This window comes from Dryobates pubescens, chromosome 24 (genome assembly GCF_014839835.1).
Source record: "Dryobates pubescens isolate bDryPub1 chromosome 24, bDryPub1.pri, whole genome shotgun sequence".
Taxonomy (NCBI): domain Eukaryota; kingdom Metazoa; phylum Chordata; class Aves; order Piciformes; family Picidae; genus Dryobates; species Dryobates pubescens.
Genome location: NC_071635.1, coordinates 1,534,546 through 1,662,077, shown reverse-complemented (window position 1 = coordinate 1,662,077; position 127,532 = coordinate 1,534,546). Strand labels below are relative to the sequence as shown.

Here is a 127,532-nt window from a genome sequence, read left to right as displayed (position 1 = left end):
CAAGGGGATCTGGGGAAGCAGGGATAGTGGTAGGGAGCAAAAGGATCTGGGGACTCCTTGAACCTCCTGAGTTTCTCTATATCTGCTTCCCACTCCATGTGTGGACACTTCTGCTGGAACAGTGAGAAACAAGGCTGATGTTTTCTATATGCCTCAGTTGGTACCTTGAGACTGCATGGCTCTGGTTTGGGGTGTTGAAACTCTTCTGGAAGTGGCCACTCAGATTGGCTGGGGAAGTCACAGCCTTGACATTTCATTTGCAATCTGTGCTCTGCAAGGGGCATGTCTCATTGCATTCTGCTGGCTGACTTCTGCGAGCCCTGGCCTGGGGGTGGGGACAAGCTGGAAGGGCTTCTCAGGCCACAGGTAGTCCAAGGTAGCAGTTTCCAACCCCAGGGGCTCAAGCTTTCTTGCCTTACCATCTCTAAAGACTTCATCAGAGATTGCACCCAAGCAGAAGCTCTCCAAGTTAACAGCTTCCAGTAAACAAAGATGTAACTCAGCATGGCTGTAGCAGAAAGGCAGCCACTGGCAGTGCCACCACCTCTGACAGCTCTTTTTCTAATCACCATTGCTTTATCAGAAATGTTAAGTTGTGGGGTTTTATTTTTTTTTATTGGCATTTAAGAATAAATTCTCACAACATCACATCTATAAAAGGTTCATCACAACCCAAACACCACTCTAACCTTTTAAGCTCCTCCAGTAAAAGCTGTCGTCTTTATTTATACAAGTTTGGGGAAGATACAAATGTAATCATAACCCCCAAGGCAAAATTTTATGGCAGTTTTCAGAACTCCTCTCTATAAAAACTACTCAAACCTACAAACATAAAAGCTTCCAATAAAATTTGCTTTAGATCCTAGTCATAAAACATGACTATCTTTCCCTGGCCCTGCAGCTACAGGTGTCCAATTGCTGGAGCCGCTTGATGCAAGCCTGGGCTGGCAGCCTTGGCCTCCTCCCTCAGCTGGTGGCTGCCTCGGGCTGGGCTATGGTGAGTCTTGTCCCACCTTCCTCACCCAGTATTGGGTCTGATCATGAAAAATAGCTTTGGGTATGAAGAGAATAATGCTATAAAACTTGTCTGTGGATGAAGCAGAATGTTTCAGACACACAGCAATCCAGAACCTGCAATGCTGTCTCTTCGCTTTGCTGTCTCAGACACGGGTGCTGTACTCTCGCTGGAAGGACTGCTGGCACCTTGGCTTTCGCTTGGGTGGAACAGGAGTGTGTGAGATGCTGCTGTAGCTAAAGATTCCTTACTGCCTAAGCTGCTTAGCTGCACGTTAAGTGTTAGCAACAGGTAGAAAATCCTTTCTTTGTGTGTCAGCTGGGAAGATGCAGGCACAGGCAGGAGTGAGGCTGGGCTGCAGGCAGGCCGTGTGCTGGAGATGAAGTGCAGAATAAATCTCTGCAGATTGGGGCTTTAGTGGAGCCCTGGCAACTGCAGGCTCACGCTTTATCAGCCTAGATTAATGTGCTCTTACCATCCAGGGGGGTTTAACCCTGAGAGCTCAGCCTGGCTGGTAGCTGAGGTAAGACCTGAGCACTTCTGTTCTGACTGCAATTAGCAGAAGAGTGTAGATAGGAGCAGAGCCTACAGCTCCAGACGTGACCGCAGAGACAGTTTGCTGTGTTCTGTGAGATCAGAGACAATCACAGGCTTCTTCCTTGGAGGCACTCAAAGCACTCCTGACAGTTCATGGTAAGAGAGAACAACTTAGTTTACATCTGTGCTTTTATGGCAGTGTTTTTTCTAACAGAGTAGTGCTAGGACCTTGTTTCCTAAAGCTGATTCCTCCAGTGACCACTGGAGGCTGGAGTTCACCCGGAACACCTTCAGCTGGTGGCCTGCATCTCACTGTTGCAGGACTTGGCCTGGGCACTTAGCGTGGCAAGCCCACAGCCCCTGTGCAGAGTGCCTGTCTGAGGGCCTTTTCTTCCTCCCTTCAAACACCCCTCAGCTAGAGCACCACTGCAGGAGCTGAGCAGACTGTCTCAGTGTGCTGCTGGATCTGTCCCGGGTAAGGGCAGGGAGCAGCAGGGAAATGGGGAAGACCAGGACTTGCAAGCTAAGAGGTGTAACAAGCTGTGATTCGTGATGGCCTGCTCTGTTTATCTTGAAATGGACTTTAATTACAATTCTGCTTTCCCATTTGTGCTTTCTGTGAGAAATGAGCTCTCAGAGTGTCAACAAGCCAGCTGTTAGCACTTCCTTCTGTCTTCTGCTCCAGTGGAGAGGGCTACATGCTTGGGATCTGCTGGGTGTGTTAATGATGAGTTAACTCTGCTTTATGGCATTTCTGGACAAGGGAACTTCTCCCAAATGCTCATCACTGGTTATCATTTGCTTGTAGGGCTGCTGTGCCCTTCCTGTATTTAAGAGTGAACTCGGGGGGTGTGTGGAAACTGTTCAGTGAAACCTGCTTCTTCAGAACTGTTTCAAGGAGCAAATGCCCAAATGCTGTTGAAAGGAAGCTGCTCTCAAGAGCCTGATGTGTTGGTCCTCTCCAAGGCCACACTGATGTGTTTGTCAGACTAGAAACATCAAGAGGATGTTGCTGGAGTGGCTGCACAATCACTCAGGTCCCTGATTTCAAAAGGGTGCCTGTTTTGGCCAGGTTGGTGACAACAGGACAACTTGATGGGCACAGCTGTGCACAGACAACAGCTCCATCTTGCTTTCCCTCTTCCTGACAGCACTGAGTTAATCTGTGATAATGAGAATGTTCCTTTGAGTGGCAATCCTCCCCACACTCCCTCCTATGGCATCTTTGAATCATTGTTACTAATGATGGAGGCTTTGGGTCACTGCTTTCAGAAAGAAGCAAACCAGAAAGCTCCTTTCTTCTAGCACTCTTCAAGCCTCTGCTGTACACAGGCTCCAAAGGCAATGTGAAAGAGAGGAATTGGTGTCTGGCAGGTGAGGCTTGAGGCTTGTGGTGCTGTGACTGTGTTTTGCTGAGAAATGGAGCAGTTCCTGCTCTGTGCTGTTGTGCCCATTCCCTTTCACCAGCTCTACATGCACTTAATTGTCTTTGGGCTTTGGCACCCGAGCAGAGAGTGGCTCTCAGCCTCTGATCTAAATCAAATAGTCATGATTGGAGGTGGTGCTGTTTGCATTATTCATTGCTCTTGGCAAAACAAATGTTGATCTCATAACGTGACTATTAATGTTTTGACAGGGTAATGAGGCCACCTGGATTTAGAGCAGCCATGGGCTTCCTGCTGAGGTGATCTCTTCGCTTCCAGACCCTGGTGGGGAGAACCCAGCCATGGTAAGTACATTCACCACAGCCAGGCTGCAAGGTGGAGGTGTGATACAATTGTTGGCATGCTCTGCTCTCCTCAGATGCTTCTCACTACAGAGATGTGAGTTCTGAATCCCAGATGCTCCTTGGTAGAAACAGGGATGAATTGTTTCAGTCTTCTCTTGTGAAAACGTGTCCTAGCAAACTGTGAGGAGGTCACTCCCTCAAGCATTCATCCTCACCAGACTAAAGGGAGGAGGGAAGAAGCTTTTCACTGTCTCTGCTGTACTCGTACTGAGTGGAGGCTTCCATGTGAGACTTCTCTGGAGCTATTGATTGCCCAAACTCTCCATATCTCTGGCTTACACGCTGCTGTCAGGCACCTATTGTGGAGGCTTGACAGCATCATCAATACTGGCATTAGAGCTACTTTGCCAGCTCATGAGGACAGGACGAGTGTGATTGATATGGAGGCAAGTGAAAAATTGTGCAAGGTCACTGCCATTTTTTTCCCTGGGCTTTCACAAAAGCCTCCTTTGCTTCCCTGCCTACTCAAGAGAGGGGAATGAATTCATCAGGGCTGCTGCTAAGTCAGTTGGCAGGATGAGTGCACAGCACACAACGCAGGCCCTGGCCCTGGCAAGACAGAGTGCAGGTCACCAGGTGGCTGCAGATCAGTACCTGCAGTGTGCTTGCTTCAGGAGGAGTTGGCATGGCTCTGACAGGCACTCAGCACCCTGAAAGCTTTGCTAGAGCCTGAGAGATCAGCGGTGCTGCTGCAGCGGTGCTGCCCCTGCCGCTCTCGGCACCCTGGGCTGGATGGGTGCCTGCAGACGGTCCAGCCCCCATCAGCAGCCCTGCCTGGTTGTGTTGCAGCAGGAACAGGGCTAGCAACCATATTGCGACTCCCAGAGTCTCCATGGCTTCCTCATTGCTCCAGCAGGGAAATAATCTGCACCAGACTTGTTTGCTGGCACCGGCTGCGTCCCTCTGTGCCAGCTCCAATGTGTAGGCTGGCACATTGCAGAGATGAGGGGCGGGGGAAGGACTGGAAGCAGAGCCCTGGCTCCAGCGCCTCCCGTTCTGACCTGCCCTGGCCCAGGCTTCGCTGGCACCTCTCTCTGCAGTGAGACCGAGCTGCTGCTGGCACCGGGGGCAGCACGGGTCCCCAGGGGAGGACAGGGACCTTCAGGCCGTCCCTCTTCTTGTGAGGGAGGCCAGGGAGCTCTGGAGCAGGCAGCTCTTTGGACAGGAGTGCAACATGCTTTACGTTCAGGGCAGCCACTGAACTGCTGTCGAAATTCCTCCTCCAGAGCAGCTCCATCTGGGAAGAGCCAGCTTTGCTGCAGGGCAGATCTCAGCTGCTTCCTTCCCAAGCCCTGGCATCCATGTGGTGAGTGGAGGTGCAGCAGGAACACAGGTAAAAGCCTTGGAACTTGGTGTGTAAGTCAGTTTCTGCCTGCCTTTTGCTTTAAAACAAAGGCTGGCTTCCTGCTGCTCCAGATGTCAGAGCAGAGTTGCCCTGAGCTGCTGTTTCAGGAGCTCTGCAGAGGGGCAGCTGGAAGGTGAGGTCTGTGTGCTGGGGAGACTGCACGAGCTGTGCTGCAGCAGGACCTTCAGCCTGCTGAAAGTCACCTTTTCCAAGATACTTCCACCAGGGTGTTGTATGCTCTCATTCTTTCAAAATCTGCTCCAGTTCACACGTGGCACAGGGCAGTCAGGAGCTGACAGGATAGCATTAACCTGTGACATCCCCACTGGGGTTAATGTCACCACCAGGACCAAGCTGCCTGCCCAGCAGAGAGGGTGGGATTGTGCCTCCTCTTTCTTATTAACAACAGGACCTGCTACCTGGAGATGGAAGAACAAAAGCCTGGGCAGACAGTTAATTATAGCTTAAGCTTCACAAGCAGAGTTAATGAATTTTAACGTGCCTCAATTAATAACTAATTGGGTTCTGTGCCTCAGCTGTGAGTGGAAGTGTAGGGGTGTCCAGGAGGGAAAAATGGGTCTAAAGATGATCTGCTTTAATTGAAATACTGCAGGAGCCTTCTAGGGGGGAGGTGGGACCACAGCATCACTCTGTGTCTGTAATGCAAAGGGAAGAGCACAGGGAGGTGGTTTCCCAGGGGAAACAGATGGTGTTCCAGCAGCAGCAAGGAGCAGTGTTCTTTGGTCACCCTTGGCACGTAGGTGGGAGAGTCCTCCATGCAGCTGTGGCCTGCTTCTGAAGGGCCACCACTGAGCACTCCCTCGTCTCAGCAGTGGCAACCTGACTGCAAGGATGAGCCCTGGAGCACTTGTGTGAGCCCACCCTGATGGTTGGTGGGGAATGCCAGGGCTGGGATGTCAGAGCTGTGCTGCTGTGGGGATGCAAAGCCATGTTTGCACACACCTGGCAGGAGCCCAGGGTGGGGGTGCTGATGGTGGCTGATTTTGAGCTCTCCTGAGCCAGCTCTGCACTGAGCTCCAGAGGGTTTAAGCAGGTGCCAGGAAACTTTCTGATGAATCTGGCCCAATGGGAGTGTTACTTAAGAACTAATGGGAGGTGATGGCCCAGCAGTATGCTGGAGAATGTGTTAAAGCTTTAACTTTTCATTTAGGGTTTTTGACAAGACACTGCAGATTATAAATAATGGATGAATTCCCAAAGTGTGTCTGCACTTCCTGGCTAGCTTCCCACATGGGTGAACTGTGAGTTTTCTCCTTAATTATCTGTAGGAGAACCTCTGCATATTGCTCTTTAAGCATATAATTATCCTTGATCATTTGGGATGAATTATATGTCCTTGCTACTGTGTGGGTTTGGGCCTAATGTAGGACAGGGAGTCAAGCAGATAAAAAAAGATGTGAAGGACACAGAATGGTGAAGCATGAGGAGGAGGAGGCTCTGCTGCCTTGGCTTGAGGATGGAGGCTTGTTCAGAAGGATTTAAAAGCCACCATGGAGCAGATTCTGCTGTCAGTCATGTCAGCTGCTCCAAAGAACCAGGGTCTTGTAAATTCTTGTTACCTGGCTGAGCCCCAAATGTATTGTAGCTGCTTTTTAAAATGAAGCAGCAGTGGGTCTAGTGAGGAGAGCCTCTCTCCTATCTGCTGTTGGGTGGCAGCTCCACAGGGGAGACCCTGTGTCCTCTGTGGTGTTGAGTTTGTGACACCTGTGGGGCTGGGATTTATTCTCCACAATCTCCTGTGTGTCTGAGTGCTCACCCTGCCAGTCACTGGGTAGTTTCTGTGCCTTCTGCTCTTTGGCTGCCTGGTCATGCATGTTGAGGAAAGGTTGGTGGAGGTCCTGCTGAAGTCCATCCTGGACGTGTGCTGCAGTGATGGTGCACATCTCGTACAGAGCGCTGGGAAAGCAGAAGTACACAAGGAGTAAAAATGTGATCCATAGAAATAAAGGGCCTGGCTTGATACCTCTTCGGCCCTGAACACTGATGTCACGTGCTCCAGTGGCTTAGGAGAAGACCTCTGTATGCAGCTTTGACCTTACTCCTCCTTAGGCCTTGCTGTGGATTGGAGCAGGATGGAGCCCTGAGAGCAAGCAAGGAGCTGCGTGACCGTCGGCTGGGCTGTGGGCTCACACCACAGTCTCCCACCTCTGGCTCCAGGTGCCAGAGGGGTTAGCAATGACAGGTAGCATAAATTTTGTTCTGCCCAGGGCTGGCTGCTGCCTGGCTGTGCCACTGGGCTAATGAGATATTTGATGGCTTTTGCTATGGAAAGAGGATTAGTTTTAAGCCCACAGCTAAGAGAATGTCCGTCGTTTTGCTATGATTAGCATGTAACTAAGGCTCTGGTGGGATGAAAACAGTGACCAGAGGTAAAGCTGGCAAAGGTTACATTGTGTTTGTAGTGGCTAAAGAGAGCAGTAAATGCTAGAGAGTACAGGCCCGGGGATGGGCTGCATCTCAAACAGTAGAAAGCTGTCATCCTGTGAACGTGATGCTCTGAAGGTGAGGGGAGAAGAGCAAATGTGTGTGCTTCCCCTCCCCAGCTCCGCTTCCCAAGGGTGTTTATCAGCCACTTCAGCCACAAGGTGGGAAAAGACACAGAAGCCAAAGTGCAGCTTGGGTTTGTTTTGTTTAACTTTATTTGTGTTGTGTTTGAAGAGCCTCAGCCAGAACATGGCAGCACTAAGGAAAAGAAAGGAACTCGTTAATTCCTTCAAAGCAGCATCCTCACGCGCCGACCCCCCTCCCACAACTACCTGCACCGGGCTTCTCATCATGCCCTACAACTGCTGCTCAATAAATAATAAAAGATTAAAACCTTAAACCTGGAAAACTTAGGAAAAAAATATTAGAAAATTTTATTTCAGATTATAAAACCCCTGGAATGATTTACTTGGAGGGACAATTTCATTGCCGCCATGTGCAGGGACTAATGATCGCCCGGGGCCGCCGATTGGTGAGGAGGTTGCTTGGGAAACATAGCCATAGGTAGGTGATAAAGTCAGCCTTTCTCCAGCGCTGCCTGACTGTCACCAGCACAGCTCTCACCGTTTGTTACGAGGAAATGATGCTCCATGCACATATTTATATCTGGCTGGCAATAACGGCGGCAGTAACGCTCCCCGAGCGGCCCATGTTGTTTTAAGGAGCCCGGCTTGCTTCCTGCTGCCAGCAACCCCCAGCCTGCCTGTGATGGGCTTGAAGCAGAGATTGTGGTGCTGGAGGCAGCTTCCCCCTCTTGGCACTGGCGAAGAAAAATGTTCTTTGTCATCAGGTGTGTTGCTTGAACTGGAAAGAGGCGACAAGCGCGCCTCGTCCCCTCTTGGGCCGTCCATTAGCGACCCGGTTAACTGGCAGGAGGGTGCTCAGGAGCCTTCTGTTCCCCTTCAGAGAGTAGAGCGTCTCCTGCAGCTCCTGGGAGGACACTGCTGAAGTACCTGAGCAGATGTGCTGCCCAAGGAGGTGGTGGAGTCACCACCCCTGGAGGTGTTCGAGAGCGGATTGGATGTGGCACTTGGTGCCACGGTTTAGTCATGAGGTCTGTGGTGACAGGTTGGACTCGATGATCCTCAAGGTCTCTTCCAACCTTGGTGATTCTGTGATTCTGAGCTGTAATGTGGGAGTGTGGTTTGTGGTGGCTGTGGGGAAGAGCATGCTGGATTTGGGTCCCTTTCAGCTGAGACCCATGTTAGGCACGTGTGGATTTGCTTTCTTTTGTTAGAAGCCCCACGGATGAGCACCTTTGTGTTCAGCCTGCTGTCAGGCAGAGCTCTCACAGGGAGCAGCAGTTGGTGGTGCCAAACCCCAAAAGAAATGCGGTTAGAAGGGAAAGGCAGCGTGTGGTACAGGGGGTGAATGCCCATGCTTTGGGGGGCATGTCTGGAGCAGCTGCCCTGTGGCTTGAGTGAGCCACACGTGGGTGAGCTGCGTGGCCTCCCTGGCCTCAGAAGCATTTGCTGGGCAGTGCCTCAAAGGGTGCTGAAGGTGTGGTTGGTGTTGCTGAGGAGGAATGAGGGGGTGGTGCTGCACAGAGCTGTGACTCCCCTTGTCTCCTGGCTCACACTAGCGCTGTGTCTGGTCTGTTTCACTGGTCTGTGTCCATCACTGCAGGGTTGCTCTTGGTGTTGGTAGCTTGGGGAAGTTTTCTGTGTCTTCCCAAAACTCTTCCTTGTCGGTGCCTCACTTCACTTGTTCACTCTAGCAGGTGTTGATTCTTCTTACTCTTTGCTCAGGGTTCAGTAGTCTCCATTTATCTGCCTCGATTCCAGCATTTGCCCTGTTGGAGCCTGGCTCCCTCAGTGGTCTAAGTTTAGCTTTTACTGTGTGACTTTTTTATAACCCAGCCCTTTCCTCTAGAGCCTTTGTGGTTCTTCACTGCTAGCTTCTGGCCAGTGTGCCAGGCAAGTCCAGATGAAGTGTCTGTTTTCTTAGTCTGTGCCTCTGCCCAGGCTGGTGCAGCACTGCTGCTCCTGCAGTGTCCCACACGCTGTGCCGTGGTGGCACACAGGCAAAGGACAGGTCTTGCACAGCTCACAATGCCCTGGAGAGCGAGTGAAGAGGAGGGCACTCAGCACACCCCTCCTTTCGTGCAGTTGCTAACTCCTAGCAGAAGAGATGAGGGTCAAAGGGCTGAGGAGAGGCTGCAAACTCACTGCTGCTTTAGCAAGCAGGAAGTGGCAGGGGGCTCGCAGGGCCGGGGCAGGCCAGCTCCTCACGCTCCCCTCACCACCTGAAAGGCTTCCAGGGTGGCCAGTTTTTGGCACCTGCCTTTGTGAGTGCACAGAAGGGGCAGGGAGCGGCGCCTGCCAAGTGCCTGGCCCTGCAGGAGCTGACAGCCTGAGCCCACAGATCACCGGCCATGCGTGCGCCGCGCCCGGGCCCTCCTTGCAGGCCACCTCCCGCAGCCAGGCCTCTTGGCCGCCTCCATCCTCCTGCTGTCAGCGGCTCCCACCGACGCGCTCCGCTGCCTCCTCGCAGGGACTTGCTGACAATGTCACAGCCACGTGTGTTTGTCGTTCCGGGCTGGTAGCGGGACAGTTGGCGACACGGGGGGACCAGGCTGCCTCAGCGTGCTCTCCAGAAGCCATAAGGAGCAAGCAGGGATGTGGCCGTCACGGCGTCCTGCCTCGCTCTCCTGCACGGCCACCTCCTGAGCCCGAGAGCCGAAGCGTGTGCTGGGCTGTGAAGCACCTCCTGGGGAGCTGCTGATCGTCTGCGGGGCTCCTGCCTCTGCTCCTCACACCTCAGGTATGGCTGCCTGTGCGTCTGTGGGTGTGCTGCTCAGCAGGTCAGTCCAGACAGGACTTGTGCTCAGGGCTGGGGCCACCCTCTGGAGCTGTAGTCTGCACACACACAGAAACAGGCTGTGTGGGGACAGCAGGAGCTGGGCTGGGAGTCGTGCCCTCAGCTTGCCAGTGGGGTGAAGGGGGTGGGGAGAGAGGACTGTGCAGCTCCTGCCTGGGTTATCCCCGGGGAGTTAATGGAGCCATCCCCCCAGCTCTTCTCTTGGTCATGAGCTGCAGAAGCAGCATGAGCATCAGTGGTGGAAATGTGATTTAGCCAGAGCAATGCTGGTGAAAATGTGGCTCAATGTTTCCCACTGCACCGGTAGGGAAACTCCTGTGGACACTTGTGTAAACCTGTCCTGTGCTGATGTGACTTACCCTGATCCTTTGATGGGTGAAACTGCATTTGACAAGAGCTGGAGTGCAACTGATTTCCACTCATCCCCAATCTGACTACTCAGTTTTGAATGTGATTCTAGGATGTGGGATCTCAAACAGAGCTGGGGAGATGGGTAAGAGGAGAGGACCTGTGGTGCCTGAGTCCAGAGGTGACAGTCCACAGGAATGATCTTGCAGGGTTCCTGGCACCCAAACCAGCTCAAAGCACAGTGAGTAGAAATGTTCTGCCTGGAGCATTTGAGCTTCTTCTCTCTTGTTCCTCCAGCACTGAGCAGAGGTTTGCAGTGTGCTCCAAGGTGGTGATTGAACCTCTCTGTGCTTCAGGACCTAATCATGTAAGCAGCAATTTGAAATGGTGGATTTTAAGGGGAATGCCAACCCTGCAGCAGTTGCCACAGTTATCAGGGAATCTTTCAAAGCCCACAGCAGAGCTGTGTTGATTTTATTTATTTTGATACCCAAAGCTACTTAGGGAAAGAAATTGGTTAGATAAAATCTTCATAAAAAGCTTGCAAGTTCCTCACCTGAAAGAGACATCCCTGGGTGTAACTTGAATTCTATTTGCTGCTTTACTGCCCTCTCTCATTCCTGCTCTGTGCACGACAAAACCTGCCTGCAGGGTGGCACCAGTCCCTTCAGAGGAACAGTGAGGAGCAGTGTGCTGTAGTTCCCAAGGAGGGGAGGCCAGTGGAAGGTGCTAGGGTTGTCTGGCACAAGTGTCAGCTGCTGTTAGTGACTCAGTCCATGCTGCATAGCCCCAGCCGTGCAGCCTCTGTGCCCTGCAGGTGATGCAGACATTGCCCTCCTGCAGGGTGGCTGCAGGGACTCTTGAGCAGCAGGGAGGGCAGACCATGCCTGTGCCAAGCCACTGAGCTGATGCAGCACGGGGTGGCTCAGGGATGAGCAGAAGGTGAGCTGCAGCAGATAAAAAGAACAGCCACAGGGCAGCCCTTGTCCTGTCAGCAGTCGTGGGGGAGGTGGTTTGCACATGGCTAGAGGTGAGGTGAGCTGAACATCCATAGTGAATGCAGCCAGGAGCACAGCACTGGGGCAGCATGTTACATGATGGGCTCCTGTGGAATCAGGTGTTCTGGAAGGCCAAAATCCACACTGACCTTTTCTACTCTTGATAGTTCCCTTCCTGCAAGTACTGTTGGCTTCCTGTTCAAAGCATCTTCATAGTAGTGCTCAAAGTGCATCTCCCATCACCATTTCTCAGCAGCTTGGCACCAGTCTTACTGGAAGAGCAACAACTTTCATGTGATCTGAGGTAGATTCAGTTTTTGCAGAAGGCTGTAGGGGGAAATCCAATTTCCTCCTACCTTGATATGCACAGCTTTAAGGGCTGTGTTAAATGTTCCCTTTCAATAGTCAAAACCCCTGAGGTTTTGAACCACCAGTCTTCTGCAGTCATGCCAAAACCCATATACTGCCAGATCTGTCTCTCCCAAGCTTTTCTGACCACAGATTCAAAAAGCAGATGTTTAGGTCCAGTGTCAAGTTGTTTGAATGCTAAAAGCTGCAAAATATGGGTCTAGAGGCGAGTTTCTGAGTGTAAATTGGAGCTGACCCTGGATGAAGTAACTGCTGTGTAAACCCATGGACAGAATGTCTGTGCAGGGGGTGCCTGGCCTTCTGCTAGATCAAAAGTCTGGCTTCAGGCTTGTTGCTATAGCCACAGGTCAATATGCACCCAGAGCCAAACTACACATCCACCCAAACTGGAGAGATGTCAGGAAAGTTCCCTGATGGGCCTGAGTAAGCAATAAAGAAGTGGCCTGGGCTGGCTAAGCAACCAAGCTGAGCTGGGAGCACTGGAGGGGTGAAGTTACACTGAATTACAGAGCTCTAGGTGCTATTGGGCCCAAGCAGCTGAAAGCTGGAACTTAGACTTGCATGAGAGCAGTCCTGCAACCTAACTGCTTCTGTGAGCAGCCTGAACTGGAGCCTGTGAGGGATTGTGCTCCTCTCCAGTGCAAACCGAGGCTGCCATAGCCTTTGGTGGTGGACACTGTGTCAGCCTCTGTGTGAAGCTCTCAGGGATAAAAGGGATGTGTTGTGTGTGCCTGGAGAGACAGAATCCTTTCTGATGGTTCAGGTCACTGCTCATCTGTTTCTCTTTTGGGCACAAACCTGGAAAGGTGGCTCTTCAGGCTCTGAGTCACTGCTGCCAGTAACATTGCACGTGTTTGGGTCAGATCTGGGCCTAGGAGCCCCTAAAAAGGACAGTCTCCATCTTCTCCTTCTGTCCTGATTGCAGCTGGTGGTGAGTTCTGCAGAGGTCACTGTGTGTAGCAGTGACTCACTGGAGCTGCAGCCTGGGGAGCATTAGCAGGCTGAGCAGCTTCCAGCAGGGGCCTTTCCAAAACATGAATGTTCGCGAAAGGGAAAAAAGACTCTGAGTGTTGTTAAGGGTTCCCTTTGGTAACAGACATCTGGCCTGGAGGATTGTGTTACCTGCCCAGTGGCCAGATCCTCCTTCTGCTGGTGTTCAGTACAGCTGCTGGCTCCATCTTTCTCTGTGCTGGATTTCCTTCCTGTGCCGTCACTCTCGTCCCCTTTCTGGTGTGCCCTCAGCTTCTCAGAAGGAAAAATGTTTGTACCCTTTGCAGGGACTCCTTAAATGTCCTCCACCCAGCTGCTCCTCTCTCTTTTGGCTGTGCTTTGGGGATGTTATGAGAAGAGCTGGGAAGTATGACCTTGTTGAAGCTACCAGCAGATAAGCTGTGCTCAGAGAAGTCCTTCAGCACAGAGGTAGAAACCAGCTGCTTTCCCTGCCTGGAGATGAGGGGGAAACAACAAAGTCCCAGCTTTCAGCAAGGACCTAAGCCAGGGACACAGTTCCTTAGCACCACCAATGGTGCCTGCTCCTCAAACAGCCCAGTTTCAGAACAAACCACTTCTTTGAAGGCAGGATATGACAATGTGCTGGGATGTTTTCTGCTAACCACATTTATGACATCACCTTTGTGGTCTCACCATTGATGAGTTTGACATGCAGGACTGCAACAGCCTGGCTTTCCTGGTAGCCAGGATGTTCAGCAGTCCAAGATGTCCTAAAATAGATCTAATTTCCACAGGCTAACTCCTGATGCCCATCTTAGCTTGGTTGCTGACCTGCTAGCCCTGTCCTCCTTCCCGTTTCTCCATAGACCATACCCTCATCCAATGCATGTTGCGTCTCACAGCGTGCCGTGAGCTATGGGAGGATGGTGAGACCCTGCCCGTGGCACAAGGGGCAGCAGCAGCCTGGTCTTTAGTGGAATAAATGGTCTCTAGTCCATGGGGGTCAGTGGGAGGCTCTTTGCAGGTGGCACAGAGGTGGCTGCACACCAAGGTGAGAGTGACTCCTTCGCCATGGTCCTTGTGCTCTGCATCGTGTTAGCTGCAGCCATCACCTAACACAACCTGCCTGTGAGAGCCTGGCCTGGCTGCAGCCCCTCCAAGCTCAGTGTGCCCCTGGAAGAGGAAGGAAGGAGGCAGCCTGGCTACACTTGGGTCTCATGGTTGGTGATTAAGGCAGCACAAAGCTGTTTCAAGTCCATAAAATCAACACTCTTCACAGTTAGGAGGAGGTTTTCATGCATGGCAGCAGCAGAGCAGAGCTGAGCACCGATGGTGTGTGTTAGCTGTGGCAAACGAAGCACAGCACGGCTAAATCCATTGCATCCCCTCTCAGCTGCATCCCCAGACACTGCCATCAGGAAGGCCACTTCCTCCTGCTGCCAGTAGAGCCAGCCAGTGCTGAACGTGCTCTGCAGGGACGGCTGACCCCGTGGGTGCTGGAGGAAAGCAGTGAGCATTTGCTAGTGCTCAGTGTACCCTGAGCACTCCACGGGCAGTCACTGGGGTTCCACCCCGCTGGGCTCTGCCAGAGGGAGGGTGGAACATCACCCAGCAGCAAGGTCATGGTGGGCTCTGGGTGGGGAAAATGAGGCACAACATGATAAAGGCCAGAGCCCCAGGAGCATGGCAGTATCCACCCCTTCCCAGTGCAAGAATGCCCTGCTGGCTTTGTGCTTCAGGCCGCAGTGGCAGCCACCACAGTGGCTGCAGCTCTCAGGTTTGCCTGGTGAGGTCCCTCAGACCTCCTTCACTCAGAGCCTCTCAGCCCGTGCTGGTGTCCAGCTGGGCCTTTGTGTAGGTTGCTTGGGGTTTGTGTGGGAGGTGGTTGGTGTTTAAGTGGATTTTCCAGCTGACATTGCAGCACAAAGCCTGGCGTCTTCCGAGCTTTTTCCCTGCTGAAGTATCCTGCAAATTGAAGAGCACTAACTAGGAGGTTGTCTGGTCTGGCACCGGCTCCCGTAGATAAAGCGAGGCGTTTGCTGCTGCTAACACTTGCACAAATTCAGAATTAATCACAGCATAATAGAATCTGGTAGCTTTGGTTGTTAATTCTCTATTGAGTCTGCAGCCCCATGTTTGTTCTCATTTGTTCTGATAAGGTCCATTGTCTCTAATATTGCTTCGTAAAGGGTAAGAAATAAATCAGCGGTATTTAGCTCTTCTAACCATCTGCTCTGGCTTCCATCCCAAAACCAATTTTTAAGTTGGGCACCGTTTGTGTATTTTTGCCTCATAACAGAGAATGTCTCTGGGGAGAGGAGGGAAGGAGAAGTGGCTGCTGGCCTCCCCCCAGGGATGGATCATTTTGTGGACGCTGCACCCCACACTCTGTGGCTCGGTGCTGGGGGCGTAGGTGCGGATGTGGGGCTGAGCTCTTGCAGAGCTCCAAAAGGAACTGGTGTCTGTCTGTAGGAACGGGACCGGAGCAGCAGCGCGTTGCTGGGAGGTGAGAAGCCGGTGTGGAGGTGCAGTTCCTTCGCTCTGGTGGCACTGGGTGGTCAGCGGCGCTGGTCCTCGGCGCACGCTGCCGCCCCGCTCGGGCCGCCGCGGAGCCGTCCCGTGGAGTTCAGGCGATGGCCTGTGAGAGGTGGTGTTCAGGGAGCGAGATTCAGCGGGGGTGGGGGCTGCTGCCTCGCCACAGATGGGAAATAGATCTTGTAAGCTATAAATTTTTAAAAGTGATTTGACGTCTCGGGTGCTGTGCGGGGCCGCGCAGCAGCCAGCGCCGGATGGCTCCGCGGCTCTCGTGCAGGCACAGTCATCAAACATTTAAAGGCCGCCCAGGATGTTTTGGGGGAGCTATTACAATAATAATCAGTAAAGGAAAATGGGTTTAATAGGAGTTGTAAGCAGCTATCATCAGCCAGCCCCTGTCCCTCCCTGCAAGCCACATCCGCATTGCACATCTGGGCGCACGAGGCAGGCGCTGGCAGCCTTCCCTCCTGGCTGCTCTGTCCCAGCAGAGCAGTGTGCCAGCTGTGGGGTCACGCCGGGCCGGGGCAATGGCACAGCTCTGAGCAGGACAGATCTGTGAAACAAGCCAAGAAGCTACTCAATACCCTTCTGATGAGACACTCGTGTCCTCCCCTCCCTGCAGCCCACGCTGGAGGCCTGGGGCTCCTTTTCACCGAGTCCCGTAGGCTTTGCCAGATAGACACCAAAGGGTTTCAGCGTCAGAGAAGGCTTGGGGCTGGTGTTGATTTGCAGCAGATGGGACACAGTGCAGCAGGGTCCAAGCGTCCTGGCCAGAGGGAGGAGTCGTGTGTCTGAAGCAAGTGAGGTTCCACTGGCAAAGGGAGATGACCACATCTGGCAGGTGATGTAGAGGGGTCAGTCTGCTGGCTCCTCCCTCCACATCAGGGTCTGAGGCTAAGGACAAGGAGGGGTAGGACTGGCTCGTCTGTGAAAGAGAGGGGCAGCCAAGTGGAGCCTGCCACTGCCTCAGCCTTCCCAGGTGCTTGGGGCACGAGCTTCTGGAGCTGTCAGACTCTGTCACACCTGCCTCTGAAGCAGTTCTTTAGCTGTTTGGTGCATTCCAACTGTCCAGCTGAGATGTGAGGTTCAAATTGTGATCTCTTTCAAGTAAAAGCAATAATGGCCAGACTTCAGCCTAATGAATTGTGCCCAACGGTGCAGCCTTTGGGTGTGACTCTTCCTCGTGAGGGTACAAAGCCACTGTGTTGAGGGAAGCACTGCTGGCTCTGACAGCTGGGAAGTTCAGCCATGCTGTGCTGGTCACAAGCATCCTGTGGGATGAGAAGTTGCAATCCCAAAGCTGCAGGCATGTTCTGAAAAGAAGATTCCCATGGTTTAGGTTTGATGTTCAGGGCACAGCAGCTGTGATTTGGAGTGCTTCTCATCCACGGAGAGCAGTGTGGGGCCCTTCTGCTCCCCAGCTCCTCTGTAATGCTTTGTGATTCCCTGGTGGGAGGCAGCACCTTCCCTCGAGGTGATGGAGCTGTGTGGCCCCTGGGAAGGAAGTGATGTAAGATCATGTGGAGGGGAAAGGTTCCACGGCTCTAGCTAAGAAGCTGGTTGCTGAATTCTGAGTCCAACTGGTGTTACACAGGCTGCTCTTGAATCAGCAGCTCATTTGGTTCGTGTTGAGTATCCGCCTCCTGAGGAAGGAGCCAACGCACTGGACCCAGAGCCAAGCTCTGGCTGACTGCAAGCACCTCTGGCTCGAGTAACTCCCACCCTGGAGGGGCCCCTGTTCCAGGCAGTACTGCAGCTGGATCTACTGCAGCTGCATCTTCTTGTGTGAGCAGCAGACCCCAGTCACTGGTCACCAGTAAGCTCTGTGTGAGGAAGCTTTGCTAGAGATGTTGCTGGATGTCTCCCTGCCCCACTGCCCCCACTCCTGGGCTTCTCCCCCATGGGTGCAGAGCCATGCAGCTGGGACTCACGTCTGCGCTGGGGAAGGCAAGCAGGATGTGGAGAGGGGAAGCAGCTCCTTCTTTGCTTTACATTGAGGGCTCTTCAGCCAGGTGTGGCAACAGCAGAAAGCTGGGCTGTTCCACCCCTTCCTGCCCGTCCTCACCGTGGGCAGGCCGGGTGCCCAGTGCCAGTGCCGGGCGCGTGCCCGGCGGGAGCGGGGGCCCGAGCTCTGCGGCGTCGCGCGCGGGCGGGCTGCTGGCTCCTGACCTAAATTGAGGCAGAGCAAAGAGAGCAAGCAGCTGCCCCACCACTGTTGCTCTGTTTTCAGCGTGGATCGAGCCTCCCTAATCCCCTCGGATTTTGTATCTACCAAAACAGCTTGGTCCCATCAGTAAATTGCAGTGGCATATGGTCCAGGTTTATGAGTAATCTGGCACACGCTTAAGGCAAGGAGGACGTCATCCTTCAGCAAATGCAGCAAATATTGTGGGGCTTTTTTTTATGACTGTATTTAATATAGTTGATGAGAAAGCTGTGAGAAATGTTTACCTTTTAAGCTAGTCCTGTTTAAACTTCAGCTGCTGGTTGAAGCAGCTATGTAATGGGAAATAAACACAAATAAAGTGGGGGGAGGGCAGCAGGGGCATTGTCCTTCAAGCACTTTGTTAGTTGGTGCTGACCCTGAGGGCCCGTTTGGGTCTGTAGGAGAAGGTGGTCACCTGGTGCCACCAGTCAACCCAAGCACATCTGGTCAAGGGAAGTGCCCAGCATCCCACTGCCCCCTTGAGAAAGTCCTCATCAGCTCCATACAGGTGACGAAGTTCTCTGAGATGTGGCATATGCCAGAGGGCACAGCCTCATCCCTAGAAGAGAGAGGAGTAAGATGCCTGACTTTGGGCAGCTCAGTGGGCCTGGCCTTGGGAGGTGATGGCAGTGGATGTCCAGGCCCAGTTTCTGGCTGTTTTGCAAGCATATTGAAAGGCACTACCTGGGGTGGATTTAGTCACCGTTGCCTTTGTCAGAGCAGCTCACCTCAAAGGGGCTGGGCAAGTCAGGCTCTTCACTACAGTCCTGTCTTGGCAGGAGGATGAACACTGGGAGTGGTTTCAGCTGCTGCCAGGCAGCATGACAGCAGCTCTGGAAAGCACCGGCAGGGCTGGAAGCATCCCTGGGCTCAGCCCATGCTCCTTAGGAGACATCTGCCCCTCTCCTGGCCCTGCATCAAAACTGGGGCATCCCAGGGGGAGCAAGCAGGACATGAGAGGGAAATGGCTTTTGTTAGGCAAGACACCACAACAGTGTCATGAGAGCTTTCCCATGGTGCTGAGCTTCTCTCTCCAGGTCGTGCCAGTGACACAGCTTTTCCCTTCAGCTGGGATGCAGAGCTGATGGCTTTGCTTCTCTGCTTCCCTTTCAACTGCCATGGGCTCTGGGTCCCCATTCTGCAGAGAGCTTGAGCTGCCTCTCACTCTTCCCAAGGTCCATCTTTTCTCAGTATGTCTGAGGAACCTCACACTTGCCAGCCCTTCCCTCATTCTGTGCTAGCAGCCTCCCTGTGCTCTGTAATGCTTTGGCAGCAGAAAGTGTTTGCTTGCACGGACGTGGCTGCAGCTGCAGCACCACAGCAGTAAAGTCATCTCCAAGGTGAGGGCTCACAGCTGGCTCTGAGGTACCACTCTTGTGTTCAGGGCCTGTTGGGCACAGCTTGGACCTCACCTCTGCAGAGAGAAAGGCTGCAGGGTGCCTCTGGCCACTGCAGCCCCTGGCACTGAGCAGGGCCCAGGGCTGCCGCTGGGACAAGCCCTTTCCCAGGGGGGTGAGATAGAAGTTTGGTCTGAACTGTCCTGCTGTAGTGGTGGTTTTGGGGGTCTTGATGACCAGTCTGTGTAACCTGGAAGATGAGATGTGATGGAACAGTCCCCCAGCTCATTCTCCTCCTGCCAGAGCATTTGCCATCAGCCCTGTCTCCTTCTTTGACTCAGTAGACAGCAATGTATGATGTTAGATGGTGTTCAGAGGAGCTGGTTCAGACACCTCCTGCTGTGCTTGGGCTTTCTGGGTAAGGTGTGACAGGAATCTCTGTATCAAGCATGAGCAGTGACCAGCTGTAGACACCTGTAAAAGGGATGGCAGGGCCACCTCTGCAGAAGGTGGCACAGGGAAGATGCTGATAAGATCTGTGCTGCTGTTTCATTTGTGAAGAGGAGGGACTAATTCCCAAGGTTTATTGGCAACAGGGGACAGTGGGGTGCATGCCATTTTGTGCCACACTGCTAGTGTGGCATTTTCCAGCTGACCAAGAAACCTCCTTCCAGGTCAGCTCCTCTATGGCAAGAAGAGCCAGGCCTCTAGAGGACAGGTGCAATGCCCTTGTGGTCCTTTCTGGTTGTTCTTCTGAAGGAAGTTGTTGGAGCTCCAAGCAAGGAGCTTAAGTTCTCTGTAGTCCCTAAAAAGCCAAGGGCATCTGCTCACAGTTCTTATTTTAAGCGTGTTGACAGGATCTTCACATGCTCCTTTCCCCTGCTCCCTTCCTTGCTCCCTTTCCCTGCTCCCTTCCCCTGCTCCCTTCCTTGCTCCCTTCCCCTGCTCCCTTCCTTGCTCCCTTCCCCTGCTCCCTTCCCCTGCTCCCTTCCCCTGTTCCCTTCCCCTGCTCCCTTCCCCTGCTCCCTTCCTTGCTCCCTTCCCCTGCTCCCTTTCCCTGCTCCCTTCCCCTGCTCCCTTCCCCTGCTCCCTTCCTTGCTCCCTTCCCCTGCTCCCTTCCTTGCTCCCTTTCCCTGCTCCCTTCCCCTGCTCCCTTCCTTGCTCCCTTCCCCTGCTCCCTTCCCCTGCTCCCTTCCCTGCTCCCTTTCCCTGCTCCCTTCCCCTGCTCCCTTCCCCTGTTCCCTTCCTTGCTCCCTTCCCCTGCTCCCTTCCCTTGCTCCCTTCCTTGCTCCCTTCCCCTGCTCCCTTCCCCTGCTCCCTTCCCCTGCTCCCTTCCTTGCTCCCTTCCTTGCTCCCTTCCTTGCTCCCTTCCCCTGCTCCCTTCCTTGCTCCCTTCCCCTGCTCCCTTCCTTGCTCCCTTCCTTGCTCCCTTCCCCTGCTCCCTTCCCCTGCTCCCTTCCTTGCTCCCTTCCCCTGCTCCCTTCCCCTGCTCCCTTCCCCTGCTCCCTTCCTTGCTCCCTTCCCCTGCTCCCTTCCCCTGCTCCCTTCCCCTGCTCCCTTCCTTGCTCCCTTCCTTGCTCCCTTCCCCTGCTCCCTTCCCCTGCTCCCTTCCCCTGCCCCCTTCCCCTGCTCCCTTCCCCTGCCCTGGTGTTCGCTGGGACCGATCAGGGACACGGCCCCGCCTCGCCTGCCGGGTTGCTTTGGGCACACCCGAGGCCGTTCCTGCGCTGCTCTGCCCCCGATGTGTTTGTTGCGGTGATTCTCCAGAAGGTTAACAAGAGAAGTCAGAGGTGGTGGTGTCACAGCCAGCTCCACTGTCAGCTGTGTGTTGCACAACTACAGCGACCACAGCCAAGCCTGCTCTCAGTTTCTCCTCCTGGGTGATGCTTCCTCCTGAGGGTTTCGTCGGAGGCCGCCAGGTTCCGTCCACGCTCGGCGTGCCCGGAGCGCTGTGGCGTTCCTGCCTCACCTGCTAGCTGCAGCGACGGTGGGCACCAGCCGCTCCTGTCCATGCCAACCGCTCCTCTGCTTGCAAGGTCAGCCCTGTGAGTCATTTAGGGAGCCCCTCACAGCCCTCGGGGCTGCAGCACCTCAGCACCACCCTCGTGCGCTGAGCAAGTGCTGTACCTCGCGGCGTGCGGCTGTGCAGCACGGTGTCGTGGCAGCCACCTGTGGTGGCTTCATGACCTTGTCGGTCTGCTGGGCCCAGGGTTAACATGGGGAAGGGGCAAGTGGCAGTTCCCCAGGAGTGTGGGAGCTGCTGGGTAGTTCTGGCCTTAAAGATGCTTGTTTCTAGGTGTCATTGCATGAAAAAAACCCTCCCTATTGTCATCCTGTGCCTATTGCCCTTGATGGTCTGCTTTTATCTCACAACTTGATGACTCAGAATCTCCACTGGTGGCTGTGCTTGTGCCAAGCGTGCTGCTGCTGCTGCAGGGCCTGCACGCTGGATCTGTGGAAGCTGAAGGAGTTAAATGGCTTTCAATTGGCCTCCTCATGCTAATAAAGTACCTTGGAGCTGGTCCAGCAGGCAGACACCTGGGTATCATTCCAGCATCTGACACCCCTAGAGAGCCAGAGCCGTGATGAGCTTTATACACTCATGGAAATCTTGGAAAAGAAAGGAGGCTTTCCATAGAAAATGGATTTTCAGGGCCAGCTGAAGGACATGACGTTCAAGATCATTGCTTTAAAATAATTTCAGCTGCAGTTAATGTGAAGCAAAGAAGAAAAGAAAACCCAAGACAGTGAAAGGATAATTAATTCTGAGTTTGAACTGCAATTTGAAAGGGCTGTATTGTGAAGTGACCCTTTACCAACTTCTATCTGAACTGGCTCTTCCCATAAATCCTTCTGCAGATGAAATGTGCTGTTGTTTTACTTTTAATCCATATGTTTGTGCTCCCCTGGTGTTAGGAGTGACCTTGAATTCAACCCCTTCCTAGAAGAGTGACAGCCAGGGGGTCCTGCAGGACGCCCCAAGAGCACTGGCACAGGCTTTGCTGCAGCAGAGTTCTCTCCAGGCCAGCCCAAGCTCTGCTGTAGACCCATCAGGCTGTTTCTGTGCAGGTGGGAGTTCAGCCTCATGGAGGTGCATTTGTTCCCAGTCCCACCAGGAGGTGTTGATGTAGTTGGTTTTAATGAGCTCTGGTGGCAGTGGCAGGGGCAGTGCGTGGTGGGTCTGCTCCAGCTTGTGCAGCTCTGGGAGCTTCTCCCCTGAGCTGGGCTGTGGCCACCCTTGGTGCTGTCCTGGCCATCAGAATTCAGTGTGCCTGTGCTTGGTCTGACGTCCTCCTGGGGCCAAGGTCTTCAAAGCCTGACCCTGGTTCTGGCTGCTTTTGCTGCGTCTGCTTGTGGCTGCCACACTGGCTTCAAAAGCCAGGTCAGAACTTCCCAGCAGGTCTGAGGCTGGGGAAGGTTTCTTTTTCTCTCCATAACTTAGCTCAGCAGGCAGTGCCAGGTTGTCCACGTGGGAAGTGTCCTGTGCGGTCCCTGTCCCCACAGCGGCACCCGTCAGGTCAGAAGTACTGGAGAGGTGAGGAGCTGCCTGGCTGCTGGGGTGTGGAGCTGGCTCTTTGTTGTCAGATGCATTTTCTTTGTCTGTTACACAGGACTTGGATAACAGCAAATTAGTGCTGCAGCAGGCAGTGGGGACTGGGCTGTAGGGCAGACAGCTCTGCTCCACTCTACAAACACTTCCCTCTTCCTTGGGTAGAGGCTTGGCTCCAGCACGTGCTCCAAGCAGCTCCACAGAAGGCAGCAGATGCAGCCATGGGGAAGCAGCCGAGAGCAGTCCTGCAGACTCCAGCTCGGGGAAAGAAGCTCATTTCCAAAACAGGGCAGGAGAAGCAAATGAAAGGAATGAAGTGAGAGTTAAATGCTGTGGCTTGGGCACAGCCACGCAGAGGAGCTGCTTGCTGCTGCAGAGCCATCCTGGTAACACGGCAAGAGCAAGGCAGGTTTACTGCCAAAGCAGAAAGCTCATGGAGCAGAGGCAGCTCCTCATCGCCAAAGTCCCTCATTAGATTAAACAAACGAGTGCAGCAGAAAACTTACAAGTGCATCACAGGACCCAGTTGCACTGTTAAACAGATGGCACCTACACGAGACCCAGAAATACATAACCATTTTAATTGAGCCAATGCAACCAGATCTGGGAAGCAGAACAGTGCCTGCCAGGGCTGCTAGGGCTCTTGCTGGGGATTTTGACATTCAGGAGCGTTGCAACGGCACGAGAGCTCTCTGGGAGGTGCTCAGCAGCACATGGAGCAATTCTTTCACTTGCTTACTGTCATCTCTGAAGTTCTACCAGTACCTTTCTACCTGCTTTCCTTTCTCCTCAGTGCTGTTTGTCTGCCTCCTCTGACACCTAGGCTGTGCTAGCCACTGCTGTCCTTTGCAGCTCGGCTCCTTGGGCTGAGTCCTCTCCTCTTTGCTGAGGACAATGGGAAACCTCCCTGCCCCCAGGAGCAGGGAACCTTTCTGTCTTGCAAGGCTGCAGCGTGGCTTGGGCAGCAGGGCACCTCCTTATTTCTCTGCTGGTAGTGTCAGGCTGACAGTGCTGCCATGGAAGGACCCTTTAACCTTTCTGTCACCCACTGCAGAGCAATCCTGTGTTTGAGCAAGGAGACCTCTGTGCTGTGCTGGCTGTGGGCTGCTCTGCAGGAGAGGGGCTGTGGAGCCTGTTGCTGGCCTGTCTCAGTCTGGGTAAGCAGAGCTCTGGGCATGGGGAGGCACAAAGCTGAGCTCCTGGAAGCTGTGTACAGGGTTCTGCATGTGAACAGAGAAGGGGCTGTCGCAGGAGGCATCCTGACATGTGCTTACACAGGAGACAGCTGCTCTACAGCTAGGTCAAGTCACTGTTGTGTCACCTTCCTTCTCCCAACTCCTGTGTCATCCCAGATGCTCTGGGCCACAGGGTGCTTCCCAAGCCACAGTGGCCATAGGATGCAGAGGAAGTGAGTGTTGCCTCTGCAGGTTGGTGGGTCTGGATCAGCTATGGAGAGGGAGGCAACCGCTTACACAGAGCGTCCCAGGCCCTTTGCAGCTCCTGAAGGGTCCAGCAGCAGGCGAGGGGCAGGAGCAGCAGTGCTCCCAGTCGGGCCCTGCCTCCCGGTCTGGCAGATTGCAATTCCCAACGTCCTGCTCGGAGGCTCTGCTGCGAGGGAGAAGTTCCAGTGAGCTAAGAGGACAGATGGTGACAGCACCTTCACTGCTTCCCAGTGAGCTAGGGAAAGGAAACTGCTCTGCAGCAGAGCAGTGTTGCCTGAGTCACGAGGCAGCAGAGCACAAAGTGTGGATTTGTCCCCCCTGCAAATACTCCTGGATGGCTCTCCTCATCACCCCACAGCCTAATGGTGGCAAGGAAGAGACAGTTCTGCCACAGCAGGAAAGAGGCATTTTGGCTAACAGGGCAGAAGTCCCCAGCCCCTTTCCAAGTGCAGGAGGAAGAGCAAAAGGTAAAACCTTCCCCTGCTTGTGGCTATCACTCTTCTTTTTCTTTTTTCTTTTATCCTTGAGGACATCAAAGTGATTTGAATTGCAAGGACATGGTAAAAGTGAAAACAATGGGCAATGCAGGCTGGTGTCAGCATGCATCTCCAGGAGGCTGAGCCACTGTGCTCAGAGTCCATCAGATCATCGGGAGGGGCTGTGCACATGACTTGCAGGAGGCACTGCATCCTGCTGTCTTCGGCTCCTAGAGCCAAGCCCAGCACACGCAGGGGCTCAGTGCAGTGGCACCAGGTACACAGCAGTGTGGGCTGTGGAGTTGTGGTGTCGCCTTAAGGACAATTAGAAGAGGAGAGATGTGGCACAGGGATTTCCTGCAGGAAAGATACCAGCAGGACTTGGTACCAGTCAGCACCCGTGGCTTGGGATCAGCCTGCATCGTGGCACTCAGGAACGTTCCCTCAGCTTTCACCTCAGATCAGCCTGACCTGGCTCCTGGCTTACCCCTGGTGAAAGCTGGAGGTCTTGTTACATTAAAGAGGGCACAGTGGGCATCCTTTGCAGAGCCACTGCTGTGGCTCTGCTGATAGCAGAGGAAGACTCCATGTCAGGGCAGAACCTGGCCTTTGCAGGTGACCGAGATCCACGCTCAGGAGGAATGTGGCTCCTCCTGGCACCCCTGGGCGTTCGGTGTGACGGTCCAGGAGCTTTTGGGTTCGGCTCTTTTCCTGTCTCAATCCTCATGCTTACAGCATGTCCTGAGCATGTTCTTTGGGGTTTTTTTTCTGGGGGGGTGGGGGGTGTGATCAGTCTCTAGAGCCCAAAGCTGTATTCCAGGTGTTGAGGGCAGGACCCAGATGGAATGCAGTGCACAGGGACATGCTGGGTGCCTGTAGGGATGCAGGGAGCAGCCATCTCCATCTCTGCTTACCGCTGACCCTGTGCCTTACTGGGCATGGAAACCTGCCTGAGGAGACTCCTCCTCCAGTCACTCTTTGTGAGATCAGAGGTTTCCTGCACTAGTTTCACATGTGAAGGGTCACACCACCTGATGCCTGTAGTACTGCCATCTGTACTTTGAGGAACTTTTAGGTGTGGCACAAAGATCCTTGTGTTGAAGAACCATTTCAGACTCGGGGGGTTGCAGACTTCTCTGGAGAATGTTTCCTGGACCACTCCCATGCTCATTTAATTTTTCAAGAGACTCTTACTTTTCTTACCTACGCTGAAGCAGATCCCAACAATAGTCTCAGGACTTGGTCTTTCTGTAAGGAGATACCCAAGGTTTGAAACTGCGAGGGGTGCACTCTGCTCAGCCAGCCATTCGTGGCTTTCTCAAGCACCGTGTGCTCTTCTGCAGGCTTTACTTCGTGCTGTTTTGAATTAGTGGGTTTTAAAGCATTATTACCCTGCACCTCTAACCCCCTGGATGGTTTGTGACAGGTATTCCAGTGTAATAATGAAGCTCCTAGGGTGTTCTCTTCAGCTAAGTGGACAGTGTAAGGCACTGCAGCAATGAGAAGGGAATATGAGTGCAGGCACCTGAAATGTTTTCACTTGGTATCAGCCGCTCTGAAAACGTGCACATTCCAGTGTTCTGTGGACACAGGCAGCTAGGGAGGACAAGAGAGGGTCAGTGGATTGCTATTTCTGTGGCTCTATTGGTTACAAATGTTCTTTGAGAGACAGCAGTTACATGAGGGGAAAATTCCTCATCTGCATGTTTTGCTGTTATGCAAGATGCTGCTGCAAATGCAACTCGAGCTCAGAAGTGTTGTGTTTACATTAAAAATGGAGGAAAAATAAGTAAAGGGAGCAGAGCTAATTTTAACTTGCTGTCTGATGAGATCAGTGTTTCTGCCTGCACTGCCTCGCTACCTTGAGCAGTGGTACAGCACCTCACCTGTGTCCTAGCACACCTTTACCTGGTCCTGGTTCTCCATCTTGAGTTAAGCTGAAGAGCCCCTAGAGGTTTCATGGGTTTGCAATGAGCCAAGGCCTTGCTGCTGGCTGTGCTCTGTGGATGGAACCAGCCTCTGTACACAGCTGGGCTGAACCATCCCCACCCACTGCTGGTGGCGTTGGTGCTGCGCCGTCCCTCGGAGCAGGAGCAGCTCCCCGGTGTGCTCAGGTGGCCGACGGCCCACACGGCACGAGTGGCACTGGGACGGCCACAGCCCCCGCGTGAGGCTGCAGAGGCCCTTCCTGGCACACCGCGTGAGGCCACGGGCAGCTGGGCTGCCTCTGGGAGCTGGTACCCAGGGTGGCCACGTAGCTGGCACAATGAAAGCGTAAGCTGCGAGGAGGAGGGGGGAGGAGAAGGAGGAAATAATCACTGAAACTCAGATAATAATTTTATTTATAGTCTACTGTGCACACATGGCTGAGGGTGCTGAGGCTACCAGTGGCATAAATAAACTCAAGCGAAAGATGTAAGCGAGTGGATATATGTAAAGGCTTCTTTGGGCAGTGCCACACGTTTGGACATCGACCAAGAGCATTATTTACGTCCCTTGCGATTTCAGTGAAGAGCACAAAGGAGATAATTAGACCAGGATGCTCCGCGTTGCTCTTTCCATCTTGCGCACATTGGTGCCCACCCAATGTGAAATGTTCGCCTTTTCCCCTCCGACGTGATGGTTGCTGAACTTATTTTTAGTGTCATTTGATAAGCCTCCCTGCTCGCAGAGAGACATCCCACTGACCCAGCCACTGGTCATTGTCTATACCGGTTCCCATCAAAGCGGGCGCGCTTTGTCAGGTTTCGCCTCGAATATCCATTCTGCGCCTGAAGTACAGTATCCAAAGTGACTGGATCATTTGAGCCTTTTTCTTCAGCTGCTCCCTCCTTCCTCCCCCACAGTGTTTCCGCTCACGCTAACATAATTTGGCACCGTCGACGTGACACGACACTGGTTCTTCTAAAAAATGATAATGCGAAGCCCGACGATGCTGGGCCCTGGCCGGGCTCCCGCGCGCTCCGGCTCTAATTTGATGGCGGCTCTTCCTCCGCCGCTGGATCGCGCCCGGCGCGCGCTGCCCCTCCGAGCGAGCGCCGTACGTACAGTAATAGGTCATTCAATGTCAAAAGGCATAAAAAAGATGAGCAAAATCTTCACAGGCTGCTGCTTGCTGTTGCCTTTAATTATATTAATTAAACTTTGAAATTCTCATGCAAAGAGAGTTGCTGGCTTGTGACGCCGGAGAGCCCTTGGAGATTCGGGGAAGGGGGGGAACACAACCCTGAGATACCAGCTTAGTGGTGACTGCTTTTTCAATCTGAGAGCAGATAAAGGCACAGAGGAGCTGAGGAGTGCTAGGTATGTTTATAGATGGTGATGTTTTATGCGCTACTGAACTCCGAATGCAGGAAAGGGGAAAAAATCCACCAGCCACAGTGTCAAGGTCTTGAAGCATCAGGCCCTCCAACTCCACTCAGGATCTCTGCTTGCAGGCTGTCTTCCCATGCAATAATGCTCTGTTAATTCTCTTCTGGTCCCGGGTGCATAATGAAAGAAAGGTGTCTTCAGAAACTAAAGGGCAGAGTCTCGCTCGCTACCAATACCTTGAGGCACCCTGTCTACATTTTGTCATGCGTGTGCACTTCTCAGTGTTGGAGTGACAAGAGCTCCAGTCAGAAGGTTCCCGTAAGGCACAGTGCAGGGGCTGGGGATGTGACATGGCTGTAAGGCACTGGGCTGGCGCTCGCGGAGCCTGCTGGGGGTTGTTCTCCGTGCCTCTGGCGATGGCTGCCTGGGTAAGCAGCACGTGCCCAGAAACCGCGGCCTCCGCCGGCAGCGCACCGCGTCCTGAGAGTGCAGAGTTCTTAGGAAAGCATAAAGCAACCAAACCAGGGAGCGCTCGGCTGTGGTGTCCGCTCTGCCTCGTGCGCTCCCCGGGAGCGCCGGCTGGGTCGGTGCCGCTCCTCTTGGCACTGCCGGGGTCGCAGAGTGTCGGCGCTGGCTGGGATGTGGTGCCCGGCACAGCCACGCTGGCTCCTGGGAGCGGGAACGCAAAAACCTTCTGGGGTCGGGCTGGAGCGTGGTCCAGGGAATGCGCGGGCGTGCTGGGTCGCTCTGCTCGGTTGAGAAGTGGCAATGTGGCTGGCTGTCCTCCTGGGATCCTCTTCTCCTCCTCTACTGAGACTGAACTCGGGTGAAGTTGATACATCGGCCCTGAGGGGGGAAAGAGAGAAGCTCTTATTGGTGGAGTCATGCATGCAGCCAGGACTGCAAGTGCTGAATGTTCCAGGCTAGAAGGCAGCTGTGATTGAAACTCAGAGCTTTGTGCAAACAACAAACCCACTGGAAAAGCTTCTAAGCATTAATGGAAATTACCCAGAATGAGGCACCCCACTTGCCTTACAAACTGATGGTGTCAGGAAAGTGGTGATAGGCTAGAATAGAATAAACCAGGTTGGAAGAGACCTTCAAGATCATCGAGTCCAACCTATCATCCAACACCACCTAATCAACTAAACCATGCAACCAAGCACCCTATCAAGTCTCCTCTGAACACCTCCAGTAACAGAAAAAGAGAGTGATGATGCAGAAGACACTGGAATGCTCTGGGGTCTGCTCTGAGGAAGATGTACAAATTCTCAGCAGCTGCAGTGAGCAAACCCAAACCCAGCCACAAGAGGTAAGGGAAGAGCAGGGCGTAGACAGACACTGCCCACAGCTCTCCCTTGAGCCAGATCCTGGCACTCACAGCACAGATGAATGTGGCTGCGAGTTAGCAGAGCTGCTGCTGCTTGGAAGCTGTGTCTGTTAGCAGTGACCCCAGCTCTCCTCACCTGCATTCAAATGGCAAAGTGGCTGCTTCTGCTGCCACACCCAGGGAAATGCCATTCTCCCATAAACAGGCCCAGACTAACTCTGACTTCTTTTGGTGTAGCTGTGGGAACCAAATGCCCCAGCAAAAGTCCTGAGCACTTTTTACTGGCTCTGCAGGAAGACAGCCCCTCTGGGCACAGCTGTGATGCCTTTCCTCCTGTGATGGAAGAAGCCAGCTCACACCGAGCCTTTGTTCAGGGCTTCTGCACCTGCAGAAAGGGATGTCCAAGGTCTGGAGGTGAGATGTGGTGTGATCACTGCCAGCATGTGTCTTCTGGTGTGATGCTCCTCATTCATTAAGGTCTCTCTGTGCCAGTAGGCCCTGTCACACCAACCCCTGCTCCAGGCAGTCTGTATGGAGCCAGGGAAGGTGGGAGACTGCACAGGTTTCAGCTGGCACCTGCCCAGGACTGGCCCAGAAGGGCCGGGGTGCTGATCAAGGGGGGTCTTCCTTAATGCTCTTCTGACGGCCCTGCCTCTCTCAGCTGTATGCTCAACAGAGAAGCAGGGAGTGGGTGGTGCAGTAGCTGCTAACTTAGCTGCTGCCATGTGTTACAGCAGCAGGAGAGATGCAGAGATCGGGCAGGAGTGGAGAGATGCCTCCAGAGGCACAGTCTGACAGGCCTGGACATCTCTGTGCACCTCTCCACGTGCTTGTGGCATAAAGAAAAGCAGAGGGAATTCTGTGGCACTGGGCCCTCTCCTGCGTGCCCTGGCATCTCAGCAGGAAAAGGAACATTCATGTGTTCCAAAGCAAGTTTGGCAGTTGTGAAGCCTTAAAAGCAAACACAGAGGTGATAGCCTGGGAGTGCTTGGCTTTCACCAGAGTTCACACAGAGGCATCTCCTTGGTTTGCTCTAAACACATCTTCTCTGCCAGCCTCTAGGCAGTGTTAGAAGGGTTTGGGAAGATGTTCTGTGATTCTTTGTCTCCTTTATACCTGAGGAGTCACTGCCACTCTGAACCCAGCTGTAGGCATGCAGTTAGTGTATTTGATGTGTGCTCAGTGAATTTCTGCTTCCCAGTGAAAACAAAGACAGGTTTTGTGTAGACCGTGGTGCTGGCAGGGGCCAGAGCTGGAAAATCCACTGAAAGTGCTAATTAATGAGAAGGTCAGCAGCACTGTGGTGTCATTAACACAACAGCAAACACTGCAAGCCTGCACAGCCGAGAAGAGCTTCTTCCTTCAGGTAATGGGATGTGACAGGGTGCCTGGTTTCGCACTACCTCTACATGAAATGGAGTAAGAAGCTTTCAAGCCCACAGAAAGGCTCTGAGCTCTAAGCCTAACTTGCACAATTGCCATAGGTCTCTTTCACATTGTTATAGCAAAAATAGATGCAGGTCTATCAGCAGGCCTATCTCTTGGTCTGATTGCCACTACTTGTTTCCTGGACTTGTGTCTTCCCTGGGAGTGCTGCCTCAGAGGGGTTTTCATCCCAGAAGGAGTGGTTCCAGACATGGCAGAGACAGAGGAGAGCCTTAAGTGAGCAGTTGCCATTCTGGTTCCCCACTCATCTCCATGGTCTCTGTCCCAACCTCCTTATTTGAGGACAGACTCATGGAGGAGGGAAGAGCAAAGTCAGCCAGACCCCTGATGATGTCACTCCCCAAGCAGAGCAAACCAAGAAACTCCAGCTACCAAACCAGCCAGCATCAGCCAGTGACAGACATCAGCAAAGGCGCCGTCACTGCAGTGAGAAGTCAAACCACTTGCATTCTAGACAGGCAAACTGCAGCAGGCAGAACACAAAAGGCTAATTTTCAGTTACTCCAGATCAAACCAACATGACCTGTGGGTTTTCATCCACCAGAAGCCTGGGCTGTGTGCTGAATCCAGCACCAGTGTCCTTGTGTGAGCTGGGATTGAGCAGAAGATGCTTGCTCCTGTGGCTCACTCCCTGCATGACCTCGGGACCTCCATCTGCTGGGATCCACTGGATCCCTAACTCCAACTTTTACAAACAAAGAGGAATTCTTACTTTTCCCCCCCTGATTACTCTGAACCTTACCTAGGCACTACTTAGCCATCAGGCTATTTTTGGCCTTCCCCATCACAATGTGCTTGTTCTCCATCAGTAATGACACCAGGGAATTGCCATCCCAGCAGCCCTGCCACGACCCCCCAGTGTGGAGGGCTGATGCTGCACTCCTGGCCCTGTTTCTCAATTAGCCAATCAATACAACCAATTTGGAATCAGATGTATCATGCCTTGTAAATCACTGCATCATAAACCTTAACAATACCAACACCCACTCAGCACAAAATTGAGCTAAATTACTGTTTAGGACTAGAGTAATTAACCAATGAGTTATGCAGCCATTCTGTGGGCTTCGTGTGGCATAGGGAGTTGCTGCCATGCACCAGGCTCAGTGGGAACAAAGCCACCCTTCACTCCAAGCTGCACCACAGGTACTGCAGGAGGAGAAGAGGGCAGGTGTTGAACAACTGCTAACCCACTTTGTCCTGGCAGCTCTCAGCACCATTCAGAGATGCAAACTGACCTTGCTCCCTCTCCCCCCCTTGCTCTTTGTCCCTGTCCCTCAGCTCTCTCTTGCTCCCAAGGCCCTGAGCAGCTCAGGATGTTGTAAGCACTGGCACTGGCTGGGCACTGCTGCTAACTGCAACCTAGACTTGATGGGGTGCTTGGTGCCGTGGGTTAGTTGTTTGGGTGGTGTTGGATTGGTTGATGGGTTGGACGCGGTGATCTTGAAGGTCTCTTCCAACCTGGTTTATTCTGTGTATTCTAGCAACCTGTGTGCTCTGCTCTTGGTGCTCAGACCCCAGCTCTGTGGGTGGGCATTGTCAGTTTCCTGTCCTTGCCTATGTCACCTTACTGCTCACAGCCCACCCAGCACAAGCCTCAGTGGCACCTGCTCCCAGCTGCCACCCCAGCACAGCACTGTTAGCAGCCACACACACTGCAGGTGATGTCCCAGTCAGCATTTCTGAACCAGGCTGTGGTGGTGGATCTTGAGCACCTGGGGAAAGATGCCTTGCAGTGCTGCATGTGGCTGGAAGCTGCAGGGAATAAATGAGCAATGAGAGGAATGATCTTGAACAGTGTTACTGCTCCAGAACCCACTGCTGCTGCTGCAGACATTAGGATCACTCCCGGAGCTGCTTCCTCCCCAGAATTACTGTCAGAGATGGAGTAAGCTCCAAATCCCAAGAACAGCAGCGGATGGGCTCAAAATCCTCCTAATGCAACAAGAACATAATAAAAGGAACAAGCTACAGCTGAATGGCACTAGGTATTTTTAGCATAAGAAGGATTATTGGTTTTTCACTCTAGCAGTTTTTGCCACTACTTTGAGGTAAGTGGAAAGGCAGAGAATAGTTTACTGTCTCACACCTATGCTCTGCAGCACGAGTGCATGACCCCATGATGTGTCCAAACAGCCCTCCAGTCCCTTAAGTCAGCTTTCAAAAGTCACATACCCTGAACTTCAGGAACACAATGCAAAGTGGTTTCACCTGCCTGAGAAGAGCCTGCTTCAAGCAGAGTATGGCAGCACAAGCACAGGTACCTTTCATCAGTAGCCACCTTTCATCCCTTGGGCATGCTTTAGTTGTGGGCAAGGGAAGATGGCATGGAGTGCAGAAATGGAGGACAGGACCAAACTAATGCTGTATTTTAGAGCACAGGCCAACAAACCAAAGCTGCCAGCAATAGGTTCAAAATGGGTATCTGAAAGATGCTGTCTATGGGTATAAAATGTGCAATGGATGACCAAGAGTCTGTTGCTGCTGTGTCAGACGTATTTCTTGCAGGAAGACAGGCAGCTCGGCTGCAGCCATCCTTACCTCACTATAAATAGTAGGCAGCGAGTGCTAATTTGTGGGTATCCGGAGCCTGTGCAGGGCTTGTGTCTGGAGTCAGCAGCTTGCTGCCAGGTGCTGTCATGGAGGTGTGTTTTGGTACCTCTGGTTTGGCAACTGTTGGGGCTGCAGAGCCAGGGGGTGTGTGCAGAAGGCTGCTGCTGCCCTCCAGGAGGGCTGGGTGTCTCCGGGTGTGAGGGGCTGTGCTCAGTGTGCTGCGGCACGGAGGCCAGGGGCATTAGCTCTGCTATTTTTAGCACGCTGGCAGCTCTGAGGGAATGCTGTTAGGAGCAGCTTTTCCCCCTGCTAATAGTGCTTATTTGGAACTGGACATATGGACATTTCCACGCAGTCACTACACCGAACAGATCTTCCACATACGTGTCTGCCAGCGGCGTAGCCTTGCGAAGCCCAGGACTGAAGGGGGTTTGTGTGCTGCGTGGCACTGAAAGGGGTGCTGCTGCCAGGACTCGAGGTGCTTGAGGGCAAAGATACGGGCCTAGAGTTCCAGCAGTCTGTGAGAGTACCAATAACTCCTGTACAAGCAACACTGTACAAGCTCCACCCTCACTGCACTGCTGCTGAGCAGGTCAGACAGCACGAGGAATACACAGCTCTGCTCCTGCTCCTGCAGGCACCTGAGGGCAGTGGGGCTGCTCAGGAGCAGGGCAGCCATCAGTGCCAGTGGGCACAGGAGTGCCAAGTGCTGTTGTCACCATCTGGGCTCCCCCTGTGTCCAGTGCCAGTCCCTCTGACATCGTGTGCAGGGCAGCCCTTGCCCTGACCATTGTCAGGGAAGGACAGTGCAGGGAGGGGATGGCAGAGGTGTGCAGGGAAGGCAAGGGCAGCAAGAACTCACCTGGCTTGAGTGCGTGCCATCCTGCCCGGGCAGGTTTGGTAATGAGAAAGGGAAGGTTTTTATCTGCCTTAGCCAAGTTTTCTGTGACTGCTTTATTCAGCAGATCTCCAAATAAACTGCTGCCTTGAACAAGAGTGGTTGTGACAAGCTGCCTCTCCTGCGAGTTGGCCTTGCAGGGCTGGGAGGAGAGAGTGCGCCGAGCTCTGAGCCGGCTGCCTGGGCCTTGGGGGGGAATAAAACTGTGAGCATTTGTAGCATCTGCTTCAAAAGGAGGCTGTGGCAAATATTTTATTCAGCAGAGCTGGAGGTCTCCTGTCTCTAGAGGGCAGGAGTTTGTTGTTTTCCTCGTAGCAGGCAAGCATTGCTTATGCAAAGGGAAAGGCCACGGCAATGGCCTGGAGAGTGCCTGTGTCCCTAGCACCGACGCTGGAGCGCAGCCACAGTGCGCTCTGCATCTGACCCCTTGGCAGGAGCCCTCCCACTGCGGCGCTTCTGCCTCCCAGGAAACACAGCCTGGCCTGGCAAGGCCTGACCCTTGCTTCCTGAAGGACATGTTCTTGTTTTCCCTTCCCTGCCCATGGAGGGCTCTTCTCCTTCAGACCCAGTTACGCCTCAGAGGCCAGCTCAGGCTGCCAGGGGCAAAGTGATCTCTGTGCTGGCAGCAGCCCAGCGCACACCTAGCCCGGTGCTGCTGCAGCTAACCAGGACGCTTCTGCTGGCCCACAGTGACCCTGGGGAGAGCTCCTCCAGGGAGACTCCAGGGGGCTGGGATTGCAGCACTCATTCCAGGTGGGGCTTTGAGAGCTCTTCCCTAATTCCTGCAGCTGGGGTCCCCATCTATGTTATGGGAGGGGTGCAGCCAAGCCAGCCGCAGGCCTGACCTTGAGCGCCGAATGGTTTCCTCATGTTAGCCTCCTGAATGACCTCCCCAGTCCTCTACAGCTTTTTTAGGAAGAGAGAGAACATGCTCCTAGATGCATCACATTTCAAGCCTTGTAAAATCAGAAGCAGAGTCCAATTCTAAATACACTACACCCAGCAAACATCAAAACCTGGCCCCAGGGCCTTTTTCATCTAAAAAGGCAAAAAGTGTCAGAAATTTACAGTTCCTAAAGATGGCTTCTCCCCAGCAAAAGCCAAACATCTTCATTATTCTTCCTTCCTCTGCTCTGTACAACTACCCAAAGTGAGAAGGTGGCAATTTATCTTCTCTGAACTGAGAAGTAACAACAGATAAAGCAGAACTGTCAGCAGAACCATTCTCTTTACACTCCTTGTCTCCTCATCATGACCTCCCTCCTCAAACCTTCCTTTAGGAATACTTCCTGGGTGCCCTGTCCTGACTGGCCTCTCACGTGGCCTTGTCTGAGGACAGGCTGTTGTCTTCACACGGCCCTTGTACGGAAGGTGCTGATGCTCTACAGCTGTAAAGTCTGCAGCTCATCCAAGGGCCATGCTCAGCCCCTATCAGCCAGATCCTGGCCCCTGTCCTTCTACAGTGGGCCCTGACAGCTGCTCATAAAAAGAGAGGTCACCCCAATTCTGTAGCATTTAGGATGCTACAGAAATGATTTTTAAATCATGATCATGTAATTATTCTGAGGAAAACATTCCTCTTAAGAAATTCTGTGGCTAACATCAGTCTGAGGCTGTAGGTAGGGCCTGAGAGGATTCTCTCACCAGGATGCCTGGAGGGTGCAGCTCCACTGCAGCAGTGACCACTTGGATTGAGGTGGCTCTGCAGAGGGCAGGACAGCCCCAGCAGGAGCCTGGCTCTGCATGCCGTGCCTGCAGTAGCAGCCCTCTAGATGCCACTGTGATCCAGCTGTCACTTCACCAAGCAAAGCCTTTACAGCAGCATCTGATAGCTGGATGCTCCACACTGATACTGAATTCAGCACTAATGGCACTGACCACTGGGCCTGCTGCCCACTCCTCAGCCCGCGGCACCTTCCCTGCCTGCAATGGGTACAGGGCAGAGTCAGCTCCTTCCTGCAGACAAAACCCTGCAGCACATCATTAGGCCTCTGCTTTCCTTCAGATGGATTCATAATCATCCACTTCACAGGCATTTGGCCATCCCTCCACACACAAAGCCCTTCTCTGCTCAGAGCAGTGGTACTAGCGGCGGCTCCAGCATCCTCTACCTCAGACCAGTGCCTGCAAGCCAAAGCCTCCTACAACACCACGACTACAGAACACCTTCTCCTGTGGCCTGCCCTGGGTTATGTGGGCTGCATTCTGCCCATTCCCACCTCTGCCAGCTTGCCTGCTCCCTGTCTGCAGACACCCACCCCAGGTGGTGCTCATTCACCACTGCTGTTGCTGCCATCAGCTGCTGGAAGCCCAACCACTGACCTGCTGCACCCAGGCTGTGGTAGCTCATCCCTTATGGGAGGTGCTGGCTTCTGATCTTCACTTGTCCTGATGAAAATCAGAAACAGTTCCTTGCAAGGCAGCAGTGTTAAAGCTCATGGAAATGGATCAGAAGCTGGTCTTCAGATTCTGTTATGACAGTGTGGCACCTATCACAAGGTCCTTCCAGGTCTACCAGGCAGCTGGCCCTTCACAAGTGGTGCTGGCAGGCCCCAGGCTATGTGATGTGTGTGCACTGCAGAGACACTGCTGGAGCAGTTGCACTCTTTCCTTGTGGTCTGGGCTGTATTCCCTGAAATGTTTTTCCTCACTGGAAATCACTGCTACAGATGTGCTTAGTGAAGATGCTGCTGTTCTCCAGAAGCTGAGCGTAGTGGGGACATGGGTAAGCTGCACTTCCTCTCTTCCCTGTGCAGTTTTCCTACTTCACATAACCAGCTACATAGAATAGAATAGAACACATAGAATAAACCAGGTTGGAAGAGACCTTCAAGATCATCGTGTCCAACCCATCAACCAATCCAACACCACCTGAATCATAGACTCATAGAATCAACAAGGTTGGAAAAGACCTCAAAGATCATCAAGTCCAACCTGTCACCACAGACCTCATGACTACTAGACCACGGAACCTGAACAACTAACCCATGGCACCAAGCACCCCATCAAGTCTCCTCCTGAACACCTCCAATGACGGCGACTCCACCACCTCCCAGGGCAGCACATTCCAATGGGCAATCACTCTCTCTGCATAGAAATTCTTCCTAACATCCAACCTGACCCTCCCCTGGTGCAGCCTGAGGTTTAGGTCAGATGTTAGTTGGATGCTAGCTAGTACTAGAAAAGGATTTGGTAAAGGTCTCTTCCTGCTCTGAATCCTCAGGGAGGAAGGGTGGGGTGTTTATGGTCTCCAGAGCTGGGATTTGCTCCTGTCACTGCCCAGACACTAAAGCACTTGAGTGTAAGCACCTCTGCCCAGCCCAGCTCTCCTCTGAGGAGCTCTCCTGAGGAGCCCGGGGAATGGGTGTGCAGTGCTGAATTTTGCTCTGGTTTACAGTTTCCACCTTTCCTTTTCTTCCTCTTTTCACTTTGAGCAGTCTGATTTGTGCAGTGAGTTTGGGTTTGGTGAGGCTTTATTACACCCATCTGCCCAGAGATGCTGCTATTAAGTGCATTTTATAAATTAATAACTAAAAATGCTCATTTGTTGTGGGATGTCTATTGTTGGTTTGGGAACAGTAAGCTCTTGCAGATCTCAGCTTTCACCTTGCCAATCACTGTATTCCTGCAAGTGCACTGCAGTTACTTGGAACCTTTTCTGGGTTGGTGTTGGCATCCTTTTGCTAGATTACATTTATGCATTAGTACCATCTGTGCCTGCTGTACCTTCTGTGAGTTAGCCCTGGCCAAATGACTGGCATTTATCTGGAAGTGCACTGAAAAAAAAAGAAAGGGAAAGAAAAGGGGGGGGAAGGAGGAAGAGAGTAAGGATGGTACCTAGAGCTTTATGCTGGCTGCTGGCACTAATGGGTCTCAGGGAAGAAGACACACTGGTGAGCACAAACACCTGCACTGATGTCTCATTTTGACTGCTGATGAAATCTGCTGTGTCCTTTGGAGCCTTCCTCTCTAAATGGGAGCTGCTCCATCCTGACGAGGTAATCAAATAAATTCTCCCTGCCCTTCTGTTCCCCAGGAAGACAAACTGGGCAGCCTTCAGAGCAGAACCCACTGCAGCCTGAGGGATGGGCCTGCTGCTGGTCTTTTTACCTCGGGTCTGGTTTCAGCCGGGCCCCGGTGATGCCTTTAAGCTGCAATTCACAGCGCTGATTGCTACAGGAATGCAGATGTCACCATGCTGGCTCTAACAGACTGTTTTCTAGTGAGAGTCCTCTGCTGGTCAAAAAACCTGAGGAGTGGAATAGCCTCCTATGGTTTCTTTCCTATAAATAAAGGGACTGGGGGGTGGAGGAGCATTTCCTTCTGTTACTGGTTTGTAATGTCTTTGTCATAATAAACAAGCTCCTTGTTGAGAGCCAGGGAGTGCTGAGCAACAGCAGCATCCTCACCTTCTCTGAGAAATGAGAGGGTTTTAGACAGGCCAGAGCTTTACTGCTACCCACCTTGCAGCAGCAGGCACTCACCAATCATAGAACTGTTTGGGCTGGAAAAGCATCGATCCCAACCAACAACCCAACCCCACCGTGGCCACTAAACCATGGCCCCAGGTGCCATGGCCACAGGTTTCTCAAGCACCTCTAGGCATGGGGACTCCACCACCTCCCTGGACAGCCTCTTCCAATCCCTGACCACTCCTGCAGCAAAGACATTTTTCCTCATCTCCAACCTAACTCTCCCCTGGCACAATTTCAGGCCATGCCCAAGCAGCCCTTCCCTGGCAGGAGCAGCTTGGGGCACACAGCCACAGGAGGGGTAATGGCAGCAGTGGCTGCTGCTGGTCTCTGGTCAGAAGTGCTCCTGCAGGAGCACTGCACTGAGCTCTGTTCCCCAGAATTGTTGCTGGCTTTCTCCTCTCCTTTGTGCTGTCTTGAACACCCCTCAGGACAGACAAGAAGTGGAGCCAGTGCTACAGGTATTTCTAGACAATCAGTCCTGCTTTGTGTAGTTCTCAATGACCACTTTCACACTCTGCAATCTTTTCTACTAAGAATATGATATTTGGAATTCAAGATTTGCTTTTTCTTTCTTTCCATATGTTCTGTGTTAAACATATGCTACACTTTATATTTAAAAGCTAGCAGCAGACTGAAAGCCAGCCCACACCACAAAATGTTTGCTTCGCTGCTGAAGGCTGCTGGGCTGTGGGCATGTGTTTATTTTTTTCTTCAATGCAGTGCAGGAGGAAACACCCTGGAGGACCACTTCAGAGTGTGGAGCTAACCTCAACAAGAGCTGTGGAGAGAGTGAAGACCTAGTTCCTCGTCTGCAGCTTAGAGCCATCCACAGCCGTGTGGAGGTGGTGACCGAGGTGGTGACCAGCTCTGTGCGGAAGGAAGGGAGCCCCTCCCTCCCCTGGCCTTAGGAGCACACTGCTGTCCCTCCTGCCCCTCAGGGAGCTCTCTGCTCTGAGCCTGCTGCTTGAGCCCTGCCTCAAGGAATGGCAACAGAACCACCACGTTCTAAAGGTTTCAGAGGCATTACAACCACACTCCACAGTCTACTGCAAGATTGCTGCCTCCAAGGTACTGCATTTCCTGAATTAGCAAAGAGGAAATCAGCAGGCAGCAGCAGCAGCTCCTTGCTGAGGGCCGGCTGCAGTGTGTTTAAACCGTGGCAAGCCTCAAAGATGCTGTGCTAGGTCTAACTGGTGACTTTAGGGGAGGAAATGGGGTTTGTCATTTGTTACATAAACCCAAAGTGATGTGGCTGTTGCCATGGTGACTCCTTGTTTATTGCACAGCAGAGTAAACTGTGAGCATTTGCTGCCTGAGAGCGCTTCACAGGACGGACTTCCCCCCCACCCCCAGCCCTTGTTGTTTCAGGTCTTTTTCAGGAACGTTTAATTTGCTGTTTGGGAGGGGAGGAGGCAATGCTCAGTCATCCTCTAGCTAGGGATGAATATTTTAAACTTTATGAAATCACTGGTAATTTAGAACTTGTCTCTGAAATTACCTGGTAAATGACCACAGCAACATTTAGAAGTAAAAAGCAATGAGGTGTGCACAATTACCTCCTAAAGCTGCAGACAGGCACATACTTAAGCATGAGTTTAATTGTAACAGGGGCAGATTGGAGCCTTCTTGAAACCCTGTCACTGATGAGGGTGACAGCTATTTCTGGTTGAAACCATAATAAAGCAAAAGCCTACACTCTTAATGTAGAAACTTAGCAGTTCTTTGGCAAAAATAAACCATAGGTGTGCTGGCTGTAATTAGCTGCAGAGCTCAAATGGCATTTTCCAGCAAGTGCAGGCAGCTGAGTGCAGGCAGCTTTGTGACCCATCCTGAAATGGCTGCAGTTAGTAAAGGGCTGATTTAAGGGAAATGATTTTTAACACTTTAAAGTGATGCAGGCCTGCTGATCAGGGGTCTTGTACCAGTTGGAGTGGAATTTCATCAAGGCCTTACTGCTGTAAACAGCCCTAATAAGCCCCACTCTGCTTGCCTAAAACCCCCTCCTGCCAATGACTCCTTTGCAAACCCACAGAATCACAGAGGTTGGAAGGGAACTCCAGAGATCATCCAGTCCTAGCCCCCTGCCAAGACAGAGCACCCAGGGTAGTCCACACAGGAATGCATCCAGGCAGGTTTTGAAAGTCTCCAGAGGAGGAGACTCCACAACCTCCCTGGGCTGCACAACCTCCACAACCCCCTCTGACCCCTGAAGGTTCCAGAGTTTGTGAGTTGCAGCAGTCAAGCACAGACCTGCTGTGTCACCTAAGGCCAGGGTGAGAAGACACTGCCACAATTGCTCCTTGCTCCGTGAGGGCTCTGCAGCTTCAGCTACAGCTGATGCCAGGGTGAAAGCTTACTGGCTCTGGGGGACAAATTAAGAGCCCAGGTTTTTTGCTCCCATTATCTTTAAAGATGAACAAAATCCTTCAGCTAAACAGAACATGAGCTGCCAGCAGGGGCTGGGCTTTCCTTTGACTCAGCCAAATAAAGTCAACAGGGCAGAGCTGACACAGAGAGATACACAAAGTATTGTCAGTGTCCTCTAGTGAAATGCAAAGACACACATTTTGTTGGGGAACACATCTGTAAAATCTATCCAAAGAATAAAGCCCAAACCACCAACAAACCAAACAACAACCAACCAACCAACCAGCCAAGCAGACAAAAAACCCCACCCCAAAACACCCAAGCCAAAAGCTGAGATGAGAAGCTGGAATGTGGTCAGTCTCTGCTCTCAATGTGGAGTCTCTAATAGAAAGAGTCCTCCTGCAGTGCTTGCAACCCAACTACCACAGCATTACAAATTCATGCCAAAAGGCCCCTTCAGTAAAACATGTCAACAGGAAAACGGTAAGGAAGAGATTGAGAGAACACCTTGAAGTCTCTGAGTCCCACTGAAAGGCTTCAGAGCCTGTAAAGCCCTTTGAAAGCCTCAGTCCCTTGGCACGGGAATGGTCAGATCTGGTATAGGGGCATCCTCCCTTCCGCCTGAGCTTCTCCACGGCTGCCTGTGGGGCAGAGCATGCTCGCAGAGCTTGGTGCACACAACCTGACCTAGAATGGGGCTGGAACTGGACCAGAACTACTCCCAGCCCTCTCACCTCCCTTCTTTTCCATGTGCAGGTGCAGCAGAGGCCTGGGCTCAGCACATATGTGCCATATGTGCTGCAGGACCCGTGCACGGAGGATGAGTTACGGACAGTGTCAGCCTTAATTGGAGCAAGCTGTCGGAGCAGGGACGGGCTGGCACGTGGGGAGTGCCACTTGGACACCGAGGAGCTCCTTCTCCCCCAAAGGACAGCACAGACTCAGCTCAAACCAGGAGCTTCATGTGGAAAGAGCTGGCCTTGGTTATGACTACAAGAGCCAGGCCTTTCTAAAACCCTTCTCAGTAAAGATCTGATTCAGTGCCTCCTGTTTCCATAGGGCAAGGTACGGTGCACACACTTAGGTTTGAGAGTTTCTTCATAAGACTCATCAATAAGTGCTTAATAAATAATGTGGTTTATAAACAGTAAGCTGCAGGAGCTGGCTTTTGTAACAGGTAGGATGGATGAAGTTGCCTTACAGAGGAAACACTGGAATTTTAACTTGGATGCAAACCCTACCCCCACACAGCACAGCCAGCTGAGCAGCTTTGGCTGAATCTAGACCTTCCAAAGCTGACAGCTGGGACAGGTTCCAGCCTGCAGAGGAGAGCAGGAGCTCAGCCTCCCTGCCCCCACTTCCTGCACCAAGCCACAGCCATGCCAAGAATCAAACAAATGGGCCACGGGCAAAGCAGACCAAACACAAAGCCCTTCCCTGCTAATGTTAGGGATTTGCACTGATGGCAGCATTTGGTAGTGCAGGAGAGCTCAGGACACAGCTCCCCTGTCTGGCGTCACCAGCTGCATGTTTGCTTTGGGCAAAGCCAGGGCAGGAAGCAGCAGTGATGCTGATTACCTCTTTGAGGAGGCATCTCACTAAAGCTTCACTACTGCAAGTACCCATCAGAAAAAAGAGAGAAGTTGCTGCTCTAACAGACAAGTGATTTGGCTACACCTAATTAAAAAGAGAAAAGAAGTGGTCTGAGCTTAATTAAGACTATGGAAATAAATCACTGCAGACTTGATAGGGACAATCAGAAAATGGGGTACCTGCTCTTCCTAACAGAGACAGCAGGTAACAGCTGATGAGGAATCCTGCACAGGAGAAAAGGGTACAAGAGCTTCTGCCCCACTTTGAACCCCCTCAGGCGCAGTGTGGTCTTGGTGGGATGCCACCAGCTCTGGGAACTGCAATTGCAGCTGGGGTCCTGTGTCACATCCTGGGGCACACAAGGTGGGATCTGCAGAAGACTGTTCTGCCTTCCTCATTCACTCCCTCCTCTGGCATCTCTCTACCTAAACAGAGACAAAATCCCCCTCCACACTGGGTCCCTGGCCACTGGCAGGATTGCAGTGTTGTGGGGCAGGCCTGTACTCAGTGCAGAGCTGGGAAGGCAAACAGGCTGGTAGCAGTTCTCAGGGCTGCTGGCAGACACAGCACCTTGGCACAACACAGCTGCAGTTTAATTTCAGGAGGCCATTAAGCTCTTAGACACATTAAGCACATCCACTGCTGCTGGCAGCGACTTCCTTGTCTTTGCCTGTGCCCCTTGAGCATGCCCTGCTGCTGCCCAGGCTCTGCCCTCCAAACACACTATGGGGGATGTGCACACAGGGGTGTATGGAAAGTCAGCCTCAGAAGTACCCAGCCTGTTCCTTCCTGAACTGTCAGGTCACTCACAGAGTGACACCTCTGCAGTCCTGCTCATCTTGCTGTCCTTTACCAGGAAAATTCACTGCTGCTGCCTCTCTGGGGCGTTCTGCATGGCTGGCTCAAGCGTGGGGCTAAAAGCCCCTGCTTGGCCCTGTCCAGCTCTGTCCTTAGCAAGCTCCTGGGCTGGTTCCTGCACTCAGCTGCCAGCAGACCTGCTGTCCTCAGAACCATACCTTGAGTGCCCCCCATCCCACAGGCTGAAGGGGCTGTCACTACTCCACAGGCACCCCTGCCGAGCCTGGCACTGATCACGAGGGGCTCTGTGGGGCTGCCACGTTTCTATGGGTGAACAGGCCCATGGCAAATGCAGGTCCATTTTCATGACCTGAGCAGCAGGCACCTCACTCAGTTGCCCTTGGCTTGGCTTTTTAAACCCAAGTTGAAAACTTAGCAGAAGTAGAGAGAAGTGAAGCCAAAACCTGCACCACTTCCATTTAGTGTCAATGGCAAAGGCCAGAGCTGTTCCTCCTCGCTTCCCAGCCTCCCCTCCCAGTTCACACACTGGTACTCCGAGCACCCCAGCTCCCACAGCTGATCCTTGCCAGTGAGAAGTGACTGCACACAAAGCAGTGGTGGAGCAGCTAGGCCCTGAGTGGCCAGTGACAGTGTTCTCAGAGGAGATACTTTCCTGCAGAAATGCTGTCCCTGGACAGTGTCACTTCAAAGGGCATTTTTTCCCTTGGGATGCACCTTGCTGCATCTCCAGCCATGCTCTCAGCTGCACCACAGCCCACAGCTGGGCAGGCTTCTCCCCCTCTTTTTCCTGAAGCTGCAGCAGAAAGAAAAACATCAGCTAAAGAAAAGCCAGGGCTGGCTCAGTGCCAGAGATGCTGGGAACTACCAGTTCCTCCTCTCTTCCCATACCCTCTGATGACTCCACATGCATCCCTCAAAACCAGGCAGTTCCACACAAAACCAGCTGGGCACAGCCTGGTTCCCTAGGGAGTGATGATCCCTGAGGAGCACAGCAGCATGGCTACCAAGTGTGTCCAGGGGGAGCTTGTCCTGCCCAGGGGATACCCTGATGGCATCCTGCTGTGCCTGGCCACCTCTTGCAGGACATTCACAGGCACTGTGAGGTCAGTGGAGCCTCCCCCATGCTGTGACAGGCACCAGGCTCAGCTGTGCTGCCGCCTGGCCCCTCCACCCCACAGGCAAGCCAGGACACAGCACAGCCGTGCCCAGCACCGATGGGCAGGGCAGGGCGGAGCAGGACGGCGAGCTCGGCTGCCGAGACACCTCCACACCCCCTGGCAGGGGCATCTTCCACAGGTGGCAGCCCAGAGCCTGGCTGAGGACGGGACAGGAGCAGCCCAGGGCTGCAGAGGCAGCGTGGCCGTCGCAGCTAAGTGTGCAATTGCATTTTCAACGTAATTAGCTGCCTAATTGTGCGCCTAGGCCGGGCTGATGGATTTGCACGTGCACCTAATGATGATTTATCTGAAAGCTCTCTGGCCAGAACGCTTCGTTCTGCCACCCAGCAGAGGCACTCCTCACAGGGAGCGCTGGGGCCGAGTGGTCACTTTCCCCATGCCTGTGCTCCCCACTGAACTCCTTTCAGCTTGGGCTTTTGAACCGATTCAAGCTGGCTGAGGGCAGTGTTACTGGACAACAGGCACAGTGAGCACAAAACAGCTGGGGAAAAAGAGAAATTCCAGGGGAAAGGCCAGGGCGAGGTTACTAAAGGAAATTTCCATGCAGGGCTTCCAAACAATGCTGATGCTGGACTCTCCAGTGGTGTGGATGTCACGCAGTAAGAACTTGGACCAGCAATCACCAAGGTCAAAAGGGAGCTGCTTTCAATAAACATCAGGGGAGCGGCAAGGGCAGCAGCTTGTCTTGAGGCAGGGAATGCCACAAGTGCAGCAGGCAAGAGTGCCACAGCAGCACACTTGGTGTGACCTACCTGAGCAGTGCGGCACTGCAGCTCCCCTGGCAGCTGTGGAAGGGGTTTGGCTGAAGCCTCACTGACAAAGGCAGGACAGAAAGGCCACAGATTGTCCCCTTAAACCACGTTTCCTTTTACTTAGGTAAGCATCCTCTCCTAGGATTACTCAGCTGCATTTTAACACAAACAGCCTCACCTCAGACCCTGTGAATGCTCCGGACCAGCCAGGCCACACGGCAGCCGAGCTGCACTGCAGGGCTGTGGCAGTGCCCGGTACCTTCCCACACTGAAACGCCTCTGAACCTGCAGCCTCCAAGCGCGCTGTACGGTGCAGGGTGTCAGAAGCACTTACTGCACAAGCAGAGATCTGTGTTTCTTTTGCCACAGACAATAAATCTTTAGTGTCTTCTCTCGATACGCATCACTCCACTTGCTCTCAGGAGGCACTCTACGTCTCTCTTTCCCTCTGCCTCCTCTAACAAGGTCACTTTCCAGCGATGAAACAACTTTTCCAGAAGGTATAGTGTTCAATAATTAATACCTACTGGTAACAGCTTCCCAAAGCAGTGCTTCAAAACCCTAATGCAGGCTCCTCACAAACTTGCAGCACAAAGAACCCTTAAAATAGACTTGAATACCACGTCTGAAAACATCAGTTCAAAACCAAAATGCCTGTGACTGAAGTGATCTCTGATCCAAACAGATCTCTAGCCACTCCTGCCACCAAGCATCAGCACAGCACTGCCAGTCACAGAGCTAAGTCAGCAGCAGGGCACGAGCCAGAAAGTTGAGTTTTGACATGGAACTGCCTTATAAATCAGGTGTAATAAACAATTACTTCAGCTGAAGGCCAGTTAATAAATTTTCCTTTTCCTCAGACAAGCCCTTGGAGGACATTAAGATGTCTGGTTCAGAGATCTGCAGGGGGAGGCAAGTGCCTCAGGTCAGGGTGGGCTGTCAGGTTAATCCCCAGTGTGTGTTGCTCCACGCAGTCTTTGGTTGAGCAGGCTGGAGCTGAACTGCAGCAGCATGCCAAGAAGTGAAGGAGTTTCTTAACATGCTTCTGACCCAGACCACTCAAACCTTCCAGAGTTAGAACATAGAATCCCAGTTGCCATTTAAGCCACAGCTGTAATATTTATCTAGCACACAGAAAACAGCTTTCATTCAGGAAAAATGTTATACTTGGCAGGGACTGGCAAGATGAAAGGGAGTAAAGCTCCAGTCCAAGCTCAATGGCTTTGTGCTGTGTATTGATTTGGCTGTGACTAGGAGCAGTGCTAAACAGATGCAATTGGCCTAAATACCCACACAGAGCCCAAAGCTTCATGGGGAAAGCTGGACAAGAAGGCAAAATCTGGGGGCAAAAGGGGAGGCTAAACTGCAGTTCAGCTTGGTAGGCCTGAGAAGGCTGAGATGCCTGCACACCAGAAAAGCAAATGCCCATCAACTGCCCGAGACTCACCCTGCCTGCTGGTGGGCAGAAGCCTTTGTCCACAGATGTTAGTGATGAAATCAGTGCCCTGTGGCTAGCTGTGGCACATACTCCAGGTTTAAGACAGCCATGCAGAGCTCTCCTGTGGTGAGGCCATGCTAGGTGCGGAAATGGAAAACACTGGAGGAGAGAAGGAAGCAGCCCTGGCATGAGGATGTGACCTAAGAGCTCTCTTCAGGCCAAGCAGTTCTTCTCTAGTGGGAGCAGACAGGATTTCTACATGATTTAGAGTGGGAGTGCTTTGGTTTGCTGGGTAAGTCCTACCACACAACCAAGTAAGACCCTGTGGTACTCAGGATATGAACATTTTCAGTCCTAAATAATCAACTTTCTCATGGATTCATACTCTGCTCCCTAAAGATACCCATCCATCATTTTACAAGCATTCCAAATTTTAGCAGGTTTATGTTGTACTGTAATGCTCAATAAAATATCACCCATCCACTTGGGCACAGAGAGATAAAAAATGTGCTGCTGCAGCCTCTGCTCTTCACACCTGCCTTCACCCTCTCTGTCAGACTGTGAGGGATTTGTATTTCAGACCAGTAAAGAATTTCTGTGGTTTCCAGTGGGAAAAAGTGATAAAGAATTCCAAGAAGATCTTATCCTTTTTAATTTGCTGAAACTGGGTCTGGATGGCTAGACTAAGTGACAAAGGGAGAGCAGCACCGGAGGAGAAAACCACAGCCAGGAAGCCCTCTCAAAGATAAAGTCCTTGGTTGTCTCTGAGCAATGGTGAGCCCTGGAGTGCAGCTGAAATGCTGTCCTCAGAGGGTCACCGTCGACATTCCAGGGCTAAAGGTCAGTCAAATTGGTCCTTATCATCTGGTTAGCTGTCCCACAGAGCCTGCTGAAGGAAGACTCTGGGCTTAGCCCATTGACACTTCCAGTGATTGATTTTCATTTAGCATTTGTCCACCACAGTTATCAGAAGGTGCAAAATGAACTTCAGAGTGACTTGGAAGGCAGAGAGCCACCTGCACCCACACGCACCGTGCCATGCAGCAGCTTTAGTCACTCCATTCTGAGGCACTGAATGAATCTTTTTAAGACGCTCTGACACAAGCCATCAAAAAGCAGCGCACACACTATTAAAATTAAATGCTGAGGCCGAGGGTGTGCCATTATGTCACACTGTTGAGGGACAAAACTCAAATGTATTGAGACATCCTAATTTATGGAAGGACCCTTAAAGTGTAATGGGCTTTGGCAACGTGTGGCACAGACACTTCTGCTGCTAGGCAGCAGCCTCCCCTTCAGCCAGGGCGGGCAGAGCGCCTGCGTTACTTGCAGGCGCTCTGCAAAGACACTGCAGCTGACCTGGTCTGAAAGCCTGCCTGAGGAAGCCCCCTCCCTCCAACGTGCTGGTAACCACTCCTGCAGGTTAAATTCTTTATGCATCTACTGAGTTCATAATGGACTCTGACATGCAGAAATTTATTTCAGAGCAAAACTAATTCTGCAGAATGGGAATGCAGTAAAAAGCTCAGAAGCAGGAACTATAATTTCCACAAACCTTCCCTCTTGATTACAGTCCTGGAGGCCAAGGAAGGCAAAGGCAAACTCACTTGCTTCTGCCACCACCTTTCCTGTCCCAGAGCCTCTCTGGTTCCTGGTTGGTTTTGGCAGCAGGACAAGACCTAGCAGACTTAGCAACAGAGATCTTCCACTGTCACTCAGAGAGGACTTAGAACAAAGGCCTCCTCTGCCCTGGCTCCACTTCCATGCACGGGGAACAACCATGTAAAGAATCCTCTGTATGAAAGGGAATGCTGCAGAAATTTACAGCACAGTTTGACGCTGCACAAAATTCAAGTGCCAGGACTCAGTCACAGGTTTCTGGTTTATATGCTCAAATCTCCTGCAGGCAGTACCTGAATAAACCTTGCAGCAGCATTGCTGGGGTTTATCCTGTAGCTATGTGGCAGCAGCTATGGAGAGCTGCTCCTCTCTTCACTCTGGGAGCCTGGCAGTAACTTGTTTGAAGTAAGAAAAGATGAAAGTGAAGGCCCAAAAGTTAACTCAGCAGAAGTGAGAGAGAAAAGTGGAGATGACTCTGAATGGCCAGGGGCACACAGAGACATCTGCAGATGGGACACTTCCCTTGGGCAGATAACCCAGCCAAAGGGCACCTCTCATGGCAATGGATCAGCACACCTGTCAGCACCACGAGAGGCACGCGTGGTTCTGCTACAGCCTGACCCTTGGCACAGAGGTTGCCATCGGCCGTGGCCGCAGCGCTGCCTCGGCACACATCGGCCGGGCTCCCGCAGCGCTCTGCAGGCAGGCGCCGGAGCTCTCCCTACAGAGCACGGGGCTGTGCAGTGTGTGAATGTAAATATCAGAGAGGCCATATGTCCCCAGCGTCCCAAAAGAGCATCAGATGCTGATATGTAGACAGTGCGTTAAGGACCTTCCTAATTAATAACCCAGATTAAAACCTCTTGGCAATCAATTAAGATTAATGACAGAAGTCATTCTCTATCCCCCCACGCCCGCGTCTCCGGCTGTGAAAACCCTGGGTTGTGAAACTTTAATCCTGTTATCTGCTGCCTTCTTCATCTGCAAAGCTGCAGATTAACGCAGCAGACATCATGGGGTGTGCAGGCAGCCGCCCAGGCAGCTGCCCTACTTTCTGCAGTTAATGGAAGAGGCACTAATCTGGTTAGCAGCACAGGACTAGTTCATCAATCTGCACACCCAAGACAGCTAAAGCTGTCACATCTCTTCTGGAGAGTGGCAACCCAGTGAACCTGGTAGTGTTCTTGGGGCTGCTTCTAGAGAACGGCCGGTGGCCATTAGCTGAACTAAGGAGGTGCTCAGGCTAACAGACACTGTGAGGGCTAGGCCCACGCTGGGAGCTCGGTGAGGCACCTCCTCCAAGCCAGGCAGTGGTTATGTGTCACTGGGCTGACTGCAATCCACACCATAAAAAAAAGAGAGATCCTGAGAAATCAAGGAAAGAACTTTGTGCTTCCCCTTTTGAATCATGCCCAAAGAGATGAACAGTTATGAACAGCAACTGCACTGCCAACAAAATGGTTTCTGTTTAGTACAGTTTGGCTGGGGGAAACTGTCAAGCTCCTCAGGGTGGTGGAGATGGTATTGGACAGCTGTAGCAAATCCATACCACACCTAGCAAAGACCGACTTGTCCTTCCACAGCAGCACCATCCCATGCTGCCAGCACAGCACTGGGTATGTGGCATGCTGGGTATGGCCACTGATTGCATTTTGGGAGGCCTGAACTGCTCCTCTTTCATCCAGCTGTTGGTAAACTAATAAAGGGAGTAGGAATGGTGGCCATTCAGCTTTTTCAAACACTGCTGCAGCATGCCATGGCTTCACCAGCCCTGCAGCCTGCTGCTGCCTCACAGGTGAAGCAGCAGTTGCTCTGCAGCCTGGTACTGCCCCCAGAGCCTGGCACAGGGTCCCTTGGAGCTGCTCTGGCCAGCTTTCTCTGTGGTCACACCAGGCAAAAGTTACCAGCTCAAGAATGCCAAGTAGATGTGTGTCCTTCTGCTATCTGATGCATACAAGTGATCACACACACTAATTAATTCTGCAGGCATGTTCTAAAAAGAGCAGCAGCACTCATCTGCACAAAGGGAGGCAGTGCCAAAGTGCCTGCCTACGCAGGTGGGAACTCTCCTTGTTTCTCCTAGCACTGGAACAAGGGCGCCTCTGAATCACGGCGATGGCTGCTGCCTCCCCTGACTGACAGCCAGCACTCGGCTGCTGGCAGAACCTCTCCGGCTGGGGTGGGCAGCCTGCAGCCCCGCTCCAACAGCTCAAAGCTGAGGCACCCACGTGCAGTGAGGCTCCTCTTGGAGGAAGTGCCACGACCTAGAATTTGTAATGGCAGAATCTTCTCTTGGGTCTGCAGCACAAGGAAAGTCTACTAATTGCATAATCCATAATCAAGCTTCTCCCCTGGCTATCACTCACAATCACTTCCTTTGTATACCACAGATGCTCACCAAGTAACACAACACAGATGTTTGTGTTGAGTCTGCACAGAGGAATCTTTAAAGCAGGTAAATGCTAACAGGCTTTAAATTAAAGCCAGTTAAAAGCATCTTCTTTTTATTTGGCTGGTTTGTAACTTCAGAAAAGCCAAAAGCATTTGACAGTTCTGCTACAGAAGTTCTTCTAGAATTAGCTGGAATGTTTTCTTCCTTTTACCAATGCCATACATTCTCACCCTGACAGAGCAAGCTCCCAGGCCCAGGCTGCCTGTGGGCTTCAAAGCCATGCATGTGCCTAACTGTGCCCTGGGTGAGAGTCTCAGCCACTGCCAAATCACACAAAGAACTGCAAACCCCCTGATGATTACCTTCAGCTGCTAAGCAAGCACCAGGACTTAGAGACCGGAACAGGACCGAACGCTGGCATTGTGCCCGTGCCAAGCTCTGCTCTGCTGCAGCATGGAGCAGCCTGGAAGGAGCGTTCAGTGCAGGGACGGTGGCAGGCACACCTCTGCTGCCCAGCCTCACCCTGTGGGCTGCAGGGTGCCAGAACTTCCAGTCAAAGGACAGGTGCCTGCTTTAGCAAAAGAGCCCAAGACTACTGCAGCTGATAACAAAAAGGAGAACGAGCACGATCAGGAGGCCGAGGGCAGGCAATGCATCATTTATAAATTACCTTGTTAGTGCTGAAAACAAACGCGGCTTTGAAAACAAAACCTCCTGCTGTGGACTCGAGGATGTTTGATGGGAGCCCTTCAAAAGGGTTCCAGGCTGAATGGAGACTGTTTATGTGGGGACTCCGATCTGTACCTGCTGTCCCCTGTCACTCCCTGGAAACTTGGCGGCAGATGTTGCAGCGTTAAGTTGTCTCTGAAGTGGCTCTCTGGCCTCATCTCCCCACCACAACAGAGTCAAACTGTATTAGATCTCTTTATTTGTGCCCGAGGCATGTTTGGGAGCGCAGCTGTGTCCACCCCCACTCTACCTTTAGTGTTTCAGCCCCCAGGCGGCAAATGTGAGACCGAAACTGTTCTGCCACTCTCGGCCCCAGCTGCTGACAGTCCTGCGGCCTCGCTGCGGGCCGGGGACGGTGCTGCGTGCCCGGCAGATGTCGGCGACAACCTGCTCGCTCACACCTGGACAGCCCTCCCTAACCCCCTGCACTGCTCACTGAAAAATTCATGACTCCCAGGACTTCCACCCACAATCAAAGCTGCTCAGCCCCGCCGCCTGCAGCCCCCGAACTGGGCCACCCTCAGCACTACCTGGCAACGTGGCAGAGGTGGGCGAGGAGAGAGAGAAGGAAGAAAAAGCTCTCTCTGCTTTGATACTTCATGCCCAAATTTCAATTATTTGATCAAGGGCTTGAATTCAGCAGTGAATTCTTCTACAAACAGCAACTACCAAGTTCTTAAACAACCAAAGACAGACGGCAAAACCAACCAGCCACAGCTGCTGTCTCCCTAACCGCACTGCCCAGGAGCGGGCAGTCCTGCTGGACCTGCGGCCGCTCCTCCTTTCACTGCCCGACACCCCCCAGGGGATCTCCACTAGCAAGCTATGAACAAGTACAATTCCCACTCCCCCCCAAGATATAGAACACTGTGCCAGACAGAAATTGCAGCGCTATGGTGTCACAGGTCACACCCTAACAACTGCTGCTTTAGATTTTACTCCTCAGTACAAATTCTGCTCTTCTCTTCAGTGGGGATGCTGAAGATGAGTGAGCTCCTTCTCTGTTTCATAAACCAAGGTGGGGGCAGGGTCTTCCTGTCAGGCCCCAGAAAGGTAGGTGCCTGACTACAATGGCTCACCAAAGCCTGCCCTGGCAGGCAGTTTTAACAAGAACTTACCTCCTTTGTGGTCAGAAGTCCTCAAGAGAGGGTCTGGCTGACAGGGTTTCAGCCTGTTCAGACACTGCCACGCTATTTACCCTCACTTACCTGCTGCAGTGCAGTGTCCCCTGTCCTTGTGTGTACAGCTGTTGGTACAGGTAAACCTTACCATGTGACAGACACATGGCCAAGCAGCAGAGCTCCAGCATGGGACTGTGCTCCCCGCTGCCAGCACTGCCCTTTGTCATTCTGCTTCTTCCAGCACTTGTCTTTGTCTTTATTAAAGCTCTCCTTTTCCATCTTTAGAGCAGCACCAAACTTCATCCCAGGAGATCACCTCAACACCCACCACCTCAACTCCCTCTGTACCCCTCCAGCTCTTCAGTGGCATCTTTTGGGTGCTGCAGAACCACCTGCCACTTTGTGGGAAGGGACAATCTGATGTGTTGCACCCCCCAGGGGACAGTTTGCAGAGACAAAGGTGCTGCTGTCTCATCTAGAGGCAACTGTTTGCCCCTGAGTCTGTTCTGATATGCTACAAACAGGGAGCTGAATGGTCCCTTGATGATAAATCATTTTCCTGAGATCAATGCTAAAGTTTCAAGTAATGCTGTCTTAAGGAGCAGCAGCCAGAAATGCAGCCACTGCAGAAGGCCCAGGTAACACCTCTGCTTCCCAGCCAGAGCAGGCTTCCAGAGGGAGGCTACTTTGTCACGGCCCATGAGTGCACTAGAAGCAAGGACTGTGAGAAATAAGTTTCCTCACCCTTTGTTTTCTGTGCAAGTTGTTTGGGCAAGGAAGGGCAAAGCTGTGTGAAGCAACTTGCACGGAAGTTATTGGTCACTGCAAATTTGATGTGGTTTCAGTATGGATTGCCAGATTCCACTCTCACAAACAGCTGGACATGACAGATCTGGGGGTGTGTTTGAGACCTGAGACTGAAGGAAGCATGTGCTCTGGTTTTGTTTTCCAGCTGAGCACACACAACAAGCAGAACCCTCTGCTTGCAGAAGATCTGTGGGTTTGTAACATTTCTGGGCTGCTGTGATGCATCTTTCAGTGCCCTTTGTCCCTCAACCCATTCCTTTTGCTGTTCTACCATTCTTTAGTGCTTTCTTTAGCTATGGTCAGTGAATGACCAGTGCTCAGCAGCTGCTAGAGCCTGGCTGCAGCGTGCCCCCCTCTGCCCCCCGTGCCACACACAGACCTCATCTCCTTGCTGCGGCCGCATCAGCGAGACTCTGTCGTACTGCCTGCGCAGCAGCGCCCACAGCGCGTCCAGCCGGCCCTGCGGGGAGCAACACACAGCTCAGGGCAGGCACAGAGCCAGCAGGGCACACAGCAAGACTCACTGGCAGAGGTCAGCACCACCCCCTCGGAGAGGGCAGGCAAAGTGCACAGGTGGGCTGTGGCCCACCCCCCCAGAGCGTGTGTGGTGCTGCTCTGCCCCACCTGTGAGTGATGGAGAGGGAGGAGAGGGAGGGAAAACTAACTGATTACCTTAATCGGCGTGTACCACTTCTCCTGAATGACTGGTGAGGTAGGCTTTGGTTTGGGTGGTTTAGGATGAAAAGGTTCTTCTGATTCTTCTGGGAGTTTCACCACAGCATTTTTTGCCTTTTCTAATCTAGCTCCCTCCTCGGTGGATCCCTTATCCCCCCAGCGCACCTAGGTAAAGGCAGAGTACAGACATAAATGCAGGGCAGGCAAAGGACAAGGAAGCTGCTGCAAGCAGAGGGAGCTGGAAAAGTTGAAATTGGGAAGAAGCTCTGAGTAGGCAAGAGAGAAGGTCCCCTCTTCATTTTCAATGACAAGCAGTGTTAGCTACATTTGTAATTGTGAGTCAAGAGAAGTACTGACAAAACACTCTAGCATGCAGGACTCAGGCTCTATAGGAGGCAGGAAATCTCCTCTGTTAATGATGTGAAAATATCATTTCCAGAAGCTCTGACTTATCCTAAAATACCAGACCTCAGTCTGGCACCAGTGAAAGCCTGGCTTTCTGTCACCCCAGGCTTCCTAACAAGGCATGCTTGCTGAGAACTTCAGTTGAGATGAAAGAAGGCAAGACTTGAGCAAGGGGTAGCAGAAGCTCCCTGAAACCAGCCAGGTTCTAAGCAGCTCTGCGGGAAGTGAAATAGTGGAGAGAATGCTGATGAAGCACTGACCTGCTAGCAGCCTGTGTTTTCTCACTGCCATATATAAAACAGACAGAAAAGGGTTCAAAGAGAAAGGATTATTGCTGCTGGTGAACAGGCACCTATTTCCACTCCCCAAAAAGGTTGCACTTTTTATTCTGTAAGGAGGCAATGCAGGGGAAAACCCTTCCCTCTGAGAGAGAGGATTTGTTCTGCCACAGCCATCTCATTTCATCTGGAAACACCACGCAGCAGTCTGAGCAAGGGTGCTTGCTAAGCTGTATGGTGCAGAGAAACAAACCTGAACAAGACTCTTACTTCTTCACCCAAACAGAGCACCTGAGACTGGCTGGAGTTTGAAAGTTCTCAGGAAAAGTGGCCTGGACTATTTTCAGCACGACACTTTCTAAATCATGCCCTCTGCTACAGTCTGGCCTGCAAGGAGGACCTGGCAGACCCAAACCCAGGAAATGAAACTCTGACTTTACTTCTTGGGTAAATGTGACACACTGATGGGTCACAAAACTGTGACTGGGAAACAGATCTTACTGCAGGACCCCACCAGCGCTCCTGGGTTTTGCAGGGACCTCCTGACTGTAGAGGCCAGGCATGAAAAGAGAACAATCCAAGTAAGAAAAATGAGGAAAGCCTGAGCTTCCCTGCTGAGGGACAGAATGAAGAGCAGTGCAGCACACTGCTGGGTAGGTGATGTCAGGTCTGCCTTGCCACCTGCCAGTTCAGAAAACCAGTGGGATGGACCAGCTCCACTGCAAAGGGGCATAAACCCCTTCTGCTTGCCAGGAAGTTATGTCCCTGGTCTCCCCTCTGCTACCCAGAGGGAAGGAGAAGAAAGCTCTGGGTCTTGCTAGGGGCACAGGAAGGGAGCAGGAAGCAGCCTTAACCTCAGCACCACTCAGAGAGCCTGCTGATAGGGAGGAGAATGATGTAGGCAAGCCAGAGTCTAGGCACCTTCAGAAGATGAAATACCTTGGAGGAAATCTTGTGAGCTTCTCTTCTCACTAACACCATTGCAACCTCAATGGAGGGAACAAGAGCAGCAGGGTAGGACAGAGCCTAATTTGGCCTGCAGCGCTGTAACTCCCCACGGCAAAACACAGCCTGGCATGTCTTAGGAGGGCTTGTATCAAACCTTTCTGCTGTGGTGAACTTCACTGTTTGGCTTGCTCAGTGGTTTCCTTTTGTCACTGGGGAATCCTCTCTGTGCAGTATCAGAATGGGCTTTCACCTCGAAGGAGGCCCTGCTGAGTCATTAAAATGCATCTGTATCTTTCACGGTGATCAATGGGACTTTTATGGGGGTTTTTATGAGGTCGTTAAAATGTATTTTAAACACTCTTAAAACCATTTAGATGGTGGATTCCTCACTGATAAAATGACCTTCTCCTTCAGGTGAAAGCAACTTCACCCTGAAGAAACCAGAATTTGTGGAGCCTGATAACACAGCTTTGACATTAGAACTCCCTGCCTGTAATGAGGGAGGTCTAGAAATCGTATCACAAACCTTTAAAGCAATGCAAAAGGCAGACCTAGGGAGAGCCAGCCACACTGGCTAAATTGTTCTGGGCTGTCAAAGAGGGCTGAAGCTCGTGGGGAAAGCAGGAGTGACAGTGTAACTGCAGGGCAGGAGCAGTAACCTCACATGCAGTGCTTCATCTTCTCTCCTCTATGCAAGGAAGCTGCCAGAAGAATCAAGCTGGCAGAAGAATGGCAGAAGAAAATAGCACAGAGAAGAACAGACACTTGCACTACCACATGAACTGAACACAGAGAACACATCTCATGACTAGTCCAGCAGACCTTTCCTTGGCCACAGCACAGAAACAACATTTGACCATCAGGTAAGGGACACCCTCCCTTTGATGTGCTCACCTTCATCATCTTGTTAGCCTGGGGTTGTTTTCTCTCCCATTACCTCACTTGCTCTACCCTGGTTCCCCAAGCCAGCAAAGTGCTCCAATGAGGCAGTGAGAGGCAGGAGGTCAGACAGGGCTGTGCCTGCATTTCCAGCCCAGTGTTCCTTCAGCCCCACTGTCACAGCTGCCTTGAGACAGCTGCACCTTCAAACACTGAGTGCCCAACCCCACATTTGTCACTATTCTTGGGCCCCAGAGAAGGAAAGAGCCAGCCCCACAGAACCAGAGGCCTTTCAGGAGCCCCTGATTGTGATGTTAGCACTTTTAGTTCATTTACATCTTGAACCCTCAGTCCTACACAGATCATCACTCTCTGCTCCCTTCTCAGAGGAGGAAATGCTGTATTTTGGGCACACGCTGAACTCGTGTTTCTTTATGGTGCTGATGGGACTTGTGGTGATGAGGGAGCTGGTGGTTTTCTGGTTCATGGTGCAAGATGCCATTTGCAAACTAATGACTGAAAGCCTGGAACCCCTCCTGGAGGCTCCTCATGGCTCCCATTAGAAACCCAGGCTTGTAGCTCTTTACACTGGACAGGATTTTCTAGCTTGCCTTTGAAAAGCACCACATGAAATGTTTCCTTTTTCTACAGTCTCAAGCAGTCTAAACAAGCAGTTCTGAACTGCTGAAGGAAACACATACAAGCAACACAACTTAAAACTTGCCTGCTCTGCTGCTGCACTTAAAAAGAACTCAAGCAGATTCCGAGGCCAGTACCTTTAGTTTCGCTGCGATTCATCAGCGTGGCCTAGGCAGGGATTTCAGACAGGGGCAGTTTTCTAGACTGAAGCTAAAAACTGCAGAAAACTGCTCTGCAAATTCCATGAAGGCTGCCTTGCCTATAAAATCTGACATAAGGACGTGCCCATAAGGATGCACATTTCTCATTCCATTTTAATTAACATGATGCTATCATGTCTCTTCAAAGACAGGCCCTGTTGTCGCTGCGCCTTCCTCTGGGATCAAGCCTCTCCTCAGCGTCACCATTGTCAGCGCATTTGGCTGGCCCACACTTGGAGGACTTCTGTTTCACTGTCATTTCTTCCAAAACATTCAGAAAAGGCTCTCACTCCCTCTCCCCTTCTCATTAGTTTGATGGAAAGAGCATGTCTTCAGGCAGCTATTTAAAGTTCCAGTCAAATGGAACTACTGAAGGCTGTTCTTTCATAGGCAAGGTCAAAGCTGCTCGATATGGTAACACTGTCCAAGGCTGCTGTCAGAGGGGAGGAAGCACACATGATGGCCTTGTGTTTTCTGCACACTTTGTCTCCCACCACCTGCAACCTCAGAGAGCTCCTGTTCCAGTCAACCAGCCAGGCCACATATACAAACCTCCATCCTTTTAATTCCTCCAACTCCTCGTCCACCGTAGTAGGAAGCATCCACTGTGGGCCACTTCTTGGAAGGCAAGGGCTCTTGTTCTTCCTCCTGTCAATAAATTCCAGTAACATTTACTTCACAAAGATACTTTGTTCCCCTCCCCCAAAGTGTCTTTTTTGTCTGTTTCACTAGAGTCCAGGGAGATTAAGTTTTCCCATGTCAGGTGTGAAAGATCAGCTATTTGGGTTCCCCAAGTGTTGACCAAACAACATCTGGCCATGTTCACAAATCTTTTGAATGTTTTGTAGGGGAGGAGCACTGGTGGTGACTATTAGGAAAGTCCAAATGGGGACTCTGTGTTCTGCTGACAGTCATTTGTTTATCTCATCCTTTCCACTTACAAACATAAGCAAAACACACACACAAAGGATCTGCAGTGCCTTTGCTACAGATGCCTTCGAAAGGCCATCAGCTCTGCTCACTTGGTTTCAGCAGTGTTCAGCAGATCTGCAGGTGAAGGTTGCTCAACCTTTGTCAGACCTGCTCTTGGCTGCCTCAGCTCAATGCAGTGTGCCTGACCATGGGCCTCAGTGTCTGACTGCACTTGGGCATGCTCAGATGGCTACATCAAGACGCCAGAAGATCCTTTAGTACATTATTACCCATAAGAGGAAAAGAAATTCCCTCCTAAAGGTTCTTCAGTGTCTGCAGTGCCAAAGCTGGGGGGAAATGCTGTTTAAGTCATAGTAGCAATCTTTAGATTGTTACACAAGAGCTACTCAGTCTTCCTGCTATGAAGCAATAATGCTCTGCTCTCATGGGAGAAAGCCCCTCCATGTTTCTGTGGATTTTCATGCCACACTGAGATGACTGAGAACAGATTTGGATTCTGGCCACCCTGTCCTCAGCTTAAGGCTTCCTTTGTTCTTTAGCAGCAAGGACAAAGAGCTGGACTGGCAGTGCCACCATATCAACACCCTACCATACCTCTTTTGGAGCTGGCGGCGGTGGAGGGGGATCCTTGATGACCTGCAAGAGCCAAACATATAAAAGCATAAGAAACTGCACTGGCAGCATCCAAAAGCCAACAGAAAACTGCAAGAGGGAACTGCTTCCATCTGAGCCCCCACATGTGCTTGCAAACTGGCAATTGCTGCTGCCAGGTCCCTTGGGTATTGATTACCAAGGCCTTCTGGAGATTAACACCATCCGTCTGATGGAGAACAACAGCCCCTGCCTGCAGACAGTCCCCGGGCAGACGTCTGCCCCTGGGCTTCCTGGCCGGATGAGCCTCAGCCGTTCCCAGTCACAGCCAGAGCTGTAACCCTGTGCAGGTCGTTAGCAGCCTGGGAGAAGCATCCCAAGGTCTCTGTAAGGGCCACAATGCCTGCTTCCTTGTGCCATGCTGCTGCACAGTGCTGGCCCCATGACAAGTGTGAGAAGCCTTCCGGTGGCTCAGGCTTCACCTCGAGCTGTCCGGATGGCTTTTGCCACTCTTATGGCTCAGATCTGATCCTTTAAGTGTGCAGCAGCTGAGGGTGGGCTGCCTCCAAGCACAGCCAGCTGCATGGCTGCCTCTGCTGCTCCTGCCTGGGGCCTGCTCTCAGGAGAACTGGCTCACATCGTTCTTTCAGCCTCTCCTCACAGCTTCCCTGCTCCCTCTCACACACCCGCAGCCAGTCCCAGGGGGTTCCTGGTACTGAGGGGAACTCAGTGAGCAGTGCAGGGAGGGAGGGAGGCAGCACCCCTTTTAAATTATTGAAAGTGAATTCACAGCCCTTCTTCCACAAGAAAGCTAAAGGGAAGAGAAAAGGAAGTTTTTCAGTGACACCAACTTGAGTATTTTATAGAAATGACTGAAAAATACCCCATGAACACAGAGTCTGTGCCTTGGTGTTACACAAACGTAGCCAGACCGGTCCATGGCCGACCCCTAAGTCTCCTCATGCAGGGTGTTAAGTACAGGAATTGCAATGTCTTACTCACTCTGCACTATTAATGACAGCTCTTTCCTTTTCTCTACCACTGCCTATAAATAACCTCACTGCACAGATGCGCAGCATCATACAGAAAAGCAGCGTGTTTGCCTTGGCCAATAATCTAGAGCTTTCCTTCTTGATTTACACCCCCAAGTCACAGTGCCACCAGGACAGTTACTGGTTACAGCCTCAAGCTCTGGACTTTTAGCACTGGGTACAGGAATCCTATCAGATAAGATAAATAACTTATGGCACCTTTGGAAGCATTTTCCACAGCGCTTCAGGTTAAAGATACTGAATAATTCATCAAGCAAGCTCACAGTACTTTGAGTGAACTATGGATTTTAACCACACATCCCTTTGCTGCTAGGAAGCTGCAAAATCATGCCAGAAGTTACTTTTAAATCTCTTTAAGTATTTCCAGATACTTTTTTCTTCCCACACATCAGGAATTCTCAGAATACTCAACAGAGATCAATTAATTAGTGAAACATTCCCAAGAGTCAGATGGGAATTACTGCCCTGACTTTGCAGGCAGCCCCACCACCGAGGGATCCCAGGGCAGATACTGAGAGATGCTGGGACACCAAGGAAGATTGTCCAAAGCCTGAAGATACTAATTCTCACTGAAAGCAATTAAAAGATGGGAACAGTGAAACAGTGCTTTCACTGCATTAAGGGTCACCTCATTGTATTTCATTCCCACTCTGACTTCCCTTTTGCCTGTCTCTGATCATTACCTCAAAAAAATAAAATGTATTCCCTGCCAAGACTGCAAGCTGCAGAGGGGAAGGGGCCTCTATCAGTGCACATCAATGGTGCTAGCACTCCACTCTCTGCTTCTACAGCTCTTAAGCCTTGTGTCTCTCCCTAGAAAAGACAGCTTAGCGTAGTGAAGGTCTCTGTGATGCACACCAATGCTGGCTCAGGCCCTATGCCTGCTGATATTTATGGAATCAAAATTTCCCCCGCTGGGGATCCAGAAAAGCTCTGCTTGTTGGACCTCACTAGGCTGCAAGAGCCACGAGTCAATGGCAGTTAGTGTTTGACTCCCCGAGCAAAGGATCCGGTCCTGTGCCAGCTGCCAAGCTCCCTCAAGTTACAGGGCAAACCTGATTTGCAGCTACCCAATACATTAATTAGCTGCTATTTCTAATAGCTTCAGAAAATGAAACTTGTTTCAAATGTGACAGTGGTGTGAGAAAATAATCTGCTTTGAGTAGCAGATCCTCACCCCTGCTGACAGAAGTGGAATGCAAATGCCTGCATCCTTATGTTTCCACAGGCTCCTCACACTCTCTCTCACACGTGCACACAAGGATTATTCTCAGTCCTGTGTGACATTCCAAGTGAAGTCAGTGGAAAAGCCACGTTTGGAACAGAGACACCCGAGGCAGCCAGGCAGCTCTGGCAGAGAACAGTGCAACTCCAGCCTCAAACTGCACAGACTGACCAGCACAATGCTGCACAGCAACTTCTCCTGAACTCCAGTCAGATTAAATACACAAGACTGCAAGTAATGCTGCCGCCTTATTAACCCCATGCAGAGATGGATTACTTCCCAATTTTGTTTGGTTTATTTTATTACCATGCTCTCCAGGCAAGGCTGCATCTCACTGGCTTAGCTGCAAAGAATGAAGACTCCAGTTTGGAGGAGAGCCGATTGCTTTACAAAAAACCAACAAGACAGAGAAAAGTTTGTTGCTGCAGGCAGCAGTCCCTTTGATCTGCTCATTAACACTTCTCAAATGTTTCCGTGATGTGGGCATTAGGAAATGTCAGCACCAGAGCCTGCAGCCAGCTTGACGCGATCATATGTTCTGATGGCGAGGGAAGAGAGAGGGAACTGTCAACAGAGAACTGCCTGCAGAGAAAGGGGTGGAGGGAGGAAGGAAGAGGAGTCCCCCTAGTCCAACCTCTACGTGAGCAGGGACCTCCTAGCAAGGAGGGCTGTCCTGGCAAGGATAGAGCATGCCAGAGCTGCACTGCTGGCCTGCAGACGGCAGAGGTGAGGCTCCAGACGCTGACTCTGCTCTGTCCACAACACTTTTGGCCCCTCTCTCTCTCCCATTCGATTATGAAGCATGGGATGTTTACAAGGTTTGAGGGCTGCTGCCTTCTTCCTTTGGCCCAAGAAACTGGATGCTCTGCTCTGCCAGGGAAGCAGACTGGCAGGAAGGGAAGAGGAGATCCTGCCTGCTCCTAGCATGCTGCCTCTCCTGTCAAGGACACTGGCACCAAAGCCCAAACCCACACAGCCAGCAGTGGCAGCAACGCCTAACGTAAGAACCTCTGCTGCAGTCTAATCATCCGAGGAGAAGGCCAACAGCACAAAAAGAGAGGAAGAGTCAGTGTTTGGAAGAGGTTCAGTGCAACAGCACGTGGGTTTGGAGCTCAGGCTTGCTGCAGCAAGGAGGCCTAAAAACACCTTTTCTTTTTAAAGAAACACTCAGCATCTCCATTCTCAGGTCACTTTTTTTCAGTGTGTCCTGTCAGCTTACAGACATCCTGGAATACAGGAACAGCTTGTAAGCAATCTCCACTTCCCAAGTCCTCAGTTGTCATTGAAATGGATGAATAATAAACTTCAGTAGCTTCAAGACTCCAACACTTGAGAAGATGGAAGGAGAGCTAGTGGAACAGCCTTGCTGAGTGCTGCTGGAAGGATCAGGAGTGCACTCAGATGAAGAGAGAAGCAATGTGTGCAAGGCATTATTTAGGCAGTAAGGGATTTCCAACTGGAGAGTCCATCATGGAATACAAATACCAATTTCAGTGGTAGTACTTTTAAAATGGTCTTTGATTTCAAGCCAACATCTGCAGAGCATTCTGGCCAACAACTATCAAGTAGCAGAAAGGCTCTTGTCAGAGATGTCACAAGGGCAGGACCCATGAGCAGAGCCAGTGAGCAGCACAACAGTGTGCTGGTTCGTGTGTGTGCACCCCTCAGCCAGCCAGTAGCAGGGCCAGGGGTGCAGCCTGCTGCTGAAGCTGGTCTCAGCCATTTGCTGCCCACCACTAATCAGCAGATGGCTTCAGCCACATGGAGCTCTCCTGATACATAACCTATTCCTATGCTCTCTGTGCTTCCCAACAGGGTACGAGTTACAATCGTGAGTCACACATCCAGTGGCTTCTTCTCATAGTCTTTACTCACCACTTTGCAGCAGAGGGGCCAGAACCACCAGAGCAGACCCAGTGCCACCAGCAGTAACAGCACAAGAACGGCAATCAGTGCTGCTACTCCGCTGGACTGTGAAGAAAGCAGAAAGATGGTGTCAGTGGATGTTGTGACTGCTGCTGCCTGCTTGTCACACTCACCCCAAAACAGCTTCCTACCGACTACACAAATCCCAGACAAATTATTCCCCCTCGTTGGATCCCATCCTTGCCAACTGAGAAGGGGGGCTTAGCCAAACTCAGACTTGGCACAGAATCAGTGACACCCTCCCCTGTAGTCCCCCCAGTCCCACGAGCGCCGCAGAAGGCAGCGCGGATGCTTCAGCAGGAGCCGTGTGTCACAATGGATGTGCTGCGTCAACACTAAAAAGAGGAGGAGGTGGCAAGATGCTGTTGATGTTTCTCATTCCCTGCATATTCTGGGGCCTGCAAGTCTCAGGTGCTCCCAGGGTTTGCACACAGCAGTTCTGCTGGGTGGATTGAATTCAAAGTGACAAAACTCTGCACGCTGCTTTCTCCTGCCTGCCGCCATGGGTTGTGCAATGTGTTTGCTAGGGAGGCTGGAACTTGTAGCTCCTGTCTACCAACTCGCCATCAGCTGCTCAGCTATCAGAATTAGTGGAACAATTCCAGCAGTGACCCATTTCTTGCAGTTGCCCATCTGCTGCTATGGAAACAGCAGTACTCCTTGTGTGGAGCTGGCTTTGTTGCAACATGGATGAAAGGGAGGGGGAAAAAAGGAAATAAAAAAGGATGCTCAGAAGTATGACATTTTTTTCCTGACAATGCACATCTGTACTCCCTCTGCTTCCTGCCAGTGCAAACTTCTGACCACAGAGAAGCAGTGTTAGGAGTGCAGCAGAGGGAAGGCAGCATGCAGCCAGCAGTCTGGTGTGAGCTGATTGCTTGGGTTTCACCTTTCTGTGCAACCAAAGCAATTGCAAGGGGAACATGGGGACAGGGTTACCATGTGCTGGTTTCTCTAGAAAGAGTAGCAGAAAGAGAAAAGCAATCTGCTGCCAGTCTCCAGCATCCTCTGTGACTACTGTCCCTTCACCATGCTGTGGCATAAGATTGAGATGCTCCCTTTGAACAGAGAAGCACCATTTGGGTAGTGGAGGTTTCTTCAGCTCTCAGTTCATTCAGGCTTCTCTCCTGAAACTGAAGGGCTGACCTGGGATGACTCTCATTTCATTTCTACAGCTATCCAAGTATTTAGGTTTTAAATGAATGCAAGAAAAATGTCTGCTTTTGTCTTCTCTAGGGAATTACCTAAATACTGTTGGAAAAACTCACACTGATGAGCAGAAGGTACTGCTCTGCACGCCTGCGCCTGACAGCAAAGCTGCTCTGAAGTCACACTTCAAATGAGACAAATCTGAAGGAACACAGTATCCCTCTGCAGCCCTGCAGAGTGGTCCTGTGTCTAACTGCAAATACCTAACTGTCCTGCCTGTGTAATGCAAAAGAAACTCATGGAGAGCAGAAATGTGAGATTAGAAATGTGATGTGTTAAGTTGGAATTAAGCATGTGGTTCATCTTGGGAGCTGTTTTAAATCTTTTCTATAAGCCTATGATAAAACCACAGCAGGATGTTCACTCTACCTTACCCCTAGGCTTAACTGGAGTTCCAGCCTTGTGCTTTGACAAAAACCCTTTCCCCTAGTTCACAGAGTTGAAAGCTCACACTCCTTATCCAGGCACCAAGCTGGGTATCTAAAGTTCAGTGGTGCTGGCTCCTCCTGTAGGATGATAACCACCTGCCACAGCCAGGCTGGAGTCCTGAGGCCCTGCCCCTGGGATTCAGCCTGCTCCCACTGACCCTGCCCAATAGAACTGTGGTGGAGCAGGACCCCAGGTGACTGTGTCACACTTGGCTAGTTTACAGTGAGCAAGTCTCTGGTGGCACAGACACTCCCCAACGTTCTGAAAGCCACAGCTGCACACCGTGCTGAAGTCTTTTACCATAATATAGTCAGCAAAATAGGATTCACAAGCTGTAGAGAAATACAATGAACACAGATACTGCTTGGAGATCAGGGCAGACCTGTCTGAGGTAGCCTGGGAGAAGACAACTGCAGCACTTTGCCTCTACAAATAGTTCTGCCTAGCATCTGAAGCAGCAGTCCCTGGAGCAACCAGCAAAGCAGACACAGCAGCAATGCAAGGAAAACCCTCACAGGACAGCCAAGGTAAATCTCCACGCCTGCCATGGAGGAAATGGCTCTTGTGTGCTGTTAGAAGTCTAGGAGAATACCTATAGCAATACTTCACCTGTGAGGAACCCTGCAGCAAAAAAGGATCTTCCTAAAATAAAGCTGTTTGCCACCTCAATGGGAAGAATTAAGGGAAGTGTTTTATAGAAAAGCAGAAAGAAGTCTTTTCTGGAGCCCTCCCCATACAATGCAGCAGGGAATTCAAACCAGCTGAAAACTCTTTGCTTCATGTAGTGGTGCTGTAAAAGGAGATAGTTCAGTGTGTCTCAGAGCACAGACACCTGTGTGCACCTACATGGTAAGAATTCCTGTGCCATTCACCCTGGGTATTCTGTGCAGCTGCACAGCTGTGGGGCTCTAGCTGGGTGATTTGTGCCCTCCCAACACCCAGGCTCCTCTGCACCCAGAGGCCACAAGATGGTAAAGCCAGGAGAGAGCTGGGTGTCAGGGTTTGACATGGACTGATGGTAGCCATTTACTTACACACTCTGAAGCAGTGATTGTCAACGAGCTGGACATGAAAGATTGCCCTTCACTCAAACTCACCAAAACCTCCAGAGTTCTGGAAAGAAAGAGAAACACGGGGTCAGCAGCCATAGAGCAGTCAAATAGAGCAGGCAGGTGCTGCAGAGGCACCTGCTCCCCCAGACCACGCAACAGAGCAGGAGTTCCAAGAGAGGAAGGTGGGAGGAAGGGCCTCTGAGCTGCACTGGCAATCAGGAATGACTTCTCTGCCAGCACAGTAGTGCCCTTACCACGTCTAGAAACCTCTGGTGACTTAAATATCCAGGATACTTAGCTAGCTGGACCATGTGGCTTTTAGAAACCCACTTTTGGTCCTTTCAGACTGAGCTTTCCTTTCCTCCACAGATGCTGCTTAAAATGAACAGTTCAGGCTCCTGCTGTGCTAGTGATTACCTGGAAGCAGCTAGTCCTTTCACAGGATCACAGCACGTTAGAGGTTGGACTTGATGATCTTTTTGGGTCCCTTCCAACCCCTGACATCCTGTGATCCTGTGACCTCCAGAGACCATCAGGTCCAACCCCCCTGCCAAAGCAGGATCACCCAGGGTGGTCTGCACAGGAATGCTCAGCTCTCCACAGAGAGCTGAGGAGAGAAAAAGCCCTCTCTACTCTGGGTAGCATCAAGTACTCCGACAAGAAAGTTTCACATAAAGTGAAGCTCAGCTGTAAAAAATAACATTCCTTTGTCTGCTCCACAAACAGCTCTTTAGTCAGATGCAGACAGGCTGGATAAAGATGTGGGGCAACTATAAATGGTCAGGGCTTTCTATAAATAGCACACAAAGACTGCTCGCACGGAGTATGTGGTGTGCGGTTCACAAATTAACCCTGGAAGAAAACAACACATGGTGAATGTTAAACACAAGAAGACTCCTCAGCTTCTCTGGCTGGGATTCCCAGGATTCAGACAGTTTATATTATGCATAGATGTAATTAAATAAAAATATAGATGTCCACGAACTGGAATGATTAATCATTTATACCATTCTTACATGTCATGAGTTTCCATTCTGGCACAAACGCCTCAGCCAATATGGACTTCAAAGCTATTTCAACTCATTTGGCGAATTCTTTGCAGTTTTAGTAAAAATGAACTAAGTCGCTTCCACTAAACTCATTTTTAAATGATCTGTGTTATGAATAATTGATCTAACAGAAAGAATAACTCTCATTTACTTCTAATTATTGCTGGAGTATGTGAATCAGAAGAAATGAAAATAAAAGCTGGATCCGGCTCCCCTGCGAGGCACCCAGCAGAGCAAAGCACACCACAACTTCTCTCAGGGGTGCTCCCTGGCTGTGCTCTGCCTTGCCACTCCCTGAGAAATGCTGGGGGCAACCTCAGCCCGAGGGCTCTGCTGCGGGCAGCATACTGCCAGAGGACTTTGCCTCTCCTTGGTCAGAGAAGGACTCCAGCATGAGCTGTGCTGCTCACACACAGCCCACAGCCTGCCTGGTGGCCCTGAGCAACTCTGTCTTTAAAGTGCCACTCCTTTTGGGGATTTGCAGATCACAGCCACACCACAAGAAGTGTTTTCTGTCCAAGCCACTGACCCACAGCCCAGGTAGGTTCACCTGACTGGAATTTCTGCTGTCCTGGGCTCCCATCCTTTTGCCCCTGCTCACACCTGACTGGTGTAACTGCAGCTGCAGGGGAACAGCTGAGCACAGCCCACACAAACTGGAGAACCCACAGCAGCCCTAAGAATTTCTGGATGACAGTTTTTCAGCTAAGCACAAATTCAGAGGGGAAAGGTTAATCTCCTGGGTACTTCATTTCCCCCCATTTTAAAGCATGACTTAGAGAGGCAGCCACAGGCTCTGCACCAAGTTCTGAACTTGGCTACACCCAAGACAGGGCATTCATTGTGGCCACATCTCCTCAACAGAAAAGCTGCTCAGCCTTTCTACTTTGTCTCAGCTTTCCCAAGTACTGGTGGGTGCCTTCCCATTGACTGATGCCTAAATTGGGATTGCCTGGCCTGGCTCAAAGCCTGCCAGCACAGTAAGAACCCTTCCAAGTGCTCTAAAACCAAATGTAGCACACCATGTAATTCTGATTTGCAAAGAAAGGTCTCAAGTGCCTTAAGGACTCAGATCCTTATTTATCTCCTGCACTGACTTTATTTCCAGTCATATTCAACTGTGTCTAAGTATATGGTAGGTTTCCTCAGCCTTTTTGTCTCTGGCTGGAACCACTTCTGTAGTCTCTTGGGCAAAACCTGCACTGAGGTACAAATTAGTTCTCCCTATGCAATGCTGAAGAAGTGGCTGGCTTTAGGAGAAACAGTGCACAAAGCTGGCTGCAGTCTGCTCTTCGAGGCCCATGGGGTGCTGTGCTGAGCAGGCAGGGTCACCAAGACACAATCCCATACCTGAAGCTCCTTTTCCTCACTTCAACACCAGATGATGACAAACAGCTCCTATGGAGTGTGTGACTGGGTGGAAACAGACCCTCCAAAATGGCACCAATAATCTCAGTCCAGCAAGAACTCCCAGGAAGAAACTTGTCATGCGTGGAACAGCAGCAGCCTGCAAGCCTGCTCAGGCTAGATGCCGAAGGCCAAGTACTGCAGACAGCTGCTAAAATGGGAGCTCACCCGAAGGTCCCTTCCAGCCTAACCCATCCTATGGTTCTGTGACTTTCAGGAGGTGACACTGTGCAAGCTCTTGCCCCACTCTGGAACTGAACTGAGCTGCCAGTGAGGGCTGCAAAGCCGGTTCACAGCAATACCTCTGCACCCCCTTATAGCCACACAGGGGGTCCCAGAGCAGGGCACTGGTGACATGTGGTGACATAAGAATGGCCCCACATCTCACGGCTCTCCAGATGGTGGAAAGAGCAGGCCTGGAGTCCTGTGCCACCTTGGCACTGCTGTACTTTCCATTCTCCCAACCTTTATCTGTCAGGCAGGCTGACAAAGATGCCAGGCAGCAGGCTCACTGCACACATCAGCTATCAGCACAGGGGGACAGGCAGCTCCCCTATCAGCTTCCATCCTGATACACAGCTGCAGGGATGAGCCAGCGAGATGCTCACAGGAGCTGATCACACTCGCTCACTTCTACAAGCTACAGAGTGAACTCATACAGATAATTATCTCATCTTCAAAAGGATGAACCTGTCAACATCCAAAACCACTGCTTCCCTGAAACTGTCATGTCTGTAGGGTATAGGAAATGTGATTTTTCATTCCTTCAGCATCTACCTGTTTGATGGGCTGTGCATACTTCCAGGCACAGAAATGCTGCCCTGCCCCTCCAAACTCACAGCTCCAAAAGCCAGTTGCCCCACTTCTCCCACTCACAAAGAGCCAGGAGGTGCACACATGCACACCTTAAGTGTTTATTAATGCCTGTCCACAGGTGTGAGGCTCTGAGCTCAGCACTCTGCACACATGCTGAAAATCCAATTCCATTCAGCAGTGGTTTTCTCTCTCAGGCACCTACATTTCCCATGGGTGATAGTCAGGTTCCTTCAGGTAAGCTCCAGTGAGCCAAGAGCCAAACAAACATGTCACAGGGATTGGAAGGGACCTCCAGAGATCATTAAGTCTACCCCCCTGCAAAGCAGGACCCCCTAGGACAGGTCACACAGGAACATGTCCACATGGGTTTTGAAGATCTCTAGTGAGGGAGACTCCACATCCTCTCTGGGCAGCCTGCTCCAGGGCTTTGTCACCCTCACAGTAAGGAAGTTTTTCCCCATATTGAGATGGAATTTCCTCCCAACAGCCACTCTTCAGAGATCTGTAGACATTGATAAGGTCCCCTCTCAGCCTTCTCTTCTCCAGACTAAACAGCCCCAGGGCTCTCAGTCTTTCCAGTCCCTTAACCACCCTTGTAGCCCTCTGCTGAACTCCGCAGTGGCTTCATCTCTAAAGCTCTGGGCTGATATCTCTTCCACAGAGGGGAGAGGGTTATAGGAGACTACAACAGGCTTAGCTCTGGAGGGAGGGGGCAGCACAGGTTTTGGTCAGCTGGTTCCAAGACTGTTCCTTCAGTCTCCCTGGTGAGGTCATCAGAAACAACTCAGAAATGTCTCCACAGTCACTAAGCATCTGGTTTTATGAGTCTGTATGGCCAGCTCTCCCAGCAGTTATTTCTGTGCTTTACATGACTACACCCATAGGAGCTTAAAAGCTTTCCAAAGACTCAAGGAAAATCACCTCTCCTTCTGCTGAGGGATGTAGAAAGAGCAAGACAAAAGAAGGTGTCAGTGTGCCACCAAAGCACCGAAAGATGGTGCTGCCATGAGGCCCACGTTGGAACTCTTGCTGTGCTCAGGTCACTGTGGCTCCAGGCTCATTCCAACAGCAGCACAGTGCAGCAGAGGCAGCCTGTCCCTGAGGGCACTCAGAGCTGCTGGCACAAGCAGAGCTTGGATAGATGCTGGGATCACACCAGCACAAAATACAGACAAGTTCTGTGCTCACAACAGCTGCTGCAGAGCAGAGTTTCTCCTCAGGTCAACCCCAAGTCAAACCCACAAAGAATCAGGAAGTGCCAATGTTGTGTTGCTGTGGCAACCCAGGAAGACATCCTCCGATGCCCTGCTGGAACCCCTGCTCCGCTGTGGGCCACGTCCTGCGTGGGCCATGGTGTGGGCATTACATCCGTGCACATGGGAAGGGGAGGCAGACCCTGCAGACAGAAACCAGGAGCTCCTGCCATGCACAGCCCTTCCTGCAGCTGTCCTCAAGAACACAAGCTGTCCACCAGCCTCTCCTGTCTGCCTTGAAAACCCACCTGTGGGAACAAGACCCTGGGGAAAGACAAGTGCAGCCCCCCACACCCTTCCTCAGAATCACAGCAGTGCCCAGATCCAGCTGCTTTTTAAGGCTTCCATCCAGGATGCTGATTCCTACCTTCTGATCACCTCTGGCACAGCACCACTTGAGTACAGGGGAATCAGCGAGATATCAAGGCTGAGCTAATGAGCACATGGCATTAATAAGCCGTGCAGACACTCACAAAGTCTGCTGCTTTTCACATACCCCAGGTCTGATCTGCAGTTCTCAGCCGTCCAGCCTTCCAAAGCTATTTCATCCTAACAGGGAAGTCTGTGGGGTTTATTTACAGCCCACAGCTCTTGCTCAGTGTGGAAGGGATTTTCCTCTATTTTGTCTGTGCAGTATCACTTTTTGGATGGGAACCAATCCTGGAAAACTTTGTCTGACAAGAGCTTTAAAAACTATTCCTATTTCTGACCAAAGTTAACCACAAGACTCTCGCAACTTCAAAGCGCCTCAGCCACGGCCATCCGTGAAACAACTGACCAAAACACGTGACTGGTGAAGACCCAGCAGCTGCAACTCTCTCTTTCCCTTATGTCCACCACTGGTTTATGGTCACAGAAGAGGAAGGTAGCCCACTGCCATATGTCAGCACAGCTCTGGTCTGAAGCCTTTCATACCCTGTGAAATACAGCTGACATTTCAATCCGTGGTAACCTATTTTGCAAAGTATTCATTTGCTCCTGGCTTTATGAGTAGCCAGTAAAAGGCTGGCATTTTATCACCCCTTAAAAAAGATGAAAAAAAATTAAATAAAATTGTGAAAGGCATTTGCTGGAAGTAATAAATAATTTACCTCACATTTTCACACGCTGAAAATTAAAGCCAGCCACTACTCGAAAAAGGTATTCTAGAATCAAGTGCCAGCATAAAAATGGCTAAAATGCTGTACATGGGGGGGAGGGAAGAGATCTCTGTGGTTAAAAGGGTGCTTTTCCTGAAAAACCCTGCCTTTGTTGCTCTCCCAGGTCACAAGCCCTAGCTGCATGAGAATCAAACACGTTCCCTCTGAGCAGGGCTGCAAACCTTGCCTGGCAAACGTTCAGTGCCATTCCACTGGGCCAAGGGTCCTCCGTGGCTGGGAAGCACAGGAAACACTGAAGTCACCTGAGACTGTACTGGGGACAGTTAATGAGCTGCAGTTTCAATAAATGGTCAGAGCTGTCTTCTTCCCAGCAGCCACACAGGCACCCAAAGGCCCATTCTGTTATCCTCCCGAAGACAGCAAGCCGCACACTCTGCAAATCATCTGGAGTCTTGGTACAGAACTGGTAACAAACTCTGCCCCTCCTCTTCCTCAGTGCACCTTGGCACTGATATAAATCCACGGCTGTCTTTGGGTCCCCCCTTGTCACCCCAGAGCTCTCTGCCTCAGCAGTGCTCAGTGAGCTGTTGGGGTTTGGTTTTCCCAGCAAAGGGCCAGCAGAGCAGAGCTGCCAGCATCTCGCTGCAGGGAAGTGGCAGTGAAACCGAAGGAAGGCAGCGATGAATTAGCTGTGAGCTGATGGAATCATGGGAACCTGCAGTAGCAGGGTATGAAATGTCATTATTATGTTAAATTAGTCTATTAATTCAGCTCAGGATCCTATGTCCACTGCATAATATGAAGCACTTAGTTCTGCTCACGCACTCCTTCTTAATGCTCTGGGAACACTCCGTGCCCTGCTGAGGAACGTGAAGGACTGCATTAGAAATTACTACTGATCTTAACAGCAGATCCATATGTCTGAGGAGCCAGTCAGCCTATACAATTCATTGAGGAGGTTTCCATCTGTGAATAGTTCCCATTATAACCCAATTGTGTCAAACCAAATGTATTTCTAAAATATTTTCAGGAGTTAATATTTATAACAGACCTTAAGCCTAACCCAGCTGCACTCCTGGCTTCCCCCTACCTGAGTTTGTTTCTGTAGCTCTGTTGCAAGGGGGAGATTGTTACCACATGAGTAGTCAGTGACTGGGCACCATACTCTTGGTTTCTGTTGGAACAAAATGCTCACATGGGGGGAAAAAACCAAACTTCAAGTGCTGGTGCTGCAAGTAACTGCTGGGTCTGAGTGACTGTGAACAGAAAGGAATTGCTGCTGCTGGGAAAGGCTCTGGGTTCACCTCAGCTCTCTTCATCCAGCACTACCAGGCAAGGACAGATGTTCAGCTTGAAGGATCATCTTAGTGTCCAACCAACTGGCTAATTAACCACGGGCACAGCTATGGTGGGGAAGCACTGCAGTCACCTGAACACAAAGGCTCTCAAATAAAAACAGGTGAAAGCAACCTGATTTGGAGCTGGCATGCAGCAGCTGGTGAGGGCAGCACTGAAAGGCTGTGATGTAGGATGAGCAGAGTGTAAATTCTGAGTTCTAGTGTAAATTCTGAGTTCTAACAGGAGCACACTGCAGGCACTGTGACTGCTGGATGGCAGGAGTGTGCCAGAGCTGCCAGGGTGGCTGTGGTGGGCTGCTATGCCAACACCCAGCTACTAAGAAGTGAAAATCGGTGCTGGTTAGGTCTAGCTATCAGCTTATTGCCTGCTTGCTGTTTAATGCTTGCAGCCTCAGAAGGAAGCACAACTGTGTCATCTGCACAACGAGCTATTGACACTTTTTGTGTGGGAATGTAAATCTGCACCTCACTGGTGCCCTGCCCCCACTAGCACACACTTCCAAAGGCTTTCATCTGCCTGCTCTGGGAGAACTCATGATACCGATCAGCTCGCTTGCTATTCAGATATTTATTTCCTATTTGCTTGAAGAATCAGGCCAATGTTTTTGAAAGCACATTTAAGTATACCATATGCCTCCTTAAATCATCCCTATCAAACAACTTGTAGGATGCTGCTCCGGTTCATTCTGTTCTGTTTTCCCTTTCTTCACAACGTGTTTATGTACACTTACCCAATTCGTTCTGTCTCTCTTGCCAAGTCGCAGGTTTGGGAGCTCAGCTATGCAGGGGCAGCTGTGCTATTGTTGATGCCTTACAAAACAAAGGTCACAGACCCAGCCCGTGCCACCAGAGCTCATGACAGCTGCATCCTCACCGTGCAGGCACAGAGCCACTGGGGCTCACAGGCCTGCAGAAGCAGGAATAAATCTCACCTTGCCCTTTGGTAAGCCAGATCTCAAGTCTGATTTTTAAGAAGTAATTTCTGTGCAAATTAGCCCCTTGCAGAATATCCTGCTGGTTAGTTAATTTATTGACATCTGGAAATAAAAAACTTTGACCAGCCCCACCACAGAAGGCCAAAAATCTGCAAAACAAGATGAGAGCTGAGTAGGAAGGAAAGACCTCTTCTGCCTGTAGCTAACCTTAGCTTTCTTTCCTTTCGAGCCTGGTAAGAATTCCCAGCTGCTTCAGCCTAGGAAGCCACTGACCACATAAAGGAGCAGGCCCCCAGCAGATGACATTGCCTTCAAAAGAAGGTTGCTTCCAAACCCAGCCCAGCAGCTCCCAGTGATGGAACAGCAGGGCGGGACTGCTCCACATGCCCTTTGTTTGCTAAGGGAGATCAATCTGCAAGGCTTGTGAATTCCAGACCATTTGCCCCTTGGGTGGCCTGACCTAACTACTCCTTCTCCTGCTGCCTTGCAGAGCAGAAGCCAAGAGACCACAGTTACTTTAAAGAGTGTTCCTTAGAGCTACAGACAGCTTTTGAAATATGAAAGAAGAGGGAATGTACTAGCTGCAGCAGACTAAGAAGATGAGGCACATGTCCACAGACACAGCTCTGAGACTATACAGCTGGCTCTGAGGCTGGCTGTCTAAGGCTGCTCCACCAGCGTGCTGTTAATTATTTAACAGGGAGCACTGGGGAAACCACCATCACATCTGTCACCCACACGCAGGCAGAGCCCTCACTCGGTGCAGGACCAGATGTGTTTATTCCAAACATGTACTAACTAGCTACTTAATGGGTTACAGAATTATTAGCCACAAGTTAATTAGGCAAACATATTAAACATCAGTCACCTTACAAAGCTTCACCTCTTTAACATGGCTTTGACTTCTTCAAAGCCACGATCAAGCACAGAAAAGAGAAGGGGAAAAAGTAAAGATCCCACAAATGAGCTGCAGCAAAGACCGGATTCCTGAAGTCTGATCACCGTGTACTAATTACTGTCAAGCACCAGGTAATTGCCTTAACTATGCACCTCAGTACTGCAAGGATCCTAACAGTTGGGAGGAGGCAGGGAAGCTTGCTTAAGAACCTCCAGATGCTGGAGAAGAAAAAGGAATTAATGGTGGAAAATAGTCAGGACGAGGCTGAAAAAGGATGGCTCCACTGCTCCTGCATCCCTTGGCTGTGTCCCTGAAGGTGCCTGCACAGCAACCCCAAACCCTGCTGCACAACGTCAGGTGCTCTCCTTCCCCGAGGCAGGAAATTCAGAGGTTTTTGAAGCGTGTGGCTCCCAGGTTCACATCACAAGCAGCAGTGGCTAGAGTGAAGGCACCCTGTCTTTGGGCTAGCTGGGGCAGAGTAGTCAGCATCCTTTGTTAGCAGCCTGCCATGACAACCATTTTGTAGAACACCTTTCAGCTGCTCTTAAATGAGAGCAGCTGTCTAGAAACCAAATGAGGTAATTTGCAGGATGGAGCCCATGATCCATTCATCTTTGCTGTGTCTGTCTGCTTTCATGTGTCCATGCTCTTCCTCTTAAGTCTGCTGCTGGTATTAACAAAAATGACACTTGGGAACTGGGAAGCTAGACTCAAAGTGCCACTGTTCCACTGTCATGGAAACAATTTTCACTCCGAGCCTATGCCTGCTTTTTGTGCTGAGGATTGTTTCCAGGGATGCAGAAACCCAGGGCAAGAGGCACAGTGCCAGCTTGGGTGTGAATTCCTGGGCTTTCAGGTTGTTTTAGTTTTTGCCTGCATTTTGCTGTATAGAATGTTCAAGGTCCCTCATGCAGTGAGCAGGAACTCCTTGGTGCATCCTCTGACCTGCAGTGAGTGGGCTCCCACAGTACTGTCTGACTTTAAACTGATTTTACACTCATTTGCCAGAGACCCATAGGAAGAAATGCACTGGGTTCCAAACTCTGCTCTCCTACAAGCTCTTCCAGAAGGCAGAACCCTGGCTTCCCTTAAGCCCCTACTGAGAGATGCTCTCAGAGGCATGTTTCACTTAAAGCTTGTCCTCAACCCTCACAGTCATAAACAGAAGCAGCAAATTCTGCTCTCAACCTGTACTTCAGAGGTTCAGACCAGCCTACCCAAACTTTGACCAGAGAATGGGAAAGCTTTCCTGCCTTCAGGCTATCACAGGCTACAAAAAATGGTACAAAAAAGAAAAAAATGGAGCTTAATTTAGCACTAGCTCAAACAAGTGAACAGAGGGCAGGTAATGTAAGCTGTCAAACAGCCAGACAACGTTAGGGAACATTACAGAACTTACCTCCTGCTGTGAAAAAACCCAACTGATATTCTGAACGTGAAATAGAGTGTCCCCCCCCCCAAAGGTTTGATTTTCAGTTGTGGAGAAGCTGAGAAACATCTCAAGACACAGGGATGCAATAGGTGCTAAGGCCAGTTCCTCAAATAGGTTACTTAAAGGCTGAAGGTGCTACAAAAAAATAAGGAGAGGGTCACTTCTTTCATCTTTTTATTCCAAAGGGCTAAAGGACAGTAGCCAAGTTGTAAAGACCAGATCAAAAAGAAATCAGTGATAAACCAGAAACAAAAAACTACTAAAAACCAAAGACCTGAGAAGTGACAGTGCAGAAACCACACAATGTTGGTGGTGTTTCTGAATTCCCACTGAGCTGCCATCCCATTCACAAATAAGAGCAAAACCAGCACAGCAGCTGCTGTCAACAGGGAGAACAAAGACTGGAATGACACAGGCTCCTCCTGTGAGAAGTCAGCCTAATAGCCAGATAAAAGCCTGTCTCAAGGTAGCATTTGCAGCTCAGAAACATAAAGCAATATGCTCAGTCCTGGAGATTATTCCCACTGTGTTTTCCTTCTAAGACAAAAGTTCTTACATTTGTGAGACCCTGAGCTATCTCTTCTCTACGTGCATTTCAGATCCTCCTCAATAGGGTAAATCCTTCCCTTAGTAACTCCACAGTGGAACATCTGGGTAGGAAGTGCATTTGAAGTTACCACTAAACTTGTGAACTTGTGCTGCTGCCAAGAGCTCTCACTACTAGGCATGCAGAAACCCCCTGCTGACCACTAACACCCTGTGCATGGCTGTTGCTTTACTTCAAGTGAGCTGCACACCGGAGACCAAACCCATGTCAGCTACTCTGGAGGCAGAGGCAGCCAAGACTGGGAACACAAGCACAGCAATTTTCCTGCCTACCACACATGAAATAATTCCTATCTAATCTTTGCTTTTTAAGTGCCAGGAGCTGTTTGTGTTGGACAGGATGTAGGAAGGGATATATGCAAGCTGAAGCCAACAGTTTGAATGGGGGGCAAACAAGGTCACTAATAAGCAGCAGTGCAGACTGCATCATCTCTGCACACTGAGCACCCGGTCAAGGTAACTGCGAGCAGGGAGGGATTGACTTGCATTCAGGTTTGGGTTTGGATGAGCCCTTTTTGGCTTTGTTATTTTTCAAGCTGACAAGCCCAAAGAGAAGGATCCTGCCCACTTGTTCCTAGGACACCCCTCAGACAGGTAGTCAAGTGCCATTCACTGCGAGGGTGTCAGTGTCACTCAGCTGAGAGATGGAAACCCTGTGACAAGGAAAGCAAAGCGATGATCCCACTTAACCCCGTGCCTGCCCTGCACTTGGTGCTCCGAGCAACCAGCTGTTTGCACACGTGCTCAGAAAGACTTAGCCAACGCATCTGAAGTGGTGAGAAGATGACATCCTTAGCTCACTTAACTCTGTGAGCTAATCTTAGAGCAAACACTGGAAAATTCAAGTGCAGGATGCACAAAAGAGGAAGCTGACCAGCAACACTGCAGCTGCATCACAAAATAAACTTAGGTAGTACTCTGCGCTATTTTAAGAGCAGTAATTTCTCAGCCTGATGGTTCATTCTGAGTAACTCACTGCCTAGCCTAAACCTAACCTTTCCTGCTTTGCTTAAAGTTACTTGCATAAGACCAAGATGGATTTTTTTCTGTAGGCACCAGCAAACCCAAAATGTCTTTCCCTAATACTCCAAGAAGGAACTAGAGGTCAAACAAACAGAGGTAGTTAAGTAGTAGACAAGTAAATATTCACTACTTCAGTAAAATACTGTATTGTTGTGCTGTATTGTTATCATTATCATCTACTCCCAAAGAGCAGAGAATCTGTCTGAGAGAAGAGAAATGTATGCTGGTCATGTCACTGCAGGCAGAGGGTTCTGCCACTGCCTCAGAGGAGCAGAAGCCATCTGCTTGGGAGCCAAGCTTACAGACAGCTTTCCTGAATGCATACCCAAAGAACTCAACAGCAAAATGTAGAGAACAAAAGCAAAGGTGGGTAAGAACACGGACTTACAAAACACACCCTGCTTTCCACAGCATCACCACTACAGAAACAGTTAAAGTGGCAGACAAAGCTTGCTTCCTTCAAGCTGTGGCAGGACACATTTCAGCTTAAGCTAAAAACAGGAACTGATCTTCTCAAATACTCAGCAAGACCCTAAAAACAACTGGCCTTTAATTGTCCAGTGCAACAGGACCTGAGTCCTTTCCAATAAACCAGCTTAGCTTAGTGTCACATTTGCCCTGACCATGCAGAAGTGATGTCTCCAAGTACATGAAGTGAAGCAATTCACCTTGGGTTTGTCTCCTCATCTTCCTGCATCTTCTCTGGATGAATTCAATACCTTCTAACATTTTTAACATAGCAAATAGTGCTCCTGTAGAAATCCCAAGTGGTTCTAGTTTGTTAGCTAATCAGGGGTCTCAGATGAGCTGGATCTGTAAAAAGAGGCTATGTGGTTTTGCACTTCCAAAGGGGCACGACAAGAAGGTATTTGAAATGCCACAAGCAGCAGAGTCATGTCACACAGTATCACAGTTACTAAGGTTGGGAGAGACCCCAAGGATCATCAAGTCCAACCTGTTCCAACAGACCTCACAACTAGATCATGGCACCAAGTGCCACGTCCAATCTCCCCTTGAACACCTCCAGGGACGGCGACTCCACCACCTCCCTGGGCAGCCCATTCCAATGACGAATGACTCGAGGTGAGGAAAAAGTTCTTCACTGAGCGAGTCTAAACCTCCCCTGGCACAACTTGAGACTGTGTCCCCTGTCCTTAGGTTATGTCGTCACATAACCTAAGGACACCACAATCATCTGCTACATGGCACTGTGAAAAAAACAGGCTTTGAGAAGAAAGCTTGGTTGAACCTACAGCTGGTATTGTTTGACACTAATAACTAAATGAAGCCAGCAGCTGGAGAGTAGAAATACACAAAGGTCTAAGTCCAGGAGACAGGGTTTACTAACCCAGCATCTTGGGTGCTTCAACCTATTCCACCTGGGTTTCTGTTGCTCTGCATGTGACAACTGCAAATTCATCAGTCACTGGAAATGCCTTCAATTAGAAAAATGTAATGACACCTGCTGAGTCTTTACCCAGGAACAAAACTGCAGGTTTAAAAGTCACCAAGATAACTTTGCCTGCATGTGTTGCTTTTAATTCCAGTCAAAAGAGCACCAGAAAAAAAGCAGACCAGTTGTTGCTACATTAGCAACTAATATTAGCTGCAGCACACAAGGAATTACTGGGAGTTATCCAGCAATAGCCTGAGATGTGCCAATGGGAAGTCAAGAGTTCAAGTATGTACAGATCCCTCTAGCTGTCACTCTTCTGCATGGCAAACTGCTTATCCCTGGGCCAAAGCTGTAACTACTTCAGTATCAGGTTATGGAAGCGTATTTCACACAGTAACTTCTGAAAACAAATCTTTCTCCTGTGAACCTGTACAGGTCCTGTGTGCTGCTCCTGTATTCCTTCCTGCAAACACTGCTGAGAAGAAGGGTGCCCACCCAGGACCCTGGTCTGCAGCTGTCTGCGGCAGCCATGCTTCACAGGCCAAACAAGCTCTTCACAGGGCAAGGAAAAAATGCTGCACATTCAAATAGCTGCCACTGTTTCTTTCATCTGCAGAAGCATTTCAGGCATTTCACATCCCTTTGGCAGGGATGGGCTGTTTGCATACCCTCAGACTAACAGTATGTGGAAAGGCATTTACAGCTCCGGGTCCTGGGGTGCTCAGTACTGGGGGCCTAATTGGCTGCTGTTCCCCTGCTCTTGTAAGGTAACTCCAGTGAAATAGTTGGCATGGCGAGGAGGGGTTGTTAGCTGGACTGATTTACAGCATTCTGGTGACAGAACTGGTTCTCTCCCAGCTGCACGTGGTGCTGGTTTGCTCTAGCTCAGAGCAGTCTGTCCCAGCTGTTCTGTTGCACAGCTGGCACACAAACACACAGCCCAGCTCAGCTGGAAATGCTGCAGTGCTCTGTTTCATACACAGACACACAGGGCTAACCAACTCCTGCTGCACATCCAACAAGATCAACACTGTGCATAGCTATGTAAATGAATGTTTCAGTAACAGCATTAACACCCCACCCCCTTGCTCTGCTCTCCAGGTAACCACCGGTGTGATCCCTGCACGCCCCAGAGGGGAGCTCTAGCTGCTGCACAGAAGCTCCAATGCAGCAACCCTGCAGTGATTCATCTCAACCTCTTCCACTGGGGTTAATCACTGAAGTTACTGCTTTCCAACTGTCCTCTTCCCACTTGTTATTGAATGCACAAGCCAGATGTGTATTTGGGGTTCTGCTGTCAGGCCTACAGCACAACTGGAGTGATCAACTGCTGTTCAACTCGGAGAAGCACCACTGAAAGTCATCTGCGCAATATGCTCAGGCCTCAAACTGCTAGAGAATGAACACAGAAAAATCACCAGAGAGCTGTAAGAACTGCTGTGCTTCCTGCTGGATTCACACTGACCTCATCCCAAGCAGCTCTCTGGGAAGAACCACTTACAGAGCGGGGAGAAAACCAGCAGCCTGCAAGCCTTCACCTTCCCACGGCGCCAAGACCTGACATGCAGTTTTCAAACGCTGGACTAGCTTAGAGTTTCACAAATCTGAACAATGAAGTTGAAGTGATCTTCAAAGCCTAGGGCATGTCTGAATTTGAGAGGAGGGGGGCAGGATTAGCTCTCAAAGGGCCAGAAGTAATGTGCAGCCATGGCCAGTGACACGTAGAATACGGCTGGAACCGCAGTTGAGGCGCAGCGCTGTGAGGGGACCGCTGCTGCTGCTCCCCGGCGTGGTGAGCAGCGCTATGCATCTTGACACATAATTTTAATAATAGCTTGTAAGTGTCAGTGATAATGTAATCTACTTAACAATGAGCCCAAAGATTCTCCAGAAGAGAGCATATTATGCCCTGTTAACACAGCTAATCTGCATAAAACTTGTGACAAGCCAGACCTTTTCAGTGTTTCATAAACTGGCTGAATATTCATTTTTAAGGCACTGTCCAAATTGGTTTGGTCACAGATGACTATATAAAGTCCACACCAAAGCTGGCAAGTGCACCAGAGAAATAGCACAAGAATGAAGGAGGAAAAAACCCAAACAGACCAAAATACCACAAACCACCCCCCACAAAACCACCAAAGCACTGCCTCTAGCCAAAGCCCCTCGTGATTAGCATCAGCAAGAGCGAGCCCAGCTCCAGACAAGCAGAGGGGGACATTTGTTCCAAGTACTTACTGGCCGCTTTTGTATAGGATGGGTGCAGGGCAGAGCAAAAAATCAGATTCCACTGTTTTTGGTTTTTCATCTGCAAGAACAAATCACATGAGCTTCATTACTGTGCTGTTCCAAGGAGAAGCTGAGGTGTGAATAGGCTGCAACGTCCCTTCCCTTCTCACAGCTGGTGGCGACTGGTTTAGTGGTGTCTGGAACTTGCAAGCAGGGCAGGCAGAGTTAGGGAATAAAGCAGCTGCTTTTTTCAAGCTGCACCTTGAACACAGGAACCCTGAGCTGGCCCTAAATGAGAATGTGAGGCCACATTACACTGCTTTTACTCAGGACAGCTCATGTTCATCCAGGGAGATCACTTCCTAGAATCCAGGCCACTTCTGCAGAGCAAGAACATTATCAGGGGTTTCCTAACAACAGGAAGATAAAGGTTTGTTGCCTTGTGCACTGCATTCAAGAACCATTTCATCAGTTGCCACTGCAGCACCAGTTTCTACAGTGTTCCTCAGGATTTTGAGCCTCCAGCTGTTTGAAGAGCTCTGACACTTTAAAAGCAGGTGCCGGCAGAGCACCGTGTCCATGAGCACTCCTTCTCTGCCGCTGTGAAGAGGAGAGGAGGGAGCTCTTTCACCTCATCCATTTGGTAAGATGGGAAGAATTCTGTTCCTGAGTACAGAACCATCCTCCCAAGTTTCCCCACGACAGGACTCTTAATTTCCATACTGGAGCTGTTCCTGCAAGCACGGACTGTTTCCTGATTTAAGGATGAGAGCAGAGAAATGATCTGCCAGATAAACTTGGAGATGACTCTGTCCCGCATTTAGGGAACAGGCAGACACACAAGTAGTTCAGGGGCAGCTGAAGGAGGAGCTGTTAGCATAAATGAGCTTTTCTTATGTGCTATAATCTGCACTGACTGCTTGGCCTAGATTTGGGGCTAGTTGTGAGGTGGGGGAGAGGGATTAGCACATTGCCATATGTTTTTGTCTTAATGGTATGTTTCATAGATTATTTTTCTATCCCACAGCCACATTTGGCAGGGTTCCTTTCTAGCATTTGGTAATGGTTCTTTATAAATGCAGAAAGAGAAAGATGCCAAATGCATCGTTTAACACCAGAGCTGACAAAACAAGGGTTTGCTCAGAGGCTGGGCCCCAAGCGGCGCCCAAGCTCTCGGCAACACCGGAGTCCATCCTCATGCCGGTGGCCTCCACCACGCCCCAGATGGTGTGGGCTCTGCTGAGACTGCCAGTTTTCTGTAGAGGAGAATGCCATGACACAGGAACAATTTTCCCTTTCTTGGGACCATGTCCTTCCTGAAAGAGCCCTTTTTGTTCATCCCTGCTCCACTGTTCTCTTAGGTTTCACAAGAGACAAAAGTGCTGGGAGCCCAGCACAGAACGGTAGAGACTGACCTTGTCTGTCAAGGGCTCACATCAAATTTCCTTATTTCCTTCCTGTACTACTCCCTAAACTTTTGCTCTCGTCCACTGCTGAAGACAAGAACCTGTGTGGGTTGCAGCAGGCCTCTGACAAGCCCCCATACAGCAGACTGTGTTTTTATGCTGCAACTTGCAATAAACACATTGCTTTGCCATCCCCTCCCTGTGCCTTAGCACAGCCTTCCTAAAGCCACAAATCTCCCATCAGATGCTAGCAAGTGTCTGGGTCTTTGCTCTGCCCAAGAGCAGTTATGTCCAGCACAACACAGCTAGGGAAGGCTGAGCAACCAGGGCACTGCAGAGAGCAGTCTCAGAAAACACATCCAGGGTTATTTAAAGAAGACAAAACACTTCGGTCATTCTTCACCGACCCTCCTCCAAGCTGATCAAAGGCTTTCCGGGTAGCCTTCCCCCGGCCTAAGGAATGTCTACAGTGAGAGCCATGATGCAGCAGACCTGCTGCAGAATTTGCAGCCTGTTGCCCCTTGTTCTCAGTGGGAGGGGAGAGCCCACCTTAGCACTTCCAGCCCTGCAGCCGCCTGTATGAATCCTACTTAATGGCTTTGGCCACTTAACTTTTCTGTCCTTCCTTAAAGGTTGTGTCCTGGGCTTCTGCCCAACCTTGCCAGTTTCCTCTGGGTATTCTCCACAGTGGATTCTTCCCCCACTTGCAGCACAGAGCACACTAAAAGCAAAGTTCCTAGGGGATGTGGTTGGCAGCACAGCCTTGTATCCAGCCAACACCACAAGCTGCCCATCATTAAATACTCCACTTCAGTGTCTGCTGCTAGCACTGCTACAAAACAATGCCACAACTTTAGTCTGACAGTAGCACCTGCCAGCAGGTTTAGATTTGTGATGTTTATGGAAGGTGGCTAAATCCCTCCTCACTTCTCACATTCTCTAGGTCCTTGTCTCCACCAGGTCACGGATGGCATGAATGCCACGATGCACACAACCACGCTAAGCCAAGCCCCAAAACCCTCCGGTGAGGAAGGTGCTGGTGTTTTACTTTCCCAGCTGGACAGACTGGGCTGTAGAGAAATAACTGCTGATGGGAAACGTGTCAGGAGCAGAGCAGGACCAGAACTGAGGAGTTCTGATGAGCTGCAAAGCAGACAATTTAAGCTGTAATAATCCTCAGGTCAGGTAACTGCTATCTCAGCTGTTTACCATACAGAGTACAAAATAGCTGTGTTCACCTGGAACTCAACCAGGCTGATTCCTCTCTTCTCAAAGAGGGACATCACAACAATAAATACACAACAGCAGCAACAATGTTGCCACATTCCAAACTCTAGGCTCCATGAAGCTAATTGAGGCCCCAAGTTTAAATAAGGAAGTTACAGTTTATGGTTACAAAAGGGTTGCCTTTGTTTGCTCTGTTACTGAAACTGAAGGGAAATTTACACCAGCAGAATTTCTGTGCAGGGTTTGCCTTTATCCAGAGCTATCCTGTTATTCTTCCACATTATGTTAGATATTTAAGAGGCAGGAGAGATTGGCAGCCCATTCCAGTACATCTGATATCCAGAGCAAGGAGGAAAATATAAGGAAACAATGTTCAGTTGGGTAGGAATTAAAGACAGGCTAATACAAAAATCAGACAGAGGTAGGGAAAAAATGAGTTGGTTTTTTTCTACAGGTGCATTTGTGGTCATTTTCCAGTCTGGCTTGCTTCTAAAGGATACTGCTGGAGCAAGAAGTTGGATGTAGTTAGACTAGCCATCCCCTTTAGCTTCTGGATATAAAAACCAGCACAGGTTTCCAATAATTGTATTTTTTTTCCACCATCATCTACCTTGTGCCAGTTCAGGGAACAGAGCAGCACACAGAGATTAATCCAAACTCCAGCAAGACTTTTCATCTGCCCTGCTGCAAGTTAATACACAGAGCAAGAGAAGACCAAGTCTTCTTGCTGAAAATTGCACCCTCCATGAGCAAAACTTGCACGAAGAAAACACTCTGCACGAGCTGGCAATGACTTTTAGAGCTTTTCTAACTTGTGCAGCAGTCTGCTCAGAAAAATCTCCCCAGTGGCAACCTGTAGCTTGATAAAGGAATCACCAAGGATTGTCACTGACCCATGGTGAGTACTAGTAACAACAAACCACCCATCTGCCCCTCCCAAAACAAAAGACCAACCCAAAGCTGCAGGGAAAGTGCCTGTAAAAGATGCCATAGTCACTCTGAAACAGAGTTTCTTTCCATAGCCCAGGAAACTTGAGTCCAGCTAGGGAGCTGGCTGCAGCAAGACCCACTCCTAGAGGAGAGTGATGCTTGAGACACCAAGTTGTTGAACCATGGTAAAATAGAAGGACAAAATAGTACCAACTGCCCTGACTTGGCCTTATTCTATACCTCTGCAGGAACTCTAGGAAGAGGAGAGGCACTCACACTCTACAAAGCCTCTGAAATAAACAGCATGATGGCACCACACTGGTGTACACCACAGCATGGGCAGAGATGCTCCAAGACAAGCTAAGTGCAGCTTGGAAAACAATACTTGTGGGAATCAGGGTGAGAGCCTGTGTCTTGGCCTGGGCCATCTTATAAGAAAGGGCACTTGGCCAGTACACCCTCTGGTCATTTCTTCCATCAGCAAGCTTCTCCCCACTTGATCATCAGAAGCCAGACAATTCTCACCATGTGCTCTCCCACAGCCAGCTGGGCTGCCAAACACCAGTAATGGTCTACAGCTAATAGCATTTAGTAGCAAACTCAAACCACTGAGCAAGGTGTGAAATAACTTGAACCCTCTCACTAATCCTGAAAGATTTCCTGTTCTCATCCTAAATATTCTTCTTGTGATTTTACTTAAAAGAGGTAATGAGAAGCAAAAGAAATCACTCCTTAGGAAATATAAAGGCAGCTCATCTCAAACTTCAATACTTACAAATGGTAGTTCCATTCACTTGATAGGTACAAGTAATGCCATCAGTCTTCCCACCAAGGGTTAAGCCATTCCCTCTAAGAACAACTTGAAACTCCTCTGGAGAAAAGAAAGCAAAAGCCTCAAATCACCAATCATTAGCACACTGCACTAAGTTAGGCAAGGAGAAATCCAAAGTAACCTGCAGTAAATGAAGCACAACATAGTAATGCTTCAAATTTACTCAGGTCTCCCTTTTAAGTGACCCCTGGGACTGCATTCTTCAGTTGGGTGACTACAGGAAAAACAAGGACTTCTTCCCAAACCTTCATCACTGAGACAATCCTATTAAAATGGCCTCTGATTCTGAATGCCACAGGATCTGGGGCTCAGTAAGGAACAGTTCCTCAGTGAATTCTCTGGTCAGTGAGAAATCTGGGTGCCATAGCAAGGAGACCCTCTGGCCCACTTAATGAAGCAAAGATTTCTGCTTACTCCTGTTCCTCTGGAAGTTGCATGAGGGCCACACTATTTGCAGAGGAAGTTAAAGGGTCTGTTTACCAAGGCCACTGATTTCATTCAGACCATCCACATTACTACAAAAGCACCAAAAAAGGAGATTTTGCAACAACCTTCTTTTGATCAGTCTCAAACTCTGTGTGGATCATGAAACACGGAGAGAAGAAAGGCCTCAAAATTCTGTGCAGCTCTTCCACCTTATGAATGCATTGCCACTTGCTGCTCAAAAACACAGCCAAAGGCTTTGCTGCTTGCACTGCACAAATCTGGGGCAGGGCACTAGAAACACTGCCATGAATTGGAATATGGACCTTGGTTACCAGGATTCCCAGAACTGAGCTCCATGACCATGGGTACAGCACTATTTGAGTGTCACAGAATGAGTGTCACTGCTTTGAATAAGAGGACAAGTGCAGAGCAAGTCTAATGGGATAGAAGCAGATAAAGGAGTCTTAGATGTTTACCTGCATGACCTAAACTATGGGAGCAAGCCCTTGAAGACAGCTCCTCTGAGCGATCAAATGAGTCAAGCAGAAGGATCTGATCTTGTTTAAATTCCTTGAGGATTTCTGTTTTCTAGAGACCTGGTGGCTTCTCTTTGGATGAAGCAGGGAAATGACAGTTCTGTAAGCACTGGATAGTATTTTAAAATGACAAAAACTTACCTCCCACACAGACACTGGATGGCTCCAAATATAGAATCTCAGTGCATGACTGCTTCAAAACCTATTGCAAAGGAGGAAACTGGTCAGACAAGGTTTTGGAGTGCAACCCCAGTGAGAACTCTTTTAAAGCAAAAGCTTGTCCCTAAAAGATACATGTGCACAACTTAGGACATGGCCTTGGCAACACAAAACTTCTGCAGGCCTGCACAGAGAAGCCTCCTAAGAGCTCATAAGACTTGGATTAGTTTGTTAAATATGGGGCAGTCTTCAAATCATAATGATGCCTGACTGTGGTCTTGAAGTATCTGCCCAGGTATCAAACTTCATTTTCCATGAATCAAAATTCTAATGTTTAAGCCAAAAATTAGTCACAAGGAGCCTGATCCAAAACAAAATCCAGTCAGAAGCAGTATTCCAGCAACCTGTGGGTCAAGCCAAGTGCAAGTTATTCCAAGTGCTGGCAACCTGCCCCATGCACAGCAGAGCAGGAGCATACAGTGTTCTCCACTCTGCTGCCTTCTGTCAACTGGGGGCTGCACTCTTAGCCCAGTCAGCCTGCTTTGGTTCTCCAACCAGTCAGGGAATACTCCTCCAAAAGGCTGGGATAAAACAATAATCCTACAGGTGATTTAGAAATCCAAGGAGGAACTAGACACTTTTGACTGATGTGTACTTCTAAAGGTCTAGGACACCACCCCTAGCTTTAGCCAAGTCACATTTCACCATTTACAGAATGGTCACTTAAGCAGAGGCACAACCAGCACCCAGGGGTTGGTTACTGCAGACCACTTCATCTCAAAAAGGAATGGTCAAGCCTGTCTGACTACAACTGTGCTGGAACCTAACAGGGAGACCATGCTCTCTTCCCACAGCCAGGCTGTGGGCTCTTACTCCTTGCTGCTGCCCAGGAGGGAGCTGTGATACCCAGTACTGAAATGTTAATCCCCTGCTCTAGCAGCTAATGGGGCTTCTGATGACTCTTGAAGCTTGTAGGATTAAACACAAACAACTGAGTTCAGCTTCCTTCCACCTTGTCATGATAATGTGTGATTCCCCCCCACCCCCCAGTGGCTTTCAATTTTCCTCTCAGAAAACTTTCCTGATACCTTTATGCAGCCTTCCCTGTAATAAGTGCTCTATTTTTAGCAGACATTCATACATCACCTACCAGCTGGAATCAGTTCAGGTCCTTGCAGTCATGTGCACAGTATAAAGTCCTGTCACTGTCCCCTCTCTACCTCCATTTGCCAAAATTGTGCTTGCTCCCCAGCTGGCCTAACCATGTCAGTAAAGGTCACTCTGTCCTACTTGACTCATCTCTCCTTCCTTTAAATGCACCTTTTCTGACTCTGCCTGCTCTGCCTGCCAGTGATTCCTGCTGCTACTTATCCAGGTCCAGCAGAGCAATGGCAAGTACATGTTTGTTAGGACAAAAGGCAAGCTGAGCTCCTCCAGAGAAGCCTGCCTCCTCTGATCTCCTGTCTCCCCACAAACTGCTGCTTGCTTCAACCTCCAGTTACAAGCATGAAGGAGCACTTCAAAAGCAGCCACTGTGCACGTACCTACCCCTGCTGAGACAGCAAGGGAGAGCTCTAGAAAAAATGCAGCTTCAAGCTGAGTGCAAGCCAGCTGAGCATCCCATCCCACCTCCAAAAAAGGACTCAGCATTTGGATTCCTATCTCCACGCTACACAAAGTGAAAACCAGAGCATTCTTGCAGAGGGTCAACCCCCACTGACTGCACCAAGCACAGCCAGTGCCACTGCTGCTCTCTGCCTGTCCTGCTGGCAGCATTCCTGGCCTTCTCCAGTTCAGGATAAGCAAGGGAATGATCTGGCACTGCAAATTCATTATTTAGAGACCTACTGCCCACAAGAAGAGTTGAAATAATCACTATATAAGGCCATCCTTGAATGGGCCAGTTAAGCACTCTGCTGACAGAAAATAAGTGCCATTAAGACTGTAAACTGCCTTAGTTTTACAGCACACGGGGAGAGATTCAGAGAGGTGATGTGACCCACTTCATTTCCAGAGCTCCACACCAAATACAGGGTGCTCTCCTGGGCTTACAAAGGCTCCCTCCTGCTGGTCTCCTCCCTGAAGGTGAGCTGTCCCACAAAGATACATTTCCCCCAAACCAAAGTGCAAACCAGAACTGGAACCTGTGAGCCCGTGTCCCGTTGTCTTCCAGCTGCAGAACTGGAGAGCTGTGGAGGATCTACCGAGCGGTTGCTATTCCCATCTTCTCTTCAAGCCCTACACTGTCCATCTCAAGCTATTTTGGAGTCTAACAAGCCACAGTTGTGTGCTCAATGCCACTTTACTCCTCCTCAGGTACAAGCAAGTACACCTGTGTGTTCTTCTTACAACAGCTGCAGACACTTTACCAACTTTGCATTTTGGGACCACTCTTCACCTGGGGAATTTTTCTGCGAATAACTTCATTGTTAAGCAGTACTTCTGATCCCTCTCAACCCTTATCAAGTGGCTTGAATTGCTAAGCACTTCCCACCAGAAGGCTCCCCAAGGCTCACATGAACTTCACAGCCCACTTCCTAAATCAGCAGTTTAGCATTTCTGTCATTAATAAAACATTTAATTCAATTAGAGATGTTTTACAGAAACATTGTCGGTTTCTGACCTGTAGGTGTCTGAACAGAGAAACGGGATCCTGTTTTGTTAGGCTGGAGCTGCAGAAACAATGCACCTACACCAGTAATTACATTAGCATAGAAAAGGCAGATGTCCCTGCAAGGAATTGCCAAAAGGCAGCCAGAGAACAAGATGATGTAAGGCTCGTTAGTGCTTACAGCCTCTGCAAACTCCACCTCTGTGGATTCATTTTGCCTTGGCACAGATCTCGCCCCTGCCTCACGCAAACATTTCTTCCTGCAGGAAAGAAGCCCTCTGCAGCTTCCAGTGCCTCTTTCTCTTGTCACAGGCTGCGGCCAGCTCTGCTTTGACTCACTTCACGCTTGCTGCTGCCTCTTAGAAGCTCTCAGGATTTAAGCAGCAAAGCAGAACGGCTCCTGCAGCTTTTGAAGTATTGTGACTGCCACGCACTCAGAACATACTGCGGAGCAGAGCCCTACCATGCGGTACAGTGTTACAGGCAGGCTCAAACAACTTTCCCTTCCAGCACTTTAATGACTTTAACGTTCCAAGAAATTGTGAGAACAATGCAGCAGTAACGAGCCACGGGCACCCAACTGTACATCGACAATTAACCAAATATGCTAAGTGTCAATTTATTTCACAGCACCATTCGATTGTTCTTAGCCCCAGCCTGCAGTTCAAAAGTTTTTGGCAGCATGGGCACCATAAACCATCACTGGCCTGGCATCTGCTCCTCCCCACATCTGTGGGCTGAGCTCAGGCTCTGGGGCAGGTCGTCAGCACAGCTGCATTCTTTACCGAACCACCGTGACCGTTTTAAACTTCACTGTTTGAAACTAGGAAACGCTCGGGGGGAGCGGGGGTGAGGTGTTTGCTGGTGTGAGCTGCTGGAGGAGCAAAGCTCTTGGACACCTGATCAGACTTGGCAGGCTCCTCATTTTGAGCAAGCCAAGATTTCTAGAGTCACCACCGTCCTTTACTCCCAACAGTTTAGCTCCACACATGCACCCCTCTGCTTACATCACTGCTCACTGGAAGCCCACCCCAAACCAAGCTGCCTTGACTCTTCACAGAGGAAGGCAATCTGGTTCTGTGAGGAAAACTTATGCACAGAAAAAGGCAGCTAACATGCTACTTCCAGAAACAAGTCTTAAAGGAGGAAAAGAATGTTCAACCTTTAAAAATGATCTTATGTGTTCTACTGAGGGATGGCAAGACATGTGCAAGATGTGCCAACACGCAAGAGAATCTCTTCCACAGTGCTTCTGCAGAGGTACTGTGTGCAGCACTCGTGCCTTGAGTACTACTGAGTCATGTGTGCCCTCACTCCTAAAGGTGTGCTGCACAACTCAGGAAGATGGCAAAACAGCACCACAGAAAGCCTTCAGTGATACTCAAACAGCTAAATCAACTCCAGTGGCTTTTGCATAGAGATTTCAAGCCTTTTGTTTTCCTCTCTCCATTCCAAATGTGGGGTTCATCATTTTCCCTAGGCATGCTATAAACACATCACCTAGTGAGCAACACACATCCAACCATGAGGAAAGCAGCTCTAGGACCTATGGCAAACTGCAAACATGGTTCAAGCTGCAGAAGCTGTGTCTGCAATGTGATACATGGAGGATGTGCTTCTACACACACTGTGCCACACACTTCTCAGCCAGCCATGAGCCCTGCACCCCACCAAGCTGCACCTCCTTTAGTTCTGCCCTCAGTCAGTGGTAAACACACTCTAGTTAGCCACTACAACCTTGTAATGGTTACTGCAGGACAGACACTGAACTGAGTAACAGGGACTACAAGGGGGGCAGGAAGGGACAGTGGCACATCCTACAGCAACCCCATCAAACAGTGTCCAATAACCTATGAGCACTGAAAACCACCTCCAGCATTGCTAGGCTCAGGTGGATCTGTGCACACAGACAAAACCTCTTTGGACTGTCAGCTGCAAGGAGGGGTTCCCTAGGCTATTTCCTAGCTAGGGATTGCCTGCACCTTTGGCTCCCATCAAGTACTGACCAAGGAATGCTCAGAATGAGTTGAGCAGAACCAATCACAACTGAGTTCACACAGGTGCTTAGTTTAGTTCCTAAGATGATCTTGCTTCATTTCTGCTGATCAAATGAGCTGGGCCCATGTTCCCATGTGGGTTTATTTTCCTATGAGTCATTTAGACTTGCAACTGGCAGCTTTATTCCTTTTCCCACCCCCTGTAATTTAAAACATTCTCCCCCCCACCCCCAGATTGCTGAGGCAGTAAAATAAGATAGAAAGCAAAGCAGACAGTGCTTAGTTGGTGTCATGTACTCATTTTCTGTCTTTTTCCTAGAGAATGAAATGCTGACTGTCCACAGATCAGGACTCACTGAGCCTTACAACATGTACAAGTGACCATGTGTGAAAGTAGGGTGGTGAAAAACCAAGGCTGTATGCACACCAGCAGCGTTACAGGCTTCCCCCACTCATGGGTTGTTTCTAACCTGAATGGGATTTCTGCCCCCTTACACTGTGGTTACGAGTCAGGCTTGAAGGAGGTTAAAAGAGAGAAGTCACAGCAAAGGGACTACAGCAGCTAATACCTGATGGGATCTACCTCTGTCTGCTGCCAAACATCTGTGCTCCTACTACAGCTCGCTGCCCATGCCAGCCTGCTCCCTGACCCCGCTCAGCAATGCTGTGCACAGAGTCAGGCTAAAGGAGGCAGGGGGAAGGTGGCTGTTGTGTGCCCTATCTAAATGGAAAAAAAAAATAATCCCTGAGACATATGGTCTGGCACAAAATATCCATCAGGGAGAAGCCTGGTGCAGTGTCAGGTGAGTGAGGACACTCTAATTGCACAGTGCCCAAGCAGCACCTCCCCATTTGCTATCACCGAGTAAACTACATGGAGATGACAAAACCGTGGGTCATAAGAGATGTGTATTTTAACAGCACCAGACCCTTTACCCTCAAACTAAGAGCAGCCCTGAAGCCATTAGTTTTCAAGTAATGCAAATAAGAATCAAGACAAACCATGGCTTTCCTTAACAGGAAAACACTTGCCTGGGCTTTTGGTCTTTTTAAATAGAAAGGAAAATCTGGCTCAAAGAAACTTATCACTAAGGAAACACTACATTTCATTTGGACTTTTCAGTGCTTCATTTTCAGCAAGTTTTACAGCATCCCTTATGTAACAGAGCTGATAGCCATGCAAGGAGAGCTGACAAATCAAATCCAAATCACAAGGCACATGCATGCTCACGCAAACTGGAGCCATGTCAGTTCTGTTGCCGGCTTATCAAGCTCTCCGTTCTCCAGGAGAACATTATATGGTTTGTAATATGTCAGAGAATGTCAAATTAAGGGCTGCACAGCAGTGAAGGGTAGAGCAGAAAGCATTCTATTCCAGGCCATTGATTCCTTTTAACAACTACATGCAGTAATTCCCAAAACTATCTACTGGGTCTCAGTCACACGGAAAGAAAAGCACAGCGTCAGTTCTAAACCCTGCACCCAGCGCAGCCTGGCTATTAGACCATCCAAGGGCATTACAGAAGATGACTGATTTAATCAGAATAATTCTTTTAATGACAACTTGTTGCATTTCTCCTCCCCCCACCTCCTTACATGTTTAATAGTTCGCTTCCTGGGTTCCCAGTGCATAAACTGAGCATATTTTCTTCCTACAGGAAATGAGCCAATTAAGTTGATGTATAATTGATAATGAACTGTTTAAGCTGATTTTGCTCTTGAAAAATCTCAACAGCGTGCAGCCAGTTGGCTGACCCTGCTCCCCTCATCTGCAGCTGAGTGGGACAGTTTAAGGAGCAAGGGGGAAGCAGACTGTAAGCAAGGTAGACTAGAGAGGAAATCCAGCTCCAGTGAGCTGAGCTGACTCAGGGCACAGCATCGACTGCTTCCAAGTAGCACAGCCCCCGATCAGTGCTCAATAACCAGGCTGGTTGGCCACTGAGGCACAGGCTGCTTATAAGAGGCTCAGCAAAGCTTCACACCTGAGGTGCTGTGACTACCAGAATGCTGACCCATGCAAAGGCTGGAGCAGGTTGCTGCAAAGTCATTGCAGTGAGCTCTACAATGAAAAAGCTCTTGCCTACCTCACCACAACTGACCACCACTCACCAGGCTTTGCTCTTTCCATTCTCTGGCAGCAGCTCACTGTCCCTCGTGGGTTGGTTGCCTCTTTCCCTGACAACTTTGTTAGACTACAGCACACAGACACAGGTCTGCTTCTCACCAGGCCTTACCAACAGCCTGCATGGCCCCTTCTCCCTGCTCAGACACTGGCTAAGGAGTGGTGGCAATGGCTGTCACCACATCCAGGATGAGAAGTGCCTGGTCAGGTGCTAGAAGCTGCACACCTGCAAAGTGAGCAAGCCAAAGAGAGCTCAACAACTGAGCACTTGTATTGCTAACCTTTCTCAGGTAGAGTTCCTCAGAAATTTTCCAACAACTAAAGACAAAACAATTCTAGACTGAGCTCTTTCTAAAGTCAGCTCTTTCTAAATCAGCTCCTTCCTCTCAAGTTCTGCATGTATCCATTCCTCTAGTCTTATCAGATAAGTTTTGTTGGGTTTCTTAAGTACAAATATATTTCAACTTCCTGGATTAAGTGCTGCCAACTCACTTTAGTATAAGAACGTGTTTAAGTCTACTTAGAACTGTCACACACTAATAATGTTTCTAGAGCTCCATTAACGTAACTTTAAAGGCACAAGCCTTGTCCAATTCTGCCTGCAGAGACAACCAGACAACTTTCACTCACAAATCAGTAGGACTTGTGTCTGCTTAAGCGAAAGGGGAAGCAGGGATCTTTCACTGGATTTGGTTTCCAGAATGTGGCACACAAAACCCAAACCTCATGCAGAGAAACGTGCCACCAAAGCAGGCAAAGCATGGCAGAATTGCAGGAGGAACTGGAAATGCAAGATGATGCTCAGAGTGTTCTGGGAACGTTACAGAAACTCCAACCTCACCACGGACACTGTCTTGACTTCAAGTGCTAGCAGCTCCTTGGCTCCCAATTCCTTGATTTCACTGCTGCCTCTCAGGACTCCTCCATTCATTGTTTCAGAAGTGATCAAACAGTTAAAATGAGCAGTGTTAGGAAAGGGAACACACCCTGCTTCTATGAACACAAACATCTGCTGCTGCCCTCCTTGACAGGGGTGTCCAGCCCTGGTTTTTACATTATGGAGAAGAGTTTACCTGATGCTGCAGATAGCATCCAACTCCCTCAAGGCTGTCAGCTCCACAGTCTCTGTCACCCCACAGAAAGTGATCCCTTAGGGCAAGTGTGAGTCTGACTGAGCTCCAAGGCTTCCCAAGACCATATCTGTTCAGATGCAGGTGAGACAGTCTTGGCTTAGTTTGCTTCCAGACTGCACCTTGGTATCAAGAGATGTGCAGCCACACAAACCCACCCCCAGCAGCAGGCAGGAAGGTGCTATTTTGGTTAGGGCAGATGGCCTCAGGTCTAACCAAGTAAACAATAAATTCCCAAATGGTTCTTTATCCAGCAGATTTAAATAAGTAACAATGTAACACAAATCACACACAGGACAGGAAGGGAAAGAAGAATGGGTTTCATTTCCTTACATATTGCAAAGCTGTCACAGTGATGTAAATTGTGCTCTCCTAAAGCCTTACAGCTCACGCTGCCTTGGCTGCTCACGAGGCCATGCTCCATGTAATTACCAACCAAACCACATCAGTGAGCTGCTCCTGAGAGCCTTAGCACCTCGCCTCCAGCAACTCCTGCTTACATTCACCATGACAGTGTTCTTTAGTTACTACTTTGTGAAGCCAGATATGAGCAATGCCAGAAGAGCTGGAAACTTCACCAAACACTCTTCTCTCCACAGAGCCCTCAGCTGATACCATTCAACAGAAACCCAACACAAGCATAGTGGTGCTGAAATCCTTGCTTGCTTTGTTGGGATTTTATCTGAACTAAGGTGCTCAAAACACAATGAAAGCTTATCAGCACCCCAGCTAGGTTTTCTCTGAATCCCAACTACCTTCAACATTAATTCCTGGCCACAATTAAACTTATTTTGTGGACCTCCTCAAAGCAAATAAACTGATCTAATTGCTTAGACTTCACACAAGTGCAGCAGCAGGTACTAGCAGACACCCTCTGACAAAGCATCCCTTTTTTCTTATCAACAACTGAAGATGAACTGCTTCACTCTCCTGGAATTTGCTGCAAGTGAACAAAGTAGCAGCCAAAAACTGCCACAACTGAGCCCAGCACAGACAAATCACAGAACTGCCAGGGACCTCAAGGATCATCCAGTTCCACCTCCCCTGCCATGGGCAGGGACCCCTCACACTAGATCACGTTGATCAGAGCCACATCCAGCCTAGCCTTAAAAACATCCAGGGATGAGGCCTCAGCCACCTCCCTGGGCAACCTGTGCCAGTGTCTCACCACCCTCACAGCGGAGAACTTCTTCCTAACATCCAATCTGAATCTACCCACTTCTAGTTTTGCTCCATCCCCACTAGTCCTATCACTACCTGACACCCTAAAAAGTCCCTCCCCAGCCTGCTTGCAGCCACAATAAGGTCTCCTTGGAGATTTCTCTTCTCCAGACTCAACAGCCACAGCTCTCTCAGTCTGACTCCATAGCAGAGGAGCTCCAGCTCTCTGCTCATCCTCATGTCCCTTCTCTGGAGATGTTCCAGCACTCCCAGAAGCTATCAAATCACTAGCACTACCCAGTTTTGTTTGATCTTTACCCTAACAAATGAGACTGATGCAGGTAAGACTGATGTCAGTTGATATTTCCTATCAGAAAGGCCTTCCTGTGCTCCTTTATTTATCAGCAATACATTTCCCACAGCCCTGACAGCCACGATGTGAGAGTCTTTAAGGACAGAAATAGCAGTAAGCCAAGCGCTGAAATGTGCATTCCAGCTGCAGTCTGTTAAATGAAAGCCTAAACAACTCAGGAGCTCAGTCACAGTTTAAAGGAGCTATGCCCCTTAGCTGCAGAACAGTACACCCAAAGCTCAAGTTTACTGTACAGTCCCTGCCAGTGCTAAGCTGATGTCCAAGCAAGGCATTCTCATTATGTTTCTCTTCTTCTGTAAGTCTGTGGCTTCCATGTTGCACCACTTAGCACTAGCTCATTCTTGTAAGACTTCAAATGGCAAAGCATGAGATTTTTCAAAAGCAGTACCACATGGGCTGTACTGTCTTTGCAGGAAAAGAAATGTCACTGATTGAAAAGGTTGATTATAGCTCTTCACAATGTGCAAGGAAGAGTCTGAAATTACATTTATTTTAAGCACCAAGAAGGAAAGTAAGTTGCTTCACTGTGACATTAACTTCCACAAAACCCCACACTATTCAAGGGAAGTGATAAACTCATGGCTGTGTAATATCCTGTGGGTGAGTAGTATCCTCTCTTCATTAGAAAAAAAAGAGGAAAGGGAAATGAATTCAAGTGAGATCTCTCCCAGGAAAAGGATTTTGTTATTGGTTCTGGCCTGACTTCTGCCCTCCTGCTGCCTACATGCAGCAGCAGCACTGTTAACCTTCAATAAAACACACCACTTGTAGTTTAAGGCAAATAAACTGGGATCCCACAGCCAAAATACTGTCAAACCACTGATCACAACCAAAATGTTGCTCCTGCTTCGATCCCTTGCAAATCAGAGTAAGCAGTTGAATGGCCTCATCCCACTGCTAGGAGTTTCTCACGGCATGCTTTAAAGAAGAGGAACTGAAAGCTTCAGCACTTCTTGGGCAAGCAAGTGGTTCAGGTCAAGGCTGAAGTATGTATTCAGAATGCTTCTCTGTATAGGAAGAATTGGCAGCTCCTACACTGCACTCGCTCCTAAGGATTTTAACCAGGTGCTCTCAACTCTCCTGGAGTAAGAGACTCAATTGTTTTCAGACTAAACCTACAGCAGCCATTCCTTAATTCATGCCCCCCCCAACCTCACCACACCTGTAGGGACTACTCAAACTCTACACAGGTCTGTGCACAACTAACTGCAGTAAATAATAAACCAAGTGGGACAGCAGAGCAGGCTGTGATTGCAAGGGAGCATGAAGCTTATTGCCCAATACTCACAGAATTGATTATCCCCTTAAGTGCTTGGAATCCTCCAGTGACAGGGAAGACTTGCTCTTTTGTGTCAGCAATTTTTTCCAGCTTTGGAGAGAAAACATGTGCAAACAAGTGAATCACCTGCAAAACTAAATTTGCCACACTGCTTTTCACCCTGGAGATGTGAATAGGTATCTAAAAACAACTCCCATCAGCTCCAGGAAGAGAAGGAAAATTTTCAGTTCCCTCTCAGCTAGCCATGACTTTACTAACTGGGACAACCTGCTAAATCCTACTTGCAGCTTAGAAAATGTTGCAGCAGTGAGCCCTTGTGTCAGACCACCACACTAAGACACCTTTCAGGACTGCTATCTTGGCAGCTACTTTGGAACTCTTTCCAGAACTGCCTTCCCTGTTTGCTCTGCCTTCCATTACAAAGCCTCCCAGAAGAGAGGTCTGTTGTATACTTAGTCAGTGCAGTCACTTTCACAGTGCAGGAGCAGCTGCAGCCTTCATAAGGACATAGACAACTCCAGAAGAGCTCTCGGCCAAGGAAGGACACGAGCCTGCCTTTCTTTTTCTTATCCCAAGGCTGCTGTTACACAGCTGCTGGAAGGCTGTCTATAGCCACTCTGTTCATGTGGCCTGTGCCCTCAGTTGGCTGCCATCTGAATGAAAAGGGCTTTGCCTGCATCCTTCCCTCCTGGCAGCTGCCACTTAGCAAGGGTATTTCCGATGGCTCTTGGCAATGCAAGTGACACCCACACGTTCTACTCATGCCTGTGCACACATCTGAGGATCTGAGCCAGACAAGACATTATCCTGCCTGATGTAAGCAAAATTAATGTCTATGTTCCTTAACATTAGCTGTATAAAAGGCTGTGACAAGGTGCTGCCCAGTGATCTAAAACATTAATTCTTACCTGTTCTTGTACAAAATCAAGGACACCAACGCAGTAAACTCTAGCTCCCAGCTCTCTGGATCTCTTGGCCTGCCCCAGAATAGAACAGAGGAATAAACATTTTCTCATTCCACAGGCAACACCCAAACTCTTCAGAATGTAACACACATTTTTCACCTAGTGCTCACCTCTTTCTCTGCATACAAGGGAATCTGACCATCTAGCTTGCCATCTGTCAATGCAATGATGATACTTGAAAACCTTGAGGCTCCTTGCTTCGCAATCTGCACGTTGGCCTGAAAACAAAAACATATTTATCCAGCTTCATTGTCAAAGTCCACCTCAGCTCTTAACCAAGGTGTGTCTTGTAGGAAGCACAGCATCTGGAACAACGCTCAGCCTCCTCTCCAAACCCATCTCTCGTGACAAGGCTCTGCCTCCCTTCAGCTCACCACTGATAAGGAAACCATTCATCAGGATTTCCCAGTCACCAGTGAGCCGCTGTTTTTAGGCAGTAACAAACCTGTTTGCTGAGCTTTTCAGCCTCCAAATTGCCTAAGCATAAAGGAAGAATTGGAGGTTTTATCCACAGCAGTGAAACCCAGCTCCTCACCTCATCCCTCACCTTCAGGGCCTGAGTCTTCCAGTAAAATCACAAAGTATACTTCAATTGCCCATATCTCAGGAAAGTACAGGCAGTTGGAACTCCATAATTAAGACAGTACAGAATTAAGACTATTTGTCTTGAAAATGCTGATCCATGTAGTAAATTCTGTTCCAGAAGGCACTGTTAGTATCCCAGCCTCACAGAGCTGTGTGTGGCTATTTCCCATGCCATTGGTATGCTGTGCCAGCTGCCACATTCACGACAAAACTGCTCTCTACTGTGAGGGAGCAAGTCAAGGAAACTCCACACGGCAGTCCTCTGTGATGCAAGGGATCTGCAGAGTGTCTGGGCAATCTTGAGACCTCTTAAGAAACCAAACTGATTTCAGTGTAACAGACTGAGGCACATAATCAGGCATCTGTGTTCCAGGTTGTTGCTGGTGCTACCCAAAGGCTGAAAAGAGGCTGTTTTGAGTAAGATGAGAAAAACCTACCTGTTTTAATCCTTCGTGTATGTATGTGTCACCAGCTGGTTTCACCTCCTCCAAATCCTTAAGACCCTTCTTGATTTTCTCTCTGAATGCAGAAAGATAAAAGACTGTTAGTGTGATTTGAAGTGGGGAAGGGGGTTAGTTTGTTGATGAAAAAAATCAGTGTTTGCCCTAAAGGAGATGTGAAGTACAATGTCTAGCTGAGATACCACATGGAGGCAGGTTCGGTACTCGCAGCGGAAGCGGTGCTGTGGCAACAAATGTTTTAGATCTAAACAACTCAAAAGGCCTCAGTGAGTCAAAGAGATAGGATCAGGTGAGATGTTTCAGACAGTACAGATACTGCAAAGCCTCAGCACTAAACAGGCCAGAGGAAAATGAAGGTGTTTAACAGAGTAGGACAGAAGTGCAGTAATTAAAATCTTCCTTAAAAAATAACTATCAAGAGGCAAAGGCAGCTTTACAAGACACCTCTTGTATCTGAGGGACTGGCATAAAGGACATCTTGTGTAATTATGGGCTGCCACTGCCCTTCTGTGTGACCTCTGACAAGCCATCACACTTACACAAGTCACAGTTCACTTACATTTACCAGGAGGACAAGACTGTGCCATGATTTCTCATGGGCCATTCCATAAATCCACCCCTGAGGGCAAGATGCTCTCTTAACTGTGCCCAGACTGGAGGCAGCACAACAGGAATTCTTTCCCCACCAGGAGCAGGGGAAAAGGCTGAACAGATTTTACTAATGGCAACAATTCACAAGTTCTTAATTCTTATGCAAGCAAAGCTTCAGTGCAGCCCATGGAGAGTTGTGCTAGGAAAGGACAAGTGAAAATTAAGCAGGGACAACATTTGGGCCAGAATATACAAAACATTGTTCACAAGCATAGGTGACAGGGAGGAAACCAGCAGGGGCGAGAAGAGGGAGGGAAAATACATTGCAGGGTGCGTGAAAGCTTTACTTAGGGCAAAGAAAATGAGAAAGAATGCATATGCCACTCTGCCTGAGTGCCACCCACTAGTCAGTTGTTCCACTGATGAGCCTCCTCTATGTTTAGAAGCTCTGTTCCAAAGTACAATCCATAGCTGTAACGAGCTCCCAATCACAGGAGCAGCTGATACAACTGGGGAAGAGGCAGGGAGATCTGTGGCACTGAATATATGGAAGAGAACCAGTTAGGTAAGGTAATACAGGCTGCTGGATCCAAATATTTTACAGTCAGCATCTATAGAAATAACTTGAAACTGACTATGTATGAAGGCAGATTCCAAAGCACACACTCAGTGCTTGCCAGGAATGAGTGGCAGCACATCACAGGCGTTGGAGCTCTGCTGCCAAGAAACAAGCAGCCACTCAGGCCCCGGGTTGCTGAACAGATTTCACTTTGCAAAAATAGCTTTTGTACAATCACCTCAGTTTTATTTATCTGAAAGGTCTTGTGACCTGGTCACACACAAATCTCTGGTGTTTCCAGGCCTCTGCCTACAAGGGCTCCCAGGAAAATCTTTGGCAGCATGGGGGTTTTTTAGCTGCATTTAATCAGCCACCATTTCTTTCCCTCAGGGCACATCTGTACTAGACAGGCCTGGCCAGATGTGAAGCAGCTCCACACATGCTCCAAGCTGGTCAAGTACAAGGGAGTCCTGGTCTGAATGTCACAAAGCCACTGTGGACACAGGATTCCAGGCCCCAGTAAATGAGCCCCACCAGACAGCAGAAAAGGTTAGTCCCATCACACTAAAAGCTTGCAGGCAGATAGTTTGGAGGGTGGGCACAGGAGCTCCTGTCTGCCTGAACCATTGTGTCAGCAGGCAGGCAACCGGCCATAGCACACTGAAGCCCTCATTGCTGTTCCTCAGTGCTCTCAAAACTCTCCTTTATCTAGTTTCTGCCACAAAAATGCAGAGAAGGTCTGGTCTTACAACTCATCTGGACTGCAATAAGAAAGCCATGACCTCAGCCTGAGTGCCTGGACACCACTGCAGCACAGCCCAGTGACAGCAGTAAAGGCTGCAGGGCCATTGGCTTCATGATTTGAGTCAGGCAAGGGAAGGAGCTGGAAAAAGCAAAATGAAATCAGCAAGCTGCAGCCTGTTTGGGCTGAAGTGGTACAAACTCTTCCCCAGCATGTGCACTGAATCACATCTCTGCTTTTCAGAAAAGGCACACCTCATCTGTAACAGCCACTGTGTCTGTTCCTTCTTCTAAGACTTCTATTTCAGAGCACTCTTCCAGCAGCAGCCAGCAAACACCACCACAGTGACAAGGTCTCTGCCACTTTGCTCTGTGGGTTCTTGTGTTAGTCCATGAAGAGGGGCCGCAGGAGTAATTCCAGCCCAGCTGAATCAGGGGAGCTCACACCTCTGGGGAGCAGGACCTTTGATAGCTCAGCTGGAGAGGACTGTTTGCTGTGAGGGAGGCTGTGCCAACTCCACTGTCAGCCAGACAGGGCTATCTGCAAATACTGCTCCCGGCACAGGCCAAAGTCTGCACTGAGCTGGTGCTGCACCTCCAGTGCCTCCCCAAGGCAGGGCACTGCAGAATTCAACTGAGAACTGAAACCAGACCATTTAGTAAAGAGGGATTAGAAAGCAGCCCAGCTTTGTAAGTGACTGAAGAAATCACTTTAACAGAAATTACAATGCAGTCACCTCTCCTCACCTGAGCATACTTCAAGTCCAGATCTACATTCAGCTCTACAAGGAATTGTTTTCCCTTCTGAGTCTGTATCACACCAAGGCAGCTAACCCCAGCTCACAGCACAGGCTCCTCTGCATAAATTCTGCTGCTCCAAGCTGCAAGCTTTTATTTAGGCAACTCAACAGGTACTGTTTTCAACACTGTTTAGGATTAGTGCTGGAATCTTGGATCACTTATCATTTTCAGCAGAGGAACTACAATTCCCAAAGAGCATGAGTTTGGTGTCAGGGACGGGCCACGTGACTGCTTGGTGGCCTACCTCATCTCCAGCAAAGGCAAACAAAACCCCTGCCTTGGTTTCACTGCTAAGAAGGAAGTAGAGAAACAGCAAAACAATCTCAAGAGTGAAATGCAGCTGGGGGGAAGTGCTCCTTAACAAGAGGAGGGATGGTGCATCCCTGACAAACAGAGCTGTCCTACTGGTGAAAGCACACCCTGCACATCAGCTTCCTCCAGTGCACCATGTGGAGGAGGTTCCTGTCTTCCACACCTCTGGAGCACCACAGAGAGCTCAATACCACTATGTTGATTCTGCTTCAAACTTCAGGCCTCCTGCATAGGATCCACAAGTGGCTGACTTTGATGCACTTTATACACTCAGCAAAACAAGCTCTGCAGATGGCTCTGTTTTGGAGCTCCTTGAACCAAGGCACAGGGTCAGCTCACAAGGCTCAGAGGGCCTAACTGCCTTGCTAGACTATGTGGCGGTGCAGCAGAGGACTAAGCTCATGCTCCACCAGACTGGACAAGCACAGTAAGGCACAGTTGGCCATGTACCCCAGGCACTCAAGTGTCCTATTTTTCCCACCTTCAGTAAGAGAGTCTTCAGCTCCAACAGGAGTTTCACCCAAGCAGAGTCAGCTCAAATCTCACCACTTGGTGTACAGTTTCCAAAGAAATTTCCCCGGGGAAATATGCCTCTTTAACATGGGATAGGACCACTGGGAGAAGTCCTTTCCATCTGGATGTTGGTTTTTATTCTATGTATTTATGACAGCTGTGTGAGCACTGTGGCCAACAGCAACTTCTGTCATTAGAGTCATTCACACAGCCCTGTTCCCAGTCACAGAGTATCTGGTAGGCTGGGTCTGGGGCACTGTGCTGTGGGTTTCTTCATATCCACAGCTCTGTTATGCAGTAAAAAAGCAGCAGGACCTTTGCGCAATCAGAAGCCTAAGGCTTTCAAAACTAAAAAGATTTCTCCACTTGAACTAACTGCTGGAATGAATTGTGGTTTCCTGATGTTTGTGAATAAGCTAGGGGAAAAACATCCCTGCAAGTTCAAAGTACACATAAAAAACCCAAGGCCATGATATCCCATAACACACACATACACCCATCCCCAAAACTGTAAGTTAGACTTCCTAAGCCATTTTCCTCTGCCAATTCCTTTAATATTTAAAAGGACAGCTGTTCCAACTCTTACCTACATACATATGCTCACAGTTACTAATGTCTCTTTCTTCATTCTCCCTATAATTTCTCCTAAACAATTAGGGTAGCATTTTCCTTCCCCTGCCACACTCACAGAAGCACCAGCAAACCTTGCACTAAAGTCAAGTCCCACAATGGAACTTATTCAGACTCAAGAACATGCTTCTGAGAAAAGCAGAGTTCTTTCCATGGCTTACACACAGGCACTTGTGTTTCCATGGCAGGGTTCCAGAGCTCTGCCCAAGCATTCCAAATGCCTGTGTGCTATCAGAACTGGCTCTCCATACTTGATAAGGAATAGGCCACTGACAGGGACTAAGAGCCTACTGAAAACAAGAGAAAGGACCTTATTGACTTCAGTAGTCCTCAGAACAGGCTTAAGTGTCCTCTCCTGACCTCTCTCAAGCCATCTGGAAAATGGCTTACAACCCTGTGTCTCCCTGCATAGAGCAGCTCAGTGTCCAAGCCTGGATGGGGGGAAGTGAAAATGCGGCCTTCTCAAGCCAGACCACGTTTGAAATGCTAAAGCAGGAAGGGTTAGAATGGGGCCGCCAGGCGCCCTGTTTCTAGGCTGTCAGCACACACAGCCTGAAGCATTTGTCTGCTGCCCATGGCAGGTCTCCTCAGCCAGTCTTGTGCTTCCTATTAGTTATTTTTAAAACCAAAACAACCCAACCCCCCAGAAGGTGTAGACACTGCCTATGGCAGACCATATTTTGTACTGACTCTGCTAAAGGCAGAAAGGAAGGACTGCCTTGACTCCACCCTGCACTATTCATTAAAACAGCTTCTAAATGGTTTATCCACATGACCAAAACCCAGCAAGTTGGGCAGTGTGGATGGCTTCTGGAGACAAGGGAGAGGAGCTCATGCTGGTTTTGACTGAAGGGACACTGAAGGACTCCGACTACAGTGCAGCTGTGCTCTGCTGAAGGCACTGGTTCCGCGACATCATTTTGCAGCCCCACTGATTTCAGTAGCTAATTCTGCAATCTCCTCTACCTGTTTTTCTCCTCCTATTTGCCTTCACCTATCCTTTAGAAATCAGAGGGCAGCCTTGAATTCCATTGCCTCTGAAAACACCGAGGGAAAGAAAGAGTTCAGGCGCATCCATCGAGCACCACAGTGCCAGGATACTTTGCACCTTTCCAGCAGCACCAACCCCACTGCCAAAACCAGACTCTGAAGCTGTGAATTTAAAATGCAAAACAAAATACCCACCTCGTATGAGATTAAGAATCTCCAATTTACCACTATATGCTTTACCTAGACAGGAAAAAACACTGAAGACATCTAGAGATGCTGCTTTGCTCAAGTAAAAGCAAGACTCATTTCTGCTGCTGTGCCAAGGAAGATGCAGAGTCACGCAGAGATGAAAACATGACCTGTAGCTGTTCTGCAAAGCAGTGGCAGAGTTCACAGCAAGAATTTCTTTCCCACCACACTGCTCCTTCATTTTTCACCAGGCTATGCACTGATATGCTCACAAAATTAAATCCAGCCCCGCACAGAGGCTTTGTGGCTGGCTTAGGGTATCAGTTATTGTTCAGTATCTGCTGCTCTTCCTCTGATTGAATGAGAGCCTTCAGAGGGAGGAGGGAGAGGGAGAATTAAAAAAGCAGTGCACTAACCTGTCTCCAGTTAATGGCATAATGATGTGTGCCTGGGTGGAAAACACAATAAAGGATAATCTCATCTTCGGGCTTTTAAAAAAGGGAAGAGGGAAAAAAAAGAGAAACATTTTAGACAAATGCAGAGCAATGTACACACACAGACACAGCACTGCAGTCACTCACTCGTGCTCCATCAGCACCACCCTTACCCTCCAGCTTCCCCTGCACTACGGAGAGACCAGCTAAAGCATTTCTGCCCATCTCCTCCTCACTATCCACAACCATTCTTTCCTGCCTGACTAGACTCCAGATCGAGGCTTGCTAAGCTGAAGAGTGAAGATCTCACACAACCCAAGTGAAGGGGAGCTTTGCAGGTGGTGATCCACTAATGGACAGACAGTAACACATCCTTTTACAACGTCATGGTCACTCTTGCCCTGGGGTATTAAACCCGGCCACATTCCCACGTCAGTTTCATGTCAATTTCAAAGTCAAACAGTGCCTGGGACCCCTAGCACCAGCCGGTAGCGTTCTTTCAGCGTCACTGCAGTTGTGACACTTAGGACCAACTTCCACAAAAGTTTCCAGGAAAAGCATCACTGCAAAAAGCAACATGCACGAACTAATTTCATTCAGTTTATTTTTTAAGAAGCCCACCTGTCTCTTCCAACAAGATCACCAGGAATTATAGCTATCAGTGGAAAATGTGATGCCCTGAAGAGAAACTTTTCTAAGGCAGGTTGTAGCAGCATCTCCCCTACCTGTTTCTGATTTCCATTGCTGACAGTTTCAATCAATTCAGTAGTTTTGTCACTCTGTCTATGTGTATCAGAGTTAATTAATGGGTTAATGTTGATAAAGACACAACACTTGTAAAGACGAATGACCACTCATTTTTAGTTCACTGATGTCAGTGATGCAACTTAAAATTATTGTCAGTACTGGGCAAGTCTTGGCACTGAACTGCAGAGAGCTGGGAGTTCAGAGCCAGTCTTGCAGTCTATCCATTAAGGCTTTGAATATAAATCTGAGAGGCACTGAATTAAATTGTAATCTAAACCATGGGATTATGAATCTTCTTAGTTGCCACAAGCAGTTGCTAAACAAAACCCAAGTACTTGCAGTCCCGGTCCCTGGTTAATTACGTCACTGCCTAGTCCATGGAAGGTGAGACTTCCCTATTCGAGAGGCAACTCAACAGTTCAGTTAACTGGCCTGTAGGACAACCGCAAGACCGTCCTCTTCCTAAGATAGCTCCTTTCTGTTCCACTCTCCCAGCCCTCGGACACCATGACGATGGAGGAGGACCACATGAAGGCACCTGTGAGACCTGACAGCCCTGCCAAGCACAGGCCCTTCAGAAACAAGACCAGTAGCATGCAGTAGCAGCACTGCAAACATGGTCATTACTAATGAGACAAACTGGAGAGCAACTGCACCATGAATTACTTCTTCAGGTGAGGACTGAAGGTAACCACTACCAGCTGGTTCTTTGCCTTCTTCCCACATCTTCTTTTCTCAATCAAGGAAGGGCAAGGTAATAATGCTTCCATGCCCAATTCTGAAAGTGTACTGAGGCCTGAAGGCAGGACAAAGCCTCACCAGCCCTGAGGCACTCTCTGCAGCCCCATCAGGGAAACACTGGGGGAGATGGTCCCGCAGGAGCCCAACCACTGCCATGCTTCAAGGGCTTTGTGTCACACAGGGACAGGTGCTCAGCAGGCAGACATCAAGCAAGGGGTGGGGCTGTCTTCCTCTGCACCATAACTGCTCCTGCTCTGCTGGGGAGGTCAGTACCACCACCTGCCAGCTCAGTAGCTGCACTTGGGATACTGCAGCCAGGGCACAGCAGGTGGCTGTACAAGATGATGAACTGAGAGATTACACTGAACGAGCACCACCTGCTCAGTGGGGGCGAATGTGGGGCTTCCCCACCCACCAAAAAGAAATGTTTGCTTTGGTAGCCTCAGGATCTTTTCAAAAGTTTGTGTCACCCACTTGGTTAACAGAGGATTTGCTTCTTACAAGATGAATGTAAACAATACTTAATTATGCAAGCCCAATTGTCTCCCTTTATTAGCAAGCCCAGATCATTATCACTGCCCACTGCACTCCATTTTCCTCAGTAAAAAAACTACCACAACATCCCACATCTGCATCTTTGGAGTGTTTCCTTGTGTTCTTAAAGCAAAATGCCGCACCACTCATCCTCAGCTGCTTGCACAGTTAGCCAGTATTTACAACAGCTGTTCCCGTGGCAGCAATCCTTGCCAGGGAATGCTGCTAGTCGGTTATAAAGTCTATTACATTTGTGTACATCCAACAGTACTCTGAACACGGCACAGACTGCCCCTACCTTTGAGCCTGACAAACACTCCCTCCCTCTGGATCTGCACCTTATATCTACACCTATGCAGATGCATGCAGATTGCCCCTCCGTACACAGATCTCCCAAAGCAGCCCCCCAGGAGCACTCGGTCAGGCACGTGGTGGCTCACAGCGGGGAAAAAAAAGTTGTAAAAAATCAACAAATTCTATCCAAGAGTAATTTTAGAAGCACTTAAACCCCGCCTCGTAGAACCTTCTTACCGAGCTCCAAACGTGAGGCAATTAATAACATTTCCAGCATTTTCCAGCAATGGGAGCACTCGAAGCCAAACTCTTAAGGTGCTTGTGAAGCACCCCTCCCGAGCTCGCACAAGCACCAGGGCTTTCCCCACGCACCCCAGCACAGCAGCGCTCACGGAACGCACCTCACGAATCTTTCTGTCAGCTGCGTTACAAAATCGAATATCTCACGCCAGTTCTGTGCCACGCTCCCGGACCTGGAAAGAAAACAAGCAGCAGATGAGTAGGCCTTCGCTCAGGCAGCCGGCAGGGAAGCGCGGCCGCTCCGGCGAGAAGTCAGACAACGCAGCCCTTGCCTCGCGGACGCTGTCCGGTTACCGCCGCCCGGGCTCACGCCTGGGATTTCGGTCACGACGCGGGGCCGAGGCGCGGCCAAACGCGCGCACGAGGCGGCACCCCAGCGGGGAAAAGCACACAAACAACCCAGCGGCGAGGCCCGCCGGCGGCTCTGCACCGCGGCCAAGCCCTCGCTCCTCCCGCAGCGGCGGGGCGCGCCGAGGGCGATCCGCACGGCCAAACTTCCCCGCGGAACCGGGCCCGGCCGCCGGGGGGGGAAGGGCGGCCGCCGCCGCTCGGGCTGCCCTGGAAATGCTCACCCGTGCGCTCCTGCTCGGGAAACGCAGCCTCGCCGAACCCCTCCTCACTGAGAGCCGCATCGCGGAGCCGCGCGGATCGAACCCGCGGGGTCACGGCCAGAGCCCCAAACTTTCTCCCGCGGAGGTTCCGCGGCGCGCGCCCGGCTCCCCTCGCACCGAGCGCGTGCATTCAGCGCGTAACGGTCGCGGCGCGCGCAGCTGCCTCCTCCGTCCCGCGCGTAACGGCCGCGGCGCGCGCGCGGCTGGAACAAAAGCCGCGGCCGGAGCACAGCGGCGGCGGTGTGCACGCGACGCCCCGGCCCGCCCTGCCCTTACTTGTCCAGCACGAAGTACATGTCGAAGGCGCCGTGGCACGACGGCCCCTCCGGGGCTGGGGCGGCGGCGGCGAGCGGCGGCAGCAGCAGCACCAGCAGCAGCAGCGCCGAGCCGTGCGGGGTGAAGCGGCCCCAGGGCACCGGCCCCGCCATGGAGCCTCGGGGCGGCGGGAGGCGGCGATGAGGGTACGCGGGGGCCCGGCGCTGCTGTCCTGCCGCTCAGCGGGCGCGGGCGGTGCTAAGTGGCCGCCCCTCTCCCGCCGCCGCGGTTCGCCCGGCCCGGCCCGGCCCTCCTCGCCCGTCAGCGGCGGTGCCTGAGGCGGGGGCCGGGGCCGGGCGGGCTCGGCGCGCCCCTCTGCGACTGTGTAGCGCGGACCGCCTCCCTCGCCGCCCGGCTCCGCCGGCTGCTCGCCGCCCCGGCAATGGCGACCCCGCGGCGTCCCCCCGCCCCGCTCCCCCGCAGGCGCCTCCCAAGCGGGCGGCGGCCTCGGCGGCGGCCCGTCATGACCCGGGGTTCGCGTCCCCGGCGGCCGGGCCCGGCGGGAGCTTCTGCCGTCCCCGCTCTCGGCGACGAGGCAGGGGCGGCTGCTCTCGGTATGATCCGGTGCCCTCCGGGGTGCGGAGGGTCGCCGCGCCGGCCCGCGGGGCAGCGGCTCCCTGGCTGGGTGAAGCCCATCCGTGGAACCGCCACCGGGCAGCAGAACCGGCCCCTGTGCTGCCGGGGCGCAGCCTGGGTTGGGCAAAGTTTAAAAGCCGTTAAGAGCTGACCGGGCTGATCGCGGCGCGCCAGGAACAACAAAGAAAACGCCGGAGCACAACACAACCGGGGGCTCTCCGTGCTGCGAGAGGGCACGCAGATGGCCTTCGCCTTCCTCCGAGCCTCTTCCTCCCTGGGATGTGACACTCAACCTGCCCACAAGTCAGTGGGAGACTTCACCGGCAGCCCTCTGGGATCTCTTTTCATTATTATTGTTTTATTTGTATGTTTCAATAAATGTTGGGGTTCTTTGCCGGGATGCTGAATGTCGAACGTTTGTCTCCATCAGCAGCCTCCTGAAAGCTGCTGCAGTTCGTGTTGCAGCCCTGCGTGTGAGCCGTTTTCTCTGGGCTAGAAAGCATCCACCAGAGCTTCCAACTGTTGCTGTAGGTAACCACCACCATGTCCTGATTTACAATGCACTCTGCAACACTAAATATAGAGCAGACATTTGGTTTGAAGCATAAGCTGGATCCTTCACAGTGAACATGAGGTGCTGCAGAAAGCGTCACTTTATGCTGCAAGAATATTTCAGATTTTTCCATCTGGGGCTTCAGATTTTCACAGGAAGTTCAGACATGCTTAATAATCTTAAAATATTATCTGAGGGCTATAAAGACACACGAGTGTTCTGTGAGGAAAAAAGGTAGTCGTGTGACAAGCTGCATAAACCAAAACTGTAAGTTAAAAACAAATGTCCAGCCTCTACTTCTTTGTTTCCTTGGTGGAGTTTTCTCCCTGAGCACTGAAGAGGACCTGAAATAAACCACTTTTTTTTTCTCTTTTTCACTCTCTGTGTGCCCTCTTTCTTAGCAGTCTTGCTTTCATTTAGGGTGGACCACACTCGCCACCGCAGTCTTGCTTTCATTTAGGGTGGACCACACTCGCCACCGCCATGCATAGGAGCTCAAGACATGGACTTCTGAGCACCAGAGACCCTAGGAGACTTTAGCTTAGGGCCAGACTTGGGATTCTCCCAATAATGTGTTATGCTGTGTCTTACTAGACAAAAAATGAGCTGGAGCCCCCCAGAGCCTTCCTCCCAGCACAGCATCAGCCACGGGAGCAGTGAGTCGATAAGGTTGTCCAACTGTGGAGAGATAAAATGCAGCTCAGAGGTGCCCTGTGCCTTAAACAAACATTGTGTCCTTCAGGATCTGACAGCTCTGGCTTGTGAGGGAAGTGGTTAGAGAGCAAATTATTCACCAGGGCAAAAATCCCCCCAGAGACACCCCATCAGGTGCCCGGTGACTGGCTTGTGAGTCACTGTGGGTTTGTCACTGGCAGTGAGCTGGCATGGCCTTGGGAACGCTTCCTGGGGCTGTATGGAGTATTTACCTGGAGTCCTTCCACTTGTCCCCAAGGTGCTCTTTTTGTTTCCTCATGGTAACTCCTCTTTTGGATTGACCATCTTACTGACATTTCCCTCTCAACAGTCCCCACCCTGCTCTCCAGCACTCTGATGAGAGCTTCTCATGCTGCTGACACAGCACAGAGGTAGGGGTGCTTCAGGAACCCCCCTTGCCAGCCATTGCCCTGGCATTGAAGGGCACAGCCTGTGCACAGGAGCAGAGGTGAGAGGGGGGCAATGATCCTCGCAGATCTGCACCATTCCTGTGTGGATTTCCTGGCAGCACAGCAAGTGCCCTTCCCACCAAACCACAGGGCCCTGTCCTTCAGCAGCAGGCAGCCCTCTGTGCTGCCAGATGGAACCAGGTGCATCTGCAGTCCACAGGAGCTGCTGAGGAAAGGTTTAAGGGAGAAACACATCACTTGTACATTCTTCTAGCAGGAGCTGGGGTGCTGGGGAAGCACAGCTTACTGCCAGCTTCCATCCCAGGAGCTCTGTTTTGCTGTGGGTGCAGGGGCTGGCATGCTGCTCGGGAGAGTCCAGGCAGCTTGAGAACCACTGAGAGGTGAGCAGAGCACACAGGGTAGGGGGCATGGTGTTCACTGTTCTCAGTGAGCCTCCATCTCTCAGTCAGCATCTTTCTTGTTCATGCATGATTAAATACAAGAAGAATCCTGCATCAGTCATGCCAGCGGTAAGCTGGCAAAGTTGCTATCTTTGACATCAATCTTCTCCTTGTCACTTCTAACAGGCAGGTTTCCCTTGCTAAGCTGCTTGTTGTAATGACAGGACTCCACGAAGAACTATTGAGTGTTGTCAAACCGGCCCACAACACAGTCCCACCACTACCAGATCAAACCAACTATTTGTGCTTTGCTTGCTGCAGGCTTCTGAACAGCCCTGGCTACACCGTATCTGCACATCTCAGTGACTGGAAGTTTCATCTGCACCAATGGTGCAGAACTGTTTTTTAACTGAGGTAGTGACCTAACAAGGATTATGTGGCCATGTCCTGCTCCAAAAAGGATCTTGAGCCTCCTTCCCCTGCAAGAGAAGCTGGGAAAGTCATAGTCAAAGGCAGCCTGCTGGAGATCTTTCCTTTCAACCCATGTCCTGCCATCCTGGGATGGTTTCTTGTGGGCACAATGCTCTGACCTGACACATCCATGTCAGAATGCCTTCTCCATGCTGCTCTGACTGCAGAGCCAAGCCTCAGGATGGTGCAAGCTGGAAATTTCACAAAAGTCCATGGACCAACAGTGATTTATGTCAGCCAGAGATCTGGCTCATGAAGTTCTTAATGTCTTTGAGCTAGCAAGGCTAAAGGGTAAGTGAGTGGCATTTTACAGTCCCTGTGGATGCACAAAACATGGAAGATTAAGGACCCAGCAGCCTGTGCCTTGCCCAAGCTGCAGACAAAGTGAGGGCTGTCAGGCCATCAGGTCTCAGGAGCAGGGGGTGCAGCATGGCCTCTTGCTGCAGAGGTGTGGGGAGCAGCAGAGCAGGCTTCTTGCAGGCTTCCAAACAAGCTGTGCCTGCACTTGCCAGCTGCACCCCAGCCCTGAGCCCCAGGAGCCCTGGCCTCACTGGGAGGACATGTGGGCTCATCCAGCTGCTGGAAACTGCTTCCAGTGCATGTGACCCACTGCACTTGGAACCAGCTACCCCTGCCAGCTGGGGACCTGTGGTAGCCAGGATTTGCTCTTTTCTTCTTTCCAAATGTGTGAATTTCTCATTCAGCCTCTGGTTTCTGCTGAAGGAGCAGATAAACTAGGCTTCTTTTACTGGAATGGTTGCATGAGCATGAGATATGCATGGAGGAGACACCCGCAGGTAGGCTGGTGACACGAGTTTGGCTTCATTCGCACAAGGACCCAGGGGCTTCCTTTCCCAGTTACCAAATTCATTAGATGATGCCTACCCCTTTCCCTGCCTCTTTCACCAATATCAGCAGCCAGTTTCTCCAGGAGGGAAATGGTGTCAAATGCTTTGCTGAAGTTCAGATAAACAACACCCACAGCCTTTCCTTCACCCACTGAGTGAAAGAAGGAGATCAGGTTGGTCAAGCAGGACCTGCCCTTCATGAACCCGTGCTGGCTGGGCTTGATCACCTGCTTGCCTGGCACATGCTGCACATTGGCACTTAAGATGATCTGCTCCGTGACCTTCCCCAGCACTGAGGTCTGACTGACAGGTCTGTAGTTCCACATGTTCTCCTTCCAGCCCTTTTTGTAGGCGGGCATCACGTTTGCCAGTGTGACCATTTGTGTACCAACCATCAGAAACACAGACTCATGGAGCTGCACGTGATGTCAGGAGCCTTTTCTTGAGAGAAAAGATCCTGCTGCAGCAGCAGGAGGGGACTCAGCATGCTCCTGCCCATGCTGAGGGACCAAGGCCAGCTGTACACCTTTGGCCCCGCACCAGGCCAGTCTTCTGGTGACTCTGGGTATGAACACAAAGCTGCAACTCAGGTGGTGTTTTCTTTGAGTTTGGGGTTTCTCACCTGCTTCTCAGGAGTCATATTTTTGGCTATGATAAAAGATTATTTGGCAGAAAAAGATTATTTGTGCTGCTTCTGAGGGTCCTTTTCTTCTGCACGCAGCAAATACAGACAATGAAAGGAAGGTGTTCATTATTCCAGAGCAGGGAAATCCACAGTCATTGAGAACAGAACTCTTAAATACAGATTAAAATAGCCCAGGAATGGCAGCAGTGTTCACACGGAAGATGAACTGAAGTTCACTGCCAAGAGTTACTGCAGAGAAAGTAGTAAACAGTGCAGTTTGCAACACGTGTGGGATTGTGCAGCTCCTTTCTTTTCCTCAGCGTTTGCAGATGATTTCCCCACATGTTGTCCCTTGAAATCCACCACTCCCACCCTCTTTTTGGCCCAGACTGGTTGGCAAGACCTTGAGGGGAAAGGCGTTTGTGCCAGACCAAGCTCAGCACGTTTCAGAAGGAGGCAGCTGGAGTGAAAAGGTGACCTGCACATCTTCATTGTGACCTGGCTGTCAGCCCAGCCCTGCCCTTGATGTTGCAGGAGGAAGATGGTGCTCGGTGGCACCAGCGATGCTGATGTGAACCCTGGAGCTGCTCCAGCTTAACACAGACTTTGACTCAGAACATCTCACAGGAAAACATTTTTCTTCTGCTGCCTCAGAAGAGAAACAACCCATGGAAGTCTGATGTTTGCAAAAGGAAAGAGAAACCAGAGTGACTCCAGGAGTGACACCATGTGCAGCAGCTGTTCAGGAGCTGCCTCCTGGAGGATTAGCCACACAAAGCCTTCCTCCCTTGACAGATGTAGCCTCCTGCTCCGTGCTCATTCTGTGAATCAGTGTATAAATGAATAAATAAAAAGAGTAGCATGGAGTAAGACAGGAGCTCTCACGCTAGTGGGGGGTGTGAACAGTTTGCAATACCCACTGGAAATGGGCACAAAAGCACAGGGGGAAAAGCCCTCTCAGCCCCAGAAAGGAAAGAGCAATGCACTGGCTGAGGGGAGCTATCGCTGTGACAATCCACACTGGGGTCGCTGCTACGTGCACAGGCGAGCCAGGGTGGTGATCAGTGCCGCTTCCTGGTCTCAACAAAGAGGAAGAAGGCTGTGTCTGATTTTGGGCTGGGTATGTGCTATCTGATTCGCTGCATAGGGCACAGAGCTGTTTATTTCTTCCTTTGCAAAGCTGTTTGTTTCCACTTTGCAGAGTTGTTTGTTTCCACTCTACTTAGTTAAGCAGAAGGAATGAAAGCAAAAGAGGACTGCCCTGGTGCGTTGGTTTAGCACCAGACTTGGTAGAGTTAGGTAATGGTTGGACTCAGTGATCTCAAAGGTCTTTTCCAGCCAGAATGATTCTGTGATTCTAAACTACATGAAAAGAAATCTGTCTCGAACCGGGAGAGAAATAAAAAGCAGCATAAAAGCCATCGCAGTCCTGCCCTGCCCCGGGAGCCACTGCCGGCCCTGAGCAGCACCGAGGGTAACTCAGGCTGGGGTTTTAGCACAGCTCTAGAGTTGTAGTGACCCTGTTTGGCCTTCTTGGGAAGCAACGTCCCAACTAGTGGAGGAGGGGGAGGAATGAAGTGGGCAGGAACTCTCCCTGCAGAGCAGTACAGCCTGTAGAAAGAGCACCACATTCCTGAGGCACGCATGAAGGAAAAAAAAGCTTAAGCAGGTCACGTTCCTACAGCCACCCAGCTTGTGGCAATTTTATCCCTGAGCCTAGGCTCAAAACCCCTCTAGCGGGCATCCAAACAGAAATGTAACTTCTCTTTTATTTGGGGTTACACTGGTTGGAGAGTGACTAATGTTTATCTACCCAGCCTGACCTCCTCCGGGCTGGAGAGGAGAAAGAAAACGTTATGCTATGATGTCAGTTTGGTCTTCCTAGGCCTAGGAGAGGAGGAGAAAAGAACAATTGGGAGGATAAATGACAAAACAACTGCTTATACCGCTGTTTGGGGGGAATTATGTCAATATTTATGCAAAGGCAGCTTTGCAGAGCCAGCAAGCTGCAGCAGGACTCCCCCTGACAGAGAGCATCAGCAGTCTGAAAAGCAGATGTGCCAATTTCCTGTAGTTGATGATGATGGGTCCTAATTACACCAGAGCTGTGGCAATGTCCTTTCTTATGTATGACTCTTAATGTTGTTTCATGAAGTCGTTTGTGCAACGTTCTTCCGGCATGCAGTCATGGGCGAGTGACAGTCACGAAGAGCTTTGTGCTTAGCAACAGCAGCAGCGGCAGAACCCAGCGAGCCCTGCTTATGCCAGGGGGTTTGGGCACCTTGTGCCAGGACTTTGGGCACTGCCCAGAAGCAGTGGACCACACACAGCCCTGAGTGGATTAGCACCAGAGTCACGGCAGGCTGTGGCTTTCCTGGTGGCTTTCCTGCCTGTATCAGCCATATGTGCTGCTGAAGCTCCACCAACCTCCTTACAAACACCGCTCAGCAGCACCTAAGCCTTGCCCAGCCCTGTAGCCGTGGGCGTCTCACACTTGCAGCCAGCCACCTTCAGCAACTTGAGCAGGAACTCCTCTGGACAAACAGAGCTCACTCCCAGTCTGACCAAAAGCCCACTGGGATTTGGTCTGTTGAGCATGCAGGGCAGGGAGCTGTCTACTGGGCAGTCCTTGGGAGGAATAAAATAGCTCAGATGGATGCTCCCCGTAAAGCCTGCAAGCAGATCCTTGTGTCATGAAGGTTTCATGGGGTTTGGTGCCTTGGAAATCATACCTCTGTTAAACAAGACTAGCACTGAAGCACTCTGTGGAAGCTTACCAGAAGGTAGAAGGTGTGATACTCAAGTGGTGGGACTGGGGAACATTTACACTCACCATACAGTAAGAGTTACAGGAAAAGCACTAGGGCACTAAACCAGTATTCATGGGGAATTCTTGTGGTCTCTTGGCTGGAGGGGTAAAAAAAGAGCATTGTAAAGTAAAAGTTTTGTTCAGCAAAGCTAAACAAGAAGGCAAACTGCTCGTGGTGCTGAGGACGTCCCTCTCAGCATGCCTCTCCCAGCCTCTTGGAAAAGTAAGGCTGGCCTCATGGCTAAGACTCAAAAGCTGACTGCAGAGGAAGAGCAGGTAATGTGACACCCACCACTACTGCCTCTCATTTTCCATCTCCCACCTGTGAAATGGTGACTTGGTTCCTGCTTTACCTTTGCTGCCTGAGATGTTTAGAAAACAGTGCCCAGGAGGCCTGATCTCCTTAGGCATTTCTGCAGTGCCAGCAGCAATGTGCCCCTTGCAGGGCATGGGCACCGTTGTTGTTGTGCATATATTCCCTGGGTCACGGTCTGCATACAATTCCTATGTGGATTTGTGCCCTCGGCAGAGCTCCTGCTACTGTGGCTCTGCAGCATCTCAGCACAAGTATCTCTTCTCTCCCAGACTCCGGTGGGAGGCACCTGCTCAGCTTCCCCTCTGAGAGCAGAGGAAGCAGGCTTGCTTGTTTGCAGGCCACCAGTGCTTGTTGTACCCATCTGCATGTCCCTTGGCTAGTTTGAGAAGTGCCCCTCAGCTTCTGCATGGAAGCAGCTCATTCCTCTTCGTGACAAGACTGTCATAGCAAAGACACCTGCAGTGAAACACATTTTGTAGGAGGTGCTTCACTCCCTGCTGAGGATGTGCAAATAAGATCTGCTTTAACTCCCTGGCTAACTCATTTCCTGAGTAGAAGACAGTGATGAGTCAGTGTGTGCTCACCTGAGCAACTCTCGGACACCTCACCTTGAGGCACATCTAGCCCTTAGCAGTCCCCTGCCAGTTCTGTCTCATCTCCTTCTGTGTTATCAGAGGGAGCTGGGGTGTGGCTTATGACATCATCTTGAACTTGACTTGTCCTGGAAATCCAGCTGATGCTGCCATGGAGAGTGACTCAGACTTGAAAGCCAAGATGAGAGGCTGGTGTGTGGAGGCTGCTCAGGGCTGGAGCAGTTGCCTGCAGAAAGGCTTTCTGGGCAGTAAAGCTGCAGGGTTTCAATAACGATGGTAGGATAACAAAGCTGTTCTTAGACTGTCCTGGCATGTGGACTCGCTGGGATGTGAAGTCACCTGATGAAAACATGGACCAATACAAAACATTCCTGCAAAGAATGAGCTTTCTGTTGCTGCAGTGCTGTTCTTCTGAGGTTTTCCATCTGCTTTACAAACAATATCTGGCTGAGCCTAGCAACGCTTCTGTGAGAACAGCATCTCTAGTGACAGCTTCCAGCTGTCTAGCAGACGAGAGCACCCAGGTGCTGTGGTAAACCAGGGGGTGAATAATAACCATGCCCATTTACAGAGGGATGTTGCTCCAAGATGGAAAGAGACCCCCTAGCTGGACTGTTTCACTGCTGAACATCCCTGTGTAGACACTGAAGAGTGTGATGTAAGATTATTTAAGTAAGTATAAGAGAATAAATCCAAATAGTTCAACTACCTTCACCTTTGGAAACATGGCTGAAGCTATTTTCGCTCCTATTGATCTTTAGGACCTTTGGGAGAGAATGTTCTGGTTTGCAGAGTTGGTTTTGTGAAATGACCACAACCTCATGAGCAGGATATGGTCCACCAGGAACGGGCTTGGGGCCATCCCCAGGTCTGCAGCCTCGTGCCACCTGTCCAGCTCTTGGTGGCCAGGCTGTGCCCTTCCGGAAGGGCAGGAGGGATTGTGGTGTGCCATGGGGTGCTGAATGCAGTCAGAAGCTCAAGCTGATCTGTGGCACAGATGATATCCATAAACTGTGATGACATTAATGTATGCCTTCTCCTACAAATGTGAATACCAACAAATACAAATTCCATGCAAATAAGGCGTTCGTGCAGCATGTGCAAATGGTTGAACATCTGAGGACTCAAATATTATATCAGAAGTTTTTCACATACGTGCCTGTTCCAAAAATTGCTGTTACAGAGCCCTTCTGTGATCCTGTGGGATCTCTCAGGTGAGGGGAAGAGATGTGCCAGCTGCTCCCCTTCAGTTAAAAGGATCACCTGAAGCAAGAACCATCTTCCTCTTGCTGGATTCTGCCTTCCTCCTCAAAGCCTGCTGCTCCTGCCAATGTGCGACAGCTCAGAAGGACTTGCACCAGCCTCTGTGGCACCCCTCAGTAGGAAGAAAGGTGGATGTTAAGCCTTAGCAGTACCTTCTGCCAACTGGCAAAGAGCAAGTGCTGGCACTAGCTGCAGAAGAGAAATTTTTCATTCATTCTGGGAGCACATTCTGGGAATCCCTCTCCCAGTCCTTACAGGCTCTCCCAGCTGCAGCCCAGGTGCCCAAAGAGGTTTGGGGGTGTAAGTGCCCAAACAGGCAAGGAAGCCTGTTCTGCCAGCTCCTCGGTGAGCTGTGCAAGTTTGCCCCCCTTTACAAATGTGAGAAGGAAGCAGAGGACTGCAGAGTGGTTTGCCCAAGACAACAGGAAGGAAAGGAGGGAGTGAGCTGAGTTCCCCTGTGCTTCTGTCCAGCACACCGGCAATGTGGCTTACAGCAGGAAAGAAAAAGGCAGAAACAAGTGTGAAGCATGCAAGACCTCCAGTGTGAAAGCAGGATGCAGAATCTGTTTTCTTCCCTTTTCTGTTTTTTAGCTGCCAGTGAGAGCTCAAGGGTCTGAGGACTTTTAAAATTGAGCTGGACCTTGTAAAACAAAGCTGAATAGAGCAGGGTTTATGGGAACCTCCTAGGAATAACAGAGGGAAAAATAGCCTACTAGTTCACATACAAGCAGCCAGAGGCAATGCTCCAGATGGATGGACCAGGAGTGGAGAGATGAGGACCTCAGTCAAAATTGTTGGTAGAAGAGATGCCAGAGGGTCCTTTTTAAATTTTTTTCCTTTGGTAAGTACAGAACTGCTCACACTGCTCGGCCCATTCTAAGCCATTTCTGCTCTGCAGTCAAGGATGATCATTTAGGAGAGGAAGCAAGCCTATAGAGGGGATTATATCCTACATAAGGACTGTTCTTTTCCCTTACAAACAGGCCCTCTCTCAACCTACCACTGATGGGAAGACTACAGATGTGAGCTCTGGAGGGATCTACCTCAGCACTAACTATGGGATGCTCACCTGACTCAAGAAATGAGATGCATAAGCAGAAAGCTAGTCCCTGATGTGTCCTTTATTAGTGATGCTTAGGATTTTCTCTGCTGCTCTTGAGCTCACAGATATGATAAAGCAAATACTGATGTGCGGCAACTACAGGATACAGCTTCCAGCTTTACCCTCGCTCTTGCTTTCATGCCCACAACAGTTCAGACAGTTTCAAGTGGAGGAGCTTTCTGCTAACCTTTGTGCTTGAAGAAAATAGTCTGATACAGAGCAGCAAGCCCTATGGGGTGCGGTCATATTTACTCAATATAAACAAGCAACTATTACATGTCTGGCTTCTGCCTTAAAATAAACCCTCTGGCAGCAGGTTAAGAGCTAGGGCCAGCAGCTCATGGTATGTTGATAAATCTTTATTCTTGGCACACCAATTCACCAGCCTGCTCCTTCCAGAGGTATTCACAAGTGGGGATACAAGAATGGCCTCTGCTCTTCCGTAAATGCCAGTGCCCATGAAGCAGTTTGATCAAGGCACTGTGTTAATGGCTCCCTTCCCTCAGTGCAGTTTGTCCTGCAGAGCCTTATCGGGCAGTGGCATGATGCAGGCTGCTTAGCTTTCCTTGTCCCTCCTGCCCGTGTGGCCCCGGATCACAGCGTGGTCCATGATCTCCTCAGGGCTGTCTGCGGCTTCAGCTGTCTGACTGTGGTGGACTGTTGGGTTTCTCCCTCTCCTCAAAGACTTCTTGTCTTTCAAAACATTCTAATTGCTGCATGGCTGGGTTCTGCTGCAGAGAGGGAGAAACGTGGCGTTTTTGATAGCCAGATTGTCTGTTTGTTTGTTCTTTTATTTTTGGCTTCTTGGGAGCTTATTGCTGCTTTTCACTTTCTAATTGTCTTTTTCTAATGCAGGCTCTTCTTATGCTCAGAGCCAAAATTTCTTATGGCAACGCTTTATCACCTGCTGGCTAGAACAGGAATAAATGAAAAAACAAAGCAGGTTTTGGCTCAAGGAGCTGTGAGTAGGAAAGCAAAAAGGCTCCTGTTAAATTTGCTGTGTTAGAATGGGGGGGGGGGAGGTAAAAAAAAAAGTGTGTGTTTAGAGGCAAAAGACCTGGCTGTACACACAGCTCCAACTTAAACTCCAACAGCATTTCTTCTAACTTTAGAGGAGGAAAGCAGGATCCTGGTTACCATTGCAGGGGGGGGGGGAAGAAAACTACAGAAAAGCCATCGGTTGGGCACCCAGGCTGTGGTTCAGGGCACCCAGGCTGTGGTTCAGGGCACCCAGGCTGTGGTTCAGGATCCTGGCAGGAGATTTTTCGATTTTGAGTTTAGGAAAGAAGTTAAGCAGAGGCTGTGGCAGGCATCATGCCCTCATCAGGGAGGTTGTGCATACTGAAGTGGGATGCTACAGCTCAAGCCAGACACAGAAAAGCAAAGCAGTCCCTGATCTCTTGGGAGAACGGCACCTGTGTGTCTCAGTGTCATCGTGGCTGGAGGTAGCTAACAGGAAATGTTTCAAGAACTTGTAGAGTGGCAAGGTTTTACTGAAGGAGCACGCAGGGGGCTCACGATTTACTTGTTTTGTTTTTCACAAAGCACACAACAAAAGGGATGACAGAAAAGGGAAGCATTGCTTCCCCCCACTGCTCTCCGAGGTGTGTCTGGCTTGCTGGCGTGACCCGGAGCTGCAGGAGCGCTGAGCGCTGGCTCCCACCGTGTCGCGCAGCAGCCTGGCTCCAGCCGAGGCAGAGCTGCAGAGCAACTTGCTAGCAGGTTTGATCACTCCCATCATTTCTGTCTCCGTGTGCACTGATCAGCCGAGAGACAGAGGCCATCGTGGTGACAGGGAATTTTAAAATGTTTGTTGTGAAGGGCAAGGCTGAATGCTAAATAGCAACATTTTGAAATACTTCATCCCAGCAAAGTCTCAAGGCGCCCTGAAGATGAGAAGCGCCACGAAGCGCTGCTGCCAGCCATGGTTGAGGGCAGTGGGGCATTGGCTCCTGTCCCCCTGTCTGTGCTGGCTCTGGTAGTGGTGCTGCTTCAGCTGTGGGCTTTGATGCCTTCACGAATGCTCTGCCTGAGCATTGGGACAGACTCTGGGCAACATGTGCTTACCCAAATGAGAGAGACCGAGCAGATCTGCTGCCATGGTGCTTGTGCTCTGCTTTCTCAGGCTGCTGCATGAAAGATGCCGGTGCTGGTGCTGCTGGCCCTGCTAGGGAGGGACCCTCAGCTGTGGAGCATCTCCTTTGTTCCCTCACAGTGACAGAGCCCCAGCTTGCCAGGACTGATCCCAGCTCAGGTCAGAGTTTGGCAGCTGCCATCAAGCTCTGACCACGTGTCTGAAATAATCTGCTTCCCTCACAACTATTGTTTCCTAGAGCATATTCCCAAGGGATTTGTCAGCCTACTCGCTTTGCATTAGCCCATGAGTAGGGCCAACCAACCGGTTTTCCCTGGGAGGTTATTCCTGGCTGAACAGGCTCCACTCTGCACAACTGGTCTTGTTAAACACAGTTTCCTTCCTTGCTTTCATTCCATGAGTTATAACGAGCGTTCTCCTGCTGCTGGAATAATGTCTGTCTTTGTTCTGAGACCCTTGAGTCGATGTGCAATTCCCCACCACCTCCCCTTCCTAAAAGTGCATCCTTTTAAATAGACAAAATGCCCTTCCTGTATTGCAATTTAAATCGGTTTTGATAGAGAGGACAGAGGAATTGTGCAGAGAAAGGAGAGGGGAAAAAATCCTTTAAAAATGAGAAGTGAAGCAAATATAGTTTAGTAGTATACTAGTTGCAGAATGAACAGCATATTGTATGTGCTGTGTTAGAGGTATGTTATGAATAACAAAAGCACTGGAGCATTTACATATTTGTTTTCAGAAATCCTGGCAGTTGGATTTCACCATTCTGTGCCTCTTTGCCAGAATCACTAAACAGTGGTACATATGGCTTCTGAAGTACCATATGCCGTAGGAAACGTTAGCTGATGCCTATACTGCTGCGACACGCTATAGTCTTTATTTAGATCCTTTTTTGCAGTTTTGAACAAAGAATATTAGATCATGGCAAACATTGTGCAAGCAGCATGTAGTAGTACGTACAGTAAAACATAATGCATTGCACCCAGAGAAAAGCAAACTTGAAAGGGAAAGGAATGGGGAGGGGGGGGGGGAAGGGGAGGCTGGGGGGGAGGAGGTTGTGGATTAGAGTGTGCACGTGCCAAGAGCTGCATCAAACGGTGTGGCATGGGTTTGCAGGGCTGAGGCAGAAGATGTGCTTAAAGTGCTTAAAGCAAAGAGTTAAGAGAGCTCTGCGGGATGTAGAGATTTTGAATCGGGTCCCAGTTCTAAGATGTTCCCTGTTCCAAAAAGCACTTAAGCTTCAGTGTAAGTGCATGCAAAGGAAACACGTGCGTGAGTGCTTCTCTGCTCAGAGCCCTCATTGTAGGAGCAGCAATAACTCTCCTCTCTCCCACATAGCTGTCTGAAAATACTGGCAATTTTAATGAGTCATGCGAGAAACACCTTGAAAAGAAAAAGAAAGATGGGTTCAAACCTGGAATTAAAAGATAAAGTTGGGGTTTTGTTGTGACAGGAGTTTGTAAAATACATTTTCCCCTTCCATCTCGACATCCCTAATGATGACTGCACTCACAGAGCTGATGTTGGTGGGAACACCAGACCCAGAGGGGAGCCTGGTGCCAGTGCTGTGGATTATCAGGACTGGCCAAAGGAGAACACGGCCCCAGGGGGATCTAGGTAGTGTTCCTCACCTCACAGCTCCCCTTCCAAGCAATGCCCTGCTCTCCCCTTCCCCTCTCTCCTGACTCCTCTGCACAGAGACCACTGCCCTGTGAACACTCAATAGGCTTAGCTTTAAGCACTGCAGTGGAGCACATATTTAAGCAAAGGTATCACATTTGGAGCTGGAGGAGGAAGCATCGTGTCTCTCCATCATAGGTTGGACCCTGCTCTTGAACACACCCAGTTCCCCAGGAGGTGGGAGCAGAAAGCCAAAAGAACAAGAGCTTAGGCTGAGCCTGCAACACAGATGGGCAGGGGAATCAGGGGAGCTGTGACTGTTGGCTGTGGGAAAAGTTATCTGATAAGCCTTATGCAGAGCACAGGTGGTGTTGGAGATGGCCACCACCATGGTGCAGTGTGCTAGCTGGGGGGTGGGGGTGCTGCAGAAAGGTGTATGTGAAGGTTGAATAGCACAGGTAGCTGCATAGGTTACCCTACCCACCCCCCCAGCTCTGGGGGGTAACCACCTAATTCCTTGACTGGATGAAAGAAGGAAAGGCACTGTGAGGAACCAGCGGGCTTCCACACCGTGAGCAGAAGCAGTGGAAGATTTAAGATACTGAGGCTGTCACAGAAACTCCTCTGTGAGGCAAGGACTGCGTGCTCATGTGTGTAGGTAGCACTTTACACATTTTATGAACCGCTACTTAAATGAACTGGATGTAAACAGAAATAGTAGTAGGAGTGGAAGCCAAAGGAAAGGAGACAGGGATGAGGGAAGCTTTCATTGAGCAACCATTTGAGTTTGCTTCCTGGACTCACTGAAAACCAACTACTAGCTCAACATCAAACCTCTTTAGGTGGATGTAGTTTTATGGAAGTAATCAGAGGGCAAAGTTAACTAAATTCTTTACATCCATCTCATCCCAAGGAGTTTTAATTCTTTTAATTCAAGGACCTTTACAGGGCCTATGAGCAGAGGGAAATGGAGCCTCTCTTTCCAGAGAAGGCAAGAAGCAGTGCTGAGCAGGTGCTCCTTGCCTCCCTCTCTGGCCTCCACATCACTCAAGCAGCACGGTGAGCGCCCAGCCTGTCCCAGTAACGCAGCTGCCCTCTTTAGGCTGTGAACCAAGATGTCAAAACCTGCACTGAGCTCACTAAGTCATGAGACAGGAGGTTGTCCAGATTGCAGCGGGTAGACTTTGGAAGGGAAGGACAACCTGAGTCAGGCTGACTACCGAGCAGATGAGTGCAGCTTGCTCCCCGTGTGGTCAGTGGGTCATACCTGGGCTCACTGCACCCAGGCAGTGGAGAGGTGGGTGCTGCAGACCTGCCCTGTTTCTCCTTTCATGGCTTTACAATAGCTCACACACAGGAAATCTGCTTCAGAGATATTTGGGGTTATTCCCCACCCATCCCCAAACAAACCCAGACACTACCACAAGAGGGAAAAGCTCCGTACCACTCAGTTATAATGGCATCTCAAAGCCCACCCTGACTGCTCACATTCTGATATCAAAGCCCTGCTCCTGGGTGCTGAGAGGTGACACTACCACACTCAAGGGCCTGGAATGCCCTCTAGGCTGCCTGGGCATGCAGACTTCCCATGCTGAGGATATTGTGTGTTCTTTGTGGGCACAAACTGACAACTGCTGGATTAGTCTCATTACCTTTCCTTTCTAAAAGCATCCTCCACTGTCTGCCCTGTGGTTTGGAAAGGGCTTAACACTTTCCTTTCCTAAATCTCAACTTGCCAGGACATCTCCTGTGTGCTGCAATTATTAAATGACACTTCACAACTTCATCTCCTCTCCTGCTACATCTGCTTGCTGCTCCCATGTGCAATCCTGCTCACATCCCCAACATCTAAATGCATTGTTTCCTCTGTTTCTCCTGCCAGCATGGAAAGAAGCCATCCTTGAAGCAGGATTGCCTTTGAGCTGGCAGCAGTGATTGGCATTGGGCATTGCTGCTGAGACTCTGGCAGGCCGTTTAGCAGAGAACCTTGGCTAATGAATGTCATCCACACCTAGCAGATGTGCCACTGGCTGCCATGCCAGATTTTTGACATAATACAGTGCTGCTGGACAAGACAGTGCCACAGCAGAACTTGTGCCCTCCACACGGCGTTCAGTCTCGCAGTTCTGTGAGAAACAAAACCCATGTGAGGGAGGGTGAGGCATCGGCGTCTTCTGCTCCTCCGCCCTGCTTTTAATCACTGTGTAAATCGTGTTTGTGCTGCTTCCCTCATGTGCCAGGGGAGCTTAAAAAAAAAGGGGAAAAAAAAGGAGAAAAAAAAAAAGATAAAAAGAGAAACCCACAACCCCCCACCATCCTGTTTTCCTGCGCTTTCAGCCCCGTCTCCAGCTGGTCCCTGCCGCCACCCGGCTCCACGCCTGCCCGGGGCTGGCCCGGGCAGCTCCCCGCGACAGCCCCGGGAGCTGGGTCTGATGCGGGAAGGTGCCAGGGAAGGGAATCTGGCCGCCGGCGACATCTCGCCTTCGTCTCTCCTCTCCTGCCCTCCATCGGGGGAAGGCAGCATGTGCCCCGCAGAGCACCGCGCCCGGGGGAGAGGGCACAGCGGCGGGGAGCGACGGGGCCGTTGCTGCCTCTAATCCCGGGCGTAATCCCGGGAAGCGGCGTCAGGGAGGGTGGCCGCTGATCCGGGGCTGCGAGGGGCGGCTGCGGGCAGCGGGGCCGGGGCGGCTCCTCCCGGACTCGAGGTTCAGATCCCCGCGCACGGCTGCGTTCAAGCCAAACGCTTCGCTCGTACGGCACCAGAGGACCTACTCATTAACCCTCTAATCAGCGGGCGGGGCGTGCGGTGGGGGCTGCGTTCCGACGGGCCCGGGGCTGTTCCTGGGGCTGGGGCTTGTGCACCCACCCCCTGCCCGCTGCCGCGTCTTCACTCGGGACCGTTTTCCACACTCAGCCTCCCCAGCTATAACCGGCACCGCTGGTTTTTTTGTTTCTGCAGCCGAGGGGCAGGCTCGGTGGGGCAGCGGTGAGTTCCCTGCCCCGGCGGAGACGTACCTTCAGATCCACCTCAGGGGGATCAGCTCTGACCCTCGCCCTCGCTGGCCAGTAGTCATGGGGGTGAGGTTATTCCCTCCCAGCTGCTGGAAGTCAAGTCCAGCGGGGCTGGGCTGAAGGGATGCTGTCGGGGAGGGGCGCGGGGGTGTCGTGTCACACAGACTCTCCGGTTGCGTGAGACCGGGTGCCAGAGCATGGGGGTAACGCAGATCACTTTGTCACTCTTCCCGGTTTTTAACTCGGTCTCTTCATCTTTCAATTGAAAACCAATTAAAGGCTTCTATAAATCTGTTAGCATCCCTGTTCCGTGGGGCCCTCCGTGCCGGCTGTATTGCCCTTTAGATGCCTCTTCCTTTTTTTGTTTTACAATTGTTGTATCAATATAATGCTTCCTTTCTTCCTCTGTCTCTATAGATACAGATATACAAGGCAAGCTAAAGGTTTCGACTGCTATTCAGTGCCTCCTCATTTGTCCCAGAGCCCTAACAGTGGTGCCCTTTCTCTTCTGGCTGCTTTTCCCTGCTTCTGGAGCAGCAGTTATGGGAGAAGCAGATGGCTACTGATTGGGTGAGCTTTGTGGCTTTAATACTGAATACTTTATGGAAAAGGACTTTATCATGCTTGGTTGGTCAGAGGAACAACGGGATGAGATTTATGACTAGAGAAAATAAATCTTTTCAAGTTTCAGGCTCCTTCACACACCCCACATCAAGTTGCTGTAGCATAGACAGAGCTGAAATCCTCTGCATCTTTCTTTTTTCCTTCCCCCCCACCCCCCAGCTCTGTCTGTCCTTTCACTGCTCTCCCCACCCCCTCTCTGCCAGGGTTTAGCAAACCCCTGCAAACTTCAGGAACTGTCACTCCCCTCAGCAGCCAAGGCCCTCACAGCCCTGAAGGCTGTGCAGGAAGGAAAAGGCCATCCCCAGATGTGGATCATCCCCCTGACAGGAATGCTCTGGGCAGTCATCACCTGCCAAGACTTCTTCACATGTCACCCAGAGAATGGCCACCCAAAGTCCAGGTTGGGAGCTCTGAGTGACAGCCTCATAAACCTGACAACAACGAGGTTGTGGGACCACCAGAGAGACATCCAGGTTGGGCTGCCCACCACTCACTGCAGAGCCCAAGTTCCCTGAAGGAAAGGAAGCCCAGCACTGTCTGACTCTGATGTACTCCATGCTGGACAGTTCCAGGCTGGGGCTGTGGGACTGTTCCCCTGGGGATCAGCTCTGCACTGTTCCAAGTTGTCGCTGCAGAGACACGACCCTTGCCACCAGCTGCAGCATTAGCCATCAAGTCTTCCTTTCTGCATGGTCTCACAGTGAAGCTGGAAGATGACCAAGGGCCATGCAGGGATCAGGCTCTGGCCCGTGTGGGATGCTGGTGGTGGCATACAGGGACACAAAGGCCCAAGGGCATGCAGGAGGCAGAAGCAGGTTTTAGCCCTAGGGGGATTTCCCCACTGCATTTCTCTCTTGCCTCACCCATGAGACCATACAGACCATTACATCCTCCATCAGGCTGCTGAACGTTTTAAAGTAACTAAAGCTAGGTGGAAACTTCCCAGGTTAAATTTTGATGTTGCTATCAAGGCAAGTAAGGAGGAGAAACAGAAAGCTGTGGTGGAGAAAAATAATTTGGAGATAG

At 50.5% G+C, this 127,532-nt stretch overlaps 1 protein-coding gene and 1 long non-coding RNA gene across 2 annotated transcripts in view; one reads left to right on the top strand and one right to left on the bottom strand.

Moving 5' to 3' along the window:
* LOC128898476 (uncharacterized) overlaps positions 1-3,281 on the top strand; it is an 87,765-nt gene extending 84,484 nt beyond the window's left edge. Inside the window, exon 3 of the long non-coding RNA XR_008462843.1 lies at positions 3,189-3,281. This is a non-coding gene — a long non-coding RNA (uncharacterized LOC128898476). The remainder of the gene's footprint in view (positions 1-3,188) is intronic.
* A 24,874-nt stretch (positions 3,282-28,155) lies between these two features.
* On the bottom strand, positions 28,156-107,742 carry ANTXR2 (ANTXR cell adhesion molecule 2). Its single transcript, XM_054172627.1, has 16 exons — positions 107,671-107,742; positions 104,936-105,007; positions 99,170-99,251; positions 98,258-98,365; positions 98,091-98,159; positions 97,192-97,272; positions 86,492-86,552; positions 85,332-85,427; positions 81,003-81,072; positions 65,474-65,552; positions 62,751-62,846; positions 58,602-58,643; positions 57,627-57,722; positions 53,723-53,890; positions 53,430-53,510; positions 28,156-28,381 (listed from the first exon to the last, which is right to left on the bottom strand). Exons 2-16 carry the CDS (start codon positions 104,998-105,000, stop codon positions 28,343-28,345), a joined length of 1,233 nt encoding a protein of 410 aa, XP_054028602.1. The 5' UTR covers positions 105,001-105,007; positions 107,671-107,742; the 3' UTR covers positions 28,156-28,342.
* Positions 107,743-127,532: the final 19,790 nt, after the last annotated feature.

Coding starts and splice junctions, on each gene's coding strand:
- ANTXR2 (XM_054172627.1), bottom strand. CDS start 105,000: ATGAGATTATCCTTTATTGTGTTTTCCACCCAGGCACACATCATTATG. Junction 99,252..104,935: donor ATGCCATTAACTGGAGACAG/GTTAGTGCACTG, acceptor TTCTGCATTCAG/AGAGAAAATCAAGAAGGGTC. Junction 97,273..98,090: donor TTGATTTTGTACAAGAACAG/GTAAGAATTAAT, acceptor TTCTCTCCAAAG/CTGGAAAAAATTGCTGACAC.